Below are 144,179 nucleotides of genomic sequence, written 5' to 3'. Positions count from 1 at the left end.
ACAGTTCCATCCAATGTTTTAGGCACCTTGAAATGTTTATAATATACCAAAGTGCACAATTTTTTTCGGCCGGTCATAGTATTATACCATAATCTATATGTGAAGTGAGAATTATTCCTTTTAAAAGATTGGTCGCCTTGTGGTTTCAATTTTCGGCATCATGAATTTTTTTTATTTCACGGAAAGTACAGTAAAACACGCTTATAGCGAACACGTTTATAATGAATTGACGCTTATAATGAAGTGATTAAGATTCCACGTAATGTATATTTAGTAAGATCCGTATGTTACATCCTTTTCAAGATGGATAAAATCGTCCAATTGATCAAAATTGAAAAAAAGCACCGCTTTGATTTGAGTTCTTTCAGTAAATAATAGTTATATATTTGACTTTATTCCAAATGGATAATTCTGTTTTAAAAATGATAATCCATCATCAATTATTACTAGCATTCTACCACAGTTGATAATAAGTAACAGTTTGTTGCATTAACACCCCCTCCCAACTTTTTTTAAAGTTCAAACATGGGTATTTTGAAAAATCAGTATTTCATATTCATTTTCATGTAAACTGTATTTTAAAAAGTGTTTTTCCTTAGCTGAGCAGTTACTCAGCAATCATGTAATTTTGGAGGTTAACATTTCACTTGATATGTAAACGAGTCATTCTAGATCAATTCATTTCTTCCATGGATACCCCTTATTGTTATAAAACCCAATTATTTATTTGTATTCACTAAAAGCACAGTGGTACAAACTAGAACTTAATCATTTGCAATCTGAACTGTAAAAAATCACTAAGAATTTGAGAAGTAAATATTATTTGGTTTTTTTTTAGCGCATTGATGATATTTTCCCTTTGATACGTCGATCAAAAGAAAAATTATTAAAGTCATTTCTTATCATTTAATAAAACCTTTTCATATCAGAAGTCGTAAGGTGCCCTTCATTAAAAAGTTTAGATTATTTAAGCGGCGCGTAGGAATGCATAATAATATTTCAGCAACAACATTCAAATGGACACGCCTTCAGCTGATGCAGAGTTACTTATCTCAATTTATTGAAATGAACACAAAATAATAATTCTTATCTGAATCTGCTGAATTGGAAACGAAGTAAAAGATACATATCATGCATGTGCTATTCTTCACTGTGCAGATAAAAAGATCCGTTAAAACTAGTTACAGTTAGTTGGACAGATGGACTATGCAATTGCATGGACATTAACAGAATGATCGTTGCAGGTAATAGTTGATTTGTTGACACACAATAGAATGTACATTTGTATGTGTGTATTAGCAAATGCCGTTATAAGTTTAGCTTGTTTGGCACCTAATTGATATATCTGCCGCTCGGAACACGCTGAAGCTTGGGGGAAAGGGGCGATCCAGCTGTACAACGCAACATTTTGAGTGCCGAAATGTTGATCGTAGCCTGACGCAAACAAAATCGTGGGAAAACGCCTAATTTTCTGTTTTGTGAATTAATAATGTGTATTAAATACATGTATCTTTATAGGTTATATTTTGTAATATTCTATATTTAAAGTTGCAGTAAAGTTATATACGTTTGCTTACAATATAAAAGCTATAGTTTTACATTTTGTTGACGGTGTTCTTTTTGAGTAATTTATTTATTTGTTTAAAACTATTCATTTCTACATATGATCTTTGATTAACAATTCGATAGATAAGAATTTAACTTTGGTATTTAGATATAAGGAATGATAATAATATCAATGCGTAGTTATGGTGGCCTAGTTCTGCTACCACCTGTCAGATAATTGTGTTGACTTGTTAGATCTTTGATGTCAACTTGTCAGATCTTTGTTGACTTGTCACTTATTTACGTGTTTAAAAATTCAACGCTTAAACTTTCCACGCCCAATTTGTGTCATCAAGTTGACATGATATTTTATGAAAAGTGGACATCAGGATCTGACAAGTCGACATCAATATTTGGGAAGTTGACATAATTATTTGACAAGTCGACTTAATTATTTGACAAGACGACATAACATCTGACATGTCAGCATCGTAATATAAATGATAATTTTTTTTTTCAAATGGTCATTTTGTTTTTTCTGTCAGATAATCATATTAACTTGTCAGACCCTTGTGCATACTTGTCAGGTAATTATAATATTAACTTGTTAGACCTTTATGTCGACTTCTTGGATAATATGATGACAAGTTGTCAAGCCAGTTAGTGGTACTATGGTGGCATGGATCTGCCACCACTTGTCAGATAATTATGTCGACTTGTCAGATAATTATGTCGACTTTTCAGATATTTATGTCAACTTGTCAGATCTTTATGTTGAGTTGTCAGAATATTATCTCACTCAATTGTTTGTTGTCAAAGCGTGTTAGTGCCATTAATTGTCATTAACTTGTCATCATAATATCTGACAAGTCGACATAATAATTTGGCAAGTGGACATAGTTATGTGACAAGTCGACATAATAATCTTACAAGTTAACATTATTATTTGACAGAAAAAAAAATATGAAGAAAATTATCATTTATATTATAAGTCGACTTGTCAGATAATGATGTTGACTTGTCAGATAATTATGTCGACTTGTCAAATAATGATGTCGACTTGTCAAATGATTATGTCAACTTGTCAGATCCTTATGTTGACTTGTCAAACGTTTTATCTTAATATGTAAATTATTTGAAAGACAAACAATGATCGTACATAAAATAAGAGTAAACTACTTAATCTTTAAACCAATAAATACATCCACAATTTCATTAGGTTTTACACTAAAATCCAGCCGGCAAACGACGATTTGCCATCATTATTGCTGATAATAGAACCACTGTGATGAGTCGGTCCCGTTCTGACCAGGACATCGTCGCCCTGATTTACGTGTACAACTGCAGTTCCGGTAACACTGCCGTCTATATTATTGTGAGTTCCCAAAAAAATCCAGTTAACAACAACGTTGTTAACCACCAACTCCGTCGTGAAATACGCGTTTCCATACAGCCTTATCGTCCAGGTAAACACATAGAGGCCAGACCTAGGTGCAATAAATGTTCCCATGTGAGGATGGTACGCATTCTCTACGTTTGTTATAACTGTGTCAAACAAAATAATGTGGTGAGCAACGGATGCAGGCGCGTTAGAAGATAGATACGCGTAAAAAGCGACCATGTCAACCGGCACCGTTGTAGGCTGAATATAAAGCAGTCGACCTAGAATAAATCAAAATAGCATCATACTAATAGCATCATACTACATCCGTTTTTCTAAATGATTCTTGCACTTGCTTAGTAAGCTTCAATATGTGATATGTTCCCATTTAATAGTTCATAAATGAAATCCAGTTCATTTATTTTCAAAAGATTCAGTACAAAACTAAATTATTATCATTTTTTACAATGGTAAGGACCTTTAGATTTCCATTTTCACTTTCGCAAAGTAAATGGTTCGTTAAACGAAATGGAAATAGCAATTAAAGTACCTTTTCTAACGAAGGGCTTATTGAAAGACACGGATATTTCTTCATTTGCTTCAGATAATGGTACATCTTCCTCCGGTTTATCTTCGTAAGAAGTGCTAAACATAGTCTCGAACTCTCGGATCCTCGCCTTCAACTGGGCGATCTCATCACCTTGATTTTTCACGGTATTTTTTAATTCGGTCACTTCTAATTCTAGTGGTCGCTTTTCTAATAGAGAAATTCGCTCGTCTTGAGTTTTCTGCAGCTCTTGAATTTTCTGAAACGCCAATTTCCATTCAGGATTGCCATTTATATCTTCGGCAGAAAAATGGCTAAATAAATTGAAAATGAAAAACATGCGAGTAAATGTTAAAATCGTTATTAGCGTATCCATTGTCTTCCTCTCCGAAAGATAATAATTGGATAAATAACGCCAGACCTGTCGGTCAAGAATTTGTACACAACTTTGCACCTGTTGATTCGATTGATAAGAGCTACTAGACGTAGCCTGAAGAACAAAGATATAATGCCAGACCAATAAGACTCTATTTATTTATTTATTTTTTTATAATTATATATTTTATTCAGAAATATGCAACCCTTTACAATATCTGATTGCCCCGGGCCAGGACAAGCAGTTAAAAAATCTTAACTAATAAACAGATTATAACAATCGAATAAGTTCTAATATTTTACCTCTATATATTTTTGTTTTTGAAAAATTCAACATCAAATCCATTTCTTTAGAGAGAGACCTTTTGAAAAATTGATCTCAATGCCCCGTGTTAAAAGTTTGATTCTACTTTCAACATTTTTTAAATATACGCGCCATAAATTTCTATCTAGCTGAACACACAAAATGTCATCACCGATGACTTTTTTGATGGGATCAATTAGGTCGTAATCAGTAAGGTGTTTCCCTTGACTGGTTTTCAAATCGCTGTTTTTTATGTATAGCGGTTTACTAGTGCGGTCAACCGCGACAGATGAACTTGTATTCTCTGACTGGGTATTTGCCATGCTTCAAAGAACACAGGTAGACGCAGGTAGACACAGGTAGTGTTAGTTGACAGGTGAGTAATAATCACAATCACAGTGTAGAACTTATATACAGTATATGAAAAACTTATTTACACAAAATGAAATTGCACTTACGCAGGTTTCACAATGCACAACGCATAACTTTGTATACACTGAAAAACCTCCTGGAAAAGTCCATCACAAAGACAAGACGCCTATTTCCAGAGAAAAAAGTCAAATAATCACGGAGCAAAAATCGACACGTCCGACCTGCTCAATGACACGTGACCGACCATTTATTTATTATAAGATAAATCAATTAAACCATATAGTGATAATATTTCTGTCCGAAGATAGTAAGAAAACTATTTTTTTAACCAAATTTCTCAAATACACAGAGTATGATTCTTAATAAAAGTTAATTCTATTTTTTTTAAAATCAGATTAAATTCATACTTTTATTCAAGATAAAAAGTTAAAAGTTGTATGTACTTTCAACGTTCAAAGCTTACATTTTAATGTTATTTGTGCAATTAGAAGTAAGTCATCAATCATTAAATGAAAAGTAATTTGTGTTTCTTTTATAGTATATATTTGAAATTTTGTTATTGTCTTCACTTTTGTTTCTACGTTATGTTCATCAATTTTCATAGTAATATTTAAAGTCAAAATACATTTTGGTGAAGCCTTCTACAACTTATATCAATGTTCACCTCTATCATATATATTTAAACCTTAATAATTATAGACCTCTTTGTTTTAACGGTTTTGAAAAAACAAGCCGGGACAAAATGTTTTTAAATTATTTAGATTTAATTCTTACAATGTACATTAATTTATAATAAAATTTACTTAGGTTACCATATTTCTGTGTATTTAAGTAACAAAATATAGAAAATACAAACCGATTATTAAACAAATAGTTACAGACTCTCATCTTTTTACACCAGCAGGGTTTTCATTAAAAAAAAGAGCTATTCAAAGAGAGTATTATTCAATTCTATGTATGGGAATACAAACAAGCAAACACATCAAGCATGTTAGAGAGGGAACTGTTTGTTTCCTCACCCGAAAAATGTTTTTAACCCGCATATTACACATCACTGTAAACATAACAAATGTCTCAAAGGTTAGTAAAATAAGATTTACTACAGCTTATTCTTGATTTGTTAAATCATTAAAAAAAATTATTTTTTTTGTTTTTAGCGAATGTCAACAGTATTTTAAAAGCTTATCTGCCTTGACGTCAGGGACGAGTCTTAATAAGAGGCAAAATAACGCGGTGCCCTTTTAAATAAAATTAGTTTTGTAAACAATTTATTTTATCATTTTTCCAATGAAAAATGGCTAAATAGACCGTTAAACATTTTTAGTACCTATAATAATACACATACTTAACATCTGTGGACTGCTTCTCTAACATACATGTAGATATTTGCTATTATCGGCAATGTCGCCATCTTCATATCCCGCATTATTCACAAAGGAAAGCACTTCACTGTTTAATTCTAGAAGTCAAAAATTCAAATTTTATCATTTTACTAACAATTTTAAGTTTGGAATGATGTGAACAACATTGTTAGGTCTTAATTTTTATAATTTGAATAATTACAGGTTTTATTACATAGAACAATTAAACAACTCTCAGGAAAAATTGATTTATTACAAACTTTAGGTTTATCTCAAGTGTACGGCACAATTCGATTTCATACTCCCAAAATTTCAGAACAAAAACTGTTTGTGATGCAAAAAAACACATTCTTGCTAAGGATTATGATAAATACTTTTAAAGGAAAACATAATCAATCTAATTATTTATAAATGAGAATGACATCAACATGTAAGGAAGGAATGGTAGGTGTGTTATTATTCCAAAACAACGTGCCTATTTATTTTTCCAGGTTGCACTAGCTGATCGTATATAACTGTATGTTTTATTTCTATCTCATTTACCTTTCAGGACTAATTGGTGAATCAGTAGTAATATATTTCAGGAATTTTTAGTATGGAAATAGTTAAAGGATATATTTCTAAATACACATGTAAGTTTGATAAGTCCAAAACTTTTTGTATGGATGGAACTGTATCACCACAGTCCGTCAGCGTATAGGACTATGTGCAGTATGGTCAAATATCTGCCCCCAATTTTAGCAAATTTTTAAATAGTGTCGTATAAAAATCAAATCTTTATCAATCATTGTACAGTGGACGCCTACCACTTTAATCTTGATTTTAGTCATCATTGTCATTTGCTATTTATCTATGACGTCAATTAAATGACCTAATTCCTGCAAATTTGTGAACAAATGAAAATATTTTTGCTTTATATTTTGCATTCGGAAGTATAGAGCGCAGGTCTGCTCAAGTACGATTTTAACACATGTTTTTCTACAGATAATTATACACTTTATACTAAAAAAATCGTACTTGAGCAAGCCTGTGCTCGATGTTTCCCAGTCCGAAAACCATCGGAAACCCCCATATTTCGCTACAAAATTATCCAAATTATTCAAATTAGGCAATCTTCATGACGGCATTTCTACATTATAACGTCACTGAAGTGATAACCTTTTGCACCCTTATTTTCAATATGATTCTAACTATCTTCCACCTTATTTTTAAAGCACTTTATGAAACTTTAATTTGTGGGACAAAAAATGCATAAAACGATACATAGTCCGTTCCTTTGGAGCTACAGTTCATCAGGAAGTAGCATTTTAAAAATGCATATGAAAATAATTCGAATCTATAAATAAAGTTTACTAAAAAAGAAAAACCCACTATTGAAAATCAATAACCATATTTTGTATATTGTCAAACAGTGATTGTAGTGCCTTTTTCATTTTTGAAACACAAGGTGGCAAACCTATTTTTAGATTAGATATCCTTGAATATTTCAGCAATATTTTAAAATTTATTGTCGACATATTGTTCAAATATCAATGATAAAGTATTTCATTGGAAAGAAAATAAATTAAAAAAGGACAGTGCAGCTTAGCAGAAATAAATAATAAAGCACTTTCTTAGATATCCCATCTAAATTTCTTTTATCAATGTTTATAACTCTACACATCTCTAGCTTATTCAAAATTACAATAAAATAACAATGAATGATGAAAACCCAATATGAAACCATTTATTGTGTAAAATTACTTATATTATCCTCATTACGCTGGCATTGAAATTTTATGAGGTCAATTATCAAATTGATTAAACTCTCAATTTAGATGGAAAAATTCATAATCATTGTTAGAAGTTTCATGTTTCGTATTTACTTGAAAGGTCCTTTTAAAACGACATTAATTCATAGAGGTAATTGATTCCTTAACAGTTTTAGATTATTCTTCAAGTGCCACGTCTGAGGGACTTGTATATATCCGAGTTATACTAGTATATAAAATGTTACGGTTTGTTGATTTAGGACCGAGGCTGGTTATTCGAACTTCTTGAAATACTAGTTATATCTTGTAAAAATTATTTTGAAATGAAGAAGCTATACTAAAGAAAAAAAAGGAAAAGAAAAATGAAATTGTTAATTTTATTAAGAAAGATAATCATTATTATTTTTTAATTATCTTACAAGCACAGAATTGGTTGCCTTACTTTGCGTATAAACTTGTTACGTCATACTGCCATATGCGTAACAACTGAAATCGAACACACTTATGGCGGAAGTTGGATTGAACAGAAAGGAGTAAGTATTCGCGAATTTATGTCAGCTTTAAGGCAACAAACATTCTAAAACTGATGTCAGAACAAGATTTTATTTGTTGATTTACAGACTTAGTATAATCCACCCGCCAAATGATGATTTGCTATTCACATCGCTTCTTATGATACCATTATGGTAAATTGGACCGGTTCTTATAAGGGCATCGTCATTTGCATTCATATACACAACAACGGTGCTACTAACACTGCCATCTACATGGTTTGGGGACTAAAGTACACCGAATTAACGACTTCATTTTGTACCACTAATTCAGTTGTATGAACCGAGTCCGTATTCAGTCGGATTGTCCAGGTGAACACGTAAATTCCAGACCTTGGTGCAACAAAATTACCGGATGATGTGTGATAGGCGCTTCCAAAATTAGATACTGTCTTGTCAAAAACAATAGGCCGATGAGCATTTAACACCTTGTAATCAGACGACAAATATGCAAAAAAGGCAACAAATGCAGGGTACTGAGTTGTTGAAATAGGCCTTGACAATCGGTCTGAAAAAGAGATCGGTATACTTAAGTTAATTTTAAAATCAGTCATTATTGTACATTTACCAATCACATTACGATGATTACTCCTCTTTAAAATGTATTTTAGAAAAAATACATTTCAGATAGATATTATTATTTTTTTTACATTGTGAATATGAATGAATTAAAAATTGTTAAGATGCATATATCTCTATCACAACGGTAATTACATTATAAAGAGACAAGTTTTTTAACAAAACTGAAAATGTTTATAGCTCATACATAAAACTTTTTTTTTTAATCACAAATGATATTAAATTTTGTGATATGAAAAGCAGAGGGAATATGGAAATTTATAACAATACAAAACTACAGATGCCTACTTATTTTTCTTACTGATGGATATATTTTCGGTGGAAAAATATAAACATGTATTTTTAGTTAAAGAATCAGTGATGAAAAAATAAATCAAGAAGTACATTTGAGATATTTTAAATATCATTGCATGTCATACGTATATGTCGACGAGACCAGTCCGGGCATAATATCACATAAATAAGATAACAATTAAATTTATGTACTGAACTAGTACATCAAAAGTTTTATGTTTAAAATTAATTCATCAGGGGAAAGGGGTATACATGGAGAAATTGCTTCATAAAAATTTTATCAATTTATGTATGATTCGCTTCTTGCAATTTTTTGTAAAATCTTTCCTAACTTTTTTGCCCCCCTGCTAAAAGTTCGAGTTTCGTTCGTTCCATTCAATTTTTTTTCCGATATTTGAATTTAAATAAATATCGCCTTCAAACATAAATTGGGACCCAGCACAGCCTCCCTTGTTGCTATATGCCTTAATAATTGTGAGATAACAGAATCAAAGTAAGATTATTTTCTACAGGAGTTATCACTCTTATCAGAGGGACATTCCACCTTATGCTTTCAAAATATAAATTTTTTTATATGGACTTTTAATATCCATTGATGTTTTTCAAACTTTTGAATTCATTCCCTTCTTCTTTTACATGTAATGTTAATCACAACTTTTTTATAGCAACCATGAATAACAGTCGTTAGCATTTTAGCCTGCGCATAACTGATTGGCTACCATGAACAATCAAAAACATGACAAATGTAACAGTACAGAAAAAATTACCTCTTTTAATAAAACTCTTCAGAGGATTGAGCAGTTGAGTTCCAGATGACAACCCTTTTTCAGTAGTTTCTGATGCATCATTTTTAGCCTGTACACCAATATCTAATTCTTGAATCCTTGCCTCCAACCGTGCGATTCGATCACTTTGTTTTTTTCGCGGTGTTTCGTGATTCTATAAATCTTTGCTCTAGCGTTAAAATATCTTCCTCCTGCTTACAGATTAAAGTATGCAACTTTTCAATTTTCCGAATCACCATATTTAAATCAGGATTATAAAACAAATTGTCTGTTATCTCTGCAGAGACATTGATTGAAAAATTTAAGATAAAGCAAACAAATGTTGATGATAATATTAACCACGCCATTGCACGTCCAACAATGATTAAATCAGATCTGCCTGAACATGTACCTACCTTGTACATTTATACTAAAAATTGTTGCGATTATTGGAATTGATAAGAATTTCTCAGAAATGTGCAACTAGATGAAACGACCTCGAGGTTAAAATACATATGTTACTTATGGACATTTTCTGTAGAAATAGGTATACGTGTGTTTTAGATAAAGAATCTGGGATGATAAAAAAATCAAAAAGTTCATTTGAGATATTTTAAATATTTTTACATATATACGTCGACGAAATCAGTCCGGGCATAATGTCTCATAAATCAGATACCAATTGTATTAATATTTGCGACATAAAAATTTGTTATGCATAACGCTAAAATAATAGATACTGTCAAACTTAATTAGCTTCGAGTACTCCACCTCCGTCACCATATGTAGGAAACACTCTGCGTTGTTCTGTAAATTAAGCTTTTGTTTTCATTTTAAATTCACATTTATACAACGTTTATAACATTTGTTAATTATATCAAATGAACCTTGTCCTCCACATGCTCTATGATATGCCCAGAAACAAAATAAATCAAAATTGTTTTAACCTAACTAGTATCTAGGTCAAGTTTGATAAGTCGGAATAAATATTAAGCCCTTGTAACAGCAATTATTATGCTCTTATCAAAACGTTTGGTCCCGATTGATAAAATCTGTCTTTAAATAGAAGTAAGAATACCAGAAACTCCTGATGATACCTAACTCATTGAACTATTAAACACAGTGTAATTCGAAATTCTGATCAACACTATCCAGATTGTTTTAACATAATGATTCATTCTCACGAATATACAAAATTATGATATTTTGTAGACTATATATTTAAATTTCATATTTTTGCAAAATTTTAGAGATTAAACTCTTATAAATTATGCGTACATTTTATAATTTTGCCGAAATAAAATCATTAAAATTAAATTTAATAACACAGTTTTTTTCTTATCATTTAAAAAGGTAAAAAGATATTATAGAGTTGAGGGATTTAAAGATATAGTTTTATTTCTTTTCTTTGTTAATCACTTCTGCATGTACAGATTATCATATCGCTTGGTTTATCATAGAATTTCGACACAATCCTAAACCCACTTAAGCCATTTAGTTTCTGCTATCTGTCTGAGTGCTATCTGCATTTGAGATATTGTATTTATAAAAGTTGTTAAAGAAAACTTACTTATTTAACACCCATTTATATATGTTATGATATTACAGTTTTATTTTTACATTGTAATATACGTTAATATATAAATAGTGCCTGTTTGGGAGGGTAACAGTTGAAATTGACACCCCGAGAAAACCATTGTCAACCGACGCGAAGCGGAGGTTGACAATGGTTTTCGAGGGGTGTCGATTTCAACTGTTATCCTCCCAAACAGGCACTATTTATTTTGTTATAATGAATGTCTTAATTTTTAAGAAAATTTTACTGCTTTTATATAGGAATAACGTGAATTCTACAGCGAACCGTACGCGCATAATTTTCGCGCATGTAACAATTTTTAATGTTACCCGTTGCTTAGTGTATTGCTAACGCTGAGGGTAATAGAGCGGATTATGAACTGCGTCTTAACCAATCAGATTTCAGTATTTAACATGAAAGTATAACAAAACCAATTAACAATGATTTGCAATCCCATTTGCCAATAATATCTCATGGGAAGAGTAAGGCCCGCGTTTCCAGCAGACCATTAGTTAAGTTGAATAGTTTTTGAAAGTGAAAGAACAATGTACTTAAGACCAATTCTATGTAAGAATCAAAGATTTATAAAAGAGTCTGGCCACGCATAGTCACCAATTTTCCTTATATTTCATACATGGACACACCTAGGTGTAAAACGCAAAAAACCACTAAAAGTTGGTTGCTAGGGGTAACCGTTGCCATGGTAATCGAGGCTAAAGATAGAAAAATAGCGAAACTTACCTACTTTGAAGCGATATTTGGAGGTTTTGCCCACTAATATAAACTACCAAACACATAAAACAGCCTTTACCAAAATACCAAGCAAACAACCTACACAAAATATTATATAGACATGCAAAAAAAATCATCAAAACCGAAAATAATTTTTAAACTAACCTTTTTAACGACATGTTATTGTTGATTTTTCAATTGCTATCGTTTGGCTTTTTTGTTGTTTTTTTTTGGGGGGGATACGCACTCTGTTCTAGCAAGTAGTCTCAAAATCGCCTTATGCATACTGTACTTGTTACCATGGAAACCGTTACAAATTTTTGAAATCAGTTTTTTGCGGTTTTTTAATAAGCCGAAATAAGAAACTATTAATTTCTTACATTCATATATTTGTCCATGCTATATATATATTATTATGAAAATTGACATCCGTTGCTATGGCAACAAGGCCAAAAAATAGGAAAAACTAAGAAATTGAAGATGATTTCGATATGCTTTAATTCCTAATTTTAGAATTTTTTTGCAATTGTTTAAGTTGGAACTTGTGAAAAAATATCTAAATTTTTATTATATACCACAAAAAGCTTTGTTATGCAACAGAGAAGTGTTGTTGCTATGGAAAATTAAGTTGCGTAAAAAATCAAACAAAAATTCTTACTTTTTGAAAAGTCCATTGCAACGGGAGTTGTTTTTAGAAAATTTCAGATTTTTTTCAAGTGTCATTAAAGTTAAGGACATACTTTATTTTTTCTCACCATTTGATTTTATATATTCATTCATTATAAGGGAATAATATACATTCAAAGATGCCTAGAAATATTATAATTTTCCTTATTTTTAAGCTTGTTACCATAGCAACGGTTCTCAATTTTCATATTTAAATTCTTAATTGCACAATCATAAAAGTCTTAACCAAAAAATCCAAGATTTGCACTTTTTATTCAAATTAAATAAAAAAAAAACAGCTTTTAAAGTTTCTGTTAGGTAACCATGGAAACGCTCTAAAAATATGCGTTTCTCCATGAATTTTTTTCTTTCTTTTAAAAAATGCCAACTATTTTTAATAATATATTCTACCCTGGAAACCCCAAGTTCTGCACATTACTCACAATATGTTCTCAAATAAGCATTAAAATGCCATTTTTACATCTTTACCCTTGGTTACCATGGCAACGGAACCACATAGCAATAAACAAATGGTGTTCGGTTTTTTTTACTTACCAAAGTCTATCAAATTGTCAAGTATGAAGAAAATCCGTGACTATGCGTGGCCACCGAATTTTGATTCTTACATAGAATTGGTCTTAATATTGATAAAAATCATTATTATGTTACTGTATAATCTCTCCAAGTGAAATCTAAAAATGCAATAATTTTCGGAATGAAACACATGATTAGATACACACAATCTTGTTAATACTGAGTAACTAGCTCAACTCAACCATATACAGATTTTTAAAACCATAATGCTACCGACTAAGATGCCCTTTTTACAAAACGTTTATTAAGCATGCGACCTGAATTCAAAAAATTGATTTTGTTCTCGGAAAAGCAATAAATAAAACTCGTCTGTCATGATTGTATACTTTAAACTTTGTCACTATTCTTGATATTGATAAGGGATAGTCATATTATTGTAGCAAGAAGAAAGAATACCAGACAGGTACTTGGTTGATCATACCAGCCTCTATCAAAAGTGAGAATTGTTTAACTATGAAACTCTGGCATTCCTTACGAAATACCATTCAAGATTTCTGTCTTGAATAAAGAGAAATATATTATAAACAAATAAATTCTGAATAGAAACCCCTTTATTTAATAAAGGGGGAGCTGAAGTTACTAGAAACAGTTAAATTGTTATTAAATCCCGTACCTTGTAGCAAAAAGAACAAATATTATTTTAACTATTCTTAACTAACCGGAAGATATCTTATCGGCGAAGATAATAAAATGAATTGATTATATCTTAAGAAAAAACAAATCACTTTAGTAATATAATATATTAAGATGTTTAAATCAAGTAAATATAACAAGATAAACTAATATTTATAACATATAACATGCATGTAATATCTAAATTTTCTGAAGTGCTAACGTTGTGCATTTACATAAAATTTACATAACAAATAAGATTTGGAGACCAAAGAACATTTTTAAGCTCAAAATTTTCAAGTGATTAATTATCAAAATTATTGCATTTGTATTAATACTACAGGAAGGTGTTTGGAATCAAGAATCCTTTTAAGAAAAATATGTTTTAGAGTGGGTTTCTTTAATTTTGACTCAGGTAGTCAATCAGAAGGCTTCTATAAATCGTTAACCCGAAATTTATACGATTATCAGCCACGTATCTATTAAGAAGCTAGCAAACAAAAATATCAGAAAGACGAGATACATGTATTTATTACATAAACCATATTTTTCTACATAAGTATCCAACCGGCAAACGATGACCTTCCATTTGGGAAGCTCTTGATCTCACCATTGTGATAATCTGAACTGGTTCTTATCAGTACGTCATCGCCTTGATTGACATTTACAACAGCAGTGCTACTAACACTCCCATCTATAAGACTTGCAGGATTGAAATACAACGCGTTAACGATGTTATTGTTAACAACAAGTTCAGTTGTATGATATGATGGACCGTACAACCTTATTGTCCAGGTAAACACATATAGACCTGACTTTGGTGCGATAAATGTGCCCATATGAGGATGGTAGGCGTTGCCGACATTTGTAATAACTGTATCAAAGGCAATGATTCGATGGGCAACTGAAGCAGGTATACTGGAGGATAAATACGCGTAAAAAGCCACGCTGTCCAAAGGCGCTGTTGTTGGTTGGATACTCAGCAATCGTTCTGAAAAGAGTTGTTTTCCCGTTTATATCAATCTGATGAATGAAGCTTAAAGTGTAAATTGTTTCATGCATCTTACAATTATGAGAACGAATAGAGTTAAATTTCGTTTCACCACCTTTAATTACTATAGCAGCATGACAGACGTTAACACCTTATTCAGTTTATATTAGATCTGCTGTAATTACCTTAATCAATATCAAGATGTTCGTTCTTTGAAGATAACACATAATTACGTGAATAAGTAGATTTTGATGTCATTAATCCGACTTCAAAGAGCAAATAGAATGTATTCTAATTTTTGCACTTGAGGATTACTGTAATTAAGATATTTTAAACCTCAGTTTTAAAATCGACAATACTCAGAAAAAGAAATGTATTACCTTCCCTGTCTATGTTTCTATAAGACCGAATGGGATAACCTTTGGAATCGGAATATTTTTCGTATTCTTTGGTTTCAATCGGAGCATATTCTTCAACTTTTTTAGCACTCTCTAACTCTTGGATCCTTGCCTCCAACTGAGCAATTCGATCGTTCTGTTTTTTCACGATCTTTCGGAAATCGATTTCTGTTCGCACTCCTGACTCTTCGGGTCGTCTCTCTAACATTGATATTCGTTTGTCCTGCGCAAGCACAATTTTCTGTAGTTCTTCAATTTTCTGAATTGCATATTTCAGATCTAAGTTACCATCCGTATCTTCAGTCATCTTGGCAAAGACATTACGGGAACAGTTGATAGAAATGAACAATCCAGTAAATGTCAAAATTGAATTTTGAGACGCCATTGTGAATAAAACGACGCAAAATAGAGAAATGACTATGTTATTTATCTTAGAGACATATAATTTCACCTTTGTCAAACTGATCTGAATTGATAAGAGCAAGTTACAACTAAGCAGGTTAAAGAAATATAAACGAAATTATTTTTACATTGCAATTCTAAGTGATTTTGTACGTATGTTTGATTAAAGGTTCATGATTTCTCTCAATACACGAATCTTTTCTCATTCAAATTTCTTCATACAGTTACATACTATCTTATCTAAATTAGCCATTTCATTTTTTTTTAATTCAAATTCTTCCCAGGCAAAGAGTAATCTGCCAATTGAATCGCTTCTGATGACAATATTGTGGAACGTTGAGATTGTTTTGATTATGACATTATCACCTTGATTTTACAGATACATCTGTGATATCATTTAATTTGATAAACTTATTTCCAGTTAGCAAATTGTTTTGCCAACTTTTTGTTCAGTATTGTGATATGGCAAACTTTTGATAGATAGAATGAAGGAGTCTTAAGTACTAAAATAATTTCAAATAAGATCGCAACTAAAACAATTCCAAATATTGCATTAAATTTTTAAAGGCAAACATCATTACCGGCCAAAAGTAAAGAGAAAATAGTTAAATCTCTAATGTAAAAGTAATTAGTCTATAAAAATACAAGACTTTCTTTTTTAGAGATACAAATGTATAAATTCATGCACATGTGCTTCTTTGATTTATACAAAACTTTGCATTTCCACCCTTGATGTGTGTTATGTTTATACAAATCATGAATTTATATTAAAACAAAAATCAAACTAGAAAATGGATTTTTGGATCGAGCCATATTATTTAAGTAAACATTTTTTTATCTGATTAAACTTATTCTTCATACTTTTTTATAGCATTTGATCGATATGTTAAGAACTGTTATTATCTGCACCTAAAATTATTATCATGATGTACATGTACATGTATATCTACATATGGCATTCTCTTATCGTTTTAGTGAACGTCATAACGTTGATATATTGGCAACATTACCTAGGTAGACTCACTATCTTCCTTCTTTTTATTTTCTTTATTTGAATTTTATCAAACAATAATGCATAGTTGATTCAAAAATTTTTCTATGAAATTTGAATTATTTAACAAAACTCTTTTTCACAGCTACTTCTTTGGTGTGCATGTTTTGCATCGTTTAATTCTGATTACTTTGTGTCAATGAAAAAAGTAAACCAAATCCAAGCCATCAAAAATCACATATAAGTCATATTTTTAATTAAATTTAAATTAAAATCCATCCAGCGAATAAAGATAAATCCTCCAGATTACTTACGATAGATCCACTGTGGAGACGGGGGCCCGTTCTTACCAGGACATTGTCGCTCAGATTTACTCGCACAACTGCTATACCAGTAACACTACCGTCTATACCGATCGGATTAAAATATATCCACTTAAGACAAGTACATGTAGCTCGGTTGTGTAATATGAATTATTGCCGAGGAGTCTTATTGTCCAGATGAATCATTGAGCCCGGACTTTGGTGCTATGAATTTCTCAGAGTGGCTATGGTAGGCGTTTCCGACGTTTGTTACCACCTTATCAAAGGTAATAATGTGATTAGCAACTACCGCAGGAGTTTTGTATGATAGATAGGCGTAAAAAGCAACCATGTCAACCGGCACCGTTGTTTCAGTAGAAGTGAGAAAAGAACGTACTGAATATCGATATAAGCAGATATTATTACATATTACATGTATTCTGTTAAAATTCTTGCTATCAGTTCCTGTTATGTCACAAAGAATGAACATATAATAATACAAGCAGTATATAGATTTATGTTAGTATGAACCCTGTCCCTAGGTAAAACCCAAAATATGAGACAAATACAAATGTATATAATCAAATTAATGTAGTGAAATTTAAAAAATAGTGTTGCAATGGGCTGTGAGCGTTTATTTATGTAACACCCCAGCTAAAAAAAATAATTTATTCCTTAAAATATATCTAAAAAGTCGAAGAACGACTATGCTTAATTTGTACAATGAGTATTGAAAACATAACTAATCATTTCATGCATAACTTTTACAATTTTGTGCTGTGATGTGAATTGTTTTGCAATGCTATGAGAATTCTCAGAATGTTAAAAAAAAAAGATGAAACAGTAAAAGGCCAGTTTTCATCTATTGTAAACTTATATATATATATATATATATATATATATATATATATATATATATATATATATATATATATATATATATATATATATATATATATATATAATGAAAATCCTTTTATTGGTTGATGTAAAGGTGAAAAACAAACATTCTCTAGAACCGCTGCCTCGCCACAATTTTTTGTGATTCTATAAAACAACTCAAGTGTTTAAGGCTTTAATATTCAGAAGAGAAGCAAAGCGTCAGGTACATGGTAACATGCGGAAATAACAGGCGTAAATTGGCTAATTTTCTCTTTTTATAATTCATCATTCATATCAGAGAAGACAGCATATCATCGAATGACTACACAATAGCCTAGACTGTACATGTATATGTTTACATTAAAATCCAACCGGCGAACGATGACCGGCCGTTGGGATCGCTTAAAACTTCCCCATTATGATAATTTGCACTGGTTCTAATCAGAACATCGTCTCCCTGATCGACATGCACGACGACAGAGCTACTGACACTTCCATCTATTTGACCGTTGGGACTGAAATGCAACGCGTTAACAATTTTATTGTTAACCACTAATTCAGTTGTGTGGTATCTATGACCGGACAATCTGATAGTCCAGGTGAACACATAAAGACCGGACTTCGGTGCAATTAATGTACCCATGTGTGGGTGATAGGCGTTCCCAACATTTGTTATTACAGTGTCAAAGGGAATAATCCGATGAGCATCTGAAGCAGGTACACTGGATGATAAATACGCGTAAAAAGCCACCTTGTCGACCGGCACTGTTGTTGGTTGGATACTTAGCAATCGCTCTAAAAAAAAACAAGATGTTCTCCCATTTATCTGTAATTTGAAAAAAAATCAGCTTAATTTGTAAATAATTTCATGTACCATATAAGTATAATTGAGTTTTAATTTTACTTTTCCAACTTTACTATAGCAGCAGCTTTCCTATCATTTGAAAAATGAAATATTTTTTATTAGGTGCAGCTTTTGCTCAATATGCACAGCTAAAACTAATGACAACGATTTTCTCTCTCTCAAGATAATATAGAGTTACACTGATTTAATGGGTGGTTTTTTTTTTATCCTTATCCTAGGAACCAATAGTAACTTACATAACATTGGCATTTGACGAAAAAAAATGTATAGATTTTCAAAAGTAACTAAATTTAAAATAATAATACATTATTTAGAAAACTAAATTTTACCTTTTCTGTAAATGTTTTTATTTGACTGAATGGAATTTCTTTCAGCGTCTGAATATGGTTTGTATTCATAGGTTTCAATCGGAGCATATTTTTCAACTTTTATCGCGCTCTCTAACTCTTGGATCCTTTCCTCTAACTGAGCAATTCGATCGTTCTGTTCTTTCAAGATCTTTCTGAACTCCATCCCTGTTCGGAATTCTGACTCTTCGGGTCGTCTCTCTAATATTGAGATTCGTTTTTCCTGCGCAAGCATAATTTTCTGCAGCTCGTCAATTTTCTGAATTGCATTTTTCAAATCTGGGCTGCTGTGCATATTCTCAGTCATCTTGGCAAAGACATTACGGGAACAGTTGATAAAAAAGAATAATCCAATAAATGTCAAAATTGATTTTAGGGACGTCATTTCGCATACAAGGACGAGGAATGGAGAAATGACCGTTATTTATCTCTGAGACACATAATTCAACCCCTTTGAACCCTTTGATAGTGATCTGAATTGATAAGAGCAATTTACAACTTTTCAGATCAGAGAGATTTTTCTCGTAATAACGACAATAAATAACTCCTATAATAACGTGATTTTTACTTGTAATTACGAAATCTTTTCTCGTATTTACGATATATTTTTTATGTGGCCCTATTCGTTTTTCGTAGTTTTCATTATGAATCTTAAATAATATATTCTTATTCTCTGTGGCATGTAATTTATCCCTTTTTATTTTTTATTCTTACATACAATAAGGATAGTGTTATGTGGATTTAAAAGTTTTGGTTTTGCATTTGTGTTCCTAAGCTATCCTCAAACACAACTTGTTAACTCTTGTGAGCATTGATTTGAACATATTTTTATTGTACAAAAATTACAACAGGGATTGGACACAAGTTCAAAAACTTAGATCGCCCTCTCCAATTGTGAGCATTATGAGGTAGCTTATTTTCTGATAGCTTTTCTGTCGAAAAAAAAATTCAATCCAAACAAATAAGTCACATCTTTACTTGTCAAAGGCAAGGATATTATGATGAGCAGCTGCCGCGGGAAAATCGTATGATAGATAAGCGTAAAAAGCCACCATATCAATCGGCACCGTTGTTGGCTGGAGACGCTTTAGAAGACATAGAAGTGAAAAATATGTACTGAATATCGATGTGAGCAGATTCCACTTAAATTCTTGAAATTAGATCTTATTATGTGATGAACACGATAATACAAAGCACTATATTGTTTTATGTTAGTATGAACCCTGACCCATGGTAAAACACAAAATACTAAATAAATATATAAAAAAAATTAAAAATCGTGATGCAATGGGCTGTTAGCTTTCATTACTGTAACACTCCAATTAAATAAAAAAAAATTATTCCTTATAACATATTAAACAAGTCAAAGAACAGATTATGGTAAATTTTTGTTAACGATTTTATGCATATCTTTTACAATTTATGCTTTGATGTGAATTGTTTTGCTATGGTATAGTATTTTATGCAATGCTATGAAATATATCTGCTATGCTATCAAAAATGAACATCGAAGGCTTAACCATATGGTATGGTATGGTGTTATGCTTTGCTTTAATATTTGAATGAACAAGCACACCTCCGTATGCAGAATTTAAAACATTTCGGAGTAAAACATCAATTAAACCAAACCTTTATCAATAATCTACAATTCAAATGTTTATTTGTTGAAGAAAAAAAAGATTACAAACATTAAAATTATAGTTAAAATAAATATTAATAATGTGAGACAGATGCTTTAATGCAGATATGTTTTTCATATCATTTAAGTGAATGTCCGGGTTTATTTAATGAACATAGGTAAACGTTAGAAAACATGTTTTATTAAATAATTTCATCTTTTAAAAAGTTTTTTGCTATGCTATGCTATGCCATGGAATGATGAATGATATTTTTATAATATGCTATAAGAATTTGTATATATGGTAAAAAATTTAAATGCTATGTTACGGTGTATGCTGTAAAAGATTTGCTTGAATTGATTGTATGTGTATTAGAAATTGAAAATACCTCTTTTGCTATATTTCTTATTTAAAGTAACATAAATTCCATTTCTTTCAGATAAGGCGCCATTTCCAAGCGTTACCAATGGGCTATTATCTTCAGCCTCTACAATAGTTTCTAACTCAAGAATCGTTGCCTCCAACTGGGAGATATGTTCATCCTGTTTCTTCTTATTTTGTAATTCAGTCTCAATCTGAATTTCGGAGCCTGCTGGTCGTTTCTCTATTATTGAGATGCACTCGTCCTGTTCACGCAAGATTTTCTACAGTTCTTCAATTTTCTGCAACGCAAATACCCAAACAACGTTACCGTCTATATTTATATTTTCGGCAAAAACAACAATATGGAAATTTTGAAAAGAAACATGCTGATACATGCTGAAATGAATATCAGCAACGCCATTGTCAATGTGGCGTGTCAATATGACAAGAATTTTATCTTTCCATAACTTTTAATTGTACCTTTGTCATGGTCATTATTATTGATAAGGGCTTGTCATGAAGTCGTAATATGAAAAGGGGACATTTAGTATCTTGAGACCATTTAATTTATATATAAATAAACATCAATTTATAAAATTCACCGGGAAATGAACTTGATTGGTCACGTGATCAAAGCATGTGAAACCGGAAGGGCTTTTCAGGGGATTTGATCACGTTCCAACTAAGTACAGTTCTCTGTTAACTTTTTTAAATTGTTGTTTATTACTCACATTTACGTTTGAGAAAGGCAACTCGTTCCGAATTATTAACATAAAAGTGTTTTTTATGTTTAAAATATAGCAACCGTCAAACTTGAAGCACGTGCGATAATCATTGTGGCCTCACTCGAAGGAATTCAATGTTTTCGCTATTTTAAATGTTCATTAAGGATGACAATTTGCAAATGTAAATATGATAGAATAAACATGTTTAAAATGTATAGAATATAAGGTTTACACATGCTACAAGTCATTTAAAGCTATATTGATAAAATGTGTAGATATTTACAGGGACAAACATTCAAGGCTAGAAGATACATATAAGTACTAGTACTTTTCGGTTTGTCGTTATTACCTTTCGAACCTTCTTCCTTATTGCAAAAATAATTAAATATTCGGGTTTTTATTGAATATTTGAGCCACTTCTTAGTGATTTTGCATTAAAATTCAACTGAAAATTAAATGGATTGCTTCTGGTGACAACATTGTGGAGATTGTGTTCAGTTAACTTCACGATTTCATGATCCAGGTAACACTTATTTCTTACCCTTTTCTGTATACACTCCACACCAGTGAGTGAAAGACATTACCAACAAGACTTATCGTTTTGTCAAAATAAAAACCGAACAAAACACCCGATGACCATCGGACGCTGACGTACTGGACGATGCACTGTACTTTCGCATGAAAAAATTAATGCGTTTTGGTACATGTTAACCGTTGGATATGCTTCTCTTATTTTATTCAATGAAAATTAAATTTTTTCAGTGACTCCTTAAAGAAATAAATTAGGATATTTCTGTATGATATATTTATTTTCAGTTTAAGGGATGTTTAATTGTTATGCATATTAATATCAAGCATCAAGTATATTTAATTTATAAAATTTATGCTTTGCTTGTTAAAACTAGTACCAATACGTAGGGAAGCTGGGGACAGCTGAGGGTGAAATTTGAAAAACAATTAGAAAATAAAAAGCAAAATATGTTTTATTTATAAGTTTAGATAAATATATTGATTTTAAACTCGGAAGACCTTATTGTTATTTAATTTTTTTTTTAATTTTTGGTGTTTTTGAATGTAGAATATGTATTTTTTTTTTATAATTAATCCTTTTCTAAATCTTCGGCATTATGATTTAAAAGTAATGATTTCAGCGACGTAACGGTTGCTATGGGATTTGGAATTGCGCCTGGATGACCCGGTTTCAAAGCCCAAGTGACAATTTTTCCCCTCTCTTTGTGATTAGATTTACAATTTTATCTGTAAGATGATTAACTGAATTATTTACAGCTTAATTTTGTGATTCACAAAGACACTGCATTTTCCTATCTAAACATGTATGTCCATTGAGATTTTTTTCAGAGAGTTTTTGCGAATTTATGGAGTATTCAATCTAATTTTATAATATTTAAATTGTTGATGGTCTGAAATCTACAGATTTTACAAACAAATAGGACCATTTGTTCGGTCCATATCATAATTTTATTTTGTAAAGAACGTACAACTTATATCTACATGTATATCTACAGTGTACCTATTACTACACTGTCTTCAAGCATATATAAAAAAACTTATGAGCACATTACTTAAGTCGTTTAAATTCGTCTGACATTGTGTTTTTAACGAAAAATTTCGGTGATGTGTAAATTCCATCTTTATTTGATAATTTACATCAAAATCCAACCGGCAAATGATGATACACCATTCACATCTCCTACAATTTCAACACTGTGGAGAGAAGAGCCCGTTCTTATCAAGACATCGTCGCCCTGGTTTACCTGTACAACAGCAGTGCTACTAACACTACCATATATATTACCTGCAGGTGAGAAATATATCCAATTTACAACATTTTTATTACCAATAGCTCAGTCGTGTGATCGTGCATATATAGTCGAATTGTCCAGGTGAACACGTATAACCCAGACTTTGGTGCAATGAATGTACCAGAGTGGGGGGTGATAGGCGTTTCCGACGTTTGTTACAACCTTGTCAAAGGCAATGATGCGGTGAGCGACAGAAGCAGCGATATTGGTCGATACATACGCGTAAAAAGCGACCATGTCAACCGGCACTGTTGTTGGCTGGATACTGAGCAATCGTCCTGCAAGTTAAAGAACAGCTAGCATAATAAACATCGCTTTTATCATATGTTAGTGTTTCCAATTATCATTAATGCAAGAACACTTGGACTATGTGTTGAAATGAGATATGATATGTAGTAGAAATTAAACGCTTCCTAGATCTACAATTATCCAGTTATCCGTCCGGACTAAACCCCAATAATAACAAGCAATATCATAAATATACATGTATTGCTCGCTGGAATGGAATTGATGTTGGGGGCATAGCAAAATACTATTCGCGCTCATGAATCTCTAGCCGTATTTAAAACAGTTTGAACAACAAAAAAACCCACCACAGATTATTAATGACAACGAGTTTTATATACGAAAAAAAAAATCAAAATTTAAAAGTACCTCTTCTACTATATGTTGTTTTTGACATAACAGAAGTTCCATTTGTCTCAGATAAGTGTCCATTTCTTAAGATTTCAACTGGGCTATTATCGTCGGCCTTTAAAGCAGTCTCTAACTCTTTGATCCTTGCCTCCAACTGAGCAATCAGAGTACCCTGTTTCTTCACGGTATTTTGTAAGTCGGTCAAAGTCTGTATTTCGGACTCTGGTGGTCGTTTTTCTAACATAAAGATGCGCTCGTCCTGTGCATGCACAGTTTTCTGCAGCTCATCAATTTTTGCACCGCCAATTCCCAATCAACTTTGCCGCCTTTATCTATATTTTCGGCAGAAGCGAGGATATGTAAATGTAGAATGAAGAACATGCTCGTACATGTTAAAATGGACATTACCGATGCCATTGCGATGGTAAACATTTCGGATATGACAAAAACCTTATTTTTCATTAACTTTTTAACCTTTGTCACATTCAGTGCATTTGATAAGGATTAGTCATAGGTTTGTTACACGAAAAGTCGAGAATACTAGTAATTTGACAACTGAATTATGAATATATGTGGAAAATCATTAAGAATACATTCATATTTACATGTATTATGGTTTTGTTGGTCATTATCCATTCAGGTAGAAGTGTCAAGATATTAAAAGTGAATCGTTCTATGTTGAAATTGGTGTCTCTTAAATGCAGCAGGCATTTCCTTTTTGAACAGCATAGAATTGATACCAAAAAATAATTAAATTATTTTAAAACAAGAAAACGGTATTACTGGAAATAAAAATTCTTATTCGACAATGGGAGTATCAGGAATATTTATCTCCGTCAAACACAGATATATGTTACCTTTGTGATTTTATCTCATACCTGTGGTGTATATTATGGTGGCATAGATCTGCCACCACTTATCAGATAATTATGTCGACTTGTCAGATGATTATGTCGACTTGTCAGATAATTATATCGACTTGTCAGATATTAATGTCAACTTCTCAGATCTTTTATGTTAACATGTCAGAAAATAACCATATTTATGGTGGCATAGATCTGCCACCACTTGTCAGATGATTATGTCGACTTGTCAGATCTTGATGTCAACTTCTCAGATAATTATGTGGACTTGTCAGTTCTTTAAGTCGACTTGTTACTTATCCACGTGTTTAAAAATTTAACACTATAACCTTCCCACGCCCAATTTGTGCCATCAAGTTGAAATAATATTTTCTGACAAGTCGACATAAGGATCTGACAAGTTGACATTAGCATCTTTTAAGTCGACATAAATATTTGACAAGTCGACATAATAATCTGACAAGTCGACACAATTATTTGACAAGTCGACATAATTTTTTGACAAGACAACATAACATCTGACAAGTCAACATCATTATCTGGCTTATAATATGAATGATAAATTTCTTTAAACTAGTGGCCATATCTATGGTGGCATAGATCTGCCACCACTTGTCAGATAATTATGTCGACTTGTCAGATCTTGATGTCGACTTCTCAGATAATTATGTTCACTTGCCAGTTCTTTAAGTCGACTTGTCACTTATTAACGTGTTTATGAATTCAACACTTTAACCTTTCCATGCCCAATTTGTGTCATCTATTTTAAGTAATATTTTCTGACAAGTCACCATAAGGATCTGACAAGTCGACATAATTATTTGACAAGACGACAAAACATCTGACAAAACAACATCATTATCTGACAAGTCGACATACTATGGTGGCATAGATCTGCCACCACTTGTCAGATAATTATGCCGATTTGTCAGATCTTGATGTCGACTTATCAGATAATTATGTTTACTTGTCAGTTCTTTAAGTCGACTTGTCACTTATACACGTGTTTAAGAATTCAACACTTTAACCTTTTCACGCCCAATTTGTGCCATCCATTTGAAATAATATTTTCTGACAAGTCGACATAAGGATCTGACAAGTCGACATAATCATCTTTTAAGTCGATATAATTATTTGACAAGTCGACATAATTATTTAACAAGACGACATAACATCTGACAAGTCAACATCATTATCTGACAAGTCGACTTACAATATGAATGATAATTTTCTTTAAACTAGTGGCCATATTATTTTTTCTGTCAGATAATTATGTTAACTTGTCAGATCTTGATGTCGACTTGACAGATGATTATGTAAACTTGTCAGATATTTATGTCGACTTATATGATATTATGATGACAAGTAAATGACAGTTAGTGGCACTAACACGCTTTGACAACAAAATATTGAGTTTCTAGTCAACATGGTTATTTTCTGACAAGTCAACATAAAGATCTGACAAGTTGACATAAATATCTGACAAGTCGACATTATCATATGAGAAGTTAACATAATTATCTGACAAGTGGTGGCAGATCTATGCCACCATACAATATGAATGATAATTTTCTTTAAACTAGTGGCCATATTATTTTTTCTGTCAGATAATTATGTTAACTTGTCAGATCTTTATGTCGACTTGACAGATAAGTATGTTAACTTGTCAGATCTTTATGTCGACTTGTCAGATGATTATGTAAACTTGTCAGATATTTATGTCGACTTATATGATATAATGATGACAATTAAATGGCAGTTAGTGGCACTAACACTCTTTGACAACAACATATTGAGTTTCCTAGTCAACATGGTTATTTTCTGACAAGTCAACATAAAGATCTGACAAGTTGACATAAATATCTGACAAGTCGACATTATCATATGAGAAGTTAACATAATTATCTGACAAGTGGTGGCAGATCTATGCCACCATACATATTATTTTTTCTGTCAGATAATTATGTTAACTTGTCAGATTCTTATGTCGACTTGTCAGATATAATGATGACAAGTTAATGGCAGTCAGTGGCCCTACCACGCTTTCACAACAAAATATTGAGTTTCTAGTCAACATGGTTATTTTCTGACAAGTCAACATAAAGATCTGACAAGTTGACATAAATATCTGACAAGTCGACATAATCATCTGACAAGTCGACATAACTATCTGACAAGTGGTGGCAGATCTATGCCACCATAGTATATTGCCCGTGTGGTATACCTTTGCTATATCAAACGGGTGATGCTTTATCGATCAAATACTTCCGGTCCGAACATTTGGGACACAACCCCTCGCTTTAACGCTTCAGTGACCTATTTTCAAAGATTTGCTAGTACTTTCAACATAACATTATCTACTACAAAAATTGATATAAAATGGATTTTGTCAAAGATTTAAATTACAAATATGAAGGAAAACACATAACTGCTTAGCACAGGCGTCGGAACCGGGGGGCTATTGTGAGGTGGGGAGGGTTAGCCCCCCCCCCTTCCCACTTTTTTTGCAAAGTTATACATAACCGTAACCACAAGACCTTTTTTGTCAAGATTTTTGATAAGTAGAGCCCCCTTCCAACTTTCAATTTACTATGTGAAGTTTATAAAACCGTAAATTACACTAACTATCATCCTGATCATCTTGACGACGCGATGAAAACAGAGCGCTCTAGTTGTGTTTATATACAAGAACTTACCGGAATAATGTTTCAAAATACTTTTATTCCACCACCAGTAAGCATCCTTATTCGCTATTATAAATTTTCGAATCATAAAGCTAGTGTTTGTTTTATAAAAAATCAACAACTGCTCTCTCTCTCTCTCTCTCTCTCTCTCTCTCTCTCTCTCTCTCTCTCTCTCTCTCCAATGAATTTGTTTGATGCTGAACATAAAAGGAACATTATCACAATTATGGTAAATACTTTAGGAATGCATTTCTAATGATAAAATGAGATTTGAGAGTCAGTCGTAGAGTTATAGGCAAGATACAGAGCTCCCAATTCTTTGTCATGTGAACAAGGCTCGTGTTCTGTTTTTGTTGATATCGGTTCAATATTCCAGTTGTAATCTTTTTGTCAAGCTGATTTGTCTATGTCCTATTCATTTTAAGTATAAATAAACAGTTTCTACCGCTTAAAACATTCATTTTTGGTCAAAAACTGGAATTTTCACTTTAACATTCAAAATGTAAACAAAAGCTTTGTTTACATAGCAAAGAATTATCAGCTCTGTAACTTGCGAATAATTCAACAAATGTTATTAAAATTTTAGTTGCCTGTTGAAAATGCCTCAAACCTGAAGAATTGTAAACAGAAAATTGGAATATTAATTTTTGACCAAAATCGTGACTATGCCCCTATATCCAAAAAACACACTTAATTGACTAGTTGCGCTTGTGAATATATTAACATCTAATTTTGTGTTTGTCTATCAACAAAAATTATCAAAAATTCAATTTAAATTTTTTAATGAAATATGAATCGACCTTTATAGTTTTACATTACAATCCAACCTGCAAAGGAAGATTTTCCATTCTTGTCGCTTATGATGTTTCCATTGTGAAAATCGGGGCCCGTTCGTATCAAAACATCATCGCCCTGATTAACATGGACGACAGCGGTGCCGCTTACACTACCATCTATAGTATGGGCGGGGTCGAAATATATCCAGTTAACAACATTGTTATTTACAAGTAATTCAGTGGTGAAATATGAGTTGCCCCACAATCTAATCGTCCATGTAAAAACATAGAGCCCCGACCTTAGTGCAATGAATGTGCCAGAGTGAGGGTGATAGGCGTTTCCTACGTTTGTAATAACCGTGTCAAACGTTATAATGTGATGAGCAACTGAAGCAGGGGTATCAGATGATAAATATGCGTAAAAAGCGACCATGTCAACCGGCACCGTTGTTGGCTGGATACTGAGCAATCGTCCTGCAAGTTAAAGAACAGCTAGCATAATAAACATCGCTATTATCATATGATAGTGTTTCAAAATTTCACTAATGCAAGAACACTTGGACTATGTGTTGAAATGCGATATAATATGTAATATAAATTATACGCTTCCTATGACTTCAATTATCCAGTTATCCTTTCGGACTAAACCTCAATGATATGTATAACTCAATGGAATGGAGTTGTTTAAGGGCCTAACAAAATACTATTTGCGCTCATGAATATCTTGCCGTATTTAAAAACGGTTTGACCAAAAAAATACAACAGGTTATTGATAACAACGAGTTTTATATACGAAAAAAATCAAAATTTAAAAGTACCTCTTCTACCATGTGTTGTTTTTGACATAACAGAAGTTCCATTTGTCTCAGATAACTGTCCATTTCTTAAAATTTCAACTGGGCTATTATCGTCGGCCTTTAAAGCAGTCTCTAACTCTTTGATCCTTGCCTCCAACTGAGCGATCCGAGTACCCTGTTTCTTCACGGAATTTTGTAAGTCGGTCAAAGTCTGTATTTCGGACTCTGGTGGTCGTTTTTCCAACATAGAAATGCGCTCGTCCTGTGCATGCACAGTTTTCTGCAGCTCATCAATTTTCTGCAACACCAATTCCCAATCAACTTTGCCGCCTTTATCTATATTTTCGGCAGAAGCGAGGATATGTAAATTTTGAATGAAGAACATGCTCGTACATGTTAAAATGGACATTACCGATGCCATTGCGATGGTAAACATTTCGGATATGACAAGAACCTTATCTTTCTTTACTTTTTAACCTTTGTCACATTCAGTGCATTTGATAAGGATTAGTCATAGGTTTGTTACACGAAAAGTCAAGAATACTAGTAATTTAACAACTGAATAATGAATATATGTGGAAAATCATTAAGAATACATTCATATTTACATGTATTATGGTTTTGTTGGTCATTATCCATTCAGGTAGAAGTGTCAAGATATTAAAAGTGAATCGTTCTATGTTGAAATTGGTGTCTCTTAAATGCAGCAGGCATTTCCTTTTTGAACAGCATAGAATGGATACTAAAAAATTAAATTATTTTAAAACAAGAAAACGGTATTACTGGAAATAAAAAAAAAATTTCGACAATGGGAGTATCAGGAATATTTATCTCCGTCAAACACAGATATATGTTACCTTTGTGATTTTATCTCATACCTGTGGTGTATATTGCCCGTGTGGTATACCTTTGCTATATCAAACGGGTGATGCTTTATCGATCAAATACTTCCGGTCCGAACATTTGGGACACAACCCTTCGCTCTTCAGTGACCAATTTTCAAAGATTTGCTAGTACTTTCAACATAACATTATCTACTACAAAAATTGATATAAAATGGATTTTTTGTCAAAGATTTAAATTACAAATATGAAGAAAAACACATAACTGTTTAGCACAGGCATCGGAACCGGGGGGCTATTGTGAGGTGGGGAGGGTTAGGCCCCCCCCCTTCCCACTTTTTTTGCAAAGTTATACATAACCGTAACCACAAGACCTTTTTTTGTCAAGATTTTTGATAAGTTTAGCCCCCTTCCAACTTTCAATTTACTATGTGAAGTTTATAAAACCGTAAATTACACTAACTATCATCCTGTTCATCTTGACGACGCGATGAAAACAGAGCGCTCTAGTTGTGTTTATATACAAGAACTTACCGGAATAATGTTTCATAATACTTTTATTCCACCACCAGTAAACATCCTTATTCGCTATTATAAATTTTGAATCAAAGCTAGTGTTTGTTTTATAAAACATCAACAACTGCTCTCTCTCTCTCTCTCTCTCTCTCTCTCTCTCTCTCTCTCTCTCTCTCTCTCTCTCATGAATTTGTTTGATGCTGAACATAAAAGGGACATGATCACAATTTGGTAAATACTTTAGGAATGCATTTCTAATGATAAAATGAGATTTGAGAGTCAGTCGTAGTGTTATAATCAGGATACAGAGCTCCCAATTCTTTGTCATGTGAACAAGGCTCGTGTCCTGTTTTGTTGATATCGGTTCAAGATTCCAGTAGTAATCTTTTTGTCAAGCTGATTTGTCTATGTCCTATTCATTTTAAGTATAAATAAACAGTTTCTACCGCTTAACACATTCATTCTATGTCAAAAACTGGAATTTTCACTTTAACATTCAAAATGTAAACAAAAGCTTTGTTTACATAGCAAAAAATTATAAGCTCTGTAACTTACGAATAACTCAACAAATGATATTCAAATTTTAGTTGCCTGTTGAAAATGCCTTCCTGAAGAATTGTAAACAGTAAGATTGGAATAATAATTTTGACCAAAATCGTGACTACGCCCCTTTAACCAAAAAACAACTGACTATTTGCGCTTGTGAATATAATGTGGCGTCGTATTAACATCTAATTTTGTGTTTGTCTATCAAAAACAATTATCAAAAATTCAATTCAAATTTTTAAAATGAAATATGAATCTACCTTTATAGTTTTACATTACAATCCAACCCGCAAAGGAAGATTTTCCATTCTTGTCGCTTATGATGTTTCCATTGTGAAAATCGGGGCCCGTTCGTATCAAAACATCATCGCCCTGATTAACATGGACGACAGCGGTGCCGCTTACACTACCATCTATAGTATGGCCGGTGTCGAAATATATCCAATTAACAACATTGTTATTTACAAATAATTCAATAGTGAAATATGAGTTGCCGAACGATCTAATCGTCCAGGTAAAAACATAGAGCCCCGACCTTGGTGCAATGAATGTGCCAGAGTGAGGGTGATAGGCGTTTCCTACGTTTGTAATAACCGTGTCAAACGTAATAATGTGATGAGCAACTGAAGCAGGGGTATCAGATGATAAATATGCGTAAAATGCGACCATGTCAACTGGCATCCTTGTTGGCTGGAGACTTTGCAACTGCTTCCCTGAAAAAAGAAAATGGGAGAAGAACTTACTCAATATCGATATGATAAGATGTTATTATTTCTTAAAAGTTAACAGCCAGAATTTTTTTTATATCATATTAAACAACAATCGAAAAAAGATTGACAGTTTTATTCAGAGTATGGAGAGTACAATATCTCTACGGGTAGTCTCTATTCAGGTATATATATGTAATCAAAATTAAAACAAAAAAAATGTAATTCTTTTTTACTTTACTTGACCACCCTGTTAGATTTTAAGAGGTTGAAAGGTGTACTCAGCTATTATGTTTAGGGCCCGTTATATGTCAGATGTCATCCGATTAATACTCAATAAGAAACACATGCTGCCATGTTCACTCAGTTTTAATTTTCACACTACTTTACATCACATCCGGTTTCAAAAGTATAAATAATAGAGGCCCGGACAATTCCGGATTACGATATTACACCACTCTTCTTTTTAGATAGTTAATTTACATGATTTAGATATGCTTGAAATTAACATCACAACTGCAATAGTACTGTTCGATGTTCATTAATAGTACTCTTCAATGTTCATAGCATTGTCTGAATATGATAAATTGTAAGAGATGAAACATGGTTTAACAATATATGAATATGACTAGAAACAAAACATCACAAAAAAAGAAAATGAGACTTTCTTGCCTCTTGACTAGCTCGGGGATTATTGTACCCCTTTTCACTGCTAGCCAACCTAACATAATACAGTGCTTAACACAAATCACACACATTCACAAGATTTCACTTCATTACAAAGTCACTGAATCTTCCGGGAAGTTTCTTCATTCGCTGACCTGGGCCTGAGATTGGTATCGGAATCTGTAGCGGACTAGACGGTGCTGGTAGAGTAGATGGTTTTGCATCTGGAGTACCAGAATGAATTGATTCCTTTGGCGGGTTTGGTATGACTATCTCGTTGTCTTCATCCATATCCGATCTCTTAGAAAGTTCCCTCCTAACTTCTGGACTGATTTTCTTGAAACGAGAGACATTCCGTGTAACATCATTATTTACTGTTATCATCGGTCCCTTCTTAGCCGTCACTATTCCTGGTCTTTCATACTTTGGCTGTAATTTTCCTTTATATTCATCACGAGTCATTACAACTGAATCTCCAACTTTAATGTCACGGTAATCTGCACAATTTCGGGCGTCCGCATAGCACTTCATCTTGTACTTTGCTTCACTGTCATTGACCCGAATCTTCTCATCTATGTGAGGATCCATCGTACGCGCAGGTACCATTGGTAACATGGTCTTTGGTTCTCTCCCAAACAAAAGCTTGTGTGGAGTCTGGCCTGTAGTTACATGTGGCGTACATCGGTATTGTCTGAGAAACTTGAACATTTCCTGTTTCCAATTGAGCTGATGAATGTTAGCTGAACGTACCGATTTCATCAATGGTTTGTTAAAACTTTCTGCTTGAGCGTTGGCACGAGGCCATCTAGGAGTAATTCTACGATGTGTTACTCCCATGTGCTCCATGTATTTTCTGAATTCAAAAGATTGAAATGGACTTCCGTTGTCCGTCTTTATCACACGTGGTACATCATACGCGCTAATCACTTTGTCCAACACAGGAATGACTGTTTTAGCGGCAACCGACCTTACAACTTCCACGACTGGGTAACGGGTATACTCATCAATAATAACAAATAAATATTCTCCACTTGGTAACGGTCCACAGAAATCCATACTGAGATTTTCCCAAGCACTTCCAGGTAATTCTGACATTTTTAACGGTTCCATCGCACGCGGTTCTGGGGCAAGTAACTGACATGACGCACAGTTCTTAACAGAGTTTTCTACTACTGAGTCCATCCCTGGAAACCATACTTTTGATCGCAAGTATGCTTTGGTCTTTGCCATCCCCAGATGTCCTTCATGAGATACTCCTTAACGTCTGTGGTAGTACGATTCTGTTGTTGCGTAACAAAACATTGTCACTGTGAACTGTGAACTCATCACTAACTGATCTGATTGCTGTTAATTCTTCAAGATTTACACCGCTTTCAGTGAAGAGGTCTTTCATCTGGTACCACATTCCTGTACGAGTATAGTATATAGTAGAGTATAGTTGCATTTGGTAACGACTCCAAGATAACGAAATTCACATATTCCTCCGATAGATTCTTTTCCTGTATATCCATGGGAATGGGGTGCCTTGACATTTAATCTGCTATGTTCTCTTTTCCTGGTAAGTATCGAATAATAAACTTGTATGGCTGAAGGCGCAATCCCCATCTTTCAATCCTGAGAGGTGGACAAGGTTTCTTCCAAATCGTCTCTAGTGGCTTATGATCCGTTATTACTGTGAAGTGCTGCAGTCCTCGCAGGTATAGGTCAAAATGATCGCAATCCCAAGTCACTGCTAAGGCATCCCTTTCAGTTTGACTGTATCTCGATTCTACAGGCGATAACGCACGACTTGCATAACACACCACATTGTCCTAGCGTCAACTCGGACAGTTACAGGTTTCCTTGGATCATAATAAGAGATTACAGTGTCACTACACAATTTGACTTTCAATGTCACAAATGCTTTTTCGCATGTTTGAGTCCACTTCCATGGGTTGTCTTTGTGAGTCAGTTCTCGTAGAGGGCGACAAATCTCTGCATTTCCTTCAATGAATCTCGAGCAGTAATTGGTCATTCCGAGAAAACTTCTCAGGTCTTTCACATTCTGCGGATGGCTAAACTCACGAACAGCCTTGACCTTTGCTGGGTCAGGTGAAATTCCATCCTGTGAGAAAATAACTCCGAAAAACGAGATCTTGTTTGTTCTGAACACACACTTTTTACCATTAAGAGTAAGTCCACTATCTGAAAGTCTTTGGAGGACTTCTTTAAGTGCTACATCATGCTGCTCCCTATTTTCTCCAAAGATCACAACATCGTCAGATATGTTTCTAGCTTCAGGTATGTTCTGTATCACTTGTCTGATAGTTTCATGAAAGATTTCGGAAGCGGATGATATCCCGAAATTAAGACGCTTATATCTGTAAATCCCTAAGTGCGTACTGAAGGTTGTGATATATCTGGAATCTGGGTGTAACTCCAATTGGTGATATCCACTGCGCAGATCGAGTTTGCTAAACACCTTAGCACCGTTTAAATCTAGTATGAGCTCATCAATAATGGGTATTGTGTGTCGTTCACGTTTCACAGCCTTATTTGCCTCCCTCATGTCTACGCAAAGTCTTATTTCCTCCCCATCCTTCTCAGGGGGTGTAACAATAGGAGAAATCCATGGTGTTGGTTCTCCTTGTACCTTCTCTATGATGTCAGTGTCCACCAGATATTGAATTTTTTTGGCCACCTTGCTCCGTAAATGAAATGGGGTTCTACGAGGTTTCTGAGCCACTAGATGAATAGATTCATCAATGTGCAACTTTATTTGTCGTCCCTTGAGCTTTCCTATTCCATGGAACAGTTCCTTAAAGTTATCCTCTACGTTTCCATCGACACAGACAGAGTCAATTTTGTTTACAACAGTCAATATTTTCAGCTGATTTGCAGTAGGGTATCCTCGAAGCGAACCGCCTTCACCTTCGACAACATGAAATGGTACCATAGAGTATGACTTGCTGGTTTCCATTGCAAAGTCACAGGTACCGATTACTTTAATTTCGCCCTTTTCCCCATAAGGGGTCAATGTTATTTTTCCTTTCCGTAGTTTTGGTTTCCCAATTCTTCTGTGAGTGGTCTCATCTAGGATATTAACTGAAGATCCATTATCCACTAAGAGTTTCACTTCACAGTCATTAAGTTTTGCTTTGACGAAGGGTCCTTTCAGTGCGTTTACTTTACTCTGTGTGCGAATACCATAACAGTAGTCCGAATCACTGTCGTTTTGTTAAAAGATCGTTGAATCAATAGCTTTCACCTGCATAGTTGAAGGTTTATGTCCATCCTTGCTCCGACACATTTTCTCCAGATGTCCAGTATTCTTGCAAGCATAACCTGTCTTGTCTTTTGCTGGACAATGGTTATTTCTATGCGGAAATGGTCCCCCACAATTCCAACAAGTTGTAGTTTGTTTCGGACGGTACAGTTTTCGGAATCTCTGTCCTCCTCGTGGTTTAAAATTGTCCCTTCTAAGCGGTGGCTTGTTGTGTCTTACTTTATTAACACTGGCGGTCGACTCTCTCTCCATAGCTTGGGCTTGTGTGTCAGAAATCTCCATCGCTCTTCCAAGATCCAGAATATCTTGTAGCCCTTTATCGCTTTCTCTGAGTGCACGCCGTCTTAGCTGGTTTGATTTGCAGTTTTGTATCACCTGTGACAGAATTTCCTTATCGACATCATTAAATTCACGTACAATTCTTTGATAGCTTGCGCAGTTTTGTCACAAATTCATCTAACGATTGACCGTCTTTTTGTTTACAGCAACGAAGCGTATAAACTTCCATTTGAGTGTTCTTTCTTGGTTTAAAATAATCTGACAGTATCTTTTTTGTTGCATTATAGGTTAATTCGGTATCTCCCTTGTGCGCTTCATATATATCGTATGTTCCTTCTCCCACATAATGTAGTAACAACGCTCTCTTCCTGTCGTCGATCAACTTTGCTGCACCTTCGTCTGCATCATCAGCAATCACGAGTTTCAAAACGATGAATAGGTTTTCCAATCGCCCAATCCAGCGATCCCACCTCTCTCCGGTGGTAGTTTTGTCTGAATCCGCATCAAATTGTGGAAATACGGGAATAGCGTTCGCCATCTTGTTATCCTCGTCGCCAAATATTATGTTTAGGGCCCGTTATATGTCAGATGTCATCCGATTAATACTCAATAAGAAACACATGCTGCCATGTTCACTCAGTTTTAATTTTCACACTACTTTACATCACATCCGGTTTCAAAAGTATAAATAATAGAGGCCCGGACAATTCCGGATTACAATATTACATCAGCTGACCAATTAAGAATTATATTTAATATGGTCAAATTTATGACCCCATCTTTACTAATTTTTACATAGTCTTCATAAAAGAATGAACAGAGATTGTATGCAACCATAATCTTAATATAAATCATCATGGTTTATTTGTTGGTGATCTATAACGTCACAAAACTGAGATATTCCAGTAATTTAGAAAACAATGAAAATACTGTCATTTTTGACAAATTTTGCCTTCGGAAGTACATGATATAACAATTCTGCTCAAGTTTCATTTTTACATGTTTTTGTTCATATAATTATACACATTGTAAAAACTGGAACTTAATCAAGTATGCACTTGATGTTTCTCAGTCAAAGAGCCGTCGGAAAACACCCATACATTTCTTAAAGCATTAATTTATCAAATAAAAATAATATTCCAGATGGCATCTTTACATTAAGACGCCATCTGGGTGATAACCTTTTGCATACTGATTTTCAATATATTTCTACTAACTTTAACCTTATTAAAATCTCTGCTTAGAACTTTAATTTGGAGGTGATAAGTGCATAATACCGAATGTAGTCCTTAAGATAAGATAATGAAATAATGTTTCTGAGTTCTAAGAGGGTGCAAAAAAGTTTATTTGAATAAATCTAAGTTACCAGACGAATTGTGTGAATGACAAAAACTCTTGTTCGCTTATCCAATCATGAAAAACAGTATAAAATTAACCGGATTTTCTTTTTGTGTATTTGTCATATAAGGTATGGGACACCCGTCGAAATTAGCGGATTACAGTATACATTAGAATCAAAATACTTTCATTGGTTTAGAATTTTTAAATTTTAAAATAGTTGACCAACAAATATATATAGATGTTTGTTTAAAGCTGAAAAATTATAAAAAGTCCCAGCTAGATTCGAATTCATGACTTAGAGACTCAAAGTTACCGCTTTAACCCATTGCGCTACGCTGTTAGGTAACGAATTGTGAGAAGAAAAAAATCATAAAATTATACTTCATTTTATTTATTATTTCTATAGAAAGTACGTCACAATGTGGAGGTGTCTAATACCACCTTAATATAAGGATAATGCATACAAATTCTAGAATTGGGGTAAAATTTTACATTTAAAATTCCTTAAAGAATATCCCCTTTAAAGTTTATGAACAAATGAATTTTGATCTTAGAAACACCTCTTCTATTAGATGTCTTATTTGGTGAAACATAAGTTCCATTTGTTTCAGATAACGGGCTATGATAATTTTCTGCGGATTCAGCTGGAATAACATCTTCAATCTTTACAACAGTCTCCAACTCTTGGATCCTTGCCTCCAACTGAGCGATCTTAGTACCTTGTTTCTTCACAGTATTATGTAATTCGGCCACAGTCTGAGTTACGGACTCTAATGATTGATTTTCTAACATAGAAATTCGCTCCTCTTGCACACGCACCATTTTCTGCAGATCGTCAATTTTCAGCAACGCCAATTTCCAATCAGGATTGCCATTTATATTTTCGGCAAAAACGTAAATATAGAGATTAAGAATAAAGAACATGCACATACATTTTGAATTCAACATTACCGATGCCTTTGCCTTTTTTTAAAATGGAGATATGACAAGAAGAGTCTATTTCTTAATCTTATACTTTAACCTTTGTCACAGTTAGTGCAATTGATAAGGACTTGTCAAAATATAATTTTGTAATACAAAGAGTTAAATATAACTTGACAAATGAACTATGAATATAAAAGGGAAGAACATAAAGAATACGCACAAATACATTGCAGATGTTATGAGCCGTCACTTATATTATTATGGTAAACGTATCTAAATACTAGTATATGTATTTACACGGACGTACCGCAATTTTGTAAAGAGATAAAAAAATTAACACATAAAAGTGCTTCAACAAATCCTTACTTTACAATTTTAAAAGAAAAGAGCGCGTTGTTTGTTTGTTTTTGTTTTGTTTTGTTTTTTAATTTGAATTTTTTTGGTTTTACCCTGTTATCTAAAACATATATATATATATATATATATATATATATATATATATATATATATATATATATATATATATATATATATATATATATATATATATATATATATTTGCTAATTTACATTAAAATCCATCCCGCAAATGATGACTTGCCATCATGATCGCTTTTGATGGTACCAGTGTGGAAACGAGAACCCGTTCTTATCAGGACATCGTCGCCCTGATTGACTTGTACAACTGCAGTACCAGTAACGCTTCCATCTACACTATCGTTTGAATTAAAATATATCCAGTAAATAACATTATTATTGACCAGGAGTTCCGTTGTTTGTTTACTGTAATTAGTCAGTCTAATTGTCCAGGTAAACACGTATATCCCGGTCCTTGGTGCAAAAAACGTACCCTGGTGAGAGTGATAGGCATTTCCAACGTTTGTAATAACTGTATCAAAAGTAAGAATGTGATGAGCAACTGACGCTGGGGTATCGGTTGATAAATACGCGAAAAACGCGACCGTGTCAACCGGCACTGTTTTTGGCTGGATACTGAGCAATCCTTCTGCAAGTTAAAGAACAAGGTATCGATAGAATCAGCTGTCAAGGTGAAATTTCATCAAATTGTTCGTTAAAGTATCTCGGCTAAAACGTAATTTTGGGGTCTGGAGAATGATGAATCCTCAGAGTTATTTCATTCAAAAAAAATTTACAAGAAATGAAAATTCTGCTTTGATTATGAGTAAGACATTATTTCATGAGTTTAAAAATTGTTGTTTACTAGTATATAAATGCAGAGTATAATTATCCAAGAAATCATTAAGTCCAGTAATGCCAAAAAGAGGTTTTATTTTTCTATCGAAATAATTGATGGAAAAAACTTTTCATCCTTTTTTACAAAATCATGGATGAAATATAAGACGAACGTGTCTTATAAAAAAAAATGAAATGAAATCATTTTGAGAAAACAAATTGAAACAACAGAGGGTATTTTAATCTTCTGAATATTGTTAAATTTAACGATCTCAAATTTAAACGAACTGATCCTTAACCAAATTGACCAAAATATCAACAATTTATCCTTTAAAAAAAAAGAAGAAATATTAAATGAATTTAATGTATTGTTTTTTATCAACCATAATTACAACCAAGCACTCTATATTTGAAATTGCGATATACTTATATATTAATTCTATCTCTCTATCTGGATTACTTTAATTTCCATCGGGTTTAATTAGCAATGTTATTTAAGGTAAGGTTTGCAGTTACAGGGAGATAACTCACACATTTTCATTGTGACGTAACACCAACTACCCTTTATTTCGGTTATGACGTCAAAATTCATATGACGTTATAATTGATTTCAGGTTTTTTTATTTCGCGGGTTTTTTAGTTTCAATGAAAAAATAAGAGGACACAAGCATTTGATCAATTTCCACGAAAACGAAATCCGCATCATATGGTTTTGAATAGTGTTTTAGAAACATCAGATTACACATATTCTAAGATACGTTTTTCCTGAAATCGGTGGACTTGAAAAGGTTTCAAATAAGTTGTTTTCGTTTACATAATAGTAGTCCAAAATTAAGACTTTTGTTGCATTTTATTCTATTTTAGATGGTTCATCAGAAATTAATAAAAGTGAATCATGATATTAATAGTGATATTATTTTTGAACATTTTAAGCATAAATAACCCCCATAATAGTCACATATAAAATGTACATATTTTCACGAAATTGTTTACATTTCATCAAAATTAAAATTGGAAATCATGAACTTTGACCTTTGGTAGTTATAAAACGGGACGGGCAAAATTCATTTGAATTTCATGAGAAAAATGACTTCAGTATAGTGAACAAAATGGTATGTAACTTTGGTACAACCTCTAAAAAATGCAAGCCGCAAACCTTACCTTAAACTTAGCTCGTTTGTTTAAAATTCTTTTTTGGTCATTTCTGTACAACATTTGTTCTTTACAAGGCAAATCTTATCTGAATTTTATTTTTTTATTTTCATAAATCATTTTCGATTTTAAAATTAAAATAGAATGGCATACTGGTGTAAATGGATATATTATTACATGAAAATATTTATTGAAATGATAGATTTATTTACAACAGGTTTTGAACTTTACAGTTTAGAAACAATTACATCCAGTAAGTTTAAATTACCTCTTCTATTAAATGTTTTATTTGGCGTAACAGAAGCTCCATTAGACTCAGATAGCGGTTCATTTCCTTTGATTTCAACTGGGATATTTTCGTCAGCCTTTGCAACATTCTCTAACTCTTGGACCCTTGCCTCCAACTGAACAATTCGAGTACTCTGTTTCTTCGCGGTATTTTGTAATTTGGTCAAAGTCTTGATTTCGAACTCGGATGGTCGTTTTTCTAACATGGAGATTCGCTTCTCCTGTTCTCGCACGATTTTCTGCAGCTCGTCAATTTTCTGCAACGCTAATTCCCAATGGCCGCTGTCGTCTGTATCTTTTTTTCGGCAGAAACGAGGATATGGAAATTTAGAATGAAGAACATGCTCGTACCTGCTAAAATGAACATTACCGACGCCATTGTCACGGTAAAATTTTGGGATTTGACAAGGACCTTATCTATCTTGAACTTATACTTTAACATATGTCACAGTTAGTGCATTTGATAAGGATTTGTCATAAGTTTGTAACATGAAAAGTCGAGTTTAATTTGACAACTGAATAATGAATTTATGTGGAAAATGAGTTAGAATTCGTTCATAGATACATGTATTATGGTTTTGTGGGTCATTATCCATTAAGGTAAATGTGTCAAGATATGAACAGCGACTTATTCTAGGTTAAAATTGTTTTCTCTTAAATGCAGCAGTCATTTCCTTTTTGAACAGCATAACTGTAACACGATGTAATGGATACCCAAAAAATAAATTACTTTAACACAGGAAAACAGTATTACTGAAAATGTAAATTTTGACTATGGGAGTATCAGGAATATTTATCTACGACAAACACAGATATCTGTTACCTTTGTGATTATATTGTATGACTTTTCGCTGTTATATATACGAATCTTAGAGAGGATTCAAAAGACTTGATGAAATCATTTCAAAAAAGTTCCAATAAATTAACAGTCGTGAACATTTTCTAACATAACAATTTTACGAAAAATGAATCTTAAGACTCTCGATTTAACATAAAAATTTTGTTAGGTACATGCACTAATTTGTTCAATTGCATTTCATATATACGGAAGCCCATTTAGGACCTATCAAAAAATATTTTTTGAATTTGATATAACGAATTCTTGAATTTGTTAAAACGAATTTAAATCGTTATAACGAATTGTTGAATCCGTTATAACGAATTAAATTTGTTATAACAAGTTTTAGGAATTCGTTACAACGAATTTTATCTGTTATAACAAATTTGCTGAATTCATTATTTCAAATTCTAAAATCTGTTTTAACAAATTAAATTTGAAATAACGAATTCTTGAATTCGGTATTTCTAAGTTTTATTTCGTAATTTCGGTTTTTTAAATCGGTTATAACATATTTTCATCCAACTTGTGATAACAAATTTCATGTTTTGGGGAACAAATTAAACGGGGAGGACTTCATTTGTCCGATATCGGCGTATGACGAAACGGCGAAATGGTAAATGAAGTAAACTGGCGTAAGAACAAAAGTGGAGGAACATATTGTCATAGCTGTTGCTGTAACCCTGGTAACAGATGTAACAATTCCAAAAGAAACCTTACTTTATCGGCTTTGCTAGATTTTCTACATAGATAGAAACAAAATATTTAAGAACTGCTATATGTAGCAATGCATTTTCACCAAAAATATTATGCAGGATAAACAGATTTGTTTCGACGGGTTTCTGCGTAAAATTCCCAAAAATTGTTTAGTCAATGCTATTAATCATGCTGATTTTTAAAAGGGTACCTGCAGCCTAGCCAATGTCGAAGTTATGTCAGAATTTATTTACCAGCATTTATCGCAAAAACTGCATCGAAATCGATGCAAAAATAATGGAGTTACGCCTCTTCAAAGTGCCTATTTTTACCTTCTTTTAGAAATCTAATCAAGAGAAAATGTGAAATTATGCGATAACGAGGCTTCGGTGACGTCACGAGGTCAACACAAGGGAAATTTCCTTACAAAGCTATACAAAAAAAAATTCAATTTTACAGCAAAAATGATTCATATAGGTCTGATGTTTTACGTATCTACTTATTTTAAGTATAGTAAATTTAAAAAGTTGTATCCGTTATTATTTTGTTCAATCAGATTACTTTTTAAACGATTTTAAAATTTGCTATTCTAATCGCCTTTTACCGATGAATAGGATATCTTTAAACGATTGCATGGGCAGATGTATGTTCATTATTCATATTTATTTTGGTCGGTGCGTGTTCGAATCCAATAAAGCTTGAAGGGCTTTATAATAGATTTGATATGCACGCTCCGACCGAAATTATCACCTCATAATATTCAAAGAATGATGACTTTTTGCTTATATATTAACATGTGTATTATTTCCAATTTCTACACTTCAAAACAACATTTCAAAACCACTGGGGTTTTTTTCATGCATAGCACATGTTATGTATTATTGCAGCAAATACCGTTTCTCGGTTATGATGTAGGACACGCTTATTTTGTGTCACTCATTTTTAATGAAATAATTGGGCTATTGGTTTAAAAATTGGTTTGTAATGTTATCACAGTAAAGGAGACTTGAAAAATGTAAATATGATATTTTATATGACATAGCCAGGCATTATAACCAGGATGTGCGCAGGTGTGAACCAACTTTCCATTGGGATTGGTAAACGTTTGGGAGGAAATTCAATAGCTTCTTGGAGAAACTTCGAACAGATGATAGGTGCCAAAAAAAACCCAAACAAACAAACAAACAAAGTCCGCGACTTTAATCTCATGTAGTCATTAAAAGTGATAGGAATGTTATGTACCTTTGGTTTACACTAAAAAAAGTTAATTAATATTTGCGAGGACAATAAAGGCAATACTGCAGGAAAACAATAGACACGTAGCTTTAAACGGGTGGGTGGGTGGGTTGACAGGGAGAGGCCTGTCCCCATGCAGTTGCCCCCCCCCCCTTTCCTAGCATTTTCGGAGCATGTAAACAATTGAAAGTGACTGGGAGGAAATAAACAGTGAAATTTAAGTTTGAGGTTTACTTAGCATTTCTATAGCTACCCCCACGGTGTACGATTTTGGAATTTTTGAAAAAAAACATTTTTTTTTTGCATGTCAAGAATTGTTTGGCGATTCTCCCATCCCACCCCCCTCTTTTTAGTTGTTTACCATGCCACCTGCCTGAATAAAATATCACGGTTTCCTTACATACACCAGTAAAAAAGAATTGGGTTTATATATAAACCAATATTACTGTATCTCATACAATATACCATTCGCCAGTTTCTGTAAACACCTACGCTTAGATTCAATATAAAAAATTCTAGGTGAGAAGGAGAGGGATAATTTATTTTTTTTTTTTTTTTTTTCAGGGGTTATTAGGAGGGGTAGGGGTGGTCAGAACAACGATCCAATTTGTTCTCTATACATAACCCCTCACCAAGGTCTGTGTGTCCATCACCAGGGTCTGCATACCCATTACCAGGGTCAGAGTACGTACTACCAGAGTCGGTATACGTATCACCAGGGTCTGTATACGCATAACCAGATGCAGTATACCCTTCACAAGGACACCAGGGTCTCAATACTTATCCCGAGGGTCAATGTGTCTTTGTGCTCATCACCAGGGTCTATTTACCAATAGCCAGAAATCCACGTAACAATCACTAGGGTCTCAATGCTAATCACCAGGGTCAGTGTACGTTTCACTAGGGTCTTTATGCCTATCACTGGGGTCTGTATACTAGTATTAATAGGGCCAGAGTACACATCACAAGCGTCTGTATACCCATATCCAGAATCAGTATACCCATCACCAGGGTAAGTTTACCTATAACCAAGGTTAGTGTACCCAATTACAAGTGTATGTGCATGTATTCGTATAACCAGAGCCAGTATACCCATCACCTGGATCTCAATACCTATAACAATATAAGTTTTGAGACCCTGGTAATGGGCATCCAGACCCTGGTGATATGTAAACTGACCTTGGTGATATGCATTAAGACCCTGATGATGGGTCTAATGACTTGGTGATGGGCACACAGACCCTGGTGATACGTACACTGACCCTGGTAATAAATATAAACATCCTGACAATCGTAATACTGACCCAGGTTATGGGTATACAGACCCTGGTGTTACGAACACTGACCCTAGTGATACATACACTGACCCTGATGATACGTACACTGACCCAGGTTATTTGTATGCAGACCCAGATGATGGGTGCACAGACCCTGGTAATACGTACACTGACCCTGGAAATAGATATAGACATCCTGATAATCGTAATACTAATCAAGGTTATGGCCACCCTGGTGATACGAACACTGACCCTAGTGATACATACACTATGCTATTAAAACATTTAAAAATCCTAATCCGTGGGGGTATGGGGTAAGGCGTACCTTTAACTTCAATTCTACAGTTTATTTCCTCCCTTTCATTTCAGTTTTTACCTGGTCCCAAATACATTGGGGGGGGATTCACCTTTTATATGTAAATTTAAGGAAAATGTTTGCTGCAAGAAAACGTGTGCTGAAGGGGATAGTCTCGTCCCCCTGCCCCTGCTCCTCTCCACACACCCCTCCCCCACTTCGATGCTAAGTGCCTGTTGTTTTCCTGTTACATTGCTCTTTATTGTTCTCTCAAATACTAATATTTATTCAACATTTTGGTGTAAATCTAATGTACACAACATTTCTATCTCTTTATATGAACATTTACCTATACTTTTTTAAATTGTGCAAATGTAATAGTTCGAAGTTCCTCCAAAAAGCTTTCGAATTTCCTCCCAAACGTTTACCGAAAAGTCGGTACACGCATGCGCACATCCTGGTTATAGTGCCTGGTTGTACTATATAAAAAATAACATATTCTATTCACCGTTCTGATGGAAAGTTGGTTCACGCATGCGCACATCCTTGTTATAATGCCTGGCTGCATCATATAAAATATTATATTTATATTTTTAGGTGTCCTTTACTGTGATAACCCAGCCCAATAATTTCATAAAAAAACGAGCGACACAAAATGGGCATGTTCTACAGCATAACCGAAAAACAGTATTGGCTGCGCTGCGTAATAATATATAGCATGTGTTATTCATTAAAAAACAGTGGTTTTAAAATGTTGTTTTAAAGTATAGAAATTGAAAATAATATAAATATAAGTATTAAAGTAATAAGAAATCATTCTTTGAATATTATGAGTTGATCATTTCGGTCAGAGCGTAGTCAAATCTATCATAAATCCCTTCGAGCTTTATTTGATTTGAACATGTCCCGGCCGAAATCACCTGAGACCAGTAATACACAAAGAATGATTCCTATTCTTAAATCAATTCTATTCCAGACCGGTATTTTTTTTAAGTATGGCGTAATAATCTCACGGTTTGGTAATGTAATGAAAAATGCAGATATATGTTAATAAATCAGCATGCTCATTGATTAATAGCTTTAATTAAACAAATTTTTGGAATTTGCACAGAAACCCGTCGAAACAAATCTGTATATATTGTATTTTTTGGTGAAAATGCATTGCAACATGTAAAACAGTTCTTAAATATTTTGTTTCTATCTATGTAGGAATTCTAGCAAAGCTGATAAAGTAAGGTTTCTTTTGGAATTGTTACATCTGTTACCATGGTTACAGCAACAGCTGTGAAAATATGTTCCTCCACTTTTTTACGCCAGTTTACTTCATTTACCATTTCGCCGTTTAACGCCGATCAATTGATCGGCGCATTTCGTCGTACGCTGATATGGGACAAATGAAGTCCGCCCCTTCTAATTTGTTCCCCAAAACATGAAATTTGTTATCACAAATTGGATGAAAAAATGTTTTAACCGATTTTAAAAAACCGAAACTACGAATTAAAACTTTGAAATAACGAATTAAAGAATTCGTTATTTCAAATTTAATTTGTTAAAACAGATTTTAGAATCTGAAATAACGAATTTAGCAAATTTGTTATGACCGATTAAATTCGTTAAAACGAATTTCTAAAATTTGTTATAAACAAATTTAATTCGTTAAAACGGATTCAACAATTCGTTATAATGCTTTAAATTCGTTTTAACAAATTCAAGAGTTCGTTATATCAAATTCAAAAATATTTTTGATAGGTCCTATATGGGCTTCCGTAACATATATATACAGATGCATTATCTTAATGTTCCGGCTTTCGGATTAGAAAAACTACGGAAGCCCATATAGGACCTATCAAAAATATTTTTGAATTTGATATAACGAATTCTTGAATTTGTTAAAACGAATTTAAATCGTTATAACGAATTGTTGAATCCGTTATAACGAATTAAATTTGTTATGACAAATTTTAGGAATTCGTTATAACAAATTTAATCTGTTATAACAAATTCGCTGAATTCGTTATTTCAAATTTTTAAATCTGTTTTAACAAATTAAATTTGAAATAACAAATTCTTGAATTCGTTATTTCAAAGTTTTAATTCGTAATTTCGGTTTTTTTAAATCGGTTATAACATATTTTCACCCAATTTGTAATAACAAATGTCATGTTTTCGGGAAGAAATTAAACGGGGCGGACATCATTTGTCCCATATCGGTGTACGACGAAACGGCGAAATGGTAAATGAAGTAAACTGGCGTAAGAACAGAAGTAGACAAACATATTGTCACAGCTATTGATGTAACCATAGTAACAGATGTAACAATTCCAAAAGACGCCTTACTTTATCGGCTTTGCTAGATTTCCTACATAGATAGAAACAAAATATTTAAGAACTGCTATATATGTAGCAACGCATTTTCACCAAAAATATTGTGCAGGATATACAGATATACGGGTTTCTGCGCAAAATTCCAAAAAATTGTATGGTCAATGCTATTAATTATTGAGCATGCTGATTTATAAAAGGGTACATGCAGTCCAGCCAATGTCGAACTTATGTCATAGAATTTATTTACCAGAATTTAATGCAAAAACTGTATTGAAATCAATGCAAAAATAATGGAGTTACGCCTCTTCAAAGTTCCTATTTTTACCTCTTTTAGAAATTTAACCAAGCGAAAATGAAATTAGGCAATAACAAGGCTTCAGTGACGTCACGAGGTCAACACAAGGGAAATTTCCTTACAAAGCTATACAAAATATATTCAATTTTACAGCAAAAATGATTGATATAGGTCTGATGTTTTGACGTATCTATTGTAAATTTAGAAAGTTATATTCGTAATTATTTTGTTACATTCAGATTTCTTTTTAAACGATTTTAAAATTTGCTATTCTAATCGCCTTTTACCGATGAATAGGATATATTTAAACGCTTGCATGGGCAGATTTATGTTCATTATTCATATTTATTTTGGTCGGAGCGTGTTCAAATCCAATAAAGCTTGAAGGGAGTTATGATAGATTTGATATGCATGCTCCGACCGAAATTATCACCTCATAATATTCAAAGAATGATGCCTTTTTGCTTCCAATTTCTACACTTTTTTTCATGCATAGCACATGTTATGTATTATTGCAGCAAATACCGTTTTTCGGTTATGCTGTAGGACACGCTTATTTTGTGTCGCTCATTTTTTATGAAATAATTGGGCCATAGATTTCAAAATTGATTTGTAATGTTATCACAGTAAAGGACACTTGAAAAATATAAATATGATTTTTTATATGACATAGCCAGGCATTATAACCAGGATGTGCGCATGCGTGAACCAACTTTCGATCGGGATTGGTAAACGTTTGGGAGGAAATTCGATAGCTTCTTGGAGAAACGTCGAACTGATAATAGGTGCCAACAAACAAAAAAACCGCGACTTTTATATCATATAGTCATTAAAAGTGATATGAATGTTATGTACCTTTGGTTTACACTAAAAAAGTTAATTAAATATTTGCGAGGACAATAAAGGCAATGCTACAGGAAAACAATAGACACGTAGCTTCAAACGAGTGGGTAGGTGGGGGTGGCAGGGAGAGGCCTGTCCCCATGCGACCCCCCCCCCTTTCCTAGCATTTTCGGAGCATGTAAAAACTTGAAAGTGACTGGGAGGAAATAAACAGTGAAATTAAAGTTTGGGGTAAACTTAGCATTTCTATAGCAACCCCCACGGTGTACTATTTTCGAACTTTTTAAAGACTTTTTTTTTGCATGTCAAGAATTGTTTGGCGATTCCTCTATCCTACCCCCCTCTTTTCACTTGTTTCGATGCCACCTGCCTGAACAAAATATCACGGTTTCCTTACATATACAATGTACCAGTAAAAAAGAATTGGGTTTATATATAAACCAATTTTACTGTATCTCATACAATATACCATTCACCAGGTTCTATAAACTTTTATGCTTAAATTCAATATAAAAAAATTCAAGGTTAGGAAGAGAGGGATTATTTATTTTGTTTTTCTTGTTTTCAGGGGGGGGGGGGGGTTATTGGGGAGGGGTAGGGATGGTCAGAACACCGACCCCATGTAGCTCTATCCATAACCCCTCACCAAGGTCTGTGTGGCCATCACCAGGGTCTGTATACCCATCACCAGGGTCAGAGTACTTATTACCAGGGTCAGAGTAAGTACTACCAGAGTCGGTGTACGTATCAACAGGTTCTGTATACGCATAACCAGATTCAGTATACCAATCACCAGTACACCAGGGTCTCAATACTTATCATGAGGGTCAATGTGTCTTTGTGCTCATCACCAGGGTCTGATTACCCATAGCCAGAAATCCACGTATCATCACAAGGGTCTCAATGCCTATCACCAGGGTCTGTATACTAGTATTAATAGGGCCAGAGTGCACATCACTAGCGTCTGCATACCCATATCCAGAATCAGTATACCCATCACCAGGGTAAGTTTACCTATAACCAAGGTTATTGTACCCAATTACAAGAGTGTGTACATGTATGCGCGTAACCAGAGCCAGTATACCCATCACCAGGGTCTCAATACCTATAACAATATAGGTTTTGAGACCCTAGTAATGGACAGACCCTGGTGATACGAACACTGACCTTGGTGATATGCATTAAGACCCTGATGATGGGTTCTAATGACTTGGTGATAGGCACATAGACCCTGGGGATACGTACACTGACCCTGGTAATAGATATAGACATCCTGATAATCGTAATACTGACCCAGGTTATGGGTATACAGACCCTGGTGATACGAACACTGACACTAGTGAAACATACACTATGCTATTAAAACATTCAAAAATCCTAATCCGTGGGGGTATCGGAAAAGGCGTACCGGTAACTTCAATTCTACAGTTTATTTCCTCCCTTTCATTTCATTTTTTACCTGGTCCCAAAAACATTAGTGGGGGGACTCCTTGTTAATTCACCTTTTAATTTAAGAAAAATGTTTGCTGCGAGAAAGCGTGTGCTGAAGGGGGTAGTTTAGCTCGTCCCCCTGCCCCTGCTCGACTCCACGCCCCCTCCCCTGTTGTTTTCCTGTAACATTGCTCTTTTTTGTTCTCTCCAATACTAATATTTATACAACATTTTGGTGTAAATCTAATGTACACAACATTCCTATCTCTTTTAATGAACATTTATAATGTAAATTTCAAATTTTCCTTTACGTTTTTAAATTGCGCGAATATCAGTTCGAAGTTCCTCCAAACAGCTTTCGAATTTCCTCCCAAACGTTTACCGAAAAGTCGGTACACGCATGCGTACATCATGGTTATAGTGTCTGGTTGTACTATATAAAATCAAAGTACTGAAGAACTAATGGGAGTTGATTTTATCGATTATTATTTATCTTAAAATCAATGATATGTTATTTTGCATGGCAAGTACTTTCCTATATGTATTTGAATTACGCACATTTTAATAATATAAATTCTTCCACAGGAATTTCGTGAAAACCCAATATGAATCATGTTGTATAATATTCAAAGATCTATTCTATCAAACTACGTATCCGTAATCGGAATAGTTATGAGAAATTGTATGGATCCAAGCAAAACTGAACTCTAGTCTCGTTTAACCAGACTCTAAGCTGTATCCGTTAATCACCGACAAGCAAGAGAGACTCTCTGCTTGTCGGAGATTTACGGAGACAGCTGAGCGTCTGATTGAACGAGCTCTGGCGTATAAAATGTACGACTTCACAAATTATCTAAATTGTTCGTACCATTTAAAATATAACTATTTACAAGGTATCTATAAATAAGTTTCCTTGAAAAACAATGCTTAAGAACTCATTACATCGAATTTATCGATTAGAACTAAATGTTGTCAGCAATGTTGATTTGTACTGAGGTCCAAACACTGTTTCACTTTCGGTTTGCCTGAGTAACAGCATACATGTAGGAGAGTTGATTAAAATCAACTCCCAAAAATAGCCTATTCTATATATCGTTCTGGTGGAAAGTTGGTTCACGCATGCGCACATCCTGGTTATAATGCCTAGCTACATCATATAAAATATTATATCTATATTTTTAAGTGTCCTTTACTGTGATAACCCAACCCAGCCCAATAATTTCATAAAATAACGAGCGACACAAAATGGGTGTGTCATACATAACCGAAAAACAGTATTGCCTGCGCTGCGAAATAATATATAGCATGTGTTATTCATTAAAAAACAGTGGTTTTAGAATGTTGTTTTAAAGTGTAGAAATTGGAAATAATATAAATATAAGTATTAAAGTAATAAGGAATCATTCTTTGAATATTATGAGTTGATAATTTCGGTCAGAGCGTGGTCATATCTATCATAAATCCCGTCGTGCTTTATTTGATTTGAACACGTCCCGGCCAAAATCGCCTGAGACTAGTAATACTCAAAGAATGATTCCTTATTCTTAAATCAGTTTTATTCCAGACCGGTATTTGTTTTAAGTATGGCGTAATCTCACGGTTTGGTGATGTAATAAGATGAAAAATGCAGATATATGTTAATAAATCAGCATGCTCATCGATTGATAGCATTAGTTAAACAAATGTTTGGAATTTTGCACAGAAACCCGTCGAAACAAATCTGTATATATTGTATTTTTGGTGAAACTGCATTGCTACATATAGTTCTTAAATTTGTTTCTATCTATGTAGGAATTCTAGCAAAGCTGATAAAGTAAGGTGTCTTTTGGAATTGTTACATCTGTTACCATGGTTACATTTACTTCATTGAATACCATTTCGCCGTTTAACGCCGATCAATTGATCGGCGCATTTCGTCGTATGCCGATATGGGACAAATGAAGTCCGCCCCGTTATTAATTTGTTCCCCAAAACATGAAATTCGTTACCACAAATTGGGTGAAAATATGTTATAACCGAGTTTAAAAAACCGAAATTACGAATTAAAACTTTGAAATTACAAATTCAAGAAATCGTTATTTCAAATTTAATTTGTTATAACGAATTCAAGAATTCATTATTTCAAATTTAATTTGTTAAAACAGATTTTGAAATTTGAAATAACGAATTCAGCGAATTTGTTATAACAGATTAAATTTGTTATAACGAATTCCTAAAATTTGTTATAACAAATTTAATTCGTTATAACGGATTCAACAATTCGTTATAACGATTTAAATTCGTTTTAACAAATTCAAGAATTCGTTATATCAAATTCAAAAATATTTTTTGATAGGTCCTAAATGGGCTTCCGTACATATAAATCTGCTTAAAACGGAAGAAAAACACGCAAGATTGGAAAATTCACAATTTTTAATTAAATTTGCAGAAGATAAAGTAAAGTAAAAAAAGTGTGTTTCTACATCTTATACATAAATTATGAAATAATTATGAAAACTACATCATATATTGATAAATAATACCTACTTACTCTGTTAACATCACTTGTCTGGACAGCATTTTACAAAAAAGGAAAATTCAAAATTTTATTTATCTGTAATTAATCCCCTTATAACATAAAAAAAATCGATTTTTTGCCAACCAATTTACTACATTTATAAATACAAAGCTGAATGGACACTAAAAACGTATTCTAATTGAAAAATATTCACCAATTTACCACGATACATAATGGAATTCCTAATTAAAGAAAAAATTCTACATCATAGAATGACGAATAATTGTTAAAAAAGCAACAACAGTTCCTGCTTTCTTCAAAATTCGGGATTTTACCATTAAGGAAAAATAATCTATATCTTACAGATGGTAGAAAAACGTTAAGAAATATAAAAAGAAAGAAAGTAAATACATGCAGTCACGCAGTGTCTGCAGACATTTATTTCAAAAATATGCTTTGCAAAATATCATTGAAACAAATTATGTCAAATAAACACAACTTTGCATAGGGAATGTAATAGATACTAGTAACTTATCAACTATATGACTTCATAATGCTGTGGTATACAATAGTTTGCTTTGGAATGGGACCGTCTCCAAAATAAACTATATGCATAAAATGAGTACAAAATGAACCATTTTACTACAAAAGGTGTATTGCATGTACTTAAATTAAACTATTAATAAGAAATTAAACAATGTACAAAAAAACACAAAAAACCAAAAATCTGATCCAGCTTTCAATGACAAATTGCTTTTAAACAGTTTAAAAAATGAAGAAAAAAATCTGTTGTTTCGAGTAGATACACATTGAAATATAAAGATGCTTATGATACACTCAACATCAATTTACACCATTTAAATATGCAAAAATGTGCAAGAATTAAGCAATATCATTCAAATAGGGAAAAATGGAAGATTTTCTGTGGTGTTTTTTTTTCGGATTAAGCTATAACAACTTTGAATAAGAACAACAAACATAACAACATATTGAACAGATATCATTTTCATTCAAAATGGTAGTAAAATATATTTATACCCACGCATGATATGGTTGATTCAAATGATCACAAAGACCTAACTTCAAGCACTGCTTGATTAGCAAGAAAAACCCAGCTTGCTCAGAAATTGTATTCTCTAATATTCATCCATCGAATAAAAAAAAAGTTTTATTTCAATCAAAAAACAAAAACAAAAGATATGTGTAGTAATGAACATACCACTGAAACTTCTCTTCTGCTCCACATAATTCAGTGCAAAAACAGAGGAGATCAGTTTAGTAGGAAAAAAACACAGACTTTTGTTCTCCTGCAAAAAACTTCCTCAAATATTTATCTTAATGTACATTTTTTAGAAGGAAAAAAAGAACTACATACAAGTAAAGAAAAAACAACAGCAATGGTTTTTCTTTTAACTACTACAATGATGAGTAGATTTCAAAAAATATGCCAAATTTTAAATAACAAAATTATTCCAAATATTTCAAACATCATGTCATTAGTATCGCAAAATGATACCAAGTGAAAATGACATTTTATACAGCGAATATATCACAGTCAACTGGTATGGGAACCAGACAAAAAAATCCCAAGGGAAAAAACTATGAAAAGTATACATAAGAATGATAGAGAAAAAATACTTTCTTGCATCTTACAAAATTTCATTTCGATAAACTCACTACACATTGTTTCTGTAAACTCACTACACATTGTTTCTGGCTTGAATACAAACAACACAAAGGAGGAAAAAAATGGAAAAAGTGGAAAGTTGTCAGAAATATCACAATTTTGGACCAAACATTGAGAGTTCATCATCGACTGTTTTTTATCACAATATGTTGGCCACACTAGTAACAGCTTGTAAACGGTCAAACAGCTGTTTCCTGGTCCTCCGACACAACCAATTGAAAATGCTCCTGACCTGTATAAAAGAAAGGTGGGTGGTACTGTTTGAATATAATATAAAACATTAATGTTTTGTAAGAGACAAGGATACTTATTTGAAAAATTCTTGTCTGAAAAAAAAAATGTGCATGATATAAATTGCAATTGGGAGGCTGTGATAAAATGCAAATGATTGTTTGATGAATGAAAATTAAGAAAGTTAATCAAATACATGTAAAATTAAAGTAATATGAATCATTTTCTCAGTTATGTCATAATTATTTCACTTCCCTATGCCAATGATAATTTATATGGTAATAAATTTTATCTACTTTCTGAAATATAAAAACATATCAGTTACATTATTTAAATGATCTATTTCTTTTAAGTTTTAAGGTGTTTTCCCCCTTTGATCCCTGTTTGGACAGGTTTTTTTTTCATGCAATCTCTATTATAATAAAATTCTACTTAATAACAACTATTCTGTAATTCTGAATCAGCAAGTGGTTTTTCCCCATAACAAAAGTATTTTACATTTTCTAGCTCTAAGAACATTGCCTAGTTACCAAAGCAAACAGCATCTGGTCTGTTACATGGTGTATTATTGTAGGATTATAATTAAATGATGTGTTCTATGGTAAACAGCCTTGGAAACTAATAAATATACCTACAAAGTCATGCTCTTTCTGCCAACAGATATAAACATAAATTAGTAGAAATAACAAGCTTTGTGCTTCTTTTGATGAAAGATCTATAATGGTCTTCTATTTGTATATTTTAAATTAGATAACTGAAGTTAAAAACTCATTGATTTCTTTACGATAGCTGAGGAGAAAAATATTCAACTTTCAAGTAAGAAAATTTTTGACATGCAATAAAAAGAAAGTTGGATATTTGCAAGTTGTATATGGTTAAAGACAGATGTAGACATAATCCAACATGATAGTCAATAAAATAAGGCAAAAAAATGAATAAATGTTCCCCTAATGTGTAGCAACAAACAGAATACCATAATCATACCGTATATGGTAAATTTTACAAAGTATATTATGCCTACTAAAATAACACAGTGCCTTTTGCCTTTAGTTAGCTTCCTTTATCCAACATATAATGCTTTTGGTAAGATGGGAAATGCAATAACAACAATATAGTATATTTCACATTAGATGCACTAAACATGATCCCATTAACTATCATTTTTTTTGTGAGGTATGTAACTTTCCATCATATGTTACACACATGATATTTTCTCTCTCTCTCTCTCTCTCTCTCTCTCTCTCTCTCTCTCTCTCTCGTACAACCACACAATTAAACAACAATAGATGTAGCCAAGAAGTGGGCTTACTTTCTAAATAAGCGGCTAACTCTTTGTCCTCGGCCCTCAGAGCCTGAAGCCGAGGCGTGTTTCCCTGATAATCGGTCCTCGTTAGTGAGGCCCCCGCCTCCACCAACATGTAACATATAGTCCTCCTCTGGTACCAAGCCGCCTTATGGAGGGCTGTCTGTCCTCTGGAACAAAAGAAAATACCCCATTTGGTTAAAATACAACAACTATTGATCTATAATGGCTAGTAATATATTTAGCAAATTGGACAATTTTTAGCTGATTTTAATTTCAATACCTTTCATCTATATTCTATATTCATTAAACTATCTTAAATTGGTTTTATCCTTTATCGAAGTTTATCCTATGATAAAAATTTGTTTGAATTTTTTCATTTAAAGTTACTCTATAAACCCTTTTTTTAATCATTTAAACTCATTTAATGTATAATTGAAAAATTGTTAGACTTTGAAGATGTTAAAAAAGCAAATTAACTTTCTTGGAAGGAGGTGAAAATCATCCTTGTTTTTAAACTACCTGTTATCACACAAATGCAGTGTACAAAATATTTGAACATCGAATAATTCATATTTTAAAAAGGTGATAATGATGTGAAAACAAGAATAATATTAGAATTAAGGAAAGGCTGCATCATATTCTATCAATATTTTGTAAGTAATATATCAACTTACTTTTCATAATCCACCATATCTAAGATGACTGGTGGGGCTGGAAAAAAAAAAAAATGGTAACATATTAGTTCAACTTTCAAACTATCAATGCACAATACCAGTATTTTCCATGTACTGATATTTCTGTTTAATTTTATATTTCAACATGCAGGTAAAAATTCCATAAGATTTAAAGATACTGTGATTTCATTTATATTCTTAAGCATTAATTCTGTGGATTTTGTAATGAACACAATTTTAAAGATTCTGAAACATATGTCTCTGCCAAAGCAAATGGTTGGTTTGATTCTCGACAGTTTTATTTTGGGGATCTGCTCAACAACGAAATTCACAAATATTGGGTCCCAAGCATTACAATGAAACCACAGTAAAAATATTTCTATGATATCCTTGAAACAAAGGCATAGCTTGCACATTGTAAACCTTACCATTCTCTATGAGATACTTGACAATGCCCTTGTGCCCAAACCGTGCAGCATGGTGAAGAGAGGTCATGCCATACTGATCCGTTGCTAGGAGATCAGCATCTTGGTTACAGAATAGCTCCACCAGCTGAAATGTTGGAGAAAATCATAATCAACCAACATAGTCTTAAACATTATTTATAAAATACTCGTTTGAAAATTATTTTTTTTTAATAGTCCAACAAATTCATTTTGCTTACCTTGGTCAAATCTCCCCTTTTTGATGCATCAATCAAACCTGCACAACAAAAAGTAAATTAATTTAATAAAAGAAATGAAGATTAATTGAGGTTCCCTTAACCATTGATAAACTTAACATTGTTTACATGAAAATTTGTATTCCAAGGAAAATATAGTGCAGTAAATAACATAAAAATTGAAAACAACAGTTTCTGTTATGGCGGTTTTTCCGTAGACAGTGCTTCGCTCACTCCACTTACACTATCCTTTATGATGCAGACAGAATCACATTACCTTCCGTATTGATAGCAATGTGCTTGATCTAATGCTCAGAGTACCATTAGGATCTAACATCAGAATTATAACTAGGACATACCAATTGCTCCTATATCTTACAGCTATTTTTCTGTGACTTAACTGTCAACTCTGCCTGCTACAACTCTTTGTTTACACCATTAATCTTATGACCTAATGATTACTGTTTACAGGAAAATATTCACCACCTTTTATTTTCGTCACTTTTGCCCTTGTTGTCAACAGTCGAATTTAAGACTGAGCAAGTACCAAAATTCCAAGGTATCTCTTTAGTACTCAATTGTGTCTTGGCAAATTTAAGACGGGGTGGAACCATTTGCAAATGTAGAAGGGCGAAAATAACCCTGCATACAGTACTTACAAGGGCAAAGCCGGCGAATAAAAATCATCGAATAAAGACCAATACCTTTTGAGTAAATTCAAGGTAGTTTCATGGCCACTGTGATAATAACCACTTGCATATTAAATGGCAACTCAAATTAAAATGTGCAAGTTAATTTGTAAGAGATGTACAACTTTTTCAACTGTTTGGAATTTTACAAATTGCGAATGTTATCCTAAAAAGGTATCATTTCTACTTTCATCAGGTGATGTTGCCATTTATAGATTGGTTATGCAATATTTGGGGATTGGCAATACCAAAAAATACTACCATTGTCAACCAGTACAATTATATACCATGTATAAAATTCATGAAAAGCGTCAGTGGTTATATTGTTACCTTTGTCTGCAGGAGTGAGTTTTTTGGCTTTTCCAGCTGCTGTTGCGTTGGCTACAGACATAAACTGGTACTGTTTTGAATCGTACTCGTACGGAGAATTAGGTGTCCCAGGCTCAGAGCTGTAAGGAAAATCCAAATCAATGCCACATTAAAAAGAATATTCATTTCCAAAATATGATCCTTTAAAGAGATTGCAAAACCATCAACTCAATATCCACCTGCTTACAACCTCTTAAATTAAATCTCTTTATTTTCAAAGTTACTCAACTTTTATCCATTATAAATTTTGTTTTCATTGCCATCATGAATATCGAGATCTAGCCAATTCATATGAATCAGTTTGTTTTTCTTCAACGAACACATAAAGTAGACACCACAATATTAGACGCATATTGTTACAGTAATACTGATATGAAGCTCAATATTAATTTTAAGCAATCACAGGGTAGTTTTGTATAGGCTAGCTTCTAGCTAAAACTACTATTTCAAGCGGACAAACACATGCTAGTAACCAGGACAACCAGACAATATACCTAATAACATGCACATCAAACATTCTTCATTTTCTTACATTCATATTTCATGAGTAATGATGATATATGTATTACTTATTACTTAATCTTTCTTGTTAATAAATACTGTAAATTCCTAATTAAACGCAAGGAATTAATGTCCACATAAAATCACAAGAAGCAGTTCTCGCGAATTTCAAATTCTCGCTCTTATTTTTATTTTTCAGGGAGTTTTGAGCTATATGAGATTATAACAAAAATTGGTGCTCGCGGTTTTATATTCTTGCAAATAGCCGAATTGCGGAATTAAATACTCACAAAAAATAAGGAATTTACAGTAATATCATCTAAACAGAAATAATTTCTGTTCTACTATCAATATACACTTTGTACGCTAGTTCAGAATTTTTTTAAACTCAAAAAAAAAAAATAGCTTGAATTTTCATGTTGAAAATATATCTAAAGAATTTTTGAAATAAATATATAAAGAAAAAGAATCTTTAACATGTACAATTCTATCTTATAAACTATGATTATTTATTGAAAGGCTATAGTTCTAAGAACAACTAATAGTAGCAAAGATAAGTTCAACAGAAATTATCAAAAGCAGATATGAGTTGGTCCCATTGAAAATATTTCTTGCAAAGTGCACACGCAACAGAGATAAAAAAAAATTTAAAATTTTAATTTATGTCCAGAATACCATCAAGCACTGGTAATAAAGTTGTACAATTTTTCTAAACTAAAAAGAGACATTATGTGGTCTGTTACAACTAATAGTGAATGAAAATATTTTCCTTCACAAATTAAATTAAAAAAAATTAAATATCGATCATTTCCTATAAAAACTATTTGAATGTATACAATGTAGTGGCAGATTATCAAATAAGTATGCATAAATATTATGCTTTTAGAAATTTTTTCTATACATGAACACATAAATGAAATTATATATGTATGTATATATTATGTTTGTGTGTATGTACTTTGTATGTTAAACCCATTGATACGGGTATAGTGTATTAAAAATTGACTGGAAATACTGTATGTAAAAAGAAAAGGAAAATGAACAGTCTAACATTATAATCAAAATGTCATTCAACAGCATATCAAAAAGGAAAAATAAGAATTTCATTTTAGCATCTTCTTCTTGCATTGTTAAATTAAGTAGATATGATATTCCATACTCATTACATTTCTAATACATGTAATAAATCAAATATCTCTATAATGCAAGTCTAAATCATTCACATAAGTACTAGTATTTATGATGGCAATAAGGATGCATAATCCACATATAGATTCGGGTGTCAAACACTGCCTACAATATTGATACGTTACATACACGTAACATAACATTTTGAAGCTAGAAATATAATAGTATCATCAAGTTTCTAGTTATAGCCTCTAGAGATTATAAGAGTTAAGGACTGATGTTTCCACAGAGGAGAGGGAGAAGAAATCCTGACTTTACAAAACTGGACAGTTGGAAAAAATGCATGTGAACTATATACATGCCAGGCAGTACACTGTAGCAGATACGTAGCGATGAAATTTTACCCCAAAGAATGACGAAGAAAGCTTGGGTCTGCCACGCGAACACAGACCCATGTGCCCTTATGCGGGCTAGCTCGACACAAGGGCATATGACTGGAATAACAAAAAATACAAAAATGTCAGAAAATTCATTCATACAATTATAAACCATTAATCTTCCAAAATAGTTTATGTGTATGGCATGTTTCACAGGAAACATTTTCCCTATTTGTTATGGCATTTGATGCTAACAGGCTAAAAAATATGACATATTGTGTCATTGTAGGTAATCTATATTATAGGGTAATGCATAGTAGTTTCATGGAGGATTTTCAAAATTACCACATATATAGGTAATAAACCCATTACATACACTTCGAGCTGTATTGGTATTTCATTGTGAATGTATTTCATAGTGAATGTATTTCGTAAGTACCTTATGGTATTTAGTTTACATAGACATTTACAAGAACATTCTGTACACACAATATAAATAGGCTTTTAAAAATTCTTAAAATGTATGTTAAAACATTTTCTGTCCATATATATGCATGTATAAAGTCGATTGCATCAAAATAATAACAGGAGATTCTCTTAGAGTGCAGTCATGTCAAATCTTTCGATTATCCTAGCATGGGATATAGATTTATAATGTGCCATAGGAAGCTTTGTTAGTGAATACTGTGCTAGCCTTCATTCTTGGAGAAAGCAGTATGTGTATATAATAAGTCTCTCCCCCACGTTCTCACTGCAGAATTTTACTTCTTGATATTATTTCATACATCTTAAAACTGTAAAAATATATGCATGAAATAAGACTAAAAATCTGATTTATCACTCGCATAGTAATAACATGATTATATATAAAAACAAACATCAAAATTCAAATTTTTTTTTTCAGTTCATCAATGTAAAAGTAACTCCGATAAAGTATTACCGTAAGCAATTAAGAGTTGGGGAACAGTTAAGAATTTCATGCATATACTATGGTAATTTGTTATTGCATTAATTTACATGCATTCATGCAAAGGATTGTTTTATATATACATTTATATATAATAAGCAATATGCAAGGACATGCTTATATTCTGCTGTGTGGATCTAATTGTACATGTATACACAAAATAATGTCATCAAGCAACCTTTAATATTGTTATTACCTTTATACAGTTATTGAATATACTCTTTTTTTTAATTGATTACCAAAAATATTTACAAAAAGTTTTCATGCCACTGTGATCATAATATTTATCAACTTCATAAACTGGCTTCATTTTGGACTTATTCAATCATTTCTAAAAAAAAAAAAATCAATTCGACAAATGTCCATATATAAAAGCAGCAAACTCCATACTAAGTTGCTAGAGCTATGATTTTTAGTCTTAGTTCATCCACACAACAGAATACTTTAATTTATATATACCAGTAGATGCAAAAAAACAAAAAAACACCAAAAAAACACCAAAAGATGAAGGACACATTCAGAGCTTTTGCGTACTGCGCGTATTATGCACCTGTTATTGGAGCCGGGGGAGGGTGGGTTGAGTAAATTTTCCTTACTCTCCGGCCGAGGTAGAATGATCCTGTGGCAAAAAGAAATTGCACAAAAGCCAAAAAATTTAGCATGTCTCCAACAACAGTATTACACATACTTAGAAAGAACAAAAAAAAAAAACGGTGCCCTTCTTTGGTTCATAACCATATGAGTGAAGTACAACAATTATTTACTATGAAATATAATCATACATATTAATCTTTGTTAAATGATATAAAACTTAAATGAAAAGGTACTTTTGAAAGAATACAAAATAATAAGACTAAACATTCAGCAACGAGAAAATAAAAAAAATAAAGTAAACTGAATATGAAAAAATATTTTTTTTCCTCATACAGACAGACAATATCATATATTAATAATAGCAATTGGAGAAATTACTTGAAATGCAATATGTGTGTTTTCTACAATATCAATTCAGGCTACATTCTCAAAGAACCTATGTGTTTAAAAAATTTAAACAATAATATATATTTGTAAAAATAAGAGATAAATCAAAAATTTTATCAAATGCAACGATAATGTACATGCAATGTAGGATAAGAAAGCCGGCTTAATGTGGCCGGCCCTTGATGAGGATGAAATGAATCTCATACCTATTCTCCCCTGGAGACTTTGGCACTGGTAGGGACGAGTGCTTTTCCTCATTGTTGTTGTGTTTTGTGTCCGATATTCTGTAACAAGAAAGATTTAACACATACAGTGCTATCTGAATATGCTGAAGAGAAATGCATCCTTAATCTGTTATTCATAGTAATTTACAAGAATACAGTGCATTTCATTTCATTTTTGAAAGCCTTAAGGTGAAAAAATTTGATCTTTTGGTTCTCGAACCCAAAATTCCAAAGCGAGCAGGTATTTCATTTTTATTATTACATAATTTGTAAGGGGTAATAACTCTACTTTCATTTTAAACTTAAACTTGAAATTGAATTATTCCCCTGTTTAACAGTTCCTGAAAACTAAGAATTTTACTTTAAAATGGCCTGTGAAATTACTGATCTATTCTGAAAGTACTTAGAAACTATGCCTCTGAGCAAATAAGACTTACCCTGGGGACTTTGGTGGGGTGTCAGGCATGGTAAACGTGAAGACCAGCCCTTTGTCTTGGCCCGCTTTGGCCACCTCCCCGTTTCCGATGGAATGTTGATGCTGAGTGCTGGCCATGTCTGGATCCAGGATGTACAGGTCTTCCGAAGAAATGTCCGTGATGTAGTGCAAATGCTCCTGTGCTTTATCAATGCGAAAAAACCTCTCGGCCGTTGTAGCTAGAAAAGTGAAGTAAAAATTCATAACCATGTGTTTACTTTTTTATGGTCATAACCGGGTATTGATAAATATCTCCACAAGTCCCTTTTGCAAGTAAGTATTCTTTTCTTCAAGTACAGTCTATAAAATTAGGAGAATTAAGAGTTGGTTTTGGTTCCATAAAGGTGTTTTGAATACTGTGGAATATTTCTTAAACTGGGGGCCAATTTCCAGGTAATGTCATACAATTATCTTTTCAAATTTGCATTTTCATATTTTTAACTAGTTCATAAATTGTACTCCATGATTTGAACATGCTTAAGATGCTGCTTGAATAAAATGCTAAAAATGTTGACATTTATTCCTGCTCATTGACTGAAAACTTACATCAACATTTAATTACTCAGAATATAATTATGTATAAAATTGTATACTTACAATCTAAGAAGCACCATTTTGAAGAAAGTGGTTGAGAAGAAGAGTTTAATTCGTTGTTTCCCTATAAACAGACAGAGTCAGATAATACACTTGTAAAAAAAACAAAAACGAAACATTCGTAAAAACACATTTGGATGTTACAGTATCTCACTACACTTTGACTTATACTTTTTAAGATACTACGTCACAAGATAGCAATTTTTAAAAATGTTTTCTTAAATTTTCAATCGGTTACTAGGTTGAATATCTTCATAGCTCAATAGTTAAAGTATCAGGCTTGTGAAACGCAGATCATGAGTTCTAATCTGCCACACATTTTTTGCCTTATTTGACTTACAAACTTCTTATCCATCATGTTATCTATCATAATCAAGTAATTTTCAGCTGATTTGAGAAACTATTTGAAGGTATAGTGAGCCACTGTGAATGGATTCACATGAATACATGTACTAACCTGCTGAAGTTTGTTGATAATTTGCCGAACTTGGTCCAAGTCGGCATTATTATCAACTACAATGAGACCTAGAGGAATGGCTGAAACAAACAATTCACAGAATAATACATTATAATGTAAAATCAAATATTGGTATATGTCACTCACACATATACAAAAGTAATATGTATTTTGAATTCTTTTAAAATCATAATATATAGAATCAGATATAATATTTCAAACATATTTTAATTACCACTATAACTCTTTCATTGATGACGGAATTATTTGACGCTTACTTCACGTCTTCTTGATAATTAATTTATTTGCTGAATTAAGTGACATGTTAATTACCAATAATAGATGTAGTAGAAATGCTAATGTAAAAAAAGTTTACGTTTATAAATACTATATTTTATCCATGCAATGCATAGTAAATAAAACGTTTATATCAGTAATGGTGAAATTTACCTTTATCAATACATGTACAATTAAACAACAAATATAGTAGCAATATAAGTGATGACTGACTGAAATCTGGACATGCAGCTGAAATGACAGTTATATAATCTATTAATTCTATAGAATGATCTACATATACATGAACTTATAATGGAAAGAAAAACTAAGCTTTAAATGACAAACCAACACCAAGTACAATAACTCTTGTTACTTCCAAGTGATATCATGGTAATTGGATACAATTTCAGCATGCTCTACAGACTTATATAATCCATTATTCTTGGAACTAGTTCTGTAGTAATTATGTCATCATTTTTCATGAATTAATTTTTTTTTTAATCAAATGTGGATTACTATTTCATATTATTTGAATAGTCAATACTTTGTTTCAATCATATTTTGGACTTACTTGGTCCAATTTTATGAAATATAACAGAAATAAAATCATAATTTAAAACTTTAGTGAAAAATGATGACATAATGAAATAAAAGAAAAATCTAAGTATAGGTTAGCATACATGCAGAATCATGCTTTGTGTATTAATTCAAATGCCATGACTCCTATGCACAAACAGTGGAGGAGTCAACCACCCACCACCAAACTACGGCACGCAGACTTACACGCTCCCCGGAGGCGGTCTTTGTCGTAATTTAGCTGTTCGTAGTCGGCCATACTGATACGGCTGACCTGTATTCGGAGTCGTTCGGGCATGGAGGGGGGACTGAAAAAAGCCAGATAAGGACTATAGATGGACTGCATCTACCCTTGACCTTTAGGAAGTCTGAGGAGGAGTTCAAGGTCAATTATTTTGTGCAGACTTTCTTGCCTAAATAGTTGCACTTAATTTTTTCTTTCCATCTTCAGGGAAATGATTTTCAAAATTACTTGATTGAATTCATAACTTAAGCACCTCCTCTTACTTTCTAATTTTTAATAATTTCAGATACTTTTTTAAAATTTAAATCATTATATTAATTACGATAAAGACATGATAAATATTGTTATGTACAAAGTCAATATGCAATAAAATATAAGAGTTTTCAATTGAAAAAAAAAAGAATACTGAATTTCAGCAATACAGAAGTATAAAACAGTACACCGATTAAGAAACAATACTACATTTTACATGATACAATACTCTACAAGAATTTATGATATTTTACTCCTTAAATTCATATATAATCCTAGCTATTTGTCATTAATCAAAGTATCAGAAAAAAAGAATCAAGGCACAATAATCAGAGCTTATATATCTATTGACAAGATAGCTGGAATGACTGTTCAATAAGAAATGAACCAGAGAGACTAAGACAAAATTATATCTACAACAAATATAAACTACATCTGGGGGTGTAGAAAATATACCTCAAATCAGTCTTCAACAGAGCCAGACTTCAAACAAGACAAAACAACAGCTGTCAGCATTTCTCATATATCAAACATCGAGTTTACATTTGAAAAACTTGTGTATCTTTTGATAACAATGCATAGGTAAGTAAAATAGCAGTTATGCGAAAATTATATGAGGTGGGTATAGGGGTCTTTGTTTATAAATCATTATTATGTTGATTTTCAAATAGTTGTATTCAAATTTTTCAAAAAAGTTATTGAAAAATGTGAATTACACTATCGCAAGAAGTTCATGTGTGTATCCTACACTTATAAGCATTGTATGGCTGGTTCTATGTACATTATAATATCCTGTTTATAAAGCTTTGCCAAATCATCATAGTCATTAAAGGTGTGATTCTATATTATATCACTATTTCTTGGCTAATCGAATATTTTTTTTTCTCATCAAATTAAGGCTTATTAATATGTTTATTTTCTAGTATCTATAGGGTGTTGGGTTTGATTAAGTACACAATATTCCACAGGAAGTACTTACTCATTGGCTATGGGGACGGAGCCCCTCCTCTTTGGTTTGGCGATCATGTTGGCTTGGTTACGAGCCGTAATCACAATGGTGGAGGGTCGGAGCCTGCACGGCTCGCCGTCCAACTGCATGGGAATAGCCTTGAGGGTTTTCAGCTTGATTTCACTGCACTGTATCAGCCTCTCCCCATGACCCCCCATGTATAAGGTTGCCTAAAGAGTCAAAACCTTGAGTGAGTGCAAATTTACAAACATGGAGTCTTTGTAGAAATACTAGTTTTAACATCATATGTAGGATTTTTTTTATTTACACAGACTTTATTCACACCCTCTTAATGGAAAAAAAACCCCATATATAGTAGATGCGATGCTTCACAGTACATAATATATATTCTCTCATAATTTCTCTATCTATAAAATAACTAGAGAGATTTGATAAAAAAAAAACTTCTTAATTTCTCCATTAGAGCATAAAATGTATACCTTTCAGCTGCATGTATTAACTTAAAATGGTTAATAATACCTTATCTTTGGTAAGAATCCTCATCAGAGAATAGTAAGACAAACCTTGAGCTCTTGATATATGTTTATTATGTTAGGTCCTTATAAGAAGATAATTCAGAGTTGACCAAAATTTCCACATTCTTTTCTATTGTATATAATGTACACCTTTCAGTTACTGTGGAATCATCATTGTTCATGGGGGACCGATTTTTGTGGCTTTTGTGGTTAACCCTTTCCAACAAATTTACATCCCCACGAACCTATACACAATCATTTGTTTCATATTTATTGAAATTATCCTGATTTCACTACCGACAACAATGTCCCCACGAACCAGGAAAATTTTGGCTACCCACGACATTGACCCCTGAGAATAAATTGATTCCAAAGTATTAACTTTAAGGTTAATAACATCCTATCTAGGTAGTAAGAAGTCTCACCAGAGAGGAGTAGGTGAAACCAATCACCTCCAGATACCCGTCGTCATGACGCTGAGGTTCAAATCCAGGGGTGTTAGGATTACCCCAGGGTAACGTTCCACTTGCATACCTACAGGAAAACAATGTACAATTTGTATATATATTTGTCCTATCTGGATCAAGATCAAATAAACAAAATTAATGCACCTATAACGTATCTCCATAATTGATTTCTTTGTATATGTAATACACCTATAAAACAAGATGGGAATACATGACATACATGTAATCAATTAGAAGTATGTATCATTAAAATGATTGCAATTGAAAAATTCATTTAATTGCAGTACACATCTTGAATTAACATGGTAGAATTCCATGGAGCTAAATTTTTTTGTTTTTTGAGAAAACTTATAGAGATGAATCAGCTTTGACATAAACCTCTTATAAATAACTCACCACCTTTATGCACTGTCTTTGAGAAATAGGTTATTCAATCAAATTATCTTGCAAAATAACAGTCATTGTTTATAACACAGTTCTTTTATGTAAAGTTTGCCAGTAGATATTTTTTTATCACCTTGGAATGTTTAGAAATAACAAACAATGGAGTTTCATTTCCTGGACTTTGGTGGTAAGGTCTTGCCCATCACACTACAAAGAAATTGACAGGTGTAAATGGGCGTTCTCAGCTTCAAATGAAAAGAATGAAAACCACAGAACCAGATGCAGTCTCGTATAAGCCATGACTAATGGAATGAATAAAAGAAGTTTTCAATAAATTCAAAGAATTTTAACAAGGGGATAAAAATCCTATCAATTCTTATGTACAGTAGAACCAAGTTAATCCAAGCCCTTGATTCCCATTTACACAATCAGGATAACAAAGCATTCGGATAAAATGATCAACACTGCTAGAATGTTTTACACATCAATTTAAAAATCAATTCCCATTAAAATTGTCTAGAAGATAAAGCATCTTCATTATATTTGTAGCAGGATCACTAAAACTGCATGTAACAACATATGCAAGCAACCATATTGTATTTTGACTTACAATCAGATGTATGGGGTTTGTGATGTATTAAAACTTACCATCAGTTGTATGTGCATGGTTTGTGATGTATTTTGACTTACAATCAGTTGTATGTGGTTTGTGGAGTATTTTGTCTAACAATCAGTTGTATGTGGTTTGTGTTGTATTTTGACTTACAATCAGTTGTATGTAGTTTGTGGTGTATTTTGACTAACATTCAATTGTATGTGATTTGTGATATATTTTTTACATATAATCAGTTGTATGTGGTTTATTGAGTATTTTGACTTACAATCAGTTGTATGTAGTTTGTGGAGTATTTTGACTTACAATCAGTTGTATGTAGTTTTGGCGTATTTTGACTTACAATCAGTTGTATGTGGTTTGTGCTGTATTTTGACTTACAATCAGTTGTATGTGGTTTGTGATGTATTTTGACTTAAAATCAGTTGTATGTGGTTTGTGATATATTTTGACTTACAATCAGTTGTATGTGGTTTGTGATGTATTTTGACTTACAATCAGTTGTATGTGGTTTGTGGAGTATTTTGACTTACAATCAGTTGTATGTAGTTTGTGGAGTATTTTGACTTACAATCAGTTGTATGTGGTTTGTGAAGTATTTTTCACTTAAGTCAGTTGTATGTGGTTTGTGGTGTATTTTGACTTACAATCAGTTGTATGTGGTTTGTGGAGTATTTTGACTTACAATCAGTTGTATGTAGTTTGTGGAGTATTTTGACTTACAATCAGTTGTATGTGGTTTGTGATGTATTTTTCACTTAAGTCAGTTGTATGTGGTTTGTGGTGTATTTTGACTTACAATCAGTTGTATGTGGTTTGTGGAGTATTTTGACTTACAATCAGTTGTATGTAGTTTGTGGAGTATTTTGACTTACAATCAGTTGTATGTGGTTTGTGATGTATTTTTCACTTAAGTCAGTTGTATGTGGTTTGTGGTGTATTTTGACTTACAATCAGTTGTATGTGGTTTGTGGAGTATTTTGACTTACAATCAGTTGTATGTAGTTTGTGGAGTATTTTGACTTACAATCAGTTGTATGTGGTTTGTGATGTATTTTTCACTTAAGTCAGTTGTATGTGGTTTGTGGTGTATTTTGACTTACAATCAGTTGTATGTGGTTTGTGGTGTATTTTGACTTACAATCAGTTGTATGTGGTCAGCCAGGCCCTTCCAACTTCTCCTCAGCATGTCCCTACCTCCTGCCTGCAGATACAAAATGTATACAGTTAACCTCGCCTCTTTATCAACATCTTCCTCTTTGCAACATTAGCCCAGAAGTATAAATTTCTTGCCATTAAAAATAGATATTTTGTTTTGAAATATAGAATAAAAAATTATTGAGACATTTGATTAACTTACACCTGCATAAAACATTTTGTTCCAAAACCGACTGTTGAATTTCTCTGGATTTGCCTCTGGGAAAAGAAAGGAGAAATATCATAATTAAAATCATATCATTCTAACCAAACAATATACATGTAGCTTTGTCTAGAGTTTTCCTTTAAATAAGACCCCCCTCAAAACATCTGCCCCCACATTTTAAGGCATCAAACCTTAATTTGTTATCATGGATCACCTCTAATGGGGTTAATTAACTGTAATTGGATGTATGAGGAGATGGCTAAATTGAAGTTCAATGTACCTCTGCTCTCATGAAATTCCAGGGCCACGTGAGCATCTGCTCCGAGACTGAAGTAGTTGTTGAACACATTCAGAGGGAGTTGATCGGTCACCAGGGGCTCATCGCAGATCTCAGAGTCCGTCACCACATTCGTCGAAACTTCTATGTTCCATCTGAAACAAAAGGTTAAAAATAAACATTTTACAACACATCTAACTTGATAACTGATAAGCAAAACCAAACATTTTATTTTGTTTCACAAAATAACGATCATGCATTTTTTTTTTTTTGCATGGTTATGCAATGCGCAAAATGTTGCAAATGTTATTCAATTTCAAATCACTAAAATGACTTCATTACAGAAGGGTGAGTCAACCAAGAATAGCATCACAATTTCAAATAAGAAACACAATACACTGAAATGACGATTATATTTCAGAATTTAATAGATGATGCAGCAACAATAGATTAAATGGAAATTTTTTACATCCTTTAAGTAGTCTTTACGTGATATCACAGCTATATAGCTGATTGTAATCATTACCTTGGAGAAACTTGTATTTCTCCTAATTACAAAGAATGGGAGTGTTGACAATGACACATCGAATCAAATATCACGATTAATACCAATATTTCACTCCCAACGGTCTCTTCGATAGGTATCATTTTTGTCAAGTCATTCAAGATTTCCTTTCTTACAATGATCAATTCACTCATAAATATTTCTAAAGCAGAAGGGAAACTGTTTAGACCCTATTTCTCAAACACTGGCAGTGACTAATGACATTAAACAGCATTTTTAAGCCTGATCATTCCTTTCTCTCTTCTTTCAATGAACTTTGTGCAAGCCGCTTCTCTTTACAAGGCCTTGCATTTTCTTTACACGATCTTAAAAGAAGTTATTTAAAAGCAAGCTTATTGTGTGCAAGGCAATTGGGGTACATTTTATGTGCCAAAAGATCTATGGGTCAATCGATCAGACCATTCTTTCCATTCTACGGCCAGCAACTGGCAATAAGTTTGCATAGTAAACAACAGCTAAACAATTAATATATAATGTTTCAACACATCGACCGCTTTAACAAAACTAATGTCCGAAATTCATATTTCTCGAACCCCCAATGAATTCTAGAACAAAGACGGCAAAGTTCCATTACATATACTTTACGACTGTATGGAGACTTCATGGGAGATCAGATTTTGTACCCATTCACACATTTTTTTTCTCTTGATAGACTCCATGCATTGAAAATTAATACATTAAATTAGCTGGCATGACATGCAGTGACAAACAGTCATGAATAAGAGATGGTCAAGCTGTCTTGACTTGTTTATTTTCAAATTCCAAACAGCTTGTCAGGAAATTGCGCATCATAGTCTTCTTTTCACAGATGAAAGAATCGTTTCTGCTGAAGTTCATGGCCCCCTTGACTCAAAGTATAAGCTTCTACAATGTCACACCAAAAACTAGCCAGCAGAGTCCCGAAGGGATCATTCATCTTTAATGGAACAGACTGGATACTTTCCAACTTCAACACTATTTGTTTTATGACTCGCGCCACACATCTCAAAATAAGTTATACAGTACACACCAGGGAGTGATCAACCTTTTAAGACAAAACTTCTTTCCATATGAGTCCATCGGCTTTGATAAAGCACATATACTTTTAAACCTATAGTTTTGTTTCTTAGAAGAAAAATTTACCTAGTTACAATAAGTATAAGCCTTGATAATACGTTATTGAAACTTCTTCCATTCGGCTTTAATAAAAAGGTTAGATAAATTTTAGTTGAAATGTTTGAAATCCTCAAAATTGAAGAAGGTTTTCACTTTTAAAGTTTTGTATCATACATTTTATGCTCCAAAATGTTTGATTATTTATTTAAATTATTTTTAACCTAACCCACCCTTCATAGTCTTATGATGTTCTATGTTTGCCACATATTTGTTTAAAATTTGGCTTCTTTAACATGCAGCATTCTAATATGAAATAAATACACTATATAATAGTGCCGTTTAATAAATTTTAGAGTCTAATTTTATAATCATTTCTAACTGCATGGTTTCCTTTTTTCAGCATCATTAATAACATAATTTAATACTTTTTAGATATTTTGCGGAGATTCAAATTAATTTGTAACATCCTAGCAAGCTGTACCTTATTTTTATCACCTCCAATTTCACTGAGAAGAGACAACAGGATGATTTGACGGGGAATCGCAATCATTACAAAAATGTATGTTTTCAATTTCTTTATTGTAAGTAAATAAAATTTTATTTTAACAAACCTGTCTAACTGTACGACTTGGCCCTCTTCGACATAACTAAGGATTTTTGTGATTGGTTCATCTGCATATCCCTATATAAAAGAAAAAATAAATAACAATTAAACTGCATATATGGAAACATTATGATTACTTGTCTCTACATTTATGAGTTACAACATGTTGAAAATTCCTTATTTTATGTGAGTAACTAAAATTAAATCACGAGCAACAATTTTTTTGTCATAATTTCTTAAAAGTCGAAACTGTCTGAAAAATAAAAGTGGGATTTTAAATTTTTTTAAAAAGAGTTGCTTTTCGTGATTTACACTGATATGAATTCTTTGCGTTTGATAGGAATCTACAGTACACCAGATATCGATTAATCAACATGGCTTGAAACTTGAAAGTTTTGGTGGGCGGGTGTCTCGCACAAATACTTTCCAAAATATTGTTTTTGCATTGTTTCCCGAAAAAAAAGTATAGGGACAGTTCAATAGGAATTTATATATCTATATTTGATTTCTAAGGTAAAATCGGTTTTCAACACCAGCCACCTTTAATATTTATAAAATCTTAATTTCTGCATGACAGATGGGTTTATTTTATCAGAGAAATCAATAATCCACCAGTCATCCGTTGTACATGTATATTTAGGCATAGTACATGTTATTGATTGTAAGCAAACTCATATTTTGCATTCTAAAGTGACATGCTGACTTTGACATTTTATAAATTTTAATAGATAAGTTTTGATGTTTTATGATTGGTAATTTAAATATCATCAAATGTTGATATTGTAAGAAAATTATTTGTCACTTGCACTGATTACTTATCTCTGATTAACCGGAGGTGATGCATACCTGCTATAAGGGGACGATATAATAGCTCTAGTTTATGGGAAGATGGAATAGTAAAACAGACTATAGTGTAGAGAATCAAATTATATGAAAGAGGACGACAATAAAGTTTCTGTAATCCAATTTAATGACAATTATCAACTACTTTTAATCTGCGACATGTGTTACCACATTTAAATTCTACAGATCTGTTAGAACAAAATTTCTTAAACCAAATGTAGTTACTCTTGGGTTATCATCATTTACTGAATTTTGTCAGAGTAAAGAATTATATTTAAGCATTTGCTTGAACAAAATCTCATCAATCTTATGCAGCCATATTGTTTTTAATCATTATGTGGATGAATTTGCTGGCAAAATCTCATATTTTCTACGCTGCGTGACCTTGACATATATTTCACTGACCTAGAAATGCAGCATTAAAGAAACCTGTTATGCAAGGGCTTTGTAAGAAAAAAAATCAATTAGGATAAGTGCAAGATGGAACATTCTCAGGCATTATCCCTGCAAAACACTAATGTCTCTGGGGTTCTATGGAACAGAGTGCACATATCCTTATATGGATTAAAATTGATTCAAAATTTACTGATGAGAAACAGATACGTCAAGATGTCTTAAATCCAGTTTTCAGTACTAAACCTACAAGTATATCATTGATCGCGTACTCCAAACAAAGAAAATAAATGGGTACCTAATGTGCTATTTGATAAATAAATAAACCAACTTTTTATTCAGAAGAAATATCGGCAAAATTTTTTCAAAGCATTTAATTAAATATCAGTGATTCATCAATCAAAATATTCTTTATTTGGGAGATAAGGGGCACTGTAAAAGGTGACTATTTTTGGCAGATTAAGATGGTAATTTGCTCAGTTGAAATCTACCCAAATTCCATGGCCGTAATAACACTCAGCCTATATTTTTGACTTACCCCTCCCCAGTTCAGGGTGCGCGAGAGGTCATTGCCGGTGCCCAGCGGCATGATGGCAACAGGAGGGGGAGGTTTAATGCCCAGGCTGTCGATTTCGGACAAGATCCAGCCAACAGTTCCATCACCCCCACAGGCCAGGATTCTCAAGTTAGGCACTTTCTTGTACAGCTCAAGTCTAAAAGATACAAAATAAACAAGTTGACTAGACAATTTTAATGTATAGTACATACCATAGCAAAATTTCGGAATGAGATATTATATAGATATTTTTCTTTACCTAACCAATTTTTCTGGGAGATATTACTTTAGAATTTTTTTTCAGTTCCACAACAATTTAAGATATATTATTGTCTACAAAAATAATATGTTTTTAAAGCCTTTGTAAAATAATGAAAAGTTCAATTAAAAAGAGTCAGTCCCTTTACTGAGCTATGAATACTTAAATTATAGCATTTTATTCTTTCCTTTCTTGGTTTTATTCTATAATTTAGACCTGATAGTTGGAAAATGAAGCAAAAAATCGTTGCATCAATGGTTGGCACTTATTAATCAGTGCAAACTGATTGGCAATCCATCTTTTCCTCTTATTTCATTCTCTTGTAATTAGAAACTAAGCTTCTTCTGCTTTTAATAACTATATCTACAGAATAAAGTACTCTTCCTCTCCATCTTCATTTTCGTTCATAATTTGTAACTAGAGCTTCATTAGCCAAGGTCTTAAATCTTTAATACCTTGTACTTATAAGGTAAAAAAAAAAAAGTTGACTTGCCTTAAAAAAAATTCTCATAAAAAAGAATAATTACAACAAAAAGTCAAAGTCATAATCTTTTCTTTTAAAACGCTAAATCTCCTTTGAAACAGAGATGAAAGGGCAACATTAGACTCATTCTCATCAAACATATTGAAGTGTAAATGGCATAACGTTGTTTCTGCACAACAATTTCCTTGATATATCTCTCTTTTAGCCATTAGATGTCAATTCCCCCTCGAGAATTACTACACTGCTGAATCAAGGCTCCTCTCTTTAATCTGTGTAATGTATTGACTATGGAACTTCAAAGGTTATGTCAGTCCAATAATGTCCCATTGGCTTATTGGTCCACATCATGTTGTAGAATGTAGTACTGCTTCAGTTTTAAGTGCAGCAAAAGGTAACATTTAGAGAAACAGGTTTTTCCATGGTCGTATATGCTCATGTATGCATGTTTCAAATACCATAAATGGGTTCTTTCAATTCTCTTTATATTTATGCATGCTAAAGACAAAGGTGTGATAAAAAACATCACTTTCATACATTTGAGGAATAATTAACCTCCCTTTTGAGTGTCTTACACTTGAGGAATAATATCCACCTCCCTTTTGAGTGTCTTACACTTGAGGAATAATATCCACCTCCCTTTTGAGTGTTTTACACTTGAGGAATAATATCCACCTCCCTTTTGAGTGTCTTACACTTGAGGAATAATATCCACCTCCCTTTTGAGTGTCTTAATTACACTTGTGGAATAACACAAACCTCCCTTTTAAGGGTCTATCTTTTAACCATGACTTTAGAATTTTAGATTATGAGAGATCTTCTATCACGCCAGATATATTTAAGGTTGGAAATCATGGATGAAAATTTCACTGATCAAAGATTATCACTATCGAAACACAACTGGTAAATACTTCGAATATTTCCTTGGTTTTTGAATTACTAAATGAAAGTATATATATATATATATATATATATATATATATATATATATATATATATATATATATATATATATATATATATATATATATATATATATATATATATATATATATATATATATACTCTCTCTATAATGATCATCAAAATGAAAAAAAAAATTGAAGATTAAATTGGATGAAACAGAGAGACTTTTGTAATCAAGTTTCATACAGAACTTAAAATGGAAATTCTAATAATCAGATGTTAACAATCAATGTCTAACCAGAATTATAATTGTCATTCACTGTTCATAACATTCTTAATCAAATAATTTTCTATTCTACAACCCAGATGTCCACTTAGAATATTAAATCCATGGCAGAGTACCAGTAGTCCAATATCATTAACAATAATCATCATACACTCAGTTTTTCATATAATGGCAGTTTTTCTTTTATTTAAAGCTCTTCAACGTCAAAACTAGAGTTTTAACATAAAAACATGATTAAGCACCCTAAACAAATGCAATTACATGTATGTGTATTTTTGTCCTAACAATCATTTAAATGACTGTCAAGGCATGAAAGAGCTGTGAAAAAAGCACAACGAATAATGAGAAAATAATTTTTGAGAGTCATGATACTGTTTTGAGATGATCGTTGAAATTAATTTTTTTTTCCCTCCATGTTTTGCATTACATACCCTGCTCGAGGTCCACCATGAGAAAGATCAAACACTTGCCGAGGGTTCAACCACCAGCAAAATTTGTGCATGAGTTTGGCCCCCTGGTTTCCCCCACTTTTAGGGTTGATGAAGACTATCAGGGGCTTCAGGAGTGGGGAGGGAATGGGCTTGATAATAAATGGACGATTTTCTTCCTTGGCTTTTTTCCGTTTTATAGAGGCCCGCCTCTTTTTTCGCAGAGATGATTTGAAAGACCCCTGAAAAAGTCCATCAGGTTTCACAATTTATCTCATTTAATCAAAAAATATTTAAATATCTCATTTATGTACATTTTGAAAACATTCCGACATTTCCTGAATATATACCGATTTGTTCTTAAAATGTATAATACAGTATAACTTATTTATTGATAATTTATAAATTGTTTCTCTGATTCTATATTTAAAAAAAAAACCTCATTTTAATATTTCTCTCCATTGATTACAATGTTCCATAAAATGGATGACTTATAAATGACACTTGTGACCTACTTTTTTTGGAAGCTTGATGATCCAAGATGGAGGCACAATGATGCTCTGGTGAGCTCCCAGAGTGCATTGCTCTTCGATGTGCTGCATCAGAAAGCAGGAGACTTTGTTGTGATAAGCTGCCTTGCACCATGAACAACTGATAGCAATGATCTCCTACAAAACAGAGAAAAACTGATAGCAATAATCTCCTACAAAACAGAGAATAACTGATAGCAATGATCTCCTACAAAACAGAGAACAACTGATAGCAATGATCTCCTACAAAACAGAGAACAACTGATAGCAATGATCTCCTACAAAACAGAGAACAACTGATAGCAATGATCTCCTACAAAACAGAGAACAACTGATAGCAATGATCTCCTACAAAACAGAGAACAACTGATAGCAATGATTTCCTACAAAACAGAGAACAACTGATAGCAATGATCTCCTACAAAACAGAAAACAACTAATACGCAATGATATACAAAACAGAAAACAACTAATACGCATTGATATACAAAACAGAGAACAATTATAAATAAAGATATCCAGTGGTTCAAGTCTACAAAGTTAAATTTCACTTTTTTGATAATATATATCGAATATTCAAAATACCTTTTTTAGCTAAATCAATTTAAAAAAAAGAATATTAAATTTTATCCACTTCAACTTATCAGTAGTAAAGTAAAGATTACACAACTAAATGAGCTATCAACTTTCATTACTAGCCTATAATGCTGCATATCAAGAGAAACATTTGAATATGGTCAATGACCAAATTATTCTTGGCATCCTCCTTCTACCACTATCCTACTTTTCGAGGTTCTTCAACCCTAAAACTTTTCATCAGCTCTCATATTCTCTTACTTATACAAAATTTCCCTAACAGTACATATCATATCATCTTGCAATCAATATGAAGTCATTGACTGCATGCAAAAAAAAGGCAAAAAAAATAGTACCATTTTAAGAAAATTAAAGCAAGAAATCCGATATCTTCAACTACTCTGTCTACAGAACACGATTTAAAGGCCGTAATTTCTCGTTTCTTCATATAGAAATTCATTGTCTGATTTTGTAGCTTTCTGATTACTGTACATCCCACTTCAGTATTAAGTTCAAATTAAAACTTCCTTTACCTGATATTGACGAAGTCTGATATAAAGAATTGTAAATATTGAGAGGATTCATAAATCTGGGTGATAAGTGCATGACTTATATTTCCCTACTACTAGTATTATATATGTATGTTTACATGCATATACAGTAAAACTTTGTTATCTCAAACTAGATGGGACTGCATGTTTAAAAACTTCAAGATATCTGAATATTTGAGATATCAAGGGTAAAATATTTAATTAATCCCCTTTTTAAGTAGCCACTGTTTGATAAGCACTATAGGCAGCAACAGGGGAGATTACTAATTATAAAAAAGACCTGATTTAAAAAAAACGAATAAAACCAAGCATGGACCAGTGACTGACTTTCTTTAAAGGGGAAACCCATAGTGCTATAAGAAATTGTGCAGAAGCTTATAACACCATCTGTTGTGGTATTATCTCAAAACAAAGAAACAAAGTTACAAAAAAATTATTCATTTTAAAGTTAACCAACTAAAGGAAATCCTACGGAGTCCATACCTTGCTCTGGAACGCAAATCTTTGCTGGAATGACTGAAAATAAAAGAAAGATTTAATTGACATAGACAAATTTTTAGCATGTACAATGAGCTTGAATTATTCAAACTTTACAATATGATACGAAATGATCTTGGACAAAAACTCACCCTGCTGATTTCATAAAATTCCAGATCATTTTTCCTCATAGTTTATAATTATTTATAATAGTGATTAGTGGCTGCCAATTCAAAATTAATAAGTTTTTCAATATTTAATGTGTGGTGGGTCAATATCTATAAGTAATAAAACGCATTAATGTTTAAAGGCGTAAGCTAACATTAGACTCCCCCGAATCACTAAACAATGGTATCTAATGCTCTTGCAGCACGCGTCAAGCAAACAATTATCAACCCGTCGAGTAAATCACGGGAAGTTTATTAAGTCACCTACAATATTTGATAACATTGACATCTCAACGTATTTCCTCAACAGGGCCGATCCCAACGTTATATAAATCAATCTATAATTCAAATCCCTGCATTTTTCACTCCCGTAGGTGTTTGCAAAAAAGAATGGACCATTCAAAAGAACAAGCTCATTTGTCATTTACTTCTCGCAGTAGCGAGCAGCTATTTCATGATCTAAATGAAACCTTTTTTCACCTGCAACGATAATTGCCCCAGTATTAATTAGGACTGTTACTAAGAGCATGTTTAGTTAAAATCCATAGAATTCCATTGTTTAATAGTGTTCAACTCCAAAGACTCCCAGTTTTTATTGTGTGGTAAGTATTGATCTTGGGCTGTATGCTGTACTGTGTAATGTTTCGTTTGAAGTGATTGACTTTTTTGTAACAGCAAAATGTGTGTCGCATATATAATACTGTTATAAAACAGTTTTGTAAGTTCATATGAACTAAATTCTGCAAATTATTTCTTAAGATTACCGGTGCCTATCACTGACAAAAAATTTTATGGTAATACATGTATCTTTAATTTATCAAACATCAATATTAAATCTTGAATTTTAAGTTGATCTTCATGTTAAAAATTTTGATACCACAATGAAAAAGGCATTCGCCAGGGGTAATCATGTCTGTTGGAAAGATATATAAATATAAATAAATAATAAGCAGATAATATGACCTATTTGGACATATTACTTATAGAATTTAATTGGTTGTTCTAACACAAACTTCTAGCTGCTGATCTCAAGCCTTTATCTAAATTAAACTAAGGGATGGAAAAATATATCAAACTTTCCAGCCTTCAGGTTGTTCTAAATTTCCAATCAAAAGATTAAAAAAAAACCAACCATGAAACCAATGAAAAGAGGCTCAACCAGCCAGCTGATTTAATTGCACAATCAAATTACATTTATATTGCCCAAACCTTTTTCTAAATCAACAAAATGGATGTGTATATATCCGACATTATGGATTTTTTATGCCATTTAATTATGTTACGACCAGAAAATAGTGTTATTAGTTTAACATTTTCCCCCCTGAAAGCTTTGATTTAATCCTGCTATTTAATTTCATGATCAAGATAGGCTGATAAAGCTTCGATCTCAAATCTGATTTTCACCCAATTCTTTTTTTAATTCCTATCAGATTCTGCAAAATTAAAATGGGGGATTTTGCACTAAAACCGTAATTATAACAGAATCAATGAATATTCAAATGTCCAATTAAAGTAATAACCTTTAAACCAGTGTCATATATCTTGAACATCATCCGTTCTTAGCCTAAACATTCAGTGAAATTATCATCATTGTAATGAATTTTGATATCGAATATCAGGAAATTTTCCATATGTAATCCTTTTCTAATGACTGCATCATTCTGGATAATGATAATGTCTGCAGAACTTTCCTGTAAATATTCTGACACTTATCAATAATTAAAAGAAAAAACGATTTTCAAAATTGAAAATTGGCCGCTGTTTTAAATCATGGTTGGTGGAACGGGGACTAATAGAACCAGGTAAATGTATTCAAAACGTAATGCCGTTGATTTGCGATTTAAAAGTCTAGAATGTATAATTGTAAAAGACCAAGCAAGATTTGTTATGGATTTTGAATCGTTCTCATCTTACTCATTGTGTATATCCCTATCCCTTTGTTATAAGAACATTCGGAAACCACAAATCATGGAAATTCCTCTTCATTTTCTGACCACCACTGTTTATTGGCTTGCAATTCAGGAATTATTGGGGTTGATTAGTGCTCAATATATCAATCTTGGATAGAATCTAGACAGGAAACAAGCTGAATTTCCACCATTCATTTCAATCAGATGTAATGTAAATCGTACACTACTAGTGCCTCAGTCTGTATCAACTAAGATTCAAAGACCTGCAAATTCATTTTCCTGATGGTTAATATTGTTTCAAGACCCCATTGATAAACAAATTCATTTTATTTCAATGCTTATTTCAGCCCTACAAAATATTCAACAGATTTTCATGAAAGTAGGATCCTGAAGAAGTCTTTCACAAGTAATTCCAGTAATTTTTCCAGGGGGTGGGGGGTTCGAGGCATATTTTTGGTAATTTTACCATGTAAATTTAAGAAATTTGAATTTCCCAGTGAAGGTCCAGATGCCCCCAATGACCCACCCTTTTGATCCATGCATGGACTGTAGAACCATCCAACTGTCTCTGTGAAATCAATACCTACCTTTCCACACTGTTTACATTTGCCCTCTTGTCTTCGTCTATGAACCCAGTGATGTCTCATAAAGGTTTGCTGGGAAAAATAAAAGAAAAAAATTTTGTTCATCACCAATCGTAAAAGCAATGATTAATATATTTCAATCAAGTAAGTAAATTAATTAAACCTTAACTCTGATAGTAAACATAACTTGTTGCAATCGAGACCATAAATCTAATAGCTTTTTGAATTTTGCTTCAGTGGCAATTGACTGCAATTAAAACAAATTGTTCCCTAGCTATTATCTTGGTAACTAAAGAAATATATGAGACAAACATTAGAATCATTTTGTTTTTATTTACTTGCAAATTTTGTAAATATTCAAAAGTTTTAGTAAAAGGATTAACATAATTATGTGAAATATTGTTTTAAATTATTTGCATGATTTACCTACAGTCAAACTTCGTTATCTCGAACTAGATGGGACTGTTTAAATAGTTCGAGATATCAAGGATAAAAAATACTGTTTAAATAATTCGATATCGAAGTACTCGTGATATCAAGGATAAAATACTTAAAAAATAAGTGGTTGGATCATACAAATCACTTTGACATATCCATAGTTTCGAGATATCAGTGTTTGAGATATCAAAGTTTAACTGTATATTCATATATATAACTCGGAGGGGATTGCCAATAAGATACACAAAATAATCAGTGGTAAACTCTTTAGTCCACATTTTGTTCAAATAAAACTCACACATGATTAAAATTTATATTTCTGAGTTACAAAGGACCAAGCATTAATTAATATTTCAACAAAAGCGTCATCAAATTGCTATTAAAATTTTTTTTTCAAATGCACACAAAGAAGAACAAAACAGCTGGCATGAAATATTCATATTTCTGTTATCTCGTAAACAACAGAAGAAAAAAAAAGACCTACAATGGATGGTAATTCAATTGAGTATATACATATTGATTTGGACTTTTTTAACATATGTATATTTGTTTCTTTAAGGGAAAGGGCGTAATTTTTCAAACACTCTAGATCCATATATAGACGGATTCCATTTCCTGTTGTTACAAACATACACTAACAATGAAAGATTTCCCTAAAGTATTTTCTAGATAACAGAATTATTAATGATACCGCTTTATATCCAAGTTCACAGCCTCCAATTCAGCAAGTGCCAATAACCTATTATTCTCTCTGATAATAATATGCCAGCTTCTTTTTAATTATATTTAATATTTCGACACAATTGCTTAAAAATAATACAGAATTGATATTAAAAGCAAGTTATGAGTTTTTGAGGAGAAAAATTTGAATAAATCCACATTTTAGATCCACGAAAATGCTTTGGGGAGAGGATTTAAGTTGATCAGCAAGAAGCCTGAATGACAAGGACACCCCCCCCCCCAACATTCTCACAAATAAAACTTTTGTTTCATACAAAATTTGAAGACAAAAACCCACAAGAAATCATGAATATTTGTACTGTAGATGACTATCAGCTGGCCTCCAGTAAATACATTATTCAGTTATGAAAAATTCATTAAAAGTGAAAAGTCCAGGAAACACGATAACACAATCATGTCAACAAATCAAAAGGTCATGTAAAGTTCAAATCCTGGAAAGAAGGTGGAGGGGGGAGCGAAAGTTGAATGCAATGGAAAGATTGGATGAGGAATATTGTTAATCAGTTTTATCCTGCAGGGGCCAACAGCCATGAAACCAATTGTATAGGGAGGGGATAAGTCAACTCTGTTACCATAAAAAGCTATCAATGATTCAGACAGCTCAGTGTTTATACTTGCCTGGTGCTTCAAATGATTCAGAAGCATTTCTAATATCATCAAAATATCAAAATCATTCGATGTACATATGATCTTTAAAATTCTTCTTTATATTTCTATGATAATATGATTGGTTAGTCATAATATGTTGAAACAAACTATTTCAGAGCACTATTTGACCTTAAAATGACCTCGACCAAATTTTTTTTTCAAAATTAAGATACAAAAAACAGTTTACACAAAAGTACCATTACAGCTATACAGTAAAACTTGGTTATAGCGATGTCCTGGGGACCAATGGATTTACTTCGTTATATCCGTATAACGAATACGCAAAAACAACTATGGCAAATTCACTATGTACATGATTTCTTTCACTAGACTATAATTTTTGCTAATTGGGGCTTAAACTAAAAATACATTACTTCCATACCTTTGATAATCAGATTGTGAATTGAAATATTTATATGAAAATAAATTCATTTAAACTATCATGTTAAATAGTAGTGCAAACTTATTAATTTGTGAAAAATACGATATAAAAGTGTTAAATTTTGTTATTATTCACCGCTACGGGACTCTGTATCAGTTCGCTATATCCATAAATTTGTTATATCCAAATTCACTATAACCGTAAATTTCTGCAAAGGTTTGATAAGAATTTCACTGGGGACGCAAAAAGACTTCGCTATATCCGAGAATTCGCTATAACCTTGTTCGTACTAGGAGAGTTTTACTGTAAAGTAAAATAAAATTCATAATTTCTTAGCTATAAAGATATTAAAAATTTAGATAAACATTGCACATTTTACCACTATCACACGAAAAATCACAAATATAACCTCCAGCTTCATCCATTTTTGCTTCCATTTTTTTTTGGGGGCGTTTTCATAAAAGCTATAATGATGGTTTTCAAATTATCAATTTTTAACAAAAAAGACCAATCTAATAAAGATATATTAATAATGTTTTGTGACAGTACTCTTGACCCGATTCCCAGTAGAACTGTAAAATCATTTCCATTCATAGAAGAGGAAGAATATATCCTATAGAAAATGTCTGGGGGGTTTATGAGACAGCCAGGCGTTAATATTATAACAATCATCATATTGCAACCGAGTTACTACCAAATCAAAAGCACCCACATACTAATCCCACAGCACTCAAATATCAATAGCTATGCACAAATGCCTTCAAAATGAGCTTGTACAATCCCGAAAGAGTTGTTAATTTCTCCATTAGGTTGGTAGAGATTGGTACAGAATGTGTCTAAATTAATTACTAGAAGTTATAATAGATCAAATGAGCTTTTTAGACAATGGTTGTAAAAACATGTACATAAACTAATAAATAATTTTTCTACAATTGTATTTTATTCATTGTTCATTACTAACTTCATATGATATAGTCATCATACATTTGTTCCCTTTAAAGGTTGGCTTGATTTAATTTCTTTAGTAGAAAGAGAAACCTTAAGAGTATCCTGTGTAGGGGCACCAAAATGAATTTCATGATGATATATGTTTCTTGTTCAGTGTCAATCAAAGAAGGGTATTTGATTAAATAACAGTTTGTGCAATTATTAGTTGTCTTTTAAACATTTACCATTCATTGTCTAGCTATTCTAAGAAATTTTTAATGTTCATTTCAAAGAGCAGATTACATCAGAGTCATAACATTAAGAATACAATCGTTAATAGTTGAACCTTTATACTCATCAAATTAGAAATTGAAAGTAGGAAAGAAAATTAATTCATTAACCTAACAATCTCATTGACAATCAATTGGTAGAGATACATTGTACATTTAATGTGTGTGTCCTAAATAAATGATTGCATCATAGACGGAGAGGAAAGACAATTGAGCATGTGCAATTAATTAAAGATTTGATTGGTCATCAGTTAGACAGTACATGTTTACAGTAAGCTAAGTTAAAAAGAATGTGTGCTGTTTTTCTTTTTTATTCCAGATGTTTACACACACACGCACACGTACGCGCACACATGCACACAGACAAACAGGATCAGATAATCTGCATTGTAAAAACCAGAGCTCAACGTACCGAGGGTTCACAGTCATTGTCCTGTAAGACAGCAACACAATTATAACCAATTTTAACAGCCAACATTTACACAATATCAAATTACACCGTATATCAGACTTATTTTGGTATGTAATATACAATAACATTTCCTTTGGAGGTGGTTTAAAGTATCAACATTTTTTTATATATCATATAAAATCGAACACTGTCACAATGAAATAAATTTATTAATAAATCTGTCACAATGAAACTTAAATTTCTGCAAACTTATTTTACCAAAAACTAGAGGAGCACATTTAAAAATTTTCTGATATACAGTATAGCAATCAGGGTGCAGTAAAAAAAAATTCACGAAGAAGGGGTGCAATGTATTTACTATATATACACGTAGCAAATTCATGCAGCATTTTGCTGTCATAACAAATTACAAAGTTTCATTTTTCTCTTACCTCTCGATAGTTTCTTACACCTGCTTCACGGAATGTTGGTTTACATCTAAGGTTTTTCTGAAGAAGAAAAAATCAAATTAAAGGAAGCAAGAATAGTACTGTATTAAAGTTATGCAGTGTTTGGTATCAGGTGCTAAGAGAGGGTCAATGATCTAGTTTCACTCGATTTCATCTAAATGAAGATCCGAATTAATTAAGACACTCAAGGGCATAGCTAAATCCTATTAAGCCAAAATTACTATGTTTAGCAAGTATTCGTTTTTAGCTTCATTTACTATTTTCTAGGAAATAAAACGATTTCTGGTCTGCAACATGCACTGTCCCTATTTTTGTCTTGGACATTGCAATCACTGCAAAGCCACTCAGCGTTATTCAAATGAACCCGTTCAAGACAATCAGTCAATCTGTACACCAGGACATTCACCGACGTGCGACATGGCAATTCATCAGTGATCTCAAAAAAATATTTTGGTGTTTTTTTTGCCTGACGGAATTTCAGTCGTAAAGTAATTCAATTTGAGTATCTCCACAACACAAATGAAAAATTGGCCCTATATATTATAAATTATGCAGTGCCTGAAAAAAAAATTAGCAACTTTGTAAGGAAAAAGCCATCATTAACCAAGGAAGTGAGTATCATGTTGGTATAACAGATTATAAAAGGAATTTTTTTTTCAGGGAAAATAAGCAATTGTTTGTTTAGAAATTCAGCAATAATTCTCATCACAAACTTGTTAAGCTTTTTCCTAACCAAAGACTATAAACAAATTACATTTCGCTGTGTATTCTATTTCTTTTTTTTTTGGTGGAAAGCAGCTTCCGCTAAAATGAAGCATATCGCTAAATGATATCCATATATATATTATGATAGGTACATTTAGAAAAACAATAATTCAAATTTAAAACAGCATTGAAAAATCAATGTCAGTCAAATATTGTCTACGCAAAATATAATATGTTTACAGTAACCTTTACATACCCATATGTAGATACTGATGCAGTCACTTTAATACATAAGAAAATGATTGATGCATCTCCCATATTAGATGAAGATTTTCAAACACAGACATAGGAATACTTAGTAGTCTAATGAATTCTATTTACAATAACTAATTTGATAGATTTTTTATATTACGGCTCTCATATATAAATAAACAAAGGACAATACGGTACATAATAGCTGGGTAATAGACTCAGGGGTCACAAATGATGTACAGAAGAGCTGAAGACACGGAGGTCACAAATTATTTCTGTCTGGCCGGGTCTTATCAAATCTTTTTCTGGCCAAGAAATTTTTTTCCACAGATCAAAGATATTCCCAAAATTGTCTTTTGTTTTTTATTTATAGAAAGTATTGTCTGTGTGTGTTCTTCAGATATTGAGCCATCTGGGCTATATTTGGCATATTATTTGTTTACTAGAGCGGTCCCTGACAAAGCACCATTGATAGAAGAGAGCTTTCTGGAGACGGATGGATTATTAGCAACAATCGTTACACCAACTGACATTGTATAATAATAATGGTAAAATATTTATACAGAGAGATTATTTATACAGCGAAGATATAATCCTTTCAATATCATTTGTATATGATGTGGATGCTCCAAAAAATAGATTGGGTTCCACTTAAAGAATCATATATCAGGAATTAAAAACGAGGCTTGCATTTTATCTCTTGATACAGAAGCCATTTAAGGCTGGTGAAAATGGGTATAATAGGATTACTTTTTCATAATCTCCCAGGAAAAAGGGAACATAAAACACAATGAAATAAAGAATTAAAGAGGTGTCAAGTATTTGAGTTAATTAAAATTCAACATTAAATTGTTGCATTATAATTACGGTACTAAAATGTCAAAGAATCAATTCTTCTTTTTTTTAAACATCACCTCTACTCAACACAAAGTAATGGCCTAGACAATATTTTCATGCTACAAATTAAATCTCTGAAGAGCCACCTTGACACTGTACGTGTTTCACATTAAATATTCTTCTGAATCAATGGACTTCATGAGTTATTGCAGTTCATTTCCAGTTCCTTCTTCATAGTACATTAATTTCAATTTGGTGTTAATGTCTTAAATTTCCACGCAGAGCTTCATTTTCAATAGTACTTCCAGTTTATTGCTCCCTCAGCACGATATTCTGTATCAGAAGTTGTTTTGCCACCAAAGATATGAGTGAAAGGTAGAAATGTCATTGAGTACTCAAGTACTTGACTATCGCTCAGTCATGCCGATCATTGACCATAATTTTCTTAGTTGATTACTCGTTATAGAGTAAAGAAAAAAATTCAAAACAATTTTCCTCGTTTCTTTATGCAGCATTTTTTTGGCTTCGAATAAAAGTAAGAGTTTTCTTTTCTCCGCATTTTTGATAATGTTACACTCTGTTCCACCGAACGGATTTCCCTGGTATATTTTTTAAGGGGCTGAAAATTGATCTCCTTTGAATTTGTAGATCAGATTATTATTTTGAATAGAATTACTTATGCAAACATGTACTTGAAGAGATCAATATGTGGTTCTGCTAATCCGTTATTTATTGGATTAGATGTTAGTATTAATCAAAATTTAATCATATCATATCAAGGTGTTTTTTTTTTAATAATTATTATTAATAACTTTAATTGTTGATTTTGCATGGCAGGGGACAATGACTTAACATCTCACATTTGATTTGCCTAAGATGATATGGAACGCAGTTATGTGTAAGCGCCCAAGAAAAAGGAAAAGCTAAGACATTAGCTTAAGCATATTTAGATAAAATACTTTTTCATTTATTTGAAATCAAATACACCTAGTGCATATTATCCTTAGTTTTTTTAATGGTTTATGGTTTAAGATATGGTGAATGTGATAGCAGCATTATTTGATTTCAAAAGGACACACAGTTTCAAATAAATCAACAAGTACTCGACTATCGTTTGACTAAAGGCTTTGATTAATCGACTAAGACACCCGAGTAAAATTGACATCCCTTAGTAGTGAAAGGTATTTCAGTATACAATGTTAATGCATGGAACTAAGTGATATCTAGTGAATCAAAGCTTCATAGAGGTCCAGTGTAACATCTCCATCAAAAAGAAGAGAAGCTAGTGATTAAATGCGATCAGAACTGTACCACAATTACAAGTACACAACTCCTGCAACAGACAGTCATTGACAATGTTATTGAGCCTTGTACACCAAAACTAAGTACCAAAGTACCTACTAAGAAATGTGCAAAAGGTATATGCAAGATTTCTTTATAGTTACACTATTCACTAGAATATAAACATAAAAAAATTGCAAAGAGTATGGGCCTATAGTATACACATTAATAGTTATACACCTAACCCTGAGTAATTATTATCAAATAAAACTATTTTGCATGATGAAATTTAATTCAATTTTAATATTATTTATGTAGCAAGTTATTTTTCATGAACTTAACATAAAGCAAATTGGTAATTTGCCACCTATAATTAATACATTTTGTATTTGACTTTCCATACATTTTTAAAGTGCTTTACCTTCTCCAGAAGAGGAATACACATGGTATGAGCCACAATTTTACAAGCAACACATTTCTTTCTTGGTCCAGTTTTCTACAAAAAACAAAACAAAACAAACTTATATGTATATAAATTAAAATATAAATGTAAAAAAGATGGGTTTGAAAAAACTATTAAATATTTCATGCAATGGCATATGCTGCATCTTGCAAATGTGACAAAGCAAATCTTTCATATAAAATTGCAGACTGTCACATATTATTAATTGAAGCAATATATGTACATGCATTTTCAAATAATTATACAGGTTCAGTAAAACAGGTTATAGTGAACACGCTTATAATGAATTGACGCTTACAGCGAAGAGATTTTCATTCCCTGTGACTTTATAACATGTTGTAAACTTGACAGATATAACGAACTATGCTTATAATGAAGTAAAGTTGCCTGTTCCTGGGACTTCGTTATAAGCGTGTTTTACTGTATGTGTGTTTGTGATCCCTCTGATATCCATGTAGAGGCCCCTGACTAAAAGCACTGTCATTGCAGCACTCATACTTTTAATAACTTTATTAATATTTAATTGAAATATTGATTAATCAATGTGAATGCTAAGATAAGCTAGTTTTGACACTTTCAAGAAAGAATTAGTCTTTGACCTTTGAAGTAGATGAGCTAGGGAATTCAAAAACTCAATTATAAAATGTTCTACTGTAAATAACGAAAACAGTTGAAGCTACAAATAATATTTCAGGTATGGTTTAATGCTCTCTATCACACATATACTTGTCAGAATGCTATTAAACTATTATATTGAAGTATCAAATATACCACCGATTTTTGTCCATAGAGTCTTGTATTAATGTCAAAAATCTGACATCCATCAATGATGCACAGATAATTCCATTTTGTAGATTTATTTCAGTTTTACTGGTTTCAGCCTAATTGCTTCATTTCCCTATAAACTATTGTAGGTATCCAATCCCTCCAGGGATTCCCGGAGACCATTCAATTTTCCATTAGCCCATCAAATCCTGATCACAAAATACTTAAGCGTTAATATTAGGATCCAGTTCTGCCATTCTTGTTTCATCAGTTTCTCCTCTTTTTGTCTGTCAGGCCGACAGACTGATTTGAAGACCTTCATACCATTTTTATCAAGCTTGCATCTTCGACCTTTATCGAAATTCTCCCTTAAGATTTCAAGCAACAAAATTACAATTGCTAAACTTATTACCCTACGAAGCTCAGGTCAGATAAAAGCAAGGATCAGCCATACTATTTTCTCTTTCAGGTTTAATTGCTTTCTGACAATATCCTTCAATTCGTTTACAGGATTAACACTTTGTGGACCCTTGTGCAAAGTATGATCAGTGAAGTTAAAAAAGTGCTCCCTGGTCACACATAAACAAATTTCCTCCGTAATTCAAATTCCAATAATCAATTTGCTCGGAAATACGGAGAAAATAAAATAAACCTAATACAGAAATATTTCACCTCTTATCCTCACTTAACCCTGGAATTCACCAGCAGTACTCTCAGATATTTCACCAATTCCTGCTTTTAATAAAAGATTTGCAATTGTCGTTCATAAATAGTGCGACTATATAGTGAATCTACCATTACATGTACATAGAGCAACAGTTTATAGGGATATTTTGATTCTATATATTAAGTAAAACTCTTTACATCCTAGTAAGTTCATACACTGTGGGGAATAATATTAAGTTCACTGTAGGCAGGAATTCATTATGAGTGTTTTCACTATAAATGTGTTTTACTGTATACAGCGGATTTTTCTTAATTGTTCAAGCTAAACACTGCTTGCTTGTTAGCAATTTTTATCATGTGAGAGAGAGAGAGAGAGAGAGAGAGAGAGAGAGAGAGAGAGAGAGACTGACTCAATTTGAGCTCCCATTCCCATCTGCTCTATACCACTGGAGATAGGAATTAAGCACCATGCAACCTGCTGGTCTGGAAGACACAGACAAATCTGCCTGTAACTACAACCTGCCATAGAAAACATTCTCACCAGACAATCCGGCTCCATGGCGTAGCAGTAATCGCCCGATGCATTGGTTTCCACCCACATGTGATCACTGTTGACTGCTTGGTCCTAAAACAGACCACAATGTCTTAGACAATCAGACTTTTAAATTAACTCATTCATTGTGCTGATATTCAACTCATTTACTGGTGGATACATTGTTTTGATAGTGCAGGTTACAAATACAGTACTATAATGGTGAATTTGATTTCTTTTCTATTGTTATCTAAAATCTTTACATTATAGATATATATGCATAACCAATAAAATACATCAGGCATCTCAGACTGAAATTTGATGCAACTGTTGACCAATCAGCTTTAATCTTCATGAACCAGTAAAGTAGCCAATCAAGAGAGCTAGAGCAAACTAACCGACCAATCGACTGTTGACCTGAGTTCCCTTCTCCTGAAGCCTGATTGCTCTGCATGGCTTGGATGAAGATAGTTTGTGTTGCTGAAAGTGCTCTTTGAAATGGCTTTCCTAAAAGAAACAAAAAAGATTTACAGTAAAAGGAAAACAAAATTTAGTAATGGTTTAAAATTTTATGATACAACATTCAAAGTACAAAGGTTCATCTGCTACAATGTTCACCAGTTATCTATTAATCAGAACAATGGTATAATCAGCAAATTCAGTAACCAGTTAAGTCATAAAAATTCAAATAATTAAATTTTGTACATTCTAAATCAGTTCTTAATTCCTTTTGATTTTCATGACTAGAATTTACTTCAACTGAAGTCATGAAAATACCAGTAAGGCCCTTTAGGCTTGCATGATTGTGGGGGAAAATGGGTCAATGATTCAGGTGACTTAAAAAAACTAGAGATTGTTCAAATGATCAGGTAAATACCAGTATGAATCAGGTACTGAAAAACCTCCATAAAAAACCAATGACCTTTTGACCCCTGATTAAACATAACCTTCTACAGCATAATTGATGATGCATATAAACAATATCATCTTATTGATGACTGCATGTAGTCCTATTGTTTTACTTTTACAATGCATCCTAATAAATCATTGATGATAGTCATATAGTCTTACTCTAATCAACATCAAAAGATATTTCTACTATCATATTCAGAAAAGAATTATGAAGTTTTAATATGTTTACTATAATTATATTACCTGTACTATTTCAGAAAATGGATATCAGTAATGAAAAAGCAACAACTTTGGATCAATTGTCTTGCATCCAATAGTCGGCAAAGCATGCTTGTGTTTGGAACAGTTATTTTCTTACAAAATATGATTTTGGAAAAATGAACAACTTACTAGAAGTAAGTTTTGAGCATCAAACACTTTTAAAAATACATTAGCTGAAAAGCTGTTGTTTGAACTCCTATCAAGAATTAGTCACAATTGGTTGACCATTTGAACTACTGTCGGTGCCAGCTTTATAGACCTATAGACCTTAATCTTGAACAGTACCTGGGATCTTTAATTGCATTTGACCTTGTCAAGAAACAACCATTGGGCTCCCTACAATGAATTGAAATTTATATTCAATGTTTTAAAAAACCAAAATTGTTTTTTATTTTATCATGCAGCTATTATATAGTAAATAATATTAATATAATATTGAAATCCATTTTATATGATTAATCTTATTTTAATTCTAAAGATTTCCTAAATATATGTTGGTCTTTGCAAGAAATATAATAGGATTAAAAACATACTAGGATTTTTTTAAAAATCCTTTTATTCAAATTAAAAACTAATTAAAATCATAATATATGTTCAATGTCCTATTCAGAATATAATGAATACAATTTTAAATAAATTGTATTTTGGATCAAAAATGAAACACACAAATTTCTGTTCTCATGCTTAAATCTTAATTGTAAATCGTGATTGTCGCAATTATGACAAATTCAAGTGTGAAACATTGATGTTTGCAACATCAAAACATGAAAACAAAATTCAATTTAAAATCTGAATTATTCCTTTTTTTTTAATGAGATCCTGAAAATTGAGATAATCATTTATTCATTCCATTCCTTTTGAAAGATAAGTTTTCAATTCTGTTTATTGATTATTTTATAATTACCATGATCAAGGAATTAGGCATTAAGGACAAAGAATGAACTTATTATTAATGCAAAAATTTCACAATGGAGGGTTATATTTCTCGGAAGGTAATTAAAACAAATTACAAAAATTGATCTGTATGAAATAAAGGCACATATCCTGTTTCTCACACTGACACCAATTCAGGATAAGTTACTGACAGAATTTCATGGTGCTTTTTCAAAATTTTCAAAAATATGTGACCAATATGCAAGAATCTTCCTCACAGAAATTCAGCATGTATAACTCAACAGCATACACATTGCAATAAATGTCTAGTTGCTGATTGACATGGAGCATACTTTTGCAGAGCCTCTTCCTTGTTTACATGTGTGAGAATGTTCGCAGTGAACATCTGCCATATAGATCCCTCTGATAACAGTAAGCTACATATCCCAACAGGAGACAGCAGAAAAGTAAACTGCTTCACGAAAGGCTGAGCTATATAAAAATCTATCTGCTTCTTCCTCAAAGCTGAGAGTTTCAATCTAGCTATGAGGAGTCACTTCTTTATCTTTAATTACAGACCCTTGTCCAAATTGATCAGAATTATGAATCGACAGTTACAAATTCTTGTTTTCTTTGTAATCTTACTTGATTGACATCTTCTATCTGATACTCTATATAAAGATGCCATACCAGCTGACTTTGTATACCATACTTTATGTGCAATATCATCTTCAAGCAAGAAGAATACACTAATATCATTTACCAGATATCCATTTTTTTGTTGCGAGTCACAAAATTTGCAAAAATGGGGAAAATCTGTAACATTTTTAATTTGCGTCAGTCATTTTTTGCAATTTAAAAAGTTTGTTATAGAAAATGATACAGGATATAATTTCTGCGTATTCAATTATTTGCGATTTAATATAGATCGCGAAAAAAGCGAAAATTAGGTCATCGCGAAAATTACCGGACATGCAGTAGTTCTTTGGTAGCTATATAGAAACTAATTCTTCTTTCAATCATTAAAGAAGTTATTATGGAAAACATTATTAATCTATTATCATGATAAATTTTATAATGTCAAAGGCTAAAGCGTTTAAAAACATAAGATTTTGAATTTAAGACAAATTTTCAAGTGTATTAACATGTTTATCAAACAGGTCTTTAGAAGTTTGCATCTGTTCGGTTCAAGGCCATTGTTTTATCACCTCCCTTGTTGCATCTTATGAAATCGCTGCTGTAAAATTGCAGTGGCATGTACAGAATCAAACCAGGAATCTCTTCCAACATTTTTTTAATAACATATAAACAACACGTACAATTATGAGTGCCGGAAAATTGTTGAAGGTGATTACCCTTAAGATAAACAGGAAGTTGCTCTCTCGTTTATAAACATGATAAAAAAGAGACAAATTTACCGTAGTCGTTGATTACAATTTCTGCTCAGACATCCTATACAGCAAGATCCAAGATCATATTCCATGCATTTCGAAATTTGTTTTTTCATATTGACAGCTAAGTTCTTCTTAATTAATCACTTTGGAGAAAATTTTCCACCAAAAATTCTCTATCTAAATGGATAGAGGCCCAAAAATTGACAGTAATTTCAGTGGAAATATAAAATGCCCAATCATTCCGAGGAAAATAACCTTTCCAGAAATGATAATCTTTTGCAAAGATTTATCTTCTACCATTTAGATAGAACCACTGAGACCTTCATATTGAACTTGCATCTGAATGCTTTGAAAAAACATTGTGTTAAAAATTTCAGCTTCAAAAGTTTATTATCATTTCCAGTAACAAGCCAAAAAGATGATAAAACTTATTTCTCCACAGGCTGGTGATAAATGCTACCATGGACTGAGATAGTGAAAAAAGAAACATGAGTTTATAATCTGCAGTGTTCTGATTGCAAACATCAACTTCCTACAGATCATGTAGAATTTTCAAACAAAAAGTGTGAAGTAATTCATTCCAACAAAAAAAAATATATCAAAAGAGTCACGATGAAGCATGATTTCAAAAGAACATTTGATTCTTTTGAATACTCATCAAATTTTCCACTACATGCATTAAAATTGTAGTTTTCATTTTGTCAATATTCTCTATTTTTCTAGCTTTGAATTCTTATCTGCATTTTTTTGCTTTTATGTGTGTGTACTTTAGTCTTTACTGTTTAATCTCTAATCAGTTGAAAGTACACTTTGTTTTCAAAACATTGAGTCCTAAAAATGCACTTGACAATGGCAGATTTTCTTTTCAAACAAATTCAGAAATATAAAGATATTAATGACAATTTGCACCTTAGCCTTTCTGCGTATTAAAAATAGCAGATGTGCAACTCTACGAAATCACAAACTTCCCTGAATGATTTATCAATATTCCTCTCCTCAAAAGTGCGTATTAACAATTTTTATCAACACTACTTCTGCATTTACCCTGCCACCGTCAATTGACCATAAATTCAATTTGTGGCCATTTCGCACCTTTCAATACATCATCTCAATTGATTCACAGTTTTTTCAATGATATATCGTAGCTCTTCTATAGTTTTCAATGCCTGTCGATTAATCTGATTTGTTGATCCTTCCTGTCTGAAGAAGCTTGGTTCTTCCTGTGTTTGCCGAGGAATTACACTGTTATTTTCACTCCTGATTTCTACTGTTTGCACAGCAATCAGAAGGATTTTTTTCTGATAATAAGCTATTTATAAACAGTGAGATGTTCCTATATTAGCAACTTTCTAAATCTGGGTTATCATCAGCAATGGCAAAATAGAAAAGCGGCAGAGACACATATTTTCCCCCACTTCGACCAAATACTGACACTTAGAGGATGGGAAGAAAAAAAATGTTATCAAATGTCATAACTAGCTCATAATGACATTCAACTAAATCTATTTTGGAATAAAAGGCAAAATGACTTGATATTCTTGTAAAAATATGAACTTAATTGATTAGACACTGACACATCTAGAATACCTTTATAAACCATTGTTACAGCAAGCCTTTCTTGCTTATTAACTAAACAATGCTGATAAAAATCTTCTCCATCCCCAATCCAGCTGATTCACATATCATGCTATGATGAAAACTCAGTACTTAGTCCTTCAATCCCATTATGTGCGGAATGCACATCTTTCTGCATAACAAAGCAGAAAGATAAACGAGCAACATTAATTGACACAGTGCAGCTGCACTCTCTGGCCTTTTGTAATAGTTCCAAGTAAACAATGTGGAAAATTCACATAAAAAGGACGAAAAATTTCTACATTATTTACATTTTTGAAGGATGGAAAGTGTGAGAAAGGCTATGGGGAGGGGGAGAGGATAATGGCCATGAAATGGGGTAATTATAATTAAGGGAAGAATATTATTAATATAACTTACGGTGATGCTGTAATAGCTTTATAATGCTTCTCCTCCTCTGTGGGTAAATTAACATCCACAGATGTGGATCGAACCTGCGACTTCAAATTCACATCTAGCAACCCCTCATCAAAAGAGTCCTGTCTCTGCACCATTCCACGGTTAGCATTAACCGGCAAAGCTGTGACCTCTGAACTTGAGTTGGATTGCAATAAAGCTCCATCTAGAGAAGTGGAGCGATGTTGCCGGATAACAGGGACTTCTAAGGTGACAGCGTTCGTGTAAGGGCGGTCCTCTTTGGGAGATTTGCGGTCTTCCGGAGAAGGAGAATGTGAGTGGGAACTCCTTGGATAACCACAATCTGGCGAGCAGCTCTTGTTCCTGGCTGAGTCCTTTGAGTAGGGCTCAGCGTCACTCTCCTTGTCACCATGATCTCCTTGTGAGGATTCATCCGACAGATAAAAGTCTATGTCTGAGGTTAAGGAGCCGTCATCTGACGATGTGGTATAACTAGTGCTGGACGAAGCCAGGTATTCCTCACTGCCGTTATAATATCCATTTCCATTTAAGCCCCCGTGTTCTCTCTCTGCATATCTTTCCATGTGAACACAATGGATGCACAGTTTAGGAATATCCATCGAAGTCCTTCTCTTTGCTCTCGGAATCCGTAAACTGTTCCAACTTCTGGTCTCTCTCTCAGAGCCATTGTCATCAGAAGACTCGGCACTCCAACTACGAGATCCAATCGTGCAAGAATCAAAGGAGTGACATCGCCTCCCTGTCATAGGAACCTGGAGAAACTCATTGTTCTCCGAACACAGAGAACTGGAATCAAAACTTGTGGACCTTCCCCTGTGTTCAAGAGGGACCTCCAGGCCAATGGAAGCGCTAGGACTTGGTTCCTCAATTGAAACGTGTTTTTGCTTTGAAAGACAGAGCTTTGGAATTTCAAAAGATGGAGACCTACTTCTAGATCTTCGAAACAGATGCATATTTTTTTTTTCAGGCTTGTCCTCTCTGTAATTGTTTCTTTGCCACCATAACTTAATTATGATCTCCAAGCCGAATTACATGCTACAGCGAGATTATACACTCAAGAACTATGTCGCTAGCATTGTACCTAGAACATGCCTCAGTTTAGCAGCTCAAGAGAACAATGAAATCAATCCTTTAGTCTGCACTCCACACACACAAGCAATTGTTCTGTGACAAAGTCAAACATTTCTTTGGTTACTGGGTCAGATCACCTCCAATATGGCACCCTCCATGAAACCAGATGCTGGTAGAAAAAGGACCCAATTTCCAAGATTGAATATTGACCAATTTTTTTTTTTCCTTTTTTACTTCCATAAACCTAAAGATTCCCACTCCTCATCTGCTTACTCGCAGAGACAATAGAATTTCCTGGAGATTAAAAGCAATAACTTGAAAAATCAATATCTACCTCCATGCACTGTTACAGTTATTAATTCTTCACACCTGAAAAATGACAAAACGTCCTCTTGTATTCCTCCCAAGGTAAAATATTGTATATATTTGAAAAGTACTTGTTCTGTCAAATAACATATCTAGAGCAATAAGGAAGCAGTGACAATTGCACAGCAAAGAAAGCCTTTCTTTCTGTTAAAATGTTTTATGTCCAAAAAATCACGTTTTCCATAGCCAAGAATGAATCAAACGTCACTTCCACAAAATTCCAGTGAAAATAAATGCAAAGTTCTCATACATCATCTGCTTTGGGGTGAATTCTATAGCAAAACTATAAACACATTGTAATATATACAATGTTTTCAGGAGGAGGGAAAATATCCGACACATCAAAGAGTCCTTCAACCAATCACAGAGCCTGACAGCTGACGAGAAAAAAAATCAATCGATTTGACATTTAATGAATGAATGTTTGTACTCTGAGAAATCTATATACTACACACTGGCACACTTTACAACTTGAGATATAAGCTGCAACACATGACAGCATGGAGCTGCTGGCCGGGTAATCCCCTACAGTAATCAGTTGGCACATGGTTTAAAGATGATTGGAGAGAGAGAGAGAGAGAGAGAGAGAGAGAGAGAGAGAGAGAGAGTTGTAAGTCACATTAATACCTTTGAAATAAAAACAAATTACAGAAAAAACATATGAATAAATCAACAGTGTGTAATACCACATGATTTCAAAATAATTGGAAACTCAGAGAGAGAGAGAGAGAGAGAGAGAGAGAGAGAGAGAGAGAGAGAGATTTCACCAAAATCATTATTATGTTATATTTCATACTTTTAGTCATAACATGAATTGAATCATTCTGAACCTCAAAATAATTTGATAAATTGAGTCTTTTTTTTTTTTCATGAGTTCGACATGTATATGTAGGCATTTGAGTACTTTTAAAAGGAAGGAGAGAACACAACAGACATATGATGTAACAATGAAAAGATCTTACAATTGTGCACTCAAGAAAAGTTCTTCAAACTTGTTACACATAAGAATAGGCATGTTTTTTCTGTGCAGACATTTCATTAGTTGTAGGCATTATCAGGCCTGGAGATCTGCTTTTAATCTATTTTCCTCCCCGTCCAATATTACGTGGAACAAAACAATATTGTATAACAATATATCTTTAATGAAATTGAATTGTAATATTGTATGAGGAAATATCCTGCAAAGCTTAAAAAAGAATAAGAAGAAAATGACATTTTCTAGAACCATGTTCCTGAAAATTAAATTTTAAAAATTCATTTATTCAGTCCCCTAGGTTTTTCAAATGATGTTTTGTCAAATCAAACAAGGAAGGCCTAATAGACTCATATCTAGTACCAAGTTCTGTGTGTATGGATACCATTTAGAACCAGATAGAATTCCCTTCTGTTGATACTCAAATTGTTCCCATCAAATATGCATGGATATATTAGTATCAGAATTTGCACCAAATTGAATAATTCAGGAGCGATGTAAGGTGTTAATTCCCGGCAGAGAAGATTGTTTTACGACACATTTTCTCTGGACATGTGTTAAAATGTCACAACAAAACCAAATGTAATCAGGAGACAGGAAATAATTTCACTACGTCTGTCACAAAGATAAATTTTCCATTTTTATATGCCATATACCAACAGCATACCTAATGATGCCTCAAAATAAAGTGCAATTATATCAAATTTATTATAGGCCTTCAATGATTATATTCATATTTAATGGACCTCCAGAGGTTTTAACAAACAGTCGAATGCACTCCGACAAAACAGTACCAGTGAACTCAATTGTTGAAATATTAAATCTCTTCTGTCCACTTGCAAATAGAGATCTAGCCTCTGAAATAAAATCCCCAAAACAACACAATGGGCCCGAAACTCTAAAGCATTAAGAGTGCCGCATTATATGATTCTTGATTAGAATTAGAAGTATCTCTGGGAGTTTCATTCAGGCGCACTGATGTAACAGCTGAAGATGTTGTACTTTTAAAAAAAACACAATAGAATTGGAAATAACCGAATTCTTAGGGTACAGAAATCTATAACTGGTTCAGTTAGCTGGCAGTAATATTATGTTTTGTAATTCATTTCCTCCTAAACAAATTAAAAATCACGGTCATCAAAGACTTCAGAATAATTGCATGATTTCAATTAATCAATTAGCATGATAAAAGCATTTCTTAACTTAATTTTTAATAATCTCTTATTGCAAAGATGTCATCCAGTAAAAAGTCATGCCATGTTTCTTTTATTTTCTATAATTGTGACGATTTTGAAGACATGGTAAAGAGTAGCTGCATTACTTTGATTCAATCACACTTTATAACAAGAGGCCCATGAGCCACATCCACTCACCTGAGCAACGAATTAAACACAATAAAACCAGCTTAATGGAACCATAGTTATACAAAATATCTGGACAAATTTTTTAATTATATCATGTATAAAAAGATTTTCAACAAATTTTCCCCAGCTGATATTCTTTTGTTAAACATAGGGCCTCTTTTGAAACTGGCTGATTTCATTGTTATATCACATATTGAGCATTGCAGTTACCAGGAAGATCTTATACAACTGTTCACATAGATATAATTCTACATAATACTTTGTTTAAGAGAATTTAATTTTTTTTAACTCTGTATGTGTAAAAATTTGCCCCACCGCTCTTGCCCCATCGTGGTTGATTTTTGAGAAATAGATTTTTCTCTTTATATTTATATGTCAAATTTTAACACCCCCCCCCCCCCCAGCTAAGTTTGGTTGAAATTGGCCCAGTGGTTGTGAAGAAATCAAAAATGTAAAAAGTGAGACGGATTCCAGACTAAAAGTGATCAGAAAAGCTCACTTGAGCTTTCAGCTCAGGTGAGCTAAAAAGGTATCAGATTTTACACTGTAAGTAAAAAGGATTTAGTTTACAAGCTTCAGTAATTCAGTACCCTGCAGTATTTGTTACAATGTGAACACAAAAGATGCAATTCTATGCAACATAAATCCTCATAAAGATATGATGAGGATCTACCCCGAGTACCCAAGGTCATACATTGTATAAGAACAGGTTCTAATTAAGCTTCTTCAGATGTTAATAAGATCAGCAAATTCTCATAGCTGGCCCCAACTGCTATTAGCTGGTGAGCAGTCTTCCCATCCAGAGACACAGTGAATAGGTGGTCACTTGGATAGTTATTATAGAAACCTGGACTCAAATCTCATTAACCTTACTAATAAGCTTTGTCAAGGCTTCCAAGATAAATACAGGCTTTCAGCTACAGTAACCAGGGGGCCCAGAGCAAATCTCTCTTGATTGTAGACAGATAAGCTAACTGAAGGTGTGGAAAGATTGACTGAGAGCCCACTACTTGCTTCATCACTGATCAGACCAAACCAGGGAGAACTAGCTAAGTGATTTTGTTTACATCCCTTTTTGAGCCACCCAAGAGAGTGTTCATTGAATACATAGACTTCAGTTTACAGGAGCCTTCAGAGATCACAAAATGTTTGGGTTTGGTGCTTCCTGGCCACTTGGCTGTTAAAATTAGTTTCACTAGAGCTTCTAAATTACCTACAGAAAGTCTGCAGATTCTCAGAGTTTTACTAATACCAAACAAAAACATGGACAACTGGAACCTTACGTGCAATATAATGTAAAGATCAGCTTGCCTGGTTTTCTCAAACACAGTGAATTCCTCTGTTCATTCATTAGAGTGCAATTCTGTTTGGCTTGTATTTATTTAGATTGGGGGGAAAATCCATAAAAATTGTATTAAATTAGAAGTCCATTACAGTAAATATAGATTAGCCAAATCCAGTCAATTAATCCCCTCAGCTTTCAGGGTTACCAGAAGCCTATAATCCGGGGGTTTCTTTCAGTGTGATGCTGATGAGAGGCAATGATTCCCACAGTGAACAGATCTAAGCAGTGTCCCTTCACACTAAATTCACCTCTAATTGGCTGAATCTGTTATCCTGACTTCACAGCTTCCTATATATACAGCTGTGTTTGAAGCTTAAAACAAGCAGGGGAAAAGTGCTCGGTAAAATCAAAGCATTATCTGAATTACATGTATATATGCAGAATTGGTGACAGAATTCAACAAAGCAAAATGAAAGCCAATTAAGCCTTGGATATGAAGAACTAGGGGTGTTTGTTTCTTCTTTCATTGCATGTTGCTATAGATTAAAAAACACAAATACATTTTTTAAAGTTCAAATCCTACTGCTTTCATATACAGTTGAACTTCGATATCTCAAACACTGATATCTCAAATACAATGGATATGTCGAAGTGATTTGTAAGTCCCCACCACTTATTTTTAAAATATTTTACCCTTGATTAATGTCAAATACTTGGATATCTCGAAGTTTTAAAACAGTCCCATCCTGTTCAAGATAGCGAAGTTTGACTGTAATCACAAAACGGTTGAAGAACAGGTGAGCTTAGAGTTCTGTACAGAACATATTCAATGGCCCTAGTTCTTTTAATATAAAGTTATTCAAGACGTGTTCTTCATCATGTTTTTTTTTTCATCTGAAGAAATGTGTAAAATTTAGCATGTTTACAAATAAATGACCATTACAGTCTGTACATAACATTATATGTATATGAGCAAAATCATGAACTACAATAACGAAAGAAGAAAATGCTCTCTTTAGTTAAATACGTGATTCATGCAAGATATAAAGGTGCATTGCAAAATATTAAAGAGAAAATACATAACACTAGGCCTCATACAATAATACAATTATTGTACTGAGGATGATATTTCTAAGAAGAGAATACAATTTCGAAAGTTGTTTAAATCTCATGAAAGTACATGTATAACATCTTGAACGCATGTGTATAAATGACAAAGTTTTGCAGTTTCATTCTGTTTTCAAAAGGGCAAAATGGATGCAACGTTATGTCACACTCCTAAGATGTTATCAAAAATGATGGAAAATTGCCTTTTATACCAGTTTTTTGTGGAGGAAAATTGTGTCCGCAGCAGTACGTTGCCCAAAAATATTAAATGGGGCAAAATATGACTAAAACTGTACCTTAAGGCTTAGAGTTCTTTGCAACATTAAGTGCTCCTACCTGAGTTTTCATTACCTAAAAGTCTGCCGTCAGTTAAGACCAAAGAAAGTTTATAACATCGTTTTAATAAAAAAGCAGGGACTGACTGACAATTAATGCTCTTCGTCCTACACACCAGGTTTATGATTCATTTGTTTGAATTAATTTCAAAATGGGCTTAGGCATCATATTGGTGTGTCAGTCCATTTTCTCCACCCACCCACACACTCTCTCAGGGTTATTAAGCAACTGCAACAATGCACCAACAAAGAAGGCATTGATCTTTCCTTTATAATGCGGCTCCAAACAGCTAATATTTTTTCATCTTCGAGTTACTCATTGCAAGGGGAAATTCGTTAAAAGCATGAGGTTTCCCACTCATGCATGCTGTAAAATAACGACATGAAGAAAAGTTTTCTTGTTTCAATTTCCTTCCGTGTTAAATGTTTGATTGTATGATACAGTTTTCATCATTTCTTCAACAGGTTTTCACTACATGAAAGTCAATTCTATACAGAAAAGGAAGTCTTATAAAATTTCACATCCAAAAGAAGCCTTATTGCATTGCCCAGAATGACTCTTAAATCAATGATTTCTGCAACTATAATAATTTCAATAAAGAATATTATCACAGTGCTGTGCTTTCTCAATGCAGGAGTTCTGAGATTTCTTTGTGTCCTCATGAAGTCCCTAGTTCATTCTTATATTACTTGAGTAAGATACATGTAGCTTATTTGACAGCAGTACTACAATTTAAAGTTGTGTATTAATTTTTTTTTTACTTAAACTACATATTTTTTTACTATATTATTTTTAAGTTATTATAATCTAATAATAATAATACTATAACTGCAGGTCATGAGCTTGAATCTGACAGGGATTTTGAGTTTTAAGACATATAGTTGGGATTTATATCTTGTCAATTTAAATTAACACATTACACAATTTGGCAAATACTGCAACCCCAAATAGATAAATTAATAGTTTTGCAATGCCAGACGTTCACTTGTTCTCAAGAATGAGCTGAAAAATTTGACATATTATATATATGTATGGGCAAAAACTCAATACTTAGTGGAAGGCTGAAGTGAACTGACAAGTAGAAGAGGGAATCGAATACCATTTCTAAAGAAATAATCTACACATATCCTCTGGTGGAATACTCCTTTAATAATTCAAAGTCTTGGTAAATGAACATGTTTGTAATGAAGTTAAAGTTAAAATGAACACCTGCTTCTTGCAAATGAACAATTTCTTTCTTACATTTGAAAGAGCAAACTGCTGAGTTAATACATATCAATATCTTCACAACTATCTTTTCAAAGCAGTCACTTTATGCCAAAAGAGCATGGTCATCTTAAAGCATACTGATGATTGAATCAAATGTCAAAAGAGTTTTATTAAGAGGCCTATGTGGTTGTGGCCATTTTAAGACTAAATCTATCTCCTTGAGAAGAAGATCTCGTTATTAAGATATAGGAATGCATTCAACATTCAAAGCTAATGAATTTTTTTGCTTTACTAAATTACGATTTATATAGCTTTAGAAATGATACAAATACTGTATACTGGGAAATATTAGCCCTCGTTTTAATTTAAGACAGGGCAAATTCTATGTTGCAAATAATATCTCTGTTAACACAGCTGCATCTGGGTGAATTCAAGACGGGGCAAAACCATTTGCAAGTGTAAAAGGGCGAAAATTTCACGGGGCGTAAGTAACCCTGTATACAGTAAATCTAAGGTTGATCTAGGTGTGTAATTTGTTGATCATCCTGTGAGCTTACTACTTACAATCCAGCTAGTATATAAAATTCTACCGAGTCCGTGAGGTGAGATGCATTATTTAATAAAAACTCACAAAAACAAAAAACAATAATTATTTTCTTGAAATGAAAAAATGGTCCACTTACAAAGCAGCTTTAGATCTTGTACTAAGTGAATATAATTTGAAAAGAGGTCAATTATCTCTCCTCCACCATAAAGAAAAACAGGGGCTTCACAGTACATGTACTAGCAAAACACTAATTGTAATTAGATGAGGTTTCTTTGAAAATAAAGTAATATAAAATACCTAACAGACTACACATTGATAAAGTACTATCAAAAAACATACGCAACTCTATATAGCAAAGTTTTCTTTATATTGGTTCATGAAACTGATTTAAAGTCTTCCATTCAGAAGAACTCATTGAACTTAAAAAATCAATGCAATTTTAATGTGAACAAAATCCTCTCAATTTCATGCTAGGGCACAAGGGGATGAACCACGTAATGCACTGCACTCCCCGACTCATCACTTAGAAAGAGTTTTAATTAAAATTTCATCCAAACAGTAAATCTATTGTTATGATTTTTTATTACGTCCCATTTGAAGAGATTGATGCATCAACGGAAGTGCGTTTTAGTAAAATTGTTCAATGTTTTAAGGACAAAGCAGTTTGTTGACAGAGAAAATTATCCAGAATTAGGACAAGATGACAAATAGACTAATTAGCTGCTAGTAAATAGAATTTATGACAACAATAGTCGATTTAATTTAGGATCAAAAGATGATTCTCCAATGACCTGGGGCAAAAACAAAGTTGTGATGTCATCAATGTTACAACAAAACGTAAATAATTTCAAACATTATAACCAATGAAATTGAGTCATATATTATTTAAATTCAGTTTGAAAACGTCACTCGACATTATGAGTTGTTATTGTAGGTTTTTTTCTTCTTTTTTTTCTTGGGATTTCAGCTTTTTTTTTTTTTCAGATCGTTGATCTGTACTTAGATGACACACTTCAAAATCAATACCAGGATGTATATACCCTCTTCATACAGTATTCATAAATAAAAGCTAAAATATATTGAAATAGCTTGAAAAATATGTTATGATGCCCTTGATGATTTGTTCTGTGTTAAAGTTGCGTCAAAATTTACCTTGGATCCATCCGAAAATGGATTTATATAAATACTCTTTAAACAATAACATTTGAAAATTTAATGAAAAAAGTCAGTTAGTGCGCAGACTAATAGATATAAATTTGACATGCAGATCTAAAAAGGACCTGCAATAACTCAAATGTCTCTAAATTTGTTTAAATTGTCAAATAACTCCCCAGTTCATACTATATGTAAAGATTGATCTAGCTAAGTTCTAAACAGGGAAGAAACAGTATTAAAAATATCTGTTTCAATTAATAGCAATTTCAATGAAATTTTAAATATATACATCAATTTTAATTGATTTAGCTTTTTTCGAATCTATAAATACCAAATTAATAATTGCATGATTCCAATGCAAAAGCAGCAATCATATACCACTATGGAGAAACATCATGGTTAACGTATCAATATTGTCAGGGTTTTTTTTCTTTTAAGTAAAAATTTTGTGCTGATCGTTGTGTATACTGATTGCTAGAAAAACCCTACCGAATCTAGATAAATTTCTGAAAGCGGACACTGGGCATCGGATCAGAAAACCAAATTGACACTGACACTCTCTTGTCAACGACTTCATTAGACTCCATTACGGGCTTTAAACCTTTCTCGATATTGTTTCCACTTCATCACGGAAGCCTTCCATGCCATTGCATTCATTCATTTATAGAGAAGATGGTTCTTTTAGGGCTTTTTCCAGAATGTTTTCATAAAAAAAGATGAATATTGGATGAAATTTAATTTTCGTTTGAAATGTAGCATTAATTGCAATACATTCATATCAAAGGTGTATATTTTTCATCAAAGATTTTTTTTTGTATCGTAGCTATTAATTTATGCACTGAAAGAATTTTGATTATAAAACTAATTAAAGTTAAAACCAACAATTCAAATTCTCCCTACCATAAATCATCATTCAACATTATTCAAATAGGCAAATGTCTAATACAGTCCAACTCAAAAATTCAAGAAAAAAACTTAAAAATTGATTTTTTTTCCTTTAAAATTTGAAATCTCAAAACATTATATTTAAACAATCGCAAAGAGGGAGTGAATTAAGATCCATCCTTTCTCGAAAAAATTTTCCATTGTGAGAAATCTCAGTGACAATGGTTAGTCTCCAGAGCTTGGTTGTGAGCATGACAGTACTGCATTAAGGGGTATGATTGATGGCCGAATAGGACAAAAATACTTGTAGCTGCAGATTTGATACATTCCCCAAAACATCTCTAAATCACTCGATACTCGAAAAGATCTACGAGCTGGCACAATCGGCCACCATTTCTCACAGGGTTTTTTACCTAATCGTTCCCTTTACTTCGTGGTATTGTCAGGAAATTTGGCAAATTGTGTCACATGATGAAGATGAAACAGCCCGCAATGGAGTTTTTCACAAAACAAGCCATTAGTTTTGTTCAATTATACGAGCTTTGAAAAATAAACATGGCGTAACAACTATCAATTAGTGGAATTTGATGGAATTTTTTTTTTATCATATTGAAAATCAATTGAGGAATAAATTTCATTTAAATCTCAGCATGAACATGAAGATAAAATTGAACAAAAAATAATGGCTTATACCTGTTTATAATTTGGGATAAAAAAAACTGGATACGTATGACAAGACAATGAGATTTAGTGTCGGCTTTGCTGTTTTGGGAGTTGGTTTCCAGTAATCCTTGTACAAAACATTTGCAAAGAATTTTCACAGGAATTCTTCAGAAGAATGCTGGTTAACCATTACTGCTATTAAAAATTTTAATGGACTCCAGTGATGAGACTGTATGCAATCATTAAGAAACTTACTAGCATATATCACTAGCAGAACCTGAAGATTTATCCAAGCTTTCAAGCAAGACAATATCTGTTTTGGTTCTTAATACTTTAGTCCTTTGAATTATACCCTTTTAAAAGGTGGCTTTTGTCTTGCAGAAACAATCAATAAGAGCAGTCAGTTCTATATCATATGCAAAAACATTTAAAACTCTCTCTCTCTCTCTCTCTCTCTCTCTCTCTCTCTCTCTCTCTCTCTCTCTCTCTCTCTCACATTTATTTACATACATGTATATTCTTTTCATAATACAAAACTGACTACAATACAAACCCTAAAAATACAACTTAATAACTCTAAAAATATAACACTATGCAATATACTTAAACACAATATGAAAGGCATATAATGTCCAATGTCTTCAAAAAATGAAATCTGACAAACCATTTTCATTTATCAGAAAGCGTTCCAACTACGCAGTATTCTTTTTTTCTTTTTTTTTTGTAATTGATCCAAATATGCTGAATTGACACAACTCAAACTCCCAAAATAATATATCATAGACCAGTGCCTTGGGATACATCACTTCCCTTAATCCTGTAGCCAAGATATTCCAATCATTATTGCATTATCTTTCTATAATACAGTCTCCAAATCTATCAGAAGAAGACCCCTGCAACCTCCCTAAACAACCCAACACAATTATATATTTATCCTCAGTTCAATGCTAAGTGCAAAAATAAGTTCTCGTTTCCCGTTATCAAGATGACCAAATTCTGTAACCCACACACATCTTTGTCAAATTGTATTACGATATTCTGCTTTATGCAGTGGGTCATTGATGTAATGGAGTTCGAGCGTTCATTTTTGAAGGCACTGGGGGAGATTTGTTTGCATACTGGACTGGAAAAAAAAAGTGACTGAGTTAAACCCCCTGTGCGACTATCTTGTTCCTACTTTGGCAAGTTAATAAAGGAATTAATAAATAGGAATAATGTTTTCCTGGCACCATCTAAATAAAACATCACATTGTGATAAGCTTCGATCCTTCCTCCATTTTTTTTTTAATATCTGGTTTTAGCTTTATAGAGTTGAATGACCTCACTCTCTATACATCCATGGAAGACCTGGAGAGCATTTGAAAAAACCATTAACGCTCTAGAAATAGTTGAAAATCACAATCCTGCATGGTATTTTCTTCACTGCTCTCTCTGACAATGTTTATTCCATGCGTGACTATTTGGTTATCAAGGTTAAATGTCTAATGGAGGAAATCAGTGTGTGAAAGAGAAATATCACTGAAATTTGAGCAATCAATCTAATATTGCTTTCAAAATCCACTTACAGAATCTGAAATATATCAGAAAAAACACTAACTGATTGCAGATTAGCTGACATTATGCAAAAGAAAATTAATGTATTGGGTATCAATGCAAATATTCCGTCAATAAATCTTGCATCTGAATTAATCTGTAAATAATTTGAAAAAAGAGATGTATCAATTAAAATCTAGGTGATATCAGGAACTCTGATAGCTTCAAAATTGCAAAAGTTATGTATAGTACAACTTGTCCCCAGGCCTTTATTGAAAATGTAAGACTTTTCTTAAAAACATTGGTTGGCATACAGCACTAGGTAAATCTTTTCATATTGTGTATTGATTCCATATTGCTCCATGATCAGTTTGTTAAATGTGGCCTTTTGATGAAGTTGCATCCTTGTAAACTTAATTAAGACTTAAAATTTACATTATCTCAATCCATCCAGTTTGTGCAAAGATAACAATTTTCTAAATCAGTTTTTATTAAGAGTTACTTCTGCATCTGTGTGATGACTTGTAAAGACCATCCCTGGTATTAAAATTCAACTTCAATACCCTTAACCTCAAAGAAACCTTGAAATAAATATCAATCATATCGATATCATATTACGTAGACTCAGAAGACTTAGAAATAAGATTCAACTCATAAATAAGTAAAAAAGATTCTTTCATCCTGACAGCCTTTCTTCCACCATTATTCTAGTGACTTGCATCAATTATGAGTGTGTTTCATAATCATGAATAATCGGACTTCTGCAGTCTCGTTTGATGGAAGGGAAAAATCACAACTGGCTCAGATATGGTGTGGAAGTAAATTCAATTACAGGTAAAGATTGCCGAGAAGAAATGCCAGGTCCGCGTACAGCTCTCTCCGTTCATTTCTCAGTCCTGTCAGTGCTAATTCAATTGCCATTGATCTTTGGGCTTCACTCTCCAGAAATCCTCTTTTTTTCCCTTTCTTCTGGATGACAAGACATGGAAATTAGCCACCGTTTTAACTGAAGTGTCTGCCCAAAGACAATTTTTGTGCTTTTGTAGATAATCCATCAAGGAGACTGATGGATACATTTGGAAAGTCAATTTGTGTTAATTTGGGGATAAATCCTATTATCTGGGATGCCATCTCATACCAAATTCACTACCAGCATTTTAAGAAATTCAGGAATAAAAATTTTAGTTTCAATCTGACAGCATACAAACGTTATTTGTAAAGTCAAAGGGACAGACAATTGCGAAAACCAATAGATATAGATGTTACATATTGCAAGTTCTTCCTGATCAATATTGTGGGTGCCAGATTTATATTTGTCTAAAGGACATGCATTGAAAAGACTAAAACCATATGGTACTGAATTGATTTTTTAGTAATTAATAATCATTGACATATAAAATAGTAGCTATACAGTGGGGCCTCAGATATCCGGACGCCAGATAACCGGACGCTTCAGTTTACGGACAATTCTATTTGGGAACAGATTTTTTCTACGTTATTTTGTCTCATTTATCCGGAATTCCGCGTTCCGGATCCGGACGGTCTGTTTTTACCACAAAACACTCATTTACTACTAATTCTGCTTCATTTAACCGGACGGTAAAATATGATGATATCCTACTCAGTACAAAAGATTACCCCTGTCAATTAAGTTTCACACCTTTTTTACGTGCTAGATCCTCATGAGTAGCTTGTATAAACACACTTACTTCCCAAATCACTTTCATGGAAAATTGCAGTGTATCACACACATATCACAATTGGACACAAAGAATTTAGCTAGATACGGTTATCATTATTGTCCGGTTAATATTTCATGACAAACTAATAAGATAAAGCAGAGTTCTTTATATCTAAAAACGTTCATATCGTCAGACAACTCGATCTAGCATGTGCATGTTGCTATATGGAATGAAAGGCAAATAAAATCTAATATCAAAACTGGGAGCCATTGTATACAAATACATTATCATTCATGACAACAATAGACATATTTCAGATATCCGGACGCTTCACCTATCCGGACGATTGGACTTGGGAACCAAAGCGTCCGGATAACTGAGGTTCCACTGTATATGAACTTTTCTTTCAAAGTTTGCAATCGATCTTTCTTTCAAAAGACATTGAAAAAATCTACAACCAGTAATTTCTGTAAAATATTTATTATTGCAGCAAAATGTTTTAATATTCAGCATTTTTTATCAACATGCTCCATTTGACAACTTTTTGAAACCATTAAACCTCAATATGTTTACAAGTATGAATACAGATATAGTTCTATTGATAGTAAAAGTAACTTAAATCAAGTTATAGCATAGTGAAAGCAAAGTGTAAGGGACAATTGATTTTGACTGTTACAAATGTTTTTCACTGCTGGGATATCTCGTGAAAAGTTTATAAAACACAGTAAGAATCACTAGGAATGGAACTAACTTTACTGTAAGTATAGATTCCTAATAAATGTGTCAGCTGTAACTATGTTTTACTGTAGGTTTTTTTAAATTCTGATCATTCTCTGAATCTCATTTCGAATACATCCACATGTAATATAAAGCACTCTCATTGCCAATTTAAAACTTAATTAAGTACCGGTAACCAAGAAACAACACAGCCCCCTACATTCCCCTTGAAATTATACAGTCAATCTTTGTTATCTCGAACTATAGATGGGACTGTTTAAAAACTTTGAGATATCAGAATATTCGATATATCAACGGTAAAATGCTTAAAAAAATAAGTGGTTGGGACTTACAATTATAACTTCGACATATCCACTGTATTCGAGTTATCAGTGTTCGAAAAATCAAAGTTTAACTGTATATTTAATTGAAATCTTATTTTTAAAAAGTTTTATAGGACCAATAGCTGAATTTTCTTTTATCATTCACTGAGAATCAAATTTGTGTATAACTTATTCACACATAAATAGTGATGCAGATTGAAAATGTGCAATGTGTCATATTACCTGTACAATGATAATAGAACTGGAATAGGATGTTACCCATAATCAATTGGGCCATTATTATGTATCAGCTAGGACAAGAGGATTTTCTCTCATTATTGTCATTTCACTGAAAGCAAGCAACTCATTTTCTCATCATAGCAGCGTTGTTGTATAAAATGCTTCTATTTATCACAGACACTGATTTAAATAAACATCAGATTCTGTTTTAACTATATTTTGTATGAACCATAGGTTGTTGGTGTTTTGGGGGTTTTTTTGCTATTGATATTATCATTTTAATAATTAATCAACTTCATATTTCAAATCTAATTTTTACAGACAAAAAATTTAATTTTAAAATTCAAAAAAAAAAATTATAAGGAGGGAGGGGATGGGGAGAGCCCAGAGCAACATAACTTAGTTGCCTTGACCTCAAAACTTAAGTAATCTATATTTAAGTTCATTGATGTCCTATAAAATATTTATATAGGTATACTGAGTATTCAGTTTTAGCAGAATCAAGTATACATGCATGCACATATACAGTAAAACATGCTTATAATGAAGTCCCAGGGACGGGCAATTTAACTTCGTTATAAGAGTAATTCGTTATAACCGTCAAGTTTACAACATGAAATAGAGACTTGGGGAATAAAATTCACTTCGCTGTAAGCGTCCATTCATTATTAGCGTGTTCGCTATAACCGTGTTTTACTAACAGTACACATTATTCCCTTTCAGAAGTTTGTGACTGTAACATGTGTAATGTGTGAGTACATGTACCAAAGTTGTACAAACATAATTGGCATATTGTTGATTCCATTTTTAATTCAATGGGTTTAGTATCTTGCATAAAATATTTTTCTGACAGTAAATGTGCAATATAAAAATTGCTACAAAAGTTAAGCACTGATCACAGTACTATATTTTCACAATTTGATACATTAAAATGGCAAAATTGTGGAATTAATTACTCCCTTCAAATAAGGAAAATAAAGATGTACTACAGCTAGTAGTCAGCTCTGCAGATATAACCAGTAAATAAGTGTAAAGTGGGTTAAATTGTATAATTTCATATTTTTCAGTAGTTTTTGTCAGCAAAAGAAGCTGCCATTTCTAGTAATACTGAAGCTTATAAGATTCTTGCTATGTCTGATACTTTTGATTTTCTCTTAAGTTCTAGCTATGATAACTTCTTTCAAGGGTAAAGAAATTTCTTGACACCTCGCCTCCTTGTTGAGTCTATAACCATAAAGAATGATCGATGACAAAACTCAAAGCAGACAATAAAATTACATCAAGGGCAAGACACATACTAATCTAATAAATATAGTTAATGGGGTTTAATTTCAATTATAAGATCAAATCCTTAACTTTTATTACAAGACAATCTATGACATCTTGGAAAAACATCATTTCTTCTCAAGACTTCATCAGTCTCCTATATGTACTATAAACAATGTACTGTTGATTTCAAATATTTGCATACACTACATATCACAATTATTCCTGTTTTTTTGCTGGGAGTGTAAACCAAAATTACACATCAAATAAATGTCGTTTTCCATTTAATTTATAAAAAAGACAGATGAAGAATTTAAATTATAACACTTTCAGTTAAAAACATATTTTTAAATCTTGAAATGAAGTTGTAATTGAGAACAAAATCTTCATGACTTCAAAATTGGATTGAAAAATAAAACCTTTGCCTTATATGGTAAGCTTTAATTTTCTGACCAGAATCATGAATCTGCATGAAAAGATTGTTCCCAATATATCCATCCTCAATATCCTAAATGCATCATAGTTCATATTTTTCTGGATAAAACCAAACCTTAATATAAGCCAGAAATGGACACTGCTTGCTGTTACACATTAAAACTCTTCTTTTTCTTTAACTTACCTGAAAAAAAAAGAAAATACATATATTTCTTGCATTACAAGTAAAGAGAGATAACTCTGACATGATATACTTCGTTTTGCTCTATGTTCCATATAACTCTGGAAACCTAATTGACAGATACTTTCGTATAGCATTGTCACTCTCTAACAAAACATTTTAATCAATATGCTTTTAAAGTCAGGTTGCCGTATTTTTCATTAAGTAACACTTTGTGGACTTGCATGCAGGTTAAAATTACTCTGTAATTCTGAGATCTGATCTCTAAATTTGCAGTTTACTTATCAAGTTTAACTACCCAAACACATTTTTTTTAAACTCTTTAGGAATATATGCATGACAGTTTATATAAGTACCTGTCAAATTGTAAACCAGATTTACATGCTTATCATGGCAAATTCAATAATTACATTTTAAACTCTCATTTAAAAAAATTATAAGTATTAAATTAAAATCAAATTGAATATAAAATCTGTTTAATACAATTACAGTAAACTGAATAATGTTTAACTTAAGATTTTGTAAAACATCATTGCTGCATCTGTTTATGCTTTGAAAAAGGGCTTGGTGTAAAAAGCTGACTGGACCCCTCCACTTTGGAGAGTTTGGAGGCAGGGATTTCAGTTTACACCAAGCCTATTAAGGTACTTCACTACACCGATACTTATACTTTTTAAGACACTACATCACAAGATGGCGATTTAAATGTTTTGTTAAACTGTTTGTATCAATTGATTCAGATGTATATCGTAATAGCTCAGTGGTTGAAGTATCAGGCTTGTGAACCGCAGGTCATGAGTTCGAATCCGCCAGGGGCTTTTGTTCATGTTTACTGAATGAAATTTTTGAAAATGTCATTTTTTATCTAAAATTGCACATTTTTTCACCTATTTGAATGTATACTTCTTATCTATCATGCTATCTATCATAATCAAGTAATTTTCTACTGATTTGAGAAACTTTCAAGGTGTATAGTGATCGACTCACTGTCTTGGCACCTTAAATGTACTGGTAGAATGGAGAACTCAATGTAACAGATATGACATGTGTATCTTACTGAAAAATGATCACATGCATGCATGTTTTTATTGACAGTTATAATCTGAATTAGTTATTAATCTGTTATATTGTCAATTACATATATGTTTATAAAATGATCCTGCTAGTTATTAATAAACAATCAAAATTATATAAGAAAAAAAAAAAAATTCCAATACCCCTAAGACAAATTGATCATTAATTTGCATATTTGATGCACATGTTGGTCAAGCATATGTTAATTTCTGAAACCTGTGAACAACTGTATGAAAGTGGACAGTGTACTGAAATTTTTTCAGCCTTAGTCACTGGGAAATTCTTGGTTTTTGTTATGTCATTTCATTCATTTTACATATATGATGATTTGTAAAGTTATAAGTTCATGAGCAGGACCTCTGATAAAAAAATAAAACAGGGAATCACTCATGATCCAATTCTAAATTACCACCTTAATTGTTAAAAATGACAATGTACACTCTACACAGTGTAAGTTAGACTGTTTAAAATTTCATGTTTTTGTAGGAAATAAATGCAATGCATGTTGAAAGAGCTCATTCTATTAATATATACAAATCATACAACATATTGAAATCATGCATTTAGATTATTATAAATAACACAGGACTAGTAGGAAATAGATATATATTTCAAAGTGTATTCCTTCACAAAAAGTGTGGACCGGGAAACAAATGTGAACACTAATTTTTTAATTGAAGCACTTTGACCACGCAACTCTGACTCTGATTCGGTATTTACAACTGTTTTATTCTAAACACCCTTCATCATAATTAATTAATCTGTCCCCACTTTTGAGTCTTTTTTTTAAATAAACTATTATAATAATTGATGCAAAATCCAATGTAATTATATAAACTTAGATCTTTGATCCGCTCCACTTGATCCAACAATGTAGTTGGTGCAGATCAAAGATCTATATAACTCTAACTGGATTGTATGAAATCAAGTTAATATGGACCTTCAAAGCTCCAATCTTAGACTGTGAACCACCCCCCCCCCCCACCCCCAATTTAAATATGTAAGGAAAAGGAAAACAAGTATTCCTTTTAAAGGAATGATCGGCATGAAATACCATTGGTCAACTCTGTTAATATAATATACGCGACATGCAGTAAAATATATATAACACCGTTTTAATGATTTCCGAAATGGCAAGGCATGAATGAACTTTACACTTAGTAGGCGAATCAATATACTTCCAACTAATATTCTTACGCATATGTGAAAAAAAACCGTGATTTGAATCATTATGTATGTAACCCTATAAATGTTTTATTTTCAGGTAAAATGATAAGAGTAATGTTTATAGTAATCTACATCTAGACTATTTACAGATTCAAATAAGGTTGTCATTGCATAGTAAATAAAATAGTGCAAGTTGCAATGCGTGCGCAAATAGTTAAATTTGACGAATGCCTCATATGGACTCAACTGTGATCGGCCGAAGCCGATCACAAAAAGTAGCTGCCACCACTTTTCTTTCTGTATTCTATTCCCCACTAAAATGTTTTGCCATAATTCAAGTTCTATACCTGAATTTTCTCATTATAAATTAGACACTTGAAAAATTTGTTCCCTTTGGAGCAAACTAGAGCTAATACAGTTTTACTTATATATGTGCTAATTATTATTAATTATCTACATTGTGCGTTGCATGAGTCACTTGAAAAAAACTACAAAATTTTCAGTTAATTTATTGACATCTGACTTTGTTACTTTCACTTTTAGAACAACCCATCGCTATCAATAACAAGTCTCAGATATATTAAACAGCATACAAAAACTGTCACTCTAACCAAATATTAAGAGAATTCCCAAACAGAGCTATATTAGCAACCACCCCATTTTAAGGCCAATTTCAATTAATACCTCTCATTTTCTTTACTTTCTTCCGTTTCTTCACTTTCTTCGCACTCCTGACTTGAAAATCGCTGATAGGCACAACATTGTGTCAGAAATCGCAAGGACAACATAATCCTCATGTCGCAATAGACATTGTCACTTGAACAAAATATAACTGTATGTTCAAATTTTTGTGTGCGTAGTATATCAATAACATACTATTTCACACTACAGAAATCACTTCCTATTCACCAGTAACTTTTTTTTTATATGGACACTAAAATGCAAATGTTCAAATTTTTGTGTGCGTAGTATATCAATAACATACTATTTCACACTACAGAAATCACTTCCTATTCACCAGTAACTTTTTTTTAAATGGACTCTAAAATGCATATGTAAACAATATTGTTAACTACGGAAACTTTATAACCAGGAAGTTTTTCTTCTTCTTTAAAACTGATTTGCACGACAAAAATCCTTAAATCACCGTCCGATTTTGTTGAAACTGTTATCTGCAGTATATTATGTAACATAAGAATTTTATTTCACAGTTGATTCGGAAGATCTTGCTGATCGAAACACTCCATGCCAAGCTCAATTCAAATCTTTATAGCAACCTGGATTCCAAGTGCAAATCCACATGCATACGAAAGGTAAACTTCTTCAAGCTAAGGACATTTTGATAAGGCTAGCTGGTATGGTTATTTTTACATTTTTTTCCCTCTCAATTTGAGACATATATGTTTCCCTATATTTCCACACCCACACGCTTATAATGAAATTTCATTTCTCCTCATCAAAATGGACTGCACATATTATATCGTTAATCCACTTATGAATAAATTAGTTGTCCAACAGAAAGTCATGTTGTTCACTCAGATTCCTTCATCATGCAGCTAAACTGATTAATGTTGACATGCTCCTTTCAATTTGGGGCAGTATATGTAATCTGAATAGTTGAATATCAATTTGCCTTCAAAATTTACATGCACCATCCACAGACAGTAAACTTGTCATGTGGGGTTTTTTTTTCCTTCAATGGGATCAGGTATATCACACAACTTTGTCACACCATGTACAGATTCATTCATTAACACTCCTTAATCAAGGCCATTCATCACCTTCCTATAATCCATTTGTCCCCACAACAACATTTAAAACATCCTTAGGAAAACTTGGGCAATTAATAGCAGATAATTTCGAATCACCTGAACAAGTTCACTGAGATAAAGAAACTATTTAAACACACCTTGTACAATCTCAATAGCTATAATTAGAAAAGCATTTATGATGAACTCGATTTAATCCATGACCTAATCTGAATATCTTCATCCTGATTCCGCTGGTAGATAATAATGGGGGTTAAGATTGAATAAACTCCCTCTTCCTGTGTAGCACAGAATCATTTCCTGTCCAAAACTATGCCTTCAAATGAAATGAAACGTGTCATACCTAGCCGATACACACGAAGCTGTCTCAGTCACTCATTTCTTGACATGAGAGAGCAATTCCCTGGCCAGATGTTTTTATATTTTGAAAAAAAAAAGAACTAAATTTATTTCCATTCAACTGTCAGTTCGTTTAATGAGCAGGTGAAATGTCGTGTGAAACTATCTGTCCAATTAACAAACATATCTGACACAAGGGTCACAATAAAATTCAGGATGTGCGAATGTCACTCCAGTGTAAATTTTGTAGACTAAATTTCCATTAGTTACCTGTGTATTTATTTTTTGCTTTGTTTTTTATTTCTTTTCTTTTTTTTATAATTTAATCATTTTCAACAACTTACTGTAATAATCTATACATGTAGTTGTAAAATATGCATTCAAAGATATGGCTAAATATCCTTATACATGTACATTGTATTATATACTTCGCTTTTAATATCTATAATAATCAATGATCTTTTATGTTTTTGAACACTGATTTTGCAAATCATTTAAAAATAGTCAGAGTTATTCCCCTTTGCCCATTTTTACTCATATCAACTTTTACAAAGAATATGATTGAGCTAGGAAAAATGTAACCTGTACAAATTAACATCATATATTAAGTAATGAATTAACACAGGTAATTGAGAATTCATGATGTTAATTCAACATTAATATAAAATGTACATGATTGTAAATCTTGATCCTCAAGTGGGCCAGTCAGATAATAATATTGGGTCATTTTTAAATAAGTTTGTAATTTTGGTTCATAGGTTTCGGATCAAATTTCATTTCTTTTAAATTTCAAAGGATTAGTATGTAAAAAAAAAAACAAAAAAATATGGATGAAAAGATAATAAATGGGATGCTACATACATATATCAAAATGTTTGTAATATAAGAATCTGATTTTCATCAGTTGTTCAGATAGGAGAGGACTTTGTGCTTGTTAAGGAGTCTCGGGGGAGAATATTTCAAACAAATAATTTCCTTTTACCTTTTTACAGTGAAAGGTCAACTTCCCGGTAAACTATGTGCAAAATTTAAAGTAAATTGACCGGATAGTTTAGACGCCCTAAAATTTTGGTCGTATGTCTGAATCATCACCAACATTTTATATAGGATTATATATTAGGAAAATGGGGGTTAATATTTTCAATTTCATGAGTAAAATATTACAAATATGCAATTTTCTTTTAATTTTCAGCGACGAAAGGATATAACATATTACATTAAGTTAACTTTTCGCCAAATTAAAACAAAATTGGCAGAATAGTTTTTATGCTATCTGCCCTCATAGTTTGGTCCTATAAACGTGTTGTGCCAGCCATTTTACACAAATAGAATTGTATAGAGTAAAAGGATGTTGATGAATTAAATTCAATTTATTTTGTAATAAAAAAAATAACCTACTGGTAATTTCCACTCACACAGAACATGAAAAGATCGCTCATAATTATGTTTTTTATCTTGCAAATTATGTTTTTAATTTTAATTATTGGCACTGCAAAAAAAAATGCACAACGTTTATTTTTGTCAATTGTTACATCAAAGTCTCAACTGATGTCATTGTGAGGCGTTGACTCCGACATGGATAACGTCGATTTTGAAGTGGCGGCGAAATGATTAAAATACTTCTGAACATTATTCTTCCAATTCATTTTGCTAAAAAAACTTTTATGATAAGTATTTTTTTCTAATAAAAACGTTAACCTATTTGAACATTTTACTTTGCATTTGCATTTTACGACAATAATGTGCAATACCCCGCGCAGAGGGCGCAAAACTTTAAACCCTGGCCGACCAACCTTAAGGATGACCATGGGTGAAAGATAGTTCAATTGAGTCAATACAATCAAGGGTTCAAAATAAGAGGTTTCATATCCTCGGTATATTCCGAGATTGATGAATTTATTTGCTAGCAAAGTCAGAGAGAGGAATATTCCAACGAAGGTATATTAGTGCATGTAGATTACGATAGATTCATTGTTTGCCGACACATAAGACTTCATTTGGATCTCAAGCATTGGAGACAGCAAACCAATCTTGATCATATATATTTGTGAACAAAGAATTCTCCCATACTATACTGGAAAATCTTAGCCTTTCTTCTCTTTGAGGAGAGAAAGATTTCATAGCAGATGAAAAAATATATCATTTATACCCCAAAAATGTAAAATCAATGAAAATTTCTTCATCAGTTTTCATTTACTACTTCACAAACAAAATATCAAAGCCCTTTCTGTGTAATGACTATGAAATGATTGAGACAAAACCAATATGAAACACACTGAAAACCCCCAGCTCTGAATGATCCCTGCGAGTAAGCGGGAGTGCAGAGCTTGTAAAGTCAATAAATCAATATTTTTATTCCAAATTCTTCTCTCATTCACTTCACATAGATTCCTATCTTCTTTACAAAATATCAAGATGTCTCTCTGTCTCTCTCTTTCCCTGAATGTTATCTCACAATCTGGACTTTCATTTTTCATGAAAAAATTAAAGCTTTTTTCGATGAATAAAATTATTTAGAAAATTTTAATTACACAAATAATTTTAAAGATGCAAAATTTCTGAAACGGTCCACTTTAAAGAGTATCATTAATCTCTGCTTTTGTTTTCTATAACAGCTAATCCCTGCATCTGATATCTGGAGCCAGTGCATGTTCAACACAGTTATACCAGTACTACGTTGCATGTATAATTTATTCCTTTTTATATACAAGTAACATTGCATATGTAACAATCGTATATAATTATATACTGTATACACTCTGGGAAATATTTGCCCCCTTTTTCACCCTTGTTGTCATCAGGCGAATCTAGGACTGGGCAAATTCCTGTCTCAAATTATCTCTTAATTAATATCACAACCTTGGTTGAGCATACTCAAGACAAGGCAAAACCGTTTGCAAATGAAGAATGTGTGAAATATATGGGATAAAAATAATTCTGTATACAGTATTGCACTGCGCCTTAATTACCAGTTACAGTATTCTGAGATGATTGAAAAATTTCATAGGATATTGTTTGATATGAATTTCAAAAAAATTTATGCCAGTATTTAAAGGGGCATGGTCACGATTTTGGTCCAAAATTATTTTTATGATTTTAATGTTTACAATGCTTATGAAAGGCATTTTTAATGGGCAACCGAAATTTGAGTGTCATTCATTGAGTTTTAAAGGGGCATGGTCACGATTTTGGTCAAATTCTATTTTTATGTTTTTATTACTTATTTATTATTTATAATGCTTTAGAAATGCATTTCTAATGATCAAATAAAATTTGAGAGTCATTCGTAGACTTATAAGCAAGATACAGGGCTCATAATTCTTTGTCATGTAAACAAGGCTCCTGCCCTGATTTCGTTTTACAGAAATGAAGACCAGTTTTTCAGAAAGTTGATAATTAAAACCAATGGATATCCTGATTCAATCCTTAATGTTTATGTACATGTAGTTTATATATACTAACATTCTCTTTATCATTTTTATGTCTCTGTGATTACATGAATAAATATTGTTTTATCTGCATGTAAACTACTAAGCTCTGCTTGCTTTATTTATCTATAGCAAACCTTGAATATTTTTATTAAACAAATAGGTTGAAAGCCAATAAGTTTACACCTAAAAGGAATTTTGACTTTATTAAATTTATATGTGAACTTGTGAAATTATAAAAGATAAAAAATACCAATCTTGAAATAATGTATAGAAAGTAACTCTTTCAGAGACTGAATACAAATTCACCTTATAAACATATAACAATTCTAGATTTAACAATTTTCTTTGGTCAGTAATGAAATTTCTATTATAAATGCATAGATTACATTGTGTTTGTAGATATGGCCATATAGTTTGTCGTTGTTTACATCCATGATGATTTGATCAATGTTTTAAACTTAAAAAAAAAAAAACACAATTAAATGATTCAGTGAAGAAACAATTGAATTCTTTATAAGGTCAGGAAAGTTACGAAAGAGTTCTACTTCCATGTCATCTCTTTTTACCCTGAAAAACTGCATGACAATCATAAGTGTAAACAAATTTCACTTGGGGATATATTATGAGAAAAAACCAGCATCATTATAGAAAATATATCATGATCTTATAACCATGCATTCAGAAGTTCTCACTTAGACTGACACCTTGCAAATTTTTTTCAACATTATCATGTTGGAAAAAATCAGGTCTGGTTTGCAATGCATAATACCCATGATAAAATTTTTAAAGAAAGATTTTTTTAAACTCCAAATGCTGCATATAAGCTGTACTTCAGATGCACAGTGAGACTGGTCACCCTAACAAGTCAATTTATACCAGGACCCTATATATTTTAAATTTCAAGAAGATACATGTAATTTATGAAAACTTTTTGCACACACTAAAAAGAATGGATCTGTGTCTAAAAGGTCTTCAGATGCCTTGATTTATTTATTTGCCAAACATTTTGCTTGAAGAGCAATTAAAACGATAAAAAACACTGTAATGCAGACTGTACTCAAGGCCGCAATTAAGAACACTGATCAGCAGTGAAATATATCAAACCCTCCATCAGCAATTTGGTCTAAATAATATTGATTTTAGAAAGCAACAAAAACAAAACATAAAACCTTGGTGATGTTAACACTCAAAATCATCATCAATCACAACTTATCTTGTCCTCTCACCTGCTTAGCAACACACACGCCCCATCGTCTTCGTGAAACTCTGCAACAGCCATTGACAGTAAAAATTCTCCTTCTGCAGCATCCATTCACACAAGTTTTCAAATATATTCTATAGACCGGCACAATTAGTAGCCATTTGTCAAGATGCAATATGAAGTGGCCATGCAAGTCCTTTAAGATAAACTTCTCTCTCTCTCTCTCGCTGCTTTTTCAATTTTTTTTTTTTTTTCAATCACTGTAAAGAATCTGAGACCACGCAGAAGAGCGTTTTCAACTAATTATCTTCCAACCTAATGGCTCTGAAGTACATCAGTCAGCGTAGGACTCGGGGAGGAAAAAAAAAATAACACACCACCTAATAGAGTACTTAACTAATCTATGTTACGTCGAGGAAAAGAACATAATGTGTCACGTTGCTTACTTAAAATAGAATCAATCATTGTTATCAAAGGGGATCTTTCATCCCCTGTTACAATGTTTAACTTACTCCACTGTAGACTGAGATCAAGGAAGTCTATGCATTCTACCTTTTCCAGTTTAAAGGACACTTGGGGTTTTTCTATCTTCCCTCTTTTTTTACAACAAACATCACAAATGTAGCAATTTTCATCACTGCTCCTTTCAACATTTTTCAACAGTCACTTCCCCTAACCTTCGTAACAATACTCAAGAACATTTGTTTTCAAATAAAGAACTTAATAGAAAGATAGAAATCGATATTTGATAGGCATGAAACCATTGCATACACACTTAATGGGATGACGACAGAACAGTTGCAAATTTGCAATTCTTCAAAGTGCCACTTACACACAAAGGTAAACAAAATCTACCATTTAATTCACCAGATCTCTTCTTTGGAATTTACCATTTCAGAAATGCATGTGCAGTAGTGCAGTATGCGTATCTAACATTTATCTCAACTTTTAAATTCTTATCTTCTTCTTTCACAAAAACGAAAACGGTAACAAGACTTTGCCAACCAAAGACAGGTGAACACATAAAATTTACAACAGGATAAGATATGTCTCTGATTTCCTCTGCTTTTTCTCTTCCTTAAGACAATAAAAATTTTAAATCAAACAAACAAACTTCATTGGAATCAGCAATCATGTGTAAACCTGTCATGGTATTCTGCACTGACAGAATTGTTTTATCCTTGAATGAAAACTGTACAAAAAGGTGTTCAGTTTTAATACCTTTATGATACATTCATATAGCCTTGAATTCATATCAGAATGAATAATACAGCAAAAGTACCAATGCTCTCTCTCTCTCTCTCCTCTCTCTCTCTCTCTCTCTCTCTCTCTCTCCTAAAACCAAGGTTCACTTGACATCTATAATTTTGACCCTCTAATTTTGACCACAATTTAAATCTGATCTCTCTCTCTCTCTCTCTCTCTCTCTCTCTCTCTCTCTCTCTCCTAAAATCAAGGTTTACTTGACATCTATTATTCTGACCCTGTAATTTTGACCACAATTTAAATCTGATATCTCTCTCTCTCTCTCTCTCTCTCTCTCTCTCTCTCTCTCTCTCTCTCTCTCTCTCTCCTAAAACCAAGGTTCACTTGACATCTATTATTCAGACCCTGTAATTTTGACCACAATTTAAATCTGATCTCTCTCTCTCTCTCTCTCTCTCTCTCTCTCTCTCTCTCTCTCTCTCTCTCTTAACCAAGAGTTGTTTTGTACAATGCAATGGCAATCTTTTCACTCATTAACTTGAAACAAATAGCTTTTCTGACCAGAGTATGCTTAGCAGCTCCAAAATTTCACTGAAAAATACATATTATTTAATACTGTAGATTCCAATATTTTTCGCAAGTACTAATTTTCATGACCAAATCATTTTGTGAATCGTATGAACATAAAACTGTAAGCACAGAACTTTGTAATGACTCTCTACAGTATACAACAACAAGTGAAAAGCTGTCAATGTGACAGCAAACCGGGTTTTCTTTTATGTAAACTGTATCCATAATCCATGTCAACCCTTATCCAGTGAAATGGAGTACCCTACATGTATATGCAACATTTCGCCAAAAAATGACTAAGTTCAAAAGCTAGTATTTTTTTCATAAATTATCGGAAATCAAAATCCTAGCAATATGCACACCTCTGATATATGTACAATTGATCTGCAAAAGAACAACTTCCTATCTTGAGAACTGTAGGAGGAGTTATCCGTACAATGAGGGTACCCTATATGCAATATTTTGCCAAAAAATGACTAAGTTCAAAAGCTGGTATTTTTTTGATAAATTATCAGAAATCAAAATCCTAGCAATATGCACACCTCTGATATATGTACAATTGATCTGCAAAAGAACAACTTCCTATCTTGAGAACTGTAGGAGGAGTTATCCGTACAATGAGGGTACCCTATATGCAATATTTTGCCAAAAAATGACTAAGTTCAAAAGCTGGTATTTTTTCGATAAATTATCAGAAATCAAAATCCTAGCAATATGCACACCTCTGATATATGTACAATTGATCTGCAAAAGAACAACTTCCTATCTTGAGAACTGTAGGAGGAGTTATCCGTACAATGAGGGTACCCTATATGCAATATTTTGCCAAAAAATGACTAAGTTCAAAAGTTGGTATTTTTTCGATAAATTATCGGAAATCAAAATCCTAGCAATATGCACACCTCTGATATATGTACAATTGATCTGCAAAAGAACAACTTCCTATCTTGAAAACTGTAGGAGGAGTTATCCGTACAATGAGGGTACCCTTTTGGCAGCCGCCCGCCCGCCATCCGCCCGCCCACCCGCCCGCCATTTTCACCATTTTAGTAACCGGATTTTTCCGTTGGAAAACCCGGTTAATAAAAATAAAATGAAATTTTATCATCCCCAAAGCGATCAAGCTTCTTGCAATTTTACACAAAAATTCCTTGTTTGTTTATATAGGAATCTACAGTAATCAGGCTTTTTTCAAAGAACCAACCTGTAAGAAGTCTGCTTCCTAATGGAGAAGTGGGACAGGTCTGGCATTGCGTGCTCTTCGTCCTCCGAATCTGATGGAATGCTTGCGCACTCCGCCATTTTTCCTCACCATTTGGCTCTACATGGATGTTTCAGTTTTCAGCACCCTGCAGTAATATGAAACAGGTATATGATTATTTCTAATTAAACATTTTTTCATCTACATCCACTCGCATATCTTTCTGTTTTGAATGTCTACCTTTTTAAAATAAAAAAAAATGTCAATTAAAAATCGTTATGAATTGATTAATATCTTTCAAAGCAAAACATTATATACCACAGCAGATACTACAAGTGATAATTATCTGTTGATTATAGGTAATTGAAATGCACTGATGCAACAATGCCAATTCTTCTAAAATAGACAGAGCTGCGTTTTTTTCTATGAAGTAACAAAAGAACTACTTTCAGTGCTGCACTGATCTCCTCAGACGAAACATTCAACGAATTCTCTCTCTATGACAGAAAGCGATTGTGGATTGTATAGATTCCTTATATAAGATCTTCAAACTTAAAGAAGAAAAAAAACAGGAAATTTCAAATTGCCGATGTTTTCCCGAAAAAACAATACCTATTTCATTAATCTCTTAAAAATATACAAAGAGGCAGTAAAGTGCGGCAAATTTTCCTTGAATATTGAAACGCTTTCTCCTCTTCTTAATGCACGACTATACAATGTAACCTGCATCAACATGTAACTGTCAGCAATGCATTCAGATAACACAAGCACCAAATTCTTCTCTTTTGAATGCAAGTACATCAAAGCTATTACCAATCCTTGCTGTATTGTGAGGAATTACATCATTCTCTGACAAAACAAACCTATACAGTCAAACTTCGTTATCTCGAACAAGATGGGACTGTTTAAAAAGTTCAAGAAATCCAAGTATTCAAGATATCAAGGGTAAAATAGTTACAAATAAGTGGTTAGGACTTACAAATCACTTCGACATATCCGTTGTATTCGAGATATCGGTGTTGAAATATCGAAGTTCAACTGTATTTATAATCTAAGAAAGATTATAAAATATGAGGCCTAAGAAAAAAAATTGTTTGTTTCCGCTTTCCTGACGTACCCTAGCTTTTACCCCCCGACTCAAAGCTTTTTTAAAGGATTTTATATGGAAAATCGTTTATTTTCGTTTTTATCCAATTTGGAGAAAAAAATTACTCAAAATTTTGGTCACAAAAACGCTTGAAGCAGTTACTCTTCTCAAATCAGTGTAACTCAAACGTTTTGTTTCAAAATGGCTGTATGTTTCCATGTGTTGTGGAATTTAATAATGCATTCTCTCATCGTTGGCAGAGGATTAGTATCTGATATATAATATCATTATTGTGTTTTCTTAAGACCAGCTTAATAGTCAGGAATGATATTAAAAGTATTTCTCATTTTATATCATTCAGCAGTGTCAGTATCTAACCGGCATGTATGGATACTGCAATATTAAAGGAAAAAAAAATATTTGAAAAAATAAAAAAAAATTCCGAACGACCGACCCTAATTTTTTGAAGCATGAAAGTGGAAACAAACTATTTTTTTTGCTGATGGTTGTAGTGAATATTCACACCAAAATTAATAATCATTGTTCAACAGTGTGGGACCAACTCTACAAATCAATACTATTCAAATACAGCATTGATTTGGTCGAAAAATTACACGACAATTTTAACATTAACAACATCCAATCAAGGCAACCAGTTGCTTAGGACTCCAGTTCATAAATGCCATGAAGTCAAGCTAGTGCTAAATCAAACCTTTCCGCATAATGCTCAAACCATCATTCATCATCCAAATTTTTTTTCCAGTCAGTGATAATCTAAATATATTACAGATTAACTAGACTTCACTGGATTTGTAACTGTCCCATTATACTGTTTTATATTGTATATGTACTATCATTTAAAGGTCATTCTTTTAAGACTAATCAGTGTAATTACACTTGATTTTGAATATAGGATTAAAATTTGAATTGCTTAACAAATAAAATGTAGCAAATAATTTCACTTTTTATTTCAGGTAAATTGTAAACTTTGTCTTTTTTTAAATACAATTAATTAGTTAGTATCTACTTACACAACTTGCATATATATAAGTAATTAGTCTGGATTACAACTCAAAAGTACTTTTATTTGTGAATTTGATTAATTTATTAGTTGGTACCAAATATAAATGTTTTATATTACCGTAATTAGTTTACTGTTGATTGGCAAATAATCACAGTTCAAATTTCACTATGTTCGTGATTTATCGTTTTTCAGTTAAATTAACCAACTGTAAATATTAACATCAGTTTTTTATTAATAGTAATTAAAGAATTAAATACTAAAAAATTTATTTACAAACAATCTGGTTTGGATAAAGACAAATGTTAGTATAATGGCTATGAAAAGATCGAAACAAAGTATTTACATGTACTTTTTCTTCTCTGTTGTGAAAATAAAATATCTGACAAGAGATCCCTAAAAACTTTAATTTGATTCTTTTAACTTCAAAATTAAATCTGACTTACCATATATATAGTCAAGAGAAACAAAAGAAATTATTAATATATTATAATTTACAATTGATTGTGAACTTTCGTTATCAATAGTCAAGTACACAATTATATGCAACACTTAGACAAAATTATTCTTTATTTTTATTTTCATTTTAATTTGTTTTTTTTTAAACTAATATATAGCTAACTAAATGAAAACTAAAATTCACAGACCAATTGTACACACATTGTAAAATCTATATTATTTTTATCATCACGCACGAAACCAAGGATTTTGCTCAACTCTTCAGTACCTAAATAAGTTGTTAAAATGCGGCACTGATGATCTTGGTAAAAAAAATTATAAAATCCAAGTTTATGACTTTTTTCCAATAGATAGAATCTAGTGCCGTTTGGAATTTTCACACAACAAGCAGACAGACAATTTGCTCTCTTATCAGACGAACAATGCACATAAATATCACTCAAAGCCAGGATCCCTCTATCTCTTGTAGACATGTAACTCCGATCCCACCGATCCAACCCATCATCCACACAGAGATTATTTATACTAGTATCTGCAGACAAAAAAATCCTTCATCTCACAATCCACAAACTTAATCCTTTGAAATTAAATGTTCAGTTTCATCCTTTCTCTTTGTATCAATAACAAATTTCAGCATAGGTGATCGAACTTTAATACAGCTCGTATGATTTCGACTTTTCTAGAAAGAATTCAACATTTTCTTTTTTGAATTATTTACCAATTATAAATAAGCAATTTACCCAATAAATAATAATGAACACATTAAATACCTTCAACCCACGCCGTAGACCTGCTACCCTGAATGAAGATAAATATTAATACACTGTACCATAAATAGCAACAGAACTTTTAAGATTATTATACTGATAAATACCACATGAATTATACTGATATTTTGATTCCACATGACAAACCATTCCTAGTCCAAAAAAAATCTTTAGCTTACCCAAATCAATAGTGAGACTTGTATATGCCATGAAATTAACATCTTCAAACATGCTGCAGTGTTACATTAGTTCCGTGTTTGCGTTTGATTGAGGTTATTTGCAGAACAACAGATGATCTGCTGCTATGTACAGATAAAAGGCCATGACTTAAGGATCGAGGCTAGATGGTCAATAAATAATCCATCTGATCAGATTTATCTAGTAATATTTCTTAGACTAATAAGATCTAATATATGTCCAATTTTTAACTGTATTATTTGCTATAAACTATCATAATATGTAAACGGTGGGACCGTTGGACCGAGCGCAGATTTAACACAGTGTAGTTTGATTTATGTATGATAAAATCTATTTAAAACGCACACAGTAGGATCCGCCTGCATGGTTAAACTTTCCTGGCAAGTAAATATCAAAATCGTTAAAAAAGCCAGAAAAACGTCAGATATTTCGGACTACATGGTTGCCTACTCATACCATTCGTCAAAGTTAAACTAAACGTCGCGTGCTCAGTCTACATTATGACGTCATATTTCAGACGTAAAACGTTCAAGTTTTGTCTTCGGAAATAATGAAGACAGTTACGTGATTCCGAATTTTTTAATTTCTTCTTTTATTGTTCATCAATTTAATTCATATGAATGCCGCTGTAATAAAATTGCATACTTTGTTCAGTATATTAAAGATCAGTTCCTTGACGTTAATGTTTTTATAGTCCATCTGATAATTTGATAAGTCATACATGGAACAAGTCGTGTTTCTTGCTTGAAGCACTATTGAAACTTATCTGGTTTCCTTTTTAATTTCTTTTAATTCAAATTAACTTCTATTGAAACACTGGAACTTATTAAAGCGAGTTTAGGGGCAATAAACATCGAAAAGTACCAGTCAATCAATGATCGAACTAACTTTTTAAAAACAAAATGGCTGCCAAGATGGCGGCGCCCAGGGCTGGAAGAATTTTTTTTTGGCCTTAGTACCCCTGATTCAACATTCATTTTTCAATGATTTTCTTATATATACGTGTTACCATTAATCCTCGCTTCGCGAGGCGGGCTTTGCCCGCCTCCCGCTGCGCTCGGTATTAATAGTATCAACAAATTGAAGAAAAATTTCAAATCATTTTATCTTTAGGATTTGAATAATTTCCTATATTAATTCTATACAGAGCTCTTCTTTAAAGGAGATTTAAATATACTCAAAAGTGGCCATGACCATGCAACCCTCTTAATCAATCTGTAGACAATATGCAAGTGAAGCATATAAACATTAAAATGAAAGGTGGTTTACAGATTAATTGATGCCATATTTTTTAAAATAAATATGTGATATTTGAAAGAATTGCTTAAGTTGTCTTCTTCAGAATATTTCACTACAACAGACATGGCTAAAATGTCAGAGCGATCGTGTTAGACTCAATTTAAGCCTGCCTTTGCTGTTATAATATGCCATTGAACAGTGAGATAACCACATAGCAACAATGAAACGTTTAATCATCACTAGAATATTAACGCTCAACTTATAATCCCTCGCGATTTTTGGAAAATGAAATATAAGGCCTTGGCAATCAAAAAACCCCTCATTTTTCAAGGTTTTGTTGAAAGGTCAGGGATCTGAGCAAATTGTTTTATATAACATGGATTCTTTAGTCTTTCAGCTACAGAACTTGCCTAGGTACGATCATAAAACTCCATATAAAAAAAAACTGTTCTGGTCCCTCTAAGCAACACTTGTTCAAAGTAGACCAAAAACGTTCACACAATATCACATTACTTCACCAACAACACAATTAGGGTGGTAAATGGCGATAAAATGACAATTCATTTCTGACCGCAAATCTTTCCTATGCAACCATTAAGTAGTTTGAGCGCTCAGGGTGCAATGTGGAAAAAAAAATATATTCTTTTTAAAAGTCTTGGCATTTAATTATTCATGGATCTGTTCCCAAAAGTCAATATTTTGTGCAATTTGATCATCAGCACAATACAAAATTCAAAGACCAGGTATGACAACAGACGCCCACACACAAAACGACACTCAACATCTCAGCTCTGCGTGCTGGAAAAGTTTACTTTTATCATTTGGCTTCATCAATTTTTCAGTTCAATTTGCTCAAATTAGATAATCCCCTTAATCTATTTATCATATATTGACAAGCTGCTGACTGATTAGAGATAAAAACTACCATGTAGTCTCAGTTTAATTATAATGTGTAAATAGACTGCACTACAAAAAATAATCATATGAAAAATGAACATGCAAGCATTGAGAATAAATTTCCATATGAATGACATATATGCAGTTAAAACATTTTTTTTTGTTGGAATAGTGGTATCCAAATATAATGCAACATTGGTCCTATCAAGTCCCTAGTGGTTTGATGGGCAATTTGCGTAAATGGATGGCAATTCTATTTTTAGTGTCCTTTTTCATGCTTCGGTCACGATTTTCGCCTTCTCTATACACCCAGTGCAATCAGATTCAAACAGACTCGACTGACGTAGCCTGCTGCAGAAGCCTCTTAGTGAAAATTGTGTGTATAATTAATCACTATCGGAGAGATTGGCATTAATTGTGTTGACAAGAAAAGCCTGTCAATGCATCCAAGACTTGGAGATTGCACCATGCCTGCACATGAATGATGGCAAGAAGATATGTTCTATCTTCTATAAATTTAAACATTCAACTTAAACTCTATCAGATCTTTTACTCAAGAAAGTAATCACATCCTCTTTTTGACACTAAACCCCCCCCCCCCATCCAAATGGTAATGATCACAGGGAGTGAGCTAAACTTGGGTTATCAAATGATACAGACTCTAAAATATAGAGACCAATAGAATGATTTACTTTGCAAAAATAGTGGCCAAACTGTCATCAAATAAATCATATCAACATCAAACCAGAACATTTAACCAGTACTTCATTGAATCTTAATCATGACCATTAGATTCAAAGAGTAATTGGTTGAGACAAACCACAATTATGATGATGTTGACTATGAAATCTCGATCTGCATTATTTCTTTTTTCTGCACATGTCTACAGTAAAATCTACATAATGAAGAAATCTAACAAGTTTGTTCCTAATGATTAAACTGATGGAATATATGTAACAGACTTTTCCAATATGTAGTATCAATTTTATTACCCATTATATTGAAATCAAAACTAAACTTTGCAGAAAAATTAAATTTACATGCACAGACAATTTTGTGTACCTTTTAAGCCCCATCCCACCCCCACCCCCTCCCCCCACACACACACACACACACACACACACACAAATCTATAATGTTAAGTCTTTTTCCTAACTGATTTCAGCTGATTTCACTTTCAATCATATAGGGGTATATATTATTGAAAACCCTAACGTTACAGAAAAGGAAGGAAACTACAGTAACTGAAAACAAGATGTGATATTCTATCCATCCATTTCTAAATCTTAAACTACTTTTAAGTGTTCATAAGTATCTTTATATACATAAAAGGGAAACAAACGTCATGAAAGTTTTATCAAATACAAGTGCAGAAAATTCGAGGAAAAATATGATGCAACTGAAAACGGTAAAATCCCCATTATGTTATTGATTATAGCATTGAATCATGATTTTTTGAAGTATACACTCTCATAACTGCAGCGGTGTGTGCATACAAATTGAGTAAATTGACTTAATTGTCCCATTAAGATAAAAATTTGCATAAATTGAAACTTTTAACCATGAATTTAGAAGTCTTTCACCCACACACTTAATAAATCTTAAAGTTTTCCATACAATCTCTATGAGCATGAAATATTACTAGCTAGCATACCTAATCTTGGAAAGCCTCTCTCTCTCTCTAAGCTCTCTCTCTCCCTCTGGCTCTCTCTCTCTCTCTCTCTCTCTCTCTCTCTTGAACATTACCTCTCCTCACACTATAATAGCTGTCAACCCTTACATATATTTAAGTTAAGTACATGTATTTTTAACAAATAGCTGACTCTCTCTCTCTCTCTCTCTCTCTCTCTCTCTCTCTCGTTTGAACCTTACCTCTCCTAGCTCACACTATAATAACTGTCAACTTGTACACATATTTAAGTCAAGTGCATGTATTTTTAACAAATTTTAACTCTTATCTATGTTAATACCAAACTGAATATTTACAAATCTTTATATGAAATTTAATTTGAAAGTACATTTTTAAAAACTTTTCATTGTGTGATACTGCAAATCAATTGACTGCCAGATTTATCCTAATAATCATATAACATCAAGATTCATATCAATGTAACATAATATAAGGCTTTTCTTTTTTCTTTCTTCTTTTTAAAAGAGTGACAAAATATTAAGAAAAAAAATAACTGGAATAATTTTTAGATTTCCAAAATTACACTCATTGCCATAACATTAATGGTTTCATGCAAAAATCAAAGAACAAAGTTGTAAACTGATATCTTAGAAGAAATGTCTGACCTTTATTCCATGATAAAGACAGCATCTTCCTGCACAAAGAAACCCTCATAGAGCATCCCTGTAATTAACTTTAAAATTCTTCAGAACAACTGTTTTTCTTAAAGAAACATGATCCTTGTATTGCGTAATTCTTCCCAGTGTCTCGGTGGGTAGCAGAATTTTTCATTATACCTCTATCCTAAAACCTACCTTTTCAATAATTATCTAACCACATCATTCTAGTTTTATACCACTGTGGTTGCTGCAAATATCTCCGAGAGCAAGGTATTGTTGGGCAACCATTGAGGACTCTTGCTTTTATAATAATCCTACATCACGCAAACTCTAATATTTTTTAACCATAAAGTAAATCACACTAAAGGTGAAAGGAAAAGTAACAACATTAGCACCCAATCACCAGAATGTATGTTTGTTTGCAATGTACACCACTGATTATAAATATTGAAAGATGATTTGAGGAATACTTAATAAGCTAAGATGCCAGTTTGGTATCCAAAACAGTATATGTTTCAGATTGTATGGCTATATGGCAAAAACATGTTTCCGATTGTAGTGACAATTGAAAATAATGTGAATCAATTTACAATTTAAAAAGAAAATTTACAAAGAAAAAATTTACAATAATATTGCAGACTGTTCTTTAAGCATTGGAAAAAAAATCCACTTAATACTGACCATCAAAAATGTTAAGAAATTCGGAGAAACGACAGCTAATTTCAGCATCTCCCAAGATGCTAAGAATGTTCCTTGCTACATTAGTTCTTGATTGTAGCAGAGAGAGCTTTCCTTTTTCTTTCCATTTCTCCTAATAGGGAGACCCATTACTTGTCACTGCCCACCAGTCAAAACCAATTTGATATTAAGTCAACCATTCATGTTCCAATTCAGCTAGATGAACAGCTTCAACTTCCTACATATAGCCAGAAGTAACACATCAATCCATTTTTTGCTTTTCTTTATAATTGATAAACATGCAAGAGTATCTGAGACCATGACTGTCATCAGAATCAGTCCTGCAGCCAACAAAATAATTTTTATATGGTTATTATTTTCAGTGATTTTCTAGCTCTCTTTTACCTATCTTCAGATATTTGATATAATAAGAACATCTTTTATATTCAATATCAAAGTTCACTTATAATCAATAATTTTGGCCGTATAATTTTGACCACAAAATATCTCTCTCTCTCTCTCTCTCTCTCTCTCTCTCTCTCTCTCTCTCTCTCTCATATTCTGACTTGTCTCATGTCTCATATCTCGCTCTCAATTTTCATATTTTGCACTGTAACAATAAAGAAAATGTATTTTTATCAGATGCTATTTTTATGATTCACAAGAAATTATCCAATTCCTATAGTTCTTGCTGAGGACTGAATGTACTACTAATATATTAATCAAAGTACTGAAGTACTGAGGGGAGTTGATTTTATCGATTATCATTTATTTTAAAATCAACTTATCTTGCATGGCAATTAGTTTCTAGTCTGTATTTGAATTATGCACTTTTTTATTATATGAATTTTTAGACTTTTCCGACAAGAATTTCGAGAAACCTCATATGAATCATGTTGTGTAATATTTAAAGATAGATTTCAAACTATGTATTAGTAATCAAAACAATTCTAAAAATCGTATGGATCCAAGCACTATTGATATCGAACTCTAGTCTCATTCAACCAGACACTCGGCTGTCTCCATTAATCTCCGACAAGCAAGAGAGCCTCTCGATCTGCTTGTCAAAGATTTACGGAGACAGCCGAACGTCTGGTTGAACAAGACTATATTACACTCTGGCGTAGGAACACATGAAACTACAAAAATATCTAAATTATTCTTATTATATAAAATCTGACTATTTTCAAAGTGTTTATAGATAAGTTTCCTTGAAAAACAATGCTTCAGCATACGTTACATCGAATTTTTCTATTTTTTTCAAGAACTAAGTCTTGTCAGCGGCAATGATTTGTCCTTAGATCCAAACACTGTTTCACTTTCGGTTTGCCAGAGTAACTGCATAGGAGAGTTGATTAAAATCAACTCCCAAAAAAATGATAGAAACATTAAGACAGTTCGATGGTCATTTTCATCTTAATTTTACAGTACTGTATAACCGGTAATTTTTGCGATGATCTAATTTTCAGGAGGGGGGGGGTTTGCGATCTCTTTCAAATCGCAATATATTGAATTCACAGAAACTATATCCATTTCTGTATTATTTACTATTAGAAACATTTAAAATCGCTAAAAAATGACTGACGCATTAATTAAAAATGCTACATATTTTGCCTATTTTTGCAAATTTTGTGACACACGAAAAAAACCGGATATACGGTATCTCCTTGAGATGTATCAGGACTCTTACTAAAGATGTAAGAAAAGATTCAAATCTTAAACTCAAAATATTTGGATTTTTTTCTTTTATGCTGAATAATGTAAATATAAATAAATATCAAATTCAAAATTTTAAGGCAGATCTAATATGTTATTAATGTTTCCTTTAAATAGTGTAAAATTATTGACTTTTGAAACCTTGAATTCAACACCTAAATTCTCCATTTATCATATCAATTGTCAAGATGCAACCACCTTTGCATCAAAACCAACCTTCCGATTCTTGAAGAAATTGATGCTTAAAAGATGCATGATATTGGCTTCTTACTGCAATGTCCATAACTGTTTAACAGTTTGAAATACAATATAAACATACAATTAAACTTCAATATCTCTAACACTAATATCTCAAATACAATGGATAAGTGGAAGTGATTTGTAAGTCGCAACCACTTATTAGTCCCCTACCGGTTTTCACTTTCCTCTGCGTCCGTCAGTCCGTCCGTCCGTCCGTCCATCTGTCTGTCCCACTTCAGTTTTCCACACTTTTTTTCTTTATGCGTTTGAGTAATAATATAAAATTTGCTGAACAGCTTTAAAATGTCAAACTACAGATCAAGTTAACACTTTTGTAGCGTCTAGTTGACATATTTTTGAGAAAATTAATTTTTTATATTCCAATTTTTTAATGTTCGGGTTCGATATTCTGCACAACAGTGCGTTGTTTTCACAATTTACACAAACCGGTAGGGGACGTGTATTGCTTATGCAATACTCTCAGAATGCTTGTTTTTTAAGTATTTCAATATCTCGAATACTCGGATATCTCGAACTATTTAAACAGTCCTATCTAGTTCGAGATATCGAAGTCTGATTAAGTTACTTCCCCTGTTATACTAAACTGGATAATTGTCTTCTTGATAATTCAAATGAGAATGAAATTACATTTTCTTTACTTCGATTCCTGAAATAATTCTCACCAAACAAAGCACAATAAGTGATAGTTGATTATCATTGCTTTTAGGAGATTGATGCATTAAGCAGACATCATGGATTTAATTGCTCAACTAGTATACATTTCATACCATCCGAACACGTATACCCATACCTATAATTTTATATTCACTCAGTATCCAATTGCATTAATCAATTTGTAGATGCACCTTTGAGGATTCTTATAACCATGCACTTAATTTCAATTTCTAAGCAAAGCAATCAATGCCACTTGACCAAAAAAGAAACTCTAGAAATGATAAACCACTACAGATTACCTTGGCTCTATCTAAACCCTCGATCCTTATTAAATATGCTGTTAATATTCAATTTATTTTCCATGGTGAAATAATTGCAACTCCAAAAACCATTTATAAATGCTGCATTTTGCCTTTGACAACTTCATCATCAGAAATTTGCAAGGGAATAACATCAATTCAGTATACAGCCAATTTTCTGGCATTAATTTTGCAATGAAGCTTTGTTCAGAAATACTGAAAAATTACATATTGAAATTATGTAGATGAAATTCAATAAGGTCCTCCATCCACTACACACTAAAATATGCATACAGTTTTCAAAGAACATTTCATTTTCGTAATAAAAAAAAGTTTAGCGTTATTTGCCTTACATGAATACACATTTATTAATAAGATGATTCCAAATCACATTTCATATGATATATACTGGTGTTGTTTTACCTCATTTCAAGCTAAAAAAAAAAAATTAAAATACATAGGATAAAATTCTTGTATATGTACTTATAAGCTGTCTTCTTCCAATTTTAAATTCATCAAATTTTAATCACTATTTTTTGGTGATGATTTTTAATTTTTAGATGCTGGTTTAATGTACCGTACTATATATTATTAAGGATCAAAATACAAATTTTACGAAGGCTTTGCTATTTTATCACTTTTCAATCAGATACAGTTTATTTTCCTTCTTCCTAAAAACAACCAAAATAAATTTCCACTTAGTGTATACAATTATCACTCAAAGATAACTATGCAGGAACTGCCACTCTGGTGCTTAAGAAATTCATTTCTAAGTCAGTCAGAAAGGATATAAGGTTATATAGCTGACAGAGAGGGGATCAAGTTGGCAATAAAAAATTTAAAAATAGTCCGACAATAGTCTGACTGGTCAATCAGAAGGAGAGTGGTGGTTATATAAAATGTTTCAGATTACTATGTTGGTCAATTAAACAGACTCCACTGTATACATACGAATCTAATTCACGATAATTCACAGCTCTCTCTCTGTGAATGGACAACACATTAAATCTCTCAATACTGCATGCATTTACCTATACAATCAAACCTCTCCTCCATCGACCAGATGCTAACGGTATCCCATTAGGTTCCATTGCAGCCCATATCATCAGTACTTTATCTGTTTCTATTGAAGACGATAAAGAATGTCCAGGCTTCCGTTTTACTACTCTGATCAGAAGAATTTGTTATTGCTCCAGCTTTTACCAACGAATGGATGCGATTGATTACTGAAACCTATCAATGGCCTGTTATACACATGCTGCTGCCATCTTATAAAGAAACAATTGACTCAATCTCAGCAACAGGAATCAATCCGACTGTGACACAAAATGAGATCATTGTATTTAGGAATAAATAATACTCAATAGGTTTTCCAAGATTAGTTCAAATACATGTCTAGAATACATGCATATTTACATGCAGACTTGTAACTTAACATTTTAACTTAAGCCTTGATCAACTTCAGAGATTGTAAGTTACAAACACAAAAAGTTAGTTAAGATAAATCCTTCTCCGCACCCTGAAGGTGCAAAAGACTGATGCTTATTCCCCGGTTTCTGTGGTGCTAAGCGGATGAAAGTCATTGATGATTCCTAGATGGGACACCAGTCTATTGCAGGTTAACTAACTCCCAGAGTAAGTGGGTACCCAATTTCATCTGGGTGAAGGACCAGGAAAAGATGTTAAAGTGCCTTGTCTAAGTGAAGAACACACAACATAAAGTGACCATTGCAGGTTTGAACAAGCGACCTTTTGGTTACTGGCCTAACGCTTATGACACTGGGTCATATCTTTCACACTTGTCTAATTACATGTAACAAAATAGACAAGCATTGAATGATGTCATTTTTTTCTAGATCTAATGTAGAATAAAAATTGAATAAATGAAAGTTTTTACACATTATAAAATCTTAAAACATTGGACCATCGCATTTATAAATTCTTGGAATTTTTTACATCTATTTACCATGTACCGTAAATTCCTTATTTTACGCAAGTACTTAATCGTGGGATTCCACTGTTTTGTATCAAATTGGGGAATATAAAATAGTGTTCACCAATATTTTGTCGTAATTACATAGTTCAAAACTATCTGGAAAAAAAATGAGATTTAGAAATCTGCTTGGGTTTCTGCTCAAGTTTTTATGCGGATATCATTTCCTTGCGTTTAGTAAGAATTTTTATCAACAGTATTTGGAGCATAGCAAGTTTATTCTTTGTCACCCTTAACATTTTCCTGTTTTTCCTGGAATGCAACGTACTCCTAAAATAGAACTTACTGTCTTTAGAGGGACATTTTAGAATCTATAGAGACACACAAATCTATGTATTATATTACAGTAATCTTTTTTTATGTTATCTTTTTTTTACCTCTATGAATAAATAAGTATAATCAAAGGTGTTAAACAGTTGTCTTCCTCAAAACTTTACAAGAAGATAATGAGCAGGAAACATTTTTTTGCAAACTGTGTTGTTGAAAGCACACACCTACATGCATGTTAGTCCCAGTCTGTACAAATTTACAATGTATTTAATGCAACAAGGAACATGTATTATAACAAATCTTATAAGACACAGAAATGATCAAAGTTTTACCGTATTAAAACATAAAAAAAAAAATTTTGAAAAGAAGATTTTTTTTGTTAAAAAAATGAGCATTTTCCCACCCATCCACCCAAAGACACAGCTTCCCCACCCACCCACCCAGAGAAACATTTTGTGAAAGGATATGTTTTCAGTGTGTTGGCAGTACACACCTGTGTCATTCATTTGTCTCCTGTTAGACAGTGTTAGTTATCAACTAAACTTACAGTTTAATTTGTTTCTACTTAAATAGCATTGAATATCATGGGAAATAATTCACTTAAAACTTTGAAATAGAATAATTCAAGGCTAATTGACATTATCATAATGCCTATTTTAAGAAGTAAACAGTAAAACTCTGTTATTGCGAAGTTCTTGGGACTTTTGGATTTACTTTGTTATATCCGTTATTCGTTGTATCCATATAACGAATTCATGATAATGACAATAGCGAATTCACTATATACATGTTTTCTTTCAGCAAACTACATTTTTTGCTAAATAAGGCTTAGAATGAAAATACATTCTTTTGATACCTTAAATAATCAGATTGTGAATTAAAGAATTTATGTGAAAATTAAATTATTTAAACTATCATGTTAAATGGTAATGCATACTTTTTAAACTGTAAAAAAATTTGTTATAAAAATGTTAACTTTCGTTATTTTTCACCTTTACGGAACTCAAAATCAGTTCGCTATATCTGTGTAAATTTGTTAAATCCGAATTGCATGCATGGTTATAACTGTAAAATTTTGCAAAGATTTTTTAAGAATTTTACTGGGGACTCAAATAACAACTTCACTATATCCGAGATTTCACTTTACTGTGTTCGTACTAAACAAGTTAGTAAGTTATGATTCTAAGTACAGGTATTCTCTCATTTATGTTGCTCACCAGCTTTTGTTCACTATCATGCTATAACACCTGCACACATCTTCATACACATGTACACAATAGGCTTTTCTACATTCCTCCTGCAACAATTAAGTGGAGTGTGAAACAGTTAAACATATTGGCAATAATAATGACTACAGCCATCAGTGATAAACCTTGAATGCAATAAATAATCTATATACTACACAACAAAAATAAGAGGTAATGTGTGTACGTCCTTATAATGCAAGTAAAAGTACTGGTATGTAAGTCTAAGACTCAGAGCTCAGGAACAAATTAATGGGTTGGAAAATTGAGTCCAGATCAAACTATGGTAAATGCTAATGCACGTTTTATATAAAGTTATTACTGTAAACAGGGAAAAATCCCCCCCCCCCCCCCCATGGTTAATGTCTGCCTATTAGAGAACGTATGCCAGAAGGTGTATACTTTTCAATAGAGTACAAGTATGGTAAGGTCAAAAATACACACACAGAAAGTGTCAATAGAATACATGCATGCAAAGTGTCAAAAAAATAATAATATGGTAACTTGGTAAGTGCCAAGAGAATACAAGTATGGTTAACTAACTGAACTCGGTAAGTGCCAAGAGAATACAAGTATGGTTAACTAACTGAACTTGGTAAGTGCCAAGAGAATACAAGTATGGTTAACTAACTGAACTTGGTAAGTGCCAAGAGAATACAAGGACTGATATGGGTAAGTGTATACATATACTATCTAGCTGCAATAATTCAGAATTATGAAAATTTGCTCGGTCTAGCGAGAAATTGCGTGCTGCTCATTTGATCTGCTTTACGAGCCCATGTCATTCCTGCCATGATTGACTTCTTTATTAAGGATTCTGGGATAGCTCCGACTGGATTGCAGATAGAATCTTGATGTATTAAATAATAGAAGCTTCCACTTTTCCTGTCACCAATTTTAGTGCTGTATAATCCTGAATTTATCCTGATTGTAATTGAGACATAAATCATTGAATAAGATTACGCTAGACACCATGCAACATATTCAACTCAGATCTTGGGCTCCAACGAAGTTAGAACCACCCTTTTTAAAAAGAAATGATTTCCTGACTTGCATTTTTAGCGATGTCACATATTGGACAGTTGCATACAAGAAAACATGCCACATCCTCTCTAAATCTAATTTGAAGAATGTCAAACACTATACTAAAGTTTGGGGATAATATTCATCTCAAGATAAATTAGTTTACATGTATGAATTAAAGACAATGTAAAATAATTTCTATCAAAACATTTTAGCAGAGTGCTTTTAAATAAATGTACAACCCCATCATATTTTTGGCTTTTTACAGACTTTTAGTCAAAATTTCTCTCAGCATCCATCTTCGACCACTTGGTCATCATGAAGACTGGACTGTGCTTAATAATGTGGAGCCTATATTAAAGTGGTAAGGAACATCTGTCGATATCAATAAAATTTTGTTATAATTTTCATAAAGAAATATTTAATTGGTATATACTTGCCAAATTATTTGGTCATGAATATCACTCTCTGGGTAAACAGCAAAATTGTGCATAAATACCAAATAATTAGAGAAAGACAGAGACAAAGAGAGAAAGGGAGAGAGACTGGAGGGTCTGTTAGTTCTTCAATGGACAATAAATTACAAAGATTTTAAAGAAAAAAGGGAACATATTAAGATTTCAATGATTTTCAACGGCTTGAAGTTTCATGAGTGTATATATACAAGTCAGTACCATGCTGATCTATTCACTTTAAGTTATAGACTATTATTCTAAAACAAAAACTGTTAGGACTGTTTATTTCTATAACAAAATACTACCATCATTTTTCCCTCTCAGCAGCAATCTAAAAAATTCCTTCTGCGGATTACATGGGATTAAAGGGACAGGTTCCTTGTCATTGCAACAGTATATTACAAATTCTCAGCATGATTCTATGGAAATCCCTCATTACCTGGGATAATAGACGTGAATATGGGTCTTTGTAACTTGGGGCCTCGCCCTACAATCACGCTGATCAAGACTTTCTCTCTCTCTTTCTCTTCGAAAAAAAAAAGACGAAATCCAATACGACGTGTCAGATATAAAATAGTCAACCAATCAATGATCATTGGAGTATTGGATCAGAGGAAACAAAGCTGTCTTACCCTGAAATATTACGAGATAATACCAGGTGATTATAATCCAGGAAATTGGAACGGCACAAGGCCCCCGACTTTATTGATTGCACCAGGATCCTATTTTTAGGATCTTATTAAACATCACAGCTAAGACACTTAATGATAAGACAGAAAGGTGAGACTATGGTCAAGCTCAGAAACTGCATGGAATTCAGATGAGCAATGAAGCTTCATGTGTATTATTAAGCTTCAGGTGTATTCCTGTGAAATCATCCCTGCATATCAATTTTGAAAGTTTTGCACAATTATAGGTTCACAAACTTACAAAAAATATTGCATCAAGAAAAACTCAAAACATGCCAACCATTTCACGACTGATGAAATAGACAATGCTAGTACGTCCGCAATTACATGTACTACCAGCTATCTATCTAACTGTTTACTGCACATGGATCACAATCATGGAACTTTGTCATTCTGAAGCACATTGCGTGAGACTGCATGGCCGTAGGTTTTAGACAAAGCCAGTTACAGCAAAACATTTCAAAACTTATCTGTAACTTTATCATATGTGTAAACCGTGAGACAAAGATTTAAAATCTAAAATTCTGATCAATGTATTCTCTAGGTATTAAAAGATAACAGTTTAAATTCTTCATGCATGCATACACAAGAACTTCAATCCCTTCTTTTCTTATCAGTTCTTTCTTAGAAATCATACTGCCAAAATTAATTCCATTGTGAATTAAATAAAACCAACTGCAATTAAATCCATTGTAAACAATTATACCTTCTTCAATGCTACCATACAAAATATATATCGTTAAATTCTTACTTGTGTAATGATATCCACGTTTATGCAAGCTAGGTGTGTATTATAAATAAAGCCTTGAACAAACATCTGCTGTTTAAGTTTTACAAGGTATAACGTGGGCCTGTTTAGTTTGGATTCTATACAGTCCTCGGCCAAGAGCTCTTGCCGTCACTCAATTCTAGTGAAAATCTGTTGCCTATATTACTCCTACACATATATTAATAGCTTTGATTTTAGAGAAAGAGCGAACGAAAGAGAAAATTTCAGTTTTTCACTCTGA

At 32.6% G+C, this 144,179-nt stretch overlaps 4 protein-coding genes, 1 long non-coding RNA gene and 3 pseudogenes across 22 annotated transcripts; 1 reads left to right on the top strand and 7 right to left on the bottom strand.

The window, feature by feature from the left end:
* Positions 1 to 2,690: 2,690 nt before the first annotated feature.
* LOC128184397 (uncharacterized) lies at positions 2,691 to 10,203 on the bottom strand (annotated as a pseudogene).
* A 4,314-nt stretch (positions 10,204 to 14,517) lies between these two features.
* Positions 14,518 to 15,784, bottom strand: LOC128184393 (complement C1q-like protein 2). Its single transcript, XM_052853845.1, has 2 exons — positions 15,376 to 15,784; positions 14,518 to 14,995 (listed from the first exon to the last, which is right to left on the bottom strand). Exons 1-2 carry the CDS (start codon positions 15,776 to 15,778, stop codon positions 14,556 to 14,558), a joined length of 843 nt encoding a protein of 280 aa, XP_052709805.1. The 5' UTR covers positions 15,779 to 15,784; the 3' UTR covers positions 14,518 to 14,555.
* Positions 15,785 to 18,147: 2,363 nt separating this feature from the next.
* Positions 18,148 to 19,603, bottom strand: LOC128186301 (uncharacterized). Its single transcript, XM_052856098.1, has 2 exons — positions 19,165 to 19,603; positions 18,148 to 18,765 (listed from the first exon to the last, which is right to left on the bottom strand). Exons 1-2 carry the CDS (start codon positions 19,565 to 19,567, stop codon positions 18,326 to 18,328), a joined length of 843 nt encoding a protein of 280 aa, XP_052712058.1. The 5' UTR covers positions 19,568 to 19,603; the 3' UTR covers positions 18,148 to 18,325.
* Positions 19,604 to 23,542: 3,939 nt separating this feature from the next.
* On the bottom strand, positions 23,543 to 29,913 carry LOC128186303 (uncharacterized; annotated as a pseudogene).
* A 1,729-nt stretch (positions 29,914 to 31,642) lies between these two features.
* LOC128186302 (cerebellin-1-like) lies at positions 31,643 to 38,909 on the bottom strand. The gene is made up of 2 exons (XM_052856099.1): positions 38,189 to 38,909; positions 31,643 to 32,080 (listed from the first exon to the last, which is right to left on the bottom strand). The coding sequence occupies exons 1-2, from the start codon at positions 38,576 to 38,578 to the stop codon at positions 31,643 to 31,645; spliced, it is 828 nt and encodes a 275-aa protein (XP_052712059.1). The 5' UTR covers positions 38,579 to 38,909.
* Positions 38,910 to 39,108: 199 nt separating this feature from the next.
* LOC128186300 (uncharacterized) lies at positions 39,109 to 41,691 on the bottom strand (annotated as a pseudogene).
* Positions 41,692 to 52,818: 11,127 nt separating this feature from the next.
* On the bottom strand, positions 52,819 to 126,074 carry LOC128185886 (diacylglycerol kinase zeta-like). 18 transcript variants are annotated; one of them, XM_052855578.1, is made up of 34 exons: positions 96,617 to 98,597; positions 92,640 to 92,690; positions 91,580 to 91,688; positions 91,191 to 91,274; positions 89,177 to 89,251; positions 85,663 to 85,719; positions 85,232 to 85,252; positions 81,397 to 81,465; positions 78,739 to 78,771; positions 77,114 to 77,266; positions 76,602 to 76,840; positions 74,221 to 74,395; positions 72,454 to 72,524; positions 70,186 to 70,337; positions 69,903 to 69,958; positions 69,684 to 69,746; positions 68,063 to 68,136; positions 67,504 to 67,612; positions 66,573 to 66,772; positions 66,050 to 66,076; positions 65,305 to 65,405; positions 64,243 to 64,322; positions 63,789 to 63,849; positions 63,154 to 63,370; positions 62,699 to 62,776; positions 62,062 to 62,130; positions 60,572 to 60,661; positions 58,500 to 58,618; positions 57,484 to 57,521; positions 57,248 to 57,371; positions 56,820 to 56,856; positions 56,149 to 56,312; positions 55,471 to 55,489; positions 52,819 to 54,840 (listed from the first exon to the last, which is right to left on the bottom strand). In XM_052855578.1, the coding sequence occupies exons 1-33, from the start codon at positions 97,585 to 97,587 to the stop codon at positions 55,479 to 55,481; spliced, it is 3,978 nt and encodes a 1,325-aa protein (XP_052711538.1). In that variant the 5' UTR covers positions 97,588 to 98,597; the 3' UTR covers positions 52,819 to 54,840; positions 55,471 to 55,478. The 18 variants fall into 18 exon arrangements, with proteins under 18 accessions (XP_052711538.1, XP_052711537.1, XP_052711546.1 ...); XM_052855577.1 differs by having other exon boundaries at positions 55,475 to 55,489; XM_052855586.1 differs by lacking the exons at positions 55,471 to 55,489; positions 96,617 to 98,597 and adding an exon at positions 125,934 to 126,074.
* On the top strand, positions 117,360 to 128,759 carry LOC128185888 (uncharacterized). Its single transcript, XR_008243856.1, has 3 exons — positions 117,360 to 117,526; positions 125,897 to 126,097; positions 126,290 to 128,759. It is a non-coding gene; the product is annotated as an uncharacterized LOC128185888 (long non-coding RNA).
* Positions 128,760 to 144,179: the final 15,420 nt, after the last annotated feature.

The sequence above is a fragment of the Crassostrea angulata genome, chromosome 5, assembly GCF_025612915.1.
Source record: "Crassostrea angulata isolate pt1a10 chromosome 5, ASM2561291v2, whole genome shotgun sequence".
NCBI classification, from domain to species: Eukaryota; Metazoa; Mollusca; class Bivalvia; order Ostreida; family Ostreidae; genus Magallana; species Magallana angulata.
This window is presented reverse-complemented; position numbering and strand designations above follow the sequence as displayed.

Excerpts from the sequence above, each read along its gene's own strand:
- LOC128186301 (XM_052856098.1), bottom strand. The coding sequence starts at position 19,567 with ATGACGTCCCTAAAATCAATTTTGACATTTATTGGATTATTCTTTTTT. Across the intron at positions 18,766-19,164 it reads TAAAAACATTTACAGAAAAG|AGCGATTGCTAAGTATCCAA; the intron begins GTAAAATTTAGT and ends GTTTTTTTTTAG.
- LOC128186302 (XM_052856099.1), bottom strand. The coding sequence starts at position 38,578 with ATGTTGAATTCAAAATGTATGTGCATGTTCTTTATTCTTAATCTCTAT. Across the intron at positions 32,081-38,188 it reads AGACATCTAATAGAAGAGGT|CAGTTGCAAAGTCTCCAGCC; the intron begins GTTTCTAAGATC and ends TTTTCAGGGAAG.
- LOC128185886 (XM_052855573.1), bottom strand. The coding sequence starts at position 97,587 with ATGCATCTGTTTCGAAGATCTAGAAGTAGGTCTCCATCTTTTGAAATT. Across the intron at positions 85,720-89,176 it reads GTATTCCTCTTCTGGAGAAG|AAAAACCTTAGATGTAAACC; the intron begins GTAAAGCACTTT and ends TTTCTTCTTCAG. Across the intron at positions 70,338-72,453 it reads CAAGTCGTACAGTTAGACAG|ATGGAACATAGAAGTTTCGA; the intron begins GTTTGTTAAAAT and ends CTTTTGTTTCAG.
- LOC128184393 (XM_052853845.1), bottom strand. The coding sequence starts at position 15,778 with ATGGCGTCTCAAAATTCAATTTTGACATTTACTGGATTGTTCATTTCT. Across the intron at positions 14,996-15,375 it reads TAGAAACATAGACAGGGAAG|AACGATTGCTGAGTATCCAA; the intron begins GTAATACATTTC and ends AACTCTTTTCAG.